A 144,179-nucleotide genomic window follows, 5' to 3' on the forward strand; every position below is an offset into this window, starting at 1 on the left:
AAAAAATAATTAGAGAATTAGATTCTTCCCAAGATCCTGCAGAAGGAACACAGCCATGTCAACACATTGGTTTTAGGACTTCTGACCTCCAGTACTGTAAGATAATAAATTGTGGTAATTTGTTAGAGCAACAATAGGAAACCAGTACATTTAACAAAGGAGCTGATCTGATCTGGGGCAGGTCCTAGAATCTCTTTTGAGAGCCGAAGGTGAGGAGGATAAAACCAAGTAAGTTTGGGAAAAAGAGACAGCATCCCAGACTAAGAGACTAGTCCATGAGTTTGAGGAGGAGGATAGCTGGTAATTACAATTATTTAAGAGGTCAGTGGGGAGAAGGAGAGTAGTTTTAGATGCTGGAGACAGGGAGGCAGGAGGTGAGTAATTTTTTTATAAGCCATTCAATGAAGTGGGGATAATAATGGCATATATCTTAAAGTGTTGTGAAGATTAAATGATTCGTTTAAGCGCCTGGTATGTAATAAAATAATCAAGAAATTTTAGCTGTAGTTGTTAAGTTTGAATTTAGAATATTCAAGATTTGATTTTGAATATGGTATGCAAGATAAATTGATATTCAGGGTTATAACAAATCTACAGAAAGGTACATAAACATGTAGAGACAGATTAACAAAGAGCTATACAGTGAATATCTATATAACCACAACCCAGGCCCCTGTTCTCACAGAGCTTACAGTTTAGAGGGAGAGACAAACATTAATCAAATAATCATACAAACAAGTAGAAAATCGAGTCTGGGACAAATGCCTTGAAGGAGATAACAAAGTGAACGTCATAATAGCAGGATTTGTCCTAGTCAGGAAGAACAAAGAATTTCCTGAGGAAAAGATACTTGAGGTGACAGCTAAAAAAAAAAAGCAGAAATTAACCAGATCAAATGGGAAAGGGAAGAGCATGCCAAGTAGAAAGAAGAGCAATTGTGAAGCGACTGAGGCTCAGGGGAGCACCCATAATGAAGAGGCCTTTGAAAGATAAAGAGTGAGAGAAAGTTGGGTTGAGCCAAGATTTGAAAGACTTTAAATGCCAAGCAGAGTCATTCCTTCCTAGACCATGTGAGCTCCTTGAGGTTGGGTCTTAGTCAATTCTGTATCAAACCTAGAATAATATCTGATATATAATAGATGCTCAAAAAACTTGCTAAACTGACTTGAGTGCAGAATTTATTTTGTAGCTAATAGAAGCCACTGAAGATTTTTTTGGTCAGGTAAATTATAATCTTGCCTGGTTAGTGCTAGTAAGAAAAGTATGTAGCAGGTGCTACTTTAGCAGGTGGCTGATGTCCTGGAGGATTGAATTTTGTCTGTGCGTTCTGAAGGCTTTCCCAGGTGAAAGGTTAACAGAATTACACTCTGAAGGTGGAATAAGAGTGAAACCTGTTTGCTAAACTGATCCAATGATAAGAATGAATGGGAGGGCACTTGTTAAAAACATAGCTTCCCAGGACCCATCCCAGACCCTCTAAATCAGACCCAGGGAAGATGTAAGTAGCTGTATTTATTAACAGCAGTTTACCTGATTGTTATTCTCAAGAAAGTTTGGAAAACTCTGGTATAGAAAACATTCAAAGGAAAAGGAAAGGCATGTGCCAAAGTATGAACATCTGAAAAAGCCAGAGGTATTTTATGGAAACGATTGGGAAGTAGGGAGCTGAGGGGAAGCAGTTATTGCTGAGGCTGGAAACTGTGAAGAGCTTTACCAGTTAAGTTTGTCCCAACTAAGCTAAAAAATCTTGTGAATAATGGAGACCCAATGGAAGATCTTAGGGCAAGGAAGTTAGTTTTTTGGGAGGAAATTACTCAAGAAACTGAAGAGTACAGGTTTGAGAGACATTTTTGAGACATAATTGAGAGCGTTTAATGGCTACTTCCATGAGAGAAGTAAGAAAGGAGAGGTGGAAAATGAATCCAAGGTTTCTAATGTGGCAGATTTCCCTTGTTAGGAAGGGGATGATATGGTAAGAAAGCATTCCAGTTTAGAATTAGAAATATGGAACTAGAAACCTCCAGTTTGGGAGCAAGTTCTCAGGGTAGAGAATATGGTTATGGGATCATTGGAACCATGGGAATTTCACTTGAATGAGGATGCAAATTGATAAATGGACCAAGCACAAAATTACAGGAAAACAGGCATGTTTAAGTAGCACCTAGAGGAGAAATCAGCAAAGGAGACTAAACAGAGATGGAAGAGTTAGCAACTGTGATCTTGGCTATCTGAATCATTTAATGCTTCCTATACTCCCAAGCTAGTGAACTGAAAAAATAAAAACATTTCCATTAAGATTGGACTGAAAAATAAATATTTGCCACCTATCTAGAACATTTTAACAGTAAAATTCTAGAAAACCTGCCATTGGTTGATACCATCAGCTAAAAGAAACATGCAAAATCTAGATAAGCCACTGATTCTTAAATTCAAGAACACCAGAAGTCTTTGATACTTGGATTTTAGTCTTGGCTCTTCCACTAATTTGGGCAAATTATTTAACTTCTATGAACCTGTCTTCTCATCTTCAAAGAGAAAAAAAAAAAAGGCTGGGATAGCTAGATATCTTCTGTTACTTCCAGTTCTAAAATCTAAAGTTTCTCCAGAGACCCAAGCAAAGTCTGAGATGAACATTTTAAATAGATTTATTCAAGAGCAAATCTTGAAGTAAGGATACCTCTTTCCCAACCCCACCCTTCCCTCTTCCTCAATGAATATTGATTGGGAAATATTTAAATTTATATAGGAGGCACTGGATATTTTTACAATTCCTCTCAGTACAGCTTTGATTGTCACTCATCCACTCTGAGTCGTGTCTAGTGTCACGTCAGTGGAATGGCATCCATTTGCACCCCACCTAGAAGAGCCTCTCCTTTCTCAGTATCTTTGGAGTGGCTCGTCAAGCACATAAGCTCCCTACCTCCCTACATCCCAATGGAATCACCACAAGCTTTCTTCAGGATGTGTGTTAAATGAGTCTGTGCTCTCAACTGAGGGACCCTACGCGGCTCAGTGCATACTCAGGACTTCAAGAGCTAGAGACTTTTTTTTTTCTACTAGAATGTAAAAAGTAGGGCAGGGCAGAAAAGGAAACGTCCACTTTTTAAAAACCCTGACTCCTTTGCAAGGAGCATTTATATAATCAAGTAACACTGGTGTAGGACGAGTGAGGAATTGAACCAGGGTCGGTCTACTTCACTTGATTCCTGCAAATACTTGTGCCAAACTGTGCTTCCTAGAGTTATGGAGTTATGTTAATTCAAAAAAAAAAAATCCTTGTGAGGCCGTCCGGGACTCCGATTGCAGCACGGAGGACGGAACGCACGCACGCAATCTTCCATAAAGGCAGTTGGATATTTTCCTAAGGACTGGGCGACAGGACTTCCGCCCGAGGGAAAACCGAACAGAGAAACCACCTTTTCCTCCTGCCGCCTCACTAGGTGACCCAGAGAGCAAACATTCAGAACTCAGGGCACTCGGAGCAGCCCGATCGCTTTCAATACGCGCCCCGCCCCACCTGCGGGCTCCGCCCCTGGGCCCACCCCATTCCCAGCAGGCACCGCGCTAGCGACCTCGTCCCGCCGTGCCGCGGCTGTGCCCGTCTCTCGCGGCGCTGGGAGATGGCGGAGCTGGACATTGGGCGGCACTGCCAGGTGGAGCAGTGCCGGCAGCGAGGTGATTCAGGAGCCCCTAGCTCTGGTCGCGGGAGGGAAGGCCGTGGGGCGAGGCGGAGTCTGAGGAGGCAGGGCGGGCGTGTCCCTTGGGGGGGGCGGTCTGCCGTGACATGTGTTGATGCCCCTGATGCCCATGTTTTTTGTTGCCCTTGAGCCTTTGGAAGAGGCTTATGGTCTCCTTGGAATGGAACCGTGCGATTCCCAAAAACATACCTTGCAGTGTGAACTTTGATTTTCGGGTGCGCCTTGCCAAGAAGTCGCTTCGCGCCCACTCCTTTCTGATGAGCACGGGTAGGGAGGACGCTTCGGTCTGGGAATCGGGAGAGTTCCCTTCTGAACCTGCCACTGCGACCTCGGGCAAGCCACTTCTCTCCCAGACTTTTTGTTTGCTTATCTATTACTTATCTGTCAGAGTAAGGAGTTGGGTGAGATCAGTTTTTAACCTCATTTTCGCGGGCTGCTCAGGAGACGAGCTTATAGTGAGAAGGCCCTTAGCTTTTCCTCCAGATGATCATTACTCTCTGTCAGCTCTGTCATTCTTTGATTCTGATTATCACTGATTCAGTAAACATTTACTGAGCACCTCTTTTGGTGCTGGGACCACATAAGGGTATAAAATATAGCCCTTTCCACAGAAAAGCTTTCAGGATAGTTAGCTGCTTTTTAGAGCATTAATAAGGTGATGTTCTCTCTCTGCTGAACTGAGAGACCTTGTGATAACACATAGCCCAATATAATCGCCAGTGGTAGTGTGGTACAGGCCTTAGAAACATCTGCAGCAGGTATGTCCTGAGGCACTAGAGCCACACAGAATGCTCAGTCTTTGGTACCTGGCTTTCACTCCCAATGGATGCTACCACATCTGGCTCATACTACACTGGGTGACAAAATAGGTTTTATCTCCCATTGCAGCTACAGTCATTGGCAGCAGGTAGCCACCCGATCACTGTTGAGAAGGACTCTGGGGTTTAGCCCAGAATTAGTGGGAGTGCTGCAGTTGATAAATGATACTTGTTGTGTGTGGTGGGCAAAAGGACACAATCCCTGCTAGGTTATTGTTACTTGCAGCACTCTGATTTGTATCTTTCACCACTGGCTGCCACCTTCAGCCATTCAGCAGGCAAGAACCAATGTTTCCTTGCAGATCTTTCATAGGGAAGCTTAGCCAGTTGGGTTTTGACTGTAAGTTATGTAATTCTGATATACCTGATTATCTCTAGCAAGTCCATAATACCTACCATTTGTGACATAGTTCATCTTCCTTTCCAACTTCAGGTGTCTCTTAAAGTGTAAATACCTGAAATGAGGCCAGGGTCTAGCTCTTTTGGACTAGTGGAGAGCAGTTAAGATTTAGAATACGTTAAGTGAGTATCCTAAATTTCATTTTGCTTCTGGATGAATAGAAGGATGGTGTCAAGTGTTAGGAAATTATCTTGATCTTAACTCTCACCCCTGGATTCTCTTGGTTTGCGTCTAATATTTAGTTGGTCACCAAAGTCTCAAAATAGTGAGCATGTACATTTTTCCGATTTGAAAGAGACTATAAAAGTTTTGTAAAGTATTATATACTTCGGTTTCCTTCTCTTTTTGACAAATGTATACCTACCTTCTGGGTATGAAACAGATACTTACAGTATCATGCTTTCAGGACAACAGTGAAAATGCATTAAGTTCGCTTTTCAGGTGAAGGAAGAACGATATTTGGGCCCCCTTGTCCCACAAGCAGAAACATCCAGTGGTCCCTTTGGGTTATAATAGGACCTCTTCTTTTTCTTTTGGGTTAAGATACTCTGTAGGATGAGATGTTTTGGGAGCAATAGTAACTTTCTCTAAAGTGCAGTGCTTTTTGTTTTCATTTTGTAAAAGTGGTGTTATTAGATATAGCCAGCCTCACTTGGCTGTATACTGTAATTTAATATGAGGTACACGGAAAACAATTCAGAGAAGAAATGATTGTATTCAGTGATTTATGGTCAATTGTCACATCTAAGAATGGATACTTTCATGTGCTTTCCAAAAATTCATTTCCTAACTTAGTTGTTACTTAGTCCTAACTTAGTTGTTCCTCAACAGCAAGGAAAGAAACAATTCAGGACTAAAGTTTGCAGTATCAATCAATCCATCCATTGAATTTCTGGAATTTCTTTGAACACATCTCTACCTAGTCACCACAGGATTTTTCTCAGAGTTGAGTGTATTCAAAACAAGTTAATTGCTATAATTATTCTTGTTAATTACAGGTATTATCTTACTATTCTTATCTTTTACATGTATCTTATTTGTTTTTTACAATTACCCTGTGAGGTAGGTGTGGCATATAGCATAGATACATGCACACACACACATATATACATATGCACACAAACACAATATACTTATATCTATGTCTATTTTGATGCATATTACCTAATAATAGAGCTTTGGTTTTGTATACATACACATACATACACTGTATACTATATATCAAATATATATATATCCAATATGTATGTATATAATCCAAAGCTCTACTGTTAAGTAACTTGCCTAGCATTGCTAGGTTAGTAAGCAGTGGAATCAAAATTGAAACCTAGGATTGTCACTTCAAATGCAGGATTTTTGCAGTATACAGTCCTCAGAAACACCACCTAGTAAATCTGAGAAACAAACAGAAAACTCACAGGACTTCTTTTTTTTTTTCTGGTTTAGCATGCTACAGCAAGTAACATTTATCTTCTGATAATCCAGTTACTTTCAAAGTGCTTGAGGTTGTGATGGCTTTTGTTTAACCACTGCTTGCTGCACTAGGATATTGTTCAAAAAGGAAAGTTCTCCTATAGCCATAGTTCAGTACTTTACGATTCTTTTTACTTAAGAAAACTAAATCAAAATCAGTTACTGACCAGAACATATAACATTTCCCCTCAATTTTAGATTTTCTTCCATTTGTATGTGATGGTTGTTCAGGAATATTTTGGTAAGTTAAGTTTTTTATGCTGGATTTGGGAGTAATTTTAGTGTTTATAATATGAGATTTATTTCTAAAAAGTAGAATGATTTAAAATAGTTTTTACTTTAGCCACTGATATCTGATATTCATTATAGTAATCACTTGGGGAAAAAAAAGCAAATAGACTAGTCATAGACTCTGATTACTTGTACATATATGTGGCTAGTCTTTAAACTTTCCAGAAATGGGGTGATGTGTGTGATTTTTATGTAAAAGTTATATATATGTCTTTTAATCACAAGGAGAGAACATATCCACAATATAAAGAATATGGTAAAAAAATCCAGTTTATGATTATTAGTCTTTATTTTAATTAATAAAATGAAAAGAGCCCAACCTTTATATTTCTTAAATTGAGTACTATACGTCCTTTGCACACACATCACATGCAAAGTAAAACCTGGGAACAAACAAGAATTTTGGAAAATGCATTTTCTTTTCAATTAAACTTTCAAGTGTCAGGTATTTAATTCATTAAATAGAGCACTGTAAGAATAAATTCTTTTCAGAAGATGGTTCAGAAAGATTTATTAGAAGTAAATAAAAATAATGCATATTTTTAAGTCATTCAGAACTAGAACACTCCTTTGACATTTTATTACTGATTATTTTTGAGAAATAAAAGAATCAAAAGGGTCTTTGCCTTTTCACACACCTTAAAGCACTCAAAGTAAAGGTAATTAAGAGTGGTGAATTTTTGTACTCATATTGAAGTTGAATAGTAGTTGGGTTTTAAAACTTTTGAGACTATAGATGCTCTATCTTTTATTTATCTGTCATTTCAGTTTATTCTTATAGGCAGAGTTGTTAATGTAGTGTGAGTGTAGTTAATCTTAAGGATACTAACCATTAAAATATCTCAAATTACTGCAGTTATCTTTAAGTACATTATTTGATTACATTTAAATAAACACTTTTTTTTTGTTGTTATTTAAGCCTTGAACACAGGAGCAGGGAGTCACATAGCTGTCCTGAGGTATGTTAATATCTCCCGGTGAAACATGTTTGTATTTATGTACTTTCATTCAGAATTTGATTCAATTTAATCCCAGTGTACCACAGATTAATTTGGCAGAATAAACTGATTATGTAAGAGGGTCTTTATTTATATTATTTTTCTCAGCTTGTTTTAACATAAACTAGTCTACTTGGTATTTATAAATTTTTGTTCTTATAATTCTTATTCCTTTGTACTTCAGTTCTGTTTACGTAGCCTGCTTATAGCTTTAGGCTATATATTTATAGATACATAATGGAATTAACATCCTCATCATATACTCCCTCCAGCTTGCTTCACTGTTTTGTTCATTTTCACTGGTGCCTGGTGTTAGGACTCTGTGGTAATACATTGTTCTGACTCCATCAGCCTTAGGTCACCAGGAGCAAACCTGTAGTCCAGCAAGATCTCCCTACCCTAATTCAGACCAAATCAAGAGATTAAAAAGGGCTGTTAAATAGAAGCCAAAATATCATCTTTATTACTGATAAAGAATAAGTTGAATGATACAGCTTAGTGTAGAGCCAAAAGGGTCTGCAAAGGAAATCCAGAATTAGGTTGATTTGCCCACCAGTCACAGCAATGCTGCACCAGGTTAGGCTTCCAAGGAAAAAAAGAGAAAGCGGAGCCTAATGTAATTTTCTCAAATTTGTAATCAGAGAAGTTGTTCCACCTCCCTTGGATCAGAGATCAGCAGAAAGTTAAACTGAATTTACTCCATTTGGAAAGAAGCATTTACCTCACATTTCGTGGTTGATATTTATTCCTGCCCACCATTTACCAAACACTTTACCGAGTCTCTTGATTATAGAAAATTAAGGTTAAATGAGCTTCAGTCAAAATCTGTCCCTTTGAAGTTTTGGTGATTTATTTGAGGGAAATAAAAGTTAAGTAACATATTGGTATTATTCAGGATTACTTGGAAGGAAATACTCATATAGAGTCATATAGTAAACATATTGATGTTTGTTATACAGCTTGTAAATCTTCCCTGTGTTTTCCTTTTTCTTATATGATTTGATTTTTATGAATGTCTCATAGAATGTCTCTCAATTAGATCTTATTAATTTAAAGGTGAAATAAAAATCTTCTACCTTTAGACCATTGGAATAAATTTGAAAAAATAGTTAAGAAGTTAATTCCAACAAGATGTAACTATCATTTATATAGAGGAATGCCCTTTGGTTATAGATTTCAAGCAATTACAGTTGACCCTTGAACAACATAGGTTTGAACTGTGTGGGTCCCCTTATACGTGGATTTTTTTCACTAGATATGTACTATACAATGCATTGGATCTGCAGGTGCAGAACTGCAGATACGAAGAGCTGACTGTAAAGTTATACTTGGATTTTCAACTGCATGGAGGGTTTGTACCTCAGCCCCTTAGTTGTGCAAGGGTCAACTGAGTTCATTCAGTTCTAGAAACCTAGTTACTTAATACTCAAAATAGCCTGAGTGATCTGGATTTTTTTTTATCTCATAAAAGCTCTTTTTCCTCTGATGTAATATTTGCTAGTAATACAGTATTAAATAGAAAATAAAGTATATCGTTGTGTGGGACTTCCCTGGTGGTACAGTGGTTAAGAATCCACCTGCCAATGCAGGGGACACGGGTTCGAGCCCTGGTCCGGGAAGATTCCCTCATGCTGTGGAGCAACTAAGCCTGTGCACCACAACTACTGAGCCTGTGCTCTAGAGCCCACGAGTCACAACTACTGAGCCTGCATGCCACAACTACTGAAACCCATGCAACTAGACCCCATGCTCTGCAACAGGAGAAGCCACTGCAATGAGAAACCTGTGCACCGCAACAAAGAGTAGCCCCTGCTTGCCGCAGCTAGAGAAAGCCCGTGCGCAGCAATGAAGACCCAACACAGACAAAAATAAATAAATAAATAAATTTATTTAAAAAAAAAAAAAGAATAGTATATCATTGTGAAAACTGTCTTAAACCCTCTGTATCACGGAAAAACATAATTTTAAGTGTTCTTTTACATGTATTTAAGCCTCTAAAACCAGTATAGAAAGTAGATATGACTTGCCATTTGAGGAGTGATGAGCTGATTACCTAAGCATACTATTATGGAGGCATCTTTGTGTAGTATGTTACAAAGTAGAAGACTAAAATTATGGAGAGTAACTGAGTAGTCATTTTAACTTGACTTAGAAGATAAATACACCACAGTAGGAAAACTTTGAAAATGTAGAGCAGTCAGCACAGTAATCATTTCTCACACGAACAATTTCTATAATCTATGTGAGAGTGTGTGAGTTTCTCTTATAAGTTTAAGCAAAAATGATATGGATATCCAGAATAGATTTGTTGATTTGCTTTAAATGTGAAATATGATGCCATGTCCCCCATTTTACATTTTCAGGTGACTGTAATTGAGAGACTGAAGTCAGATACACATACGTCTTACCCATGCTCCTTCAAGGACTGTGCTGAAAGAGAGCTTGTGCCAGTTATGTGTCCTTATTGTGGGAAGAATTTTTGCCTGAGGTGATCACTGAGACCATTCAAACTCTGCATATCTGTTTAAGTCATATGCAAATACATGAACTAGTGTCACTCTTCTGTTGCTCATAGACATCGTCATCAGTCAGATCATGAATGTGAAGAACTGGAAATCCCTAAGTCTCGTATGGCTGCCACTCAGAAACTTGTTAAAGACATTATTGGCAAGTATCTAGAAAGCTTGTTTTGTTGTTTCCCTACTGCTCTATACTCTATATGAGTTCCAGAGCCCTGCTTCTCGTGTCAGCTTGCCGGTTATGGAAGGTGTTGTTAGCAACCCTGATGGTTATAACTTGCTATAGATTTTGGTGACATTCTTGTGACAGTATTTCTCACAAGGCTTTCCAATGAAAATTTGGAAATTCTATGGAAATACCCTACCAGATGTTCTCTTTTGCTGGACCATTTATATCAGCTGGTTAACCATCTTGGCTAAAAATTGTATTCATGAGGCTAAAGAAGTGGTTTACATTCTTTAAAGACTAAAGTTTAAGCCCAGTCAGCTATCCTATGAATGCTGCTGATATTCGGACATATGAGGAAAGAATGTATCTGTGATTTAGACCAGTCTGTCTGCTACCATGTTAGTTCAGCTGAATTTTCATTTTATATTAAGGATATTACTTTAAATTAAATTAAATTAAATTAGTCAAATTAAAATCTTCTATAACCAAATCTTAAAATTCTCTGTAGAAGTGTTCGTGCTTGCTCTGGATTAAATAGATTTAAGCTGGAAAGAGGCACATAACTTGAGTTTTTGATGTGGAAATCACTTAGGTCAACTCAGTGGTATTTTTCCATTGATCATACCTATAAAATGAATGTGGTCTCTATATATTTCTATTATATGTAATTCATGTACATTTCAGGGCCATAGTTAATAAATAATAATAAAAATAAAACTCTGGAAAATGTATAAGTTCTTATTTGCTTATATGCTTACACTTATTTCTTAGATTCCAAGACAGGAGAGACAGCAAGTAAACGACGGAAAGGTGCAAAAAATAGTGAAACAGCTGCAAAGGTAGCATTAATGAAATTAAAGATGCGTGCTAATGGAGATAAATCATTGCCACAGGTTGGTCTTAGAGATTTTAGAATACAAAATGTTCTAAATATAGTTGGAGCTCCCTTTTTACTCTTCCCTCTCATTAAGTATGAGAACCTTATATGTATCATTTCTACTATTACATGGTATAAGTCTGCATAAATAATACATAGTTTTATGAGTTTTTTTCACTTTATAGAAGCAGCAGTAAACCATATGTATCCTTCTTCAACTTTTTTCTTTTACCCTTGGTATCATTTTTTAAAACTTTATCCATGTTGATATGTTGAGTCTTATTCATTCATTTTGATAGCTCACATTTTTCTGTAGTATGAATATCCATTTATCCATCCTTTTAGTGAACACAATTCAGATTTCTTTTCCAAGTTGTTTGCTATTATAAACTGTTCAAAAGTGAACATCCATGTGTACTTGTAGGAACATTTCTCTAGGGCAGCTTCTTTAAAACTCCATATTGCCAGTTACATTTTCTATAACAATTTAGTACATATGTACATACATACATACCTTAACACAGTTTCAGTAAGTAACTGATGTGTATGTGTATACCTTATGTGTATGTGTATTTTCTGATATTTTTTATTCTACTTTAAAGATTGTTGATTTTGTAGCCCCTGAAGGATTGAGACCATCAAATTGAAAAATGCTACTCTAGGGAACATACCTAGAAATAGAAAAGCTGGATCATGGGGTTTGCTCATCTTCAGCTTTACTAGATATTTTCAACTTTTTTTTTTTTAATAGATATTTATTGGAGTATAACTGCTTCACAATACCGAGTTAGTTTCTGTTACACAACAAAGCGAATCAGCCATATGCATACATATGTCCCCATATCCCCTCCCTCTTGAGCCTCCTTCCGACCCTCCCTATCCCACCCCTCTAGGTCATCGCAAAGCACCGAGCCGATCTCCCTGTGCTATGCTGCTGCTTCCCACCAGCCAACTATTTTACATTCGGTAGTGTATATATGTCAATGCTACTCTCACATCACCCTAGCTTCGCCCTCCCACCCTGTGTCATCAAGTCCATACTCTATGTCTGGCTCTTTATTCCTGCCCTGCAACTAGGTTCATCAGTACCATTTTTTTTTTTAGAGCCCGTATATATGTGTTAGCATACGGTATTTGTTTATCTCTTTCTGACTTACTTCACTCTGTATGACAGACTCTGGGTCCATCCACCTCACTACACATAACTCAATTTTGTTTCCTTTTATGGCTGAGTAATATTCCATTGTATATATGTGCCACATCTTCTTTATCCATTCATCTGTCGATGGACATTTAGGTTGGTTCCGTGTCCTGGCTATTGTAAATAGTGCTGCAATGAACATTGTGGTGTATGTCTCTTTTTGAATTATGGTTTTCACAGGGTATATGCCCAGTAGTGGGATTGCTGGGTCATATGGTAGTTCTATTTTTAGTTTTTTAAGGAACCTCCATACTGTTTTCCATAGTGGTTGTATCAATTTACATTCTCACCAACAGTGTAGGAGGGTTCCCTTTTCACCACACTCTTTCCAGCATTTATTGTTTCTAGCTTTTTTGATAATGGCCATTCTGACCAGGGTGAGGTGATATCTCATTGTAGTTTTGATTTGCATTTCTCTAATAATTAGTGATGTTGAGCATCTTTTTATGTGCCTCTTGGCCATCTGTATGTCCTCCTTGGTGAAATGTCTATTTAGGTCTTCCACCCATTTTTTAACTGGATTGTTTGTTTTTTTGATGTTGAACTCCATGAGCTCTTTGTATATTTTGGAGATTAATCCTTTGTCTGTTGAGTCATTTGCAAATATGTTCTCCCATTCTGAGGGTTGTCTTTTTGTCTTCTTGTTGGTTTCCTTTACTGTGCAAAAACTTTTAAGTTTAATTAAGTCCCATTTGTTTATTTTTGTTTTTATTTCTTTTACTCTAAGAGGTGAATCAAAAAAGATCTTGCTGTGGTTTATGTGAGTGTTTTTCCTATGTTTTCCTCTAAAAGTTTTATAGTGTCTGGCCTTACATTTAAGTCTTTAAACCATTTGGAGTTTATTTTTGTGTATGGTGTTAGGGAGTGTTCTAATTTCATTCTTTTACGTGTAGCTGTCCAGTTTTCCCAGCACCACTTACTGAGAGGCTGTCTTTTCTCCATTGTATGTTCTTGCCTCCTTTGTCGTAAATTAGGTGCCCATATGTGCGTGGGTTTATCTCTGGGCATTCTGTCCTGTACTATTCATGTAAATTTCTGTTTTTGTGCCAGTACCATACTGTGTTGATTACTATAGCTTTGTGGTATAGTTTGAAGTCAGGGAGCCTGATTCCTCCAAATCTGTTTTTCTTTTTCAGGATTGCTTTGGCTTTTCAGGGTCTTTTGTGTTTCCATACGAATTGTAAGATTTTTTTGTTCTAATTCTGTGAAGAATACCATTAGTAGTTTGATAGGGGTTGCACTGAATCTGTAGATTGCTTTGGATACTATAGTCATTTTCACAATAGTGATTCTTCCAATCCAAGAACATGGTGTATTTCTCCATCTGTTTATGTCATCTTTGATTTCTTTCGTCAGTGTTTTATAGTTTTCTGAGTACAGGTCTTTCGCCTCCTTAGGCAGGTTTATTCCTAGGTATTTTATTCTTTTCGTGCAATGGTAAATATCAGTGTTTCCTTACTTTCTCTTTCTGATTTTTCATTGTTGGTGTATAGGAATGCCAGAGATTTCTGTGCATTAATTTTGTATCCTGCAACCTTACCAAATTCACTGATTAGTTCTAGTAGTTTTCTGGTGGCATCTTTAGGATTTTCTATGTATAGTATCATGTCATTGGCAAATAGTGACAGTTTTACTTCTTCTTTTCCAATTTGTATTCCTTTTATTTCTTTTTCTTCTCTGGTTGCTGTGGCTAGGACTTCCAAAACTATGTTGAATAAGAGTGGCAAGAGTGACATCCTTGTCTTGTTCCTGATCCTAGTGGGAGTGCTTTCAGTTTTTCACCATTGAGTATGCTGCTTGCTGTGGGTTTGTCATATATGGCCTTTATTATGTTGAGGTAGTTTCCCTCTATGCCCATTTTCTGGAGAGTTTTTATAATAAGCGGGTGTTGAATTTTGTCAAAAGCTTTTTCTGCATCTACTGAGATGATCATACGGTTTTTATTCCTTAATTTGTTAATGTGGTGTATCACATTGCATGATTTGCGTATATTGAAGAATCCTTGCATCCTTGGGATAAATCCCACTTGATCATGGTGTATGATCCTTTTAATGTGCTGTTGGATTCTGTTTGCTAGTATTTTGTTCAGGATTTTTGCATCTATGTTCATCAGTGATATTGGTCTCTAATTTTCTTTTTTTGTGATATCTTTTTCTGGTTTTGGTATTAGGGTGATGGTGGCTTCGTAGAATGAATTTGGAAGTGTTTCTCCCTCTGCAATTTTTTGGAAGAGTTTGAGAAGGATGGGTGTTATTAGCTCTTCTCTAAATGTTTGATAGAATTCGCCTGTGAAGCCATCTGGTCCTGGACTTTTCTTTGTTGGAAGATTTTATTTATTTATTTATTTATTTATTTTTAAATTTATTTATTTTTTGGCTGCGTTGGGTCTTTGTTACTGTGTGTGGGCTTTCTCTAGTTGCGGCAGCTGGGGGCTACTTTTCGTTGCAGTGCGCAGGCTTCTCATTTCAGTGGCTTCTCTTGTTGCAGAGTACAGGCTCTAGGCATGTGGGCTTCAGTAGTTGCAGCATGCAGCCTCAGTAGTTGTGGCTCGTGGGCTCTAGAGCACAGGCTCAGTAGTTGTGGCGCACGGGCTTAGTTGCTCTATGGCATGTGGGATCTTCCCGGACCAGGGTTTGAACCCGTGTCCCCTGCATTGGCAGGTGGATTCTTAACCACTGCTCCACCAGGGAAGCCCTGTTGGAAGATTTTTAATTATGGTTTCAATTTCATTACTTGTGATAGGTCTGTTTATATTTTCTAATTCTTCCTGGTTCAGTCTTCGAAAATTGTACCTTTCCAGGAATTTGTCCATTTCTTCATGGTTGTCCATTTTATTGGCATATAGTTGTTTGTTGTAGTCTCTTATAATCCTTTGTATTTCTGCACTGTCAGTTGTGATTTCTCCTTTTTCATTTCTAATTTTATTGATTTGCATCCTCTCTCTGTTTTTCTTGATGAGTCTGGCTAAGGGTTTATCAATTTTGTTTATCTTCTCAAAGAACCAGCTTTTAGTTTTATTGATCTTTGCTATTGTTTTCTTCATTTCTATTTCATTTATTTCTGCTCTGATCTTTATGATTTCTTTCCTTCTACTGACTTTGGGTTTTCTTTGTTCTTCTTTCTCTAGTTGTTTTAAGTGTAGGGTTAGATTGTTTATTTGAGATTTTTCTTGTTTCTTGAGGTGAGATTGAATTGCTATAAACTTCCCTCTTAGAACTGCTTTTGCTGTGTCACGTAGGTTTTGGGTCATTGTGTTTTTGTTGTCATTTGTTTCTATGTATTTTTTAATTTTTTCTTCAGTGATCTCTTGGTTATTTAGTAGCACACTGTTTAGCCTCCATGTATTTATGTTTTTTACAGTTTTTTTGCTATAATTGATTCCCAGTGTCATAATAGCATTGTAGTCAGAAAAGATGCTTGTTACGATTTCAGTTTTCTTAAATTTTCCGAGGCTTGATTTGTGACCCAAGATGTGATCTATCCTGGAGAATATTCCATGTGCAGTTGAGAAGAAAGTGTATTTTGCCACTTTTGAGTGGAATGTTCTGTAAATATCAATTAGATCCATCTGGTCTATTGTGTCATTTAAAGCTTGTGTTTCCTTATTTATTTTCTGTTTGGGTGATCTGTCCATTGGTGTAAGTGGGGTGTTGAAGTCCCGTACTATTGTTGTGTTACTGTCAATTTCTCCTTTCATGGTTGTAGCATTTGCCTTTGTATTGAGGTGCTTCTGTGTTGGGTGCATAAACATGTATAATTGTTATATCTTCATCTTGGATTGATCCTTTGATAATTAGGTAGTGTGCCTCCTTATCTCTCAGTCTTTATTTTAAGGTCTATTTTATCTGATACGAGTATTGCTACTCCAGCTTTCTTTTGAATTCCATTTGCATGGAATATCTTTTTCCATCCCTTCACTTTCAGTCTGTATGTGTTCCTAGGTCTGAAGTGGGTCTCTTGTAGACAGCATATATATGGGTCTTGTTTTTGCATCCATTCAGCCAGTTTGTGTCTTTTGGTTGGGGCATTTAATCCATTTACATTTAAGATTCTTATCGATATGTATGTACCTATTACCATTTTCTTAATTGTTTTGGGTTTCTTTTTGTGGGTGCTTTTCTTCTCTTGTGTTTCCTGCTTAGAGAAGTTTCTTTAGCATTTGTTGTAAAGCTGGGTTGGTGGTGCTGAATTCTCTTAACTTTTGTTTGTCTGAAAAGCTTTTGACTTCTCCACTGAATCTGAATGAGATCCTTGCTGGGTAGAGTAATCTTTGTTGTAGGTTTTTCTCTTTCATCATTTTAATTATATCCTGCCACTCCCTTCTGGCCTGCAGAGTTTCCACTGAAAACTCAGCTGATAACCTTATGGGGATTCCTTTGTATGTTATTTTTTGTTTTTCCCTTGCTACTTTTAATATTTTCTTTGAATTTAATTTTTGTTAGTTTGATTAATATGTGTCTTGGTGTGTTTTTCTTAGGGTTTATCCTATATGGGACTCTGTGCTTCCTGGACTTGGGTGACTATATCATTTCCCATGTTAGGGAAGTTTTCCACTATAATCTCCTTGAATACTTTCTCAGACCCTTTCTTTTGCTCTTCATCTTCTGGGGCCCCTATAATTTGAATGTTGGTGTGTTTAGTATTGTCCCAGAGGTCTCTGAGATTGCCTTCAATTCTTTTCATTCTTTTTTCTTTATTCTGCTCCTCGGCAGTTATTTTCACCATTTTGTCTTCCAGCTCACTTATTTGTTCTTCTGCCTCTGTTATTCTGTTATTGATTCCTTCTAGTGTATTTTTCATTTCAGTTATTGTGTTATTCATCTCTGTTTGTTCGTTCTTTAGTTCTTCTAGATCTTTGTTAAACAGTTCTTGTATTTTCTCAATCCGTGCTTCCATTCTATTTCCGAGATTCTGGATCATCTTTACTATCATTACTCTGAATTCTTTTTCAGGTAGATTGCCTGTTTTTTCTTCATTTATTTGGTCTTGTAGGTTTTTACCTTGCTCCTTCATCTGTGCTGTATTTTTTTGCTATCTCATGTTTTTTTTTTTAATGAGTGGGATTGTGTTCCAGTTTTACTGGTTGTTTGGTCTGAGGCTTCCAACACTGGAGTTTGTAGGCTATTGGATAGAGCTGGGTCTTGGTGCTGAGATGAGGAACTCTGTGAGCCCTCACTCCGATGAATATTCCCTGAGGTCTGAGGTTCTCTGTTAGTCCAGTGGTCCAGACTCGGAGCTCCCACTGCAGGAGCTTCCACCCAACCCCGTGCTTGCAAATCAAGATCCCACAAGCCACGTGTGTTGGCAAAAAAAAAAAGAGAGAACAATAACAAAGTAAAAAATAAAATTAGATTAGGAAACTAAGAGATATGTTAGAAAGAATGTAAAAATAAAAATATAGATGAATCAACAGCTGGAAGGTACATCAGTACCACAGTAGTAAAAAAGAGGAGGGAAAAGAAAAAAAAAAAAAAAAAAAGGAGGGGGGAAGGCCTTGGCTGTAGAGAGTGGGGCCTAAGCAAGTATGAGGTTTGGGCGGTGGGCGGGGCCAATGCTCAGATCCCACAGGGCTGGAAAAGGAACTTAGGCTTAGGCTTAGGCTCAAGGAACAGAAGGGGCCCAGGCGTGCCCCCCACTCCTGGTCTTAGAGAGCAGGGGACCTCACCTGGGAGCCCAGCAGGCTTCCTGGGCTCGAGTGGGCAGGACAGACGCCCTCCTTTCCTCTCCTGCTCCTCCAGTCTGGGGTCTGGGAGGGCCCCTTCTGCCTGCCTCTCCTGATCTCCCTGGCCTCCCTCCTATGCCCCCAAGGACCCACGCAGCCTGTAGTGGGCTTGGAGAGCAGGGGATCGGCCTGGGAGCTCAGCAGGTGAGTGGGCGGGGCAGTCGCCCTCTGTTTCTCTCCCGCTCCTCCCAGAGGGCCCCTTCCACCTGCCTCTCCTGATCTCCCTGGCCTCCCTCCTATGCCCTCAAGGACCCACGTGGCCTGGAGGGAGGTTTGGAGGGCAGGGGACCAGCCTGGGAGTTCAGAGGCTCCCTGTTCCCGAGTGGGCAGGACAATTGCCCTCTGCTCCTCTCCCGCTCCTCCTTGATGGCCCCTCCCGCCTGCCACTCCTGATCTCCCCAGCCTCCCTCCTATGCCCCCAGGACCCTCATGGCCTGGATGGGGCTTTGTGTGTGGGGCGGGGGGGACCGGCTTGGGAGCTCAGCAGGCTCCCCGGCCCCCGTGGGCCAGGCGATCGCCCTCTGCTCCTCTCCTGCTCTTCCCGGAGAGTCTCTCTCACCTGCCTCTCCTGATTTTCCTGGCCTCAGGCATGCCGGTCTTGTCTGGCCTCCACTTCTCCTCCCACCTCGGTCCCCCTACATCCTACCGGTTCACTCTGGAGTTCCTCCCTTCTCCTTGGGGGTTAAAGTCCCCCACCAGTGGCTGACAGGTGCCCTAGTTGTGGGGAGATGCTAACTCCACGTCTTCCCACACCGCCATCTTGCCTTCTCCCCTCCGTGTCAACTTTTTATTTTAAGTAGTTGTACAGATTTATCTCCTTGTAGTATCTGAGAGTTTCAGTGTTTCTTGCCACTGTAGGGTATTATTCATTGTTACCAATCTGATAGATGTGAAATGATACTTCAGTGAGGTTTAAAGTTGAATTTCCCTGTGGCTAGTGAGGTTCAGCTACTTTGCATATGTTTATTGGATATTGGGCTTTCTTTTGTGAATTATTTGTTCATATCCTTTGCCCATGTTTTCTGTTGGGTTGTGGAACTTTTAGAAAGGTTTATAAGGGTCTATATATTCTGAATTCTAATCTTTTTTTGATTAAGTATGTTGCACAAATCTCTCAGTCTGTGGCTTGTCTTCACTTTGCTTTTGATCTCTTTAGTAATTCAGACTTCTTAAATTTTAATACACTCAAATTTATTAATGATTTCATTAAGATTGTACTTTTAAAAATAAGTTATTTTCTTACATTTTCCTTTAAAAGTTTTATTTTATATTGTTGTTTAGCTCTTTATTCCATCTGGAATTTAATTGTAAGTAAGTAGAGGCAGAGATTTCTTCCTTCTCCTCCCACCCAATGGGTTACCTATCATTGTAACATAAGGTATTGAAGCGTTCATTCTTGTAATGACATTTCTGTCATACACCAGATTGTTTTGTATATGTGGGACTAGTCTGGGGATCTCAATTCAGTTCCTTTGGTCTGTTTGTCTCTCTTTGCATTAATATCAAACTGTCTTAATTATAATAGCTTTATAATAAGTAGGACAAGACTCTCCACCTCATTCTTTGCTTTCAACTCTGTCTATTCTTGGCCATTTATTCTTTTGTAAAAATTTCAGGATCACTTTGTCCTGTTCTGTGAAATGGTGATTTTGATAGAAATTGTACTGAATTTAAAATTAGAGACAGTTGACATCTTTAAAATTTCACTCTTCCCATTCATCTCCATGGTCTATCCAACTTTTTTTAGGTCTTCTTGTCTTTAAGGAACATCCTATAACGCTTACCATACATATTTTATGTCTTTTCTTAGGTTTATTCTTAGGCTCTTCATAATTTTTGCTGCCATTTTAAATGGTAATTTTTTAAAATTAACATTTTTCTAATTGTTTATTCCTAGTTGTGGTATAGTGTCCTTCCATCCAACAAATAAACTCTAATAGTTCCCATAGTTTACAGATTTCCTGGCTTGTTTTCTGTGTAATCACATCTTCTGCAAATGACAGTTTTGTGAGTTGTTTTTGTTTTTTTTTCAAATTTGCTTTCTCTTGCTCTTCCACCTTCTCATTATTATTGTTTGTGTTAGTGCATTGGCTGAAATCGCCACAACAATGTTGAATAATATGAGTGATAGCAGGCATCTTCATCATATTTCTGACTTTTAATGCAAATTATTCTAAAGTTTCGTCATTAAATATTATATTTGCTGTAGATTTTTGATAGTAGCCTTCCTTAGGTTAACAATATTTTTCTATTCCTAGTTTTCTAGGAATTTATATCAAGAATAGGTATTAAATTTTGCTATAATTTTTTTCCCTCCATCTAGTAAGATGATTATGTCGAGTTTTTTTTCCTTATCAATGTGGTAAATTACATTGATCAATTTTTTTTGTTGTGAATCACCCACATATTCTGGGATAAACCAGTTGACTCTGGTATATAATTCTTTGAAAATGTGCTGCTAAACTGATTTACTAATATATTATTTAGTGTTTTGTCTTCACATTATTAGCCAAAAAATAAAATTAGTTGAGTAGCTTTCCCTCTTCTGTTCTTTGAAATAGTTGGGTATTATTTGTTCTTGAAGGTTTGGTAATGGTTGTTATAACTTTCAGATTTGTTGCCTTTTTTTGAGGGGAGAATTTTGAATACTGTTTTAATGTATTAAATAGTTCTTGGCTTATTTGGATAATCTATGTCTTCTGAAATATATTTTGGTAAATAACATCTTTCTTAAAAATTTCTGTTTCATGTAGATCTTTCAGTTTATTGTTATAAAGTTGTTCAACTTATTTTCTTATGTTCCCAAATCTCTATTGTGTCTTTCTTTGGTCATTCTTAATATTTTTCATTCGTACTTTTCTTTGATTTCCCCTTGAACAGTCTTGCTAGAGGTTTGTGTTTACTTTTTTAATTTATATTTTAGTTTTTTCAAAGAATCATGTTTTGGTTTTATTGACCTCTCTATTGTTTCTTTGCTTCCTGCTTCACTAATTTTGCTCTTACATTATTATTTCTTTTTTTCTGCTTTGTTTAGATTCTCTCTGATGTTCTTTTTCTAACTTCTCACACTGAATAATGAACTTGCTTATTTCAACCTACTTGTTAGGTGTATTTTTTTTTTTTTTTTGGTAACTTTATTTTGATACAGCTTCAAACTGAAAAGTTGCAAGAATAGTACAAAGAATATTTTCATATTTGTTACCCAAATGTACCAGTTATTTACATTTTGTCCTGTTTGTTATTTCATTTGCATTCTCTCTCTATCCATATGTATATGTGTGTGCATGCTTACTAATTTTTGGTTGGCTTGATCTATCAGTTTCTGAAATAGATGGTATCAAAATCCCATTGTAGCTGTGGTTTTGTCAGGTTTTTTATTCCTGTAACTCTAATAGTTTTGCTGAGTTGTGTATTATCAGATACATTGAATTTCTTCATCGTTATGTCTTCTTTATGAATTTTGCCTTAAATCCAGTTTTGAATTATAATAATATTGTTTCATTACCTTTCTTTTGATAAATAGTTAACTATTATGTCTTTATGCCTTTATATTCAACTTTTCTTGTTGTTTTATTTTTAGGGTGTTTCTTGTAAGCAGCATGTAGCTGGACTTTGTTTTTTTAATCCAATTTGATAGTATCTTTCTTTTATAGGTGAGTTGAACCCATTTATATTTATTACGATCACATGTATTTGAATGTATTTCTTCCATCTTATGTTCTTTGCTCATCATCCTTTTCCTTTTATTATTTATTTCTCTTCAGTCATTTTTTTTTTTTTTTTTAAAGCACTTTTCTTTTTTATAGCTACTTTATTTATTTATTTTATTTTATTTTTGGCTGTGTTGGGTCTTCGGTTCATGTGAGGGCTTTCTCTAGTTGAGGCAAGTGGGGGCCACTCTTCATCGCGGTGCGGGGACCGCTCTTCATCGCGGTGCGCGGGCCTTTCACTATCGCGGCCCCTCCCGTTGCGGGGCACAGGCTCCAGACGCGCAGGCTCAGCAGTTGTGGCTCACGGGCCCAGCTGCTCCGTGGCATGTGGGATCTTCCCAGACCAGGGCTCGAACCCGTGTCCCCTGCATTAGCAGGCAGATTCTCAACCACTGCGCCACCAGGGAAGCCCTCCAGTCATTTTTTGTATCGACTGAATTTTCTGTATTCCCTTTCATTCTGCTGGTTTAGAAACCATTGATTATAGTCTTCTTCTTTGATTATCCTTAATATTTCTTTTTTGAAAACTTCTTTATTTGTTTTTAAAATTATAAAGATACATACTTTCAACAAGGGTAACTTTTAAAAACTGTATAAAGGAAAAAAACTAAACACACCCTCCTGTGCTCATGTCCATCTCAACTGAGGATGGTTTTGCCCCCTTGGGGACATCTGGCAATGTCTGGAGACACTTTCAGTTGTCACAACTGGGCATGGGGGTGCTGCTGGTATCTAGTGGGTAGAGGCCAGGAATGCTGCTAAATGTCCCACAGTGTATAGGACAGCACCCACAGGAAAGAATTTTCTGGTCTAAAATGTCAATAGTGACATAGTTGAGAAGACCTGCTCTAAAGTATCCAATAATATTATTCACATTACTTTGCAATTCTTTTATTACTTAAAACATAATAGCAAAAACTTCTATAGCGCTAACTTTGTTCCAGGTCCTCTTCTATCACATTTAATCCTCGCAACAGGCTTGTGAAATATGTACTATCATCTCTGCCTAATAGACAAGAAAACTGAGGCACAAAAAGGTTAAGTAACTTGGTAGTAACACAGCTAGTAAGTGGAGAGCTGTGAATTGAAACCAGGGAGACTGCCTCAGAAACCATGTTCTCAACACACCTAACACTTTATCATGGAGCATGCAGGTCTATAGATAGAACTTTTTCCCCTGTATCATTAGTATTTGTGTGTGTTTATACATATATGTACTGACATATATTATTTATATATATATGCACCCATGTATATGTGTGTATATACATGTGTATAATTTTACATAAATGAAAATGGCTATTGATATATGCATACAAAGACATAAAGAGTGTTTTAGGGTCATTATTTCATAAAAATGGCATGATATTCATTTAGTTAGCACTTTTTTTGAATACGTGCTATATATCAGGTCCTGGGGATACAACAGTAGGTAAAAGAAACCTGGGGATACAACAGTAGGTGAAACAAAGTCCCTGCCCTTATGAAGTTTATATTTCAGTAGGATGAGACAGCTATTAAATATATACTACAATTTCAGATAGTGATTAAGCCTATGGATAAAAATAAAGCCTGTTTCAGGTAGATAATATATCCTTTTATCTCTATATATTCTTCTCATGAATGCCTAACAAATTCCCCCAAGGGAACTGGTATGGTTCTAAATCATTTTCTTTAAAAGCTTGGATAGCTTTCCAAGTGGTGTGGATATAATGTGACTTATGTCACCATTTTCCTATTGAACATTCACTTCGTTTCCAGTTCTGGCGACTGTGCTAAGAATTTTCCTATTTCTGGTTTCCTATTTCTGTGAGATAAATTCCCTGGAGTATGTTTTCTGGGTCAAAGGGTATGTGTATTTTAAATCTTAATAGATGTTGCCAAGCTGCTTTACAAAGAAGTTGAAACAATTTACATTTCTACCATCAGTAATTGTAATAGTCAACTTTTATTGACTGATTGCACTATGCCAAGCATTGTTTTGTGGCTCTAGATTTTTTACCTCCCTTAATAATCATGACTGTCATGTAATATATTATTATCCTCATTTCACAGATTAGTAATCTGAAGTGAAGTGCTGTTAAGATCACTCACGTGGTCAGAGCCTGCCATTCTACCCTGTTTATTACTATACTGCCTCTTGTGGCCATACATGAGAGTACCTTTCCCCTCCAATGGTTTCCAGTAGTTGTTTATCTTTTTAAATGTATTCCAGTCTAATGGCTGTGAAAAGATATTTCCTAATTGCTTTACTTTGCACTTCCTTGACCACTGTTCAGTTTGAGCATCTTTTGTTATGTTCATTGGCCATGTATGATTGCTCTTCCTTGAATTGCCCATGCATATCCTTTGATCATTTTTCTTTTAGGTTGTTATTTTTATTTTTATTTCATTTATATTTTGCTTGGTCAACTATGGAAACTCTTGGAGTAGAATGGATATTAATCCTTTATCTATAATCAATCTGCTTTGGAATCTTTTTTCAAAATCTGTCAAACATCTTGATTTTACTTAGGTATCTCATTGACATATCAGGGTTCTAAATTGTTCTAAGGTCTGTCTTTCATTTCTGTTTTGGTTTTCTTAGGGTTTTCATTTTTTTTTCATCTGTCTTTAATAGATCTGGAATTTGATTTTAGCATATGATATGAGCTAAGGACCCAATTTTATTTTCTTCCAGTTGTTTAGCTAGTTTCTGCCAACCAACTAAATAATTCATCTTTGTCCTATTGAATTGAAATACCAAATATCACCTTCATGATAAGTTTAAAATTTATTTTTACTAGATCGGTTTTTGGATTTCCTATCCTATTCCATTCATCTATTTTTTGTTCATATGTTAATACCAAGTTGATTTGATGTAATAACTTTATAGAATGTTCTAATATATGATAATGTAAGTCCCATCCATATTTTTCCATAGTTTTTCTTAGCAGTTCTTTTTTTTTTTTTTTTTTTTGCTTTATCCATCCATATGAACCTTGTGATTATCTTATACAATTTTTTTTTTAATCTCTCTTGGGATTTTCATGGTTGTCATAATGGGGCAAGGTTGTAAGTGACAGACTCCAGCAGATACTGTTAAAGAATGTAGCCTCTTTAAAGGTCAAAATGGAGAAACTGAAAGAAATCATTATAAAAAGCAAGAGAGAACACAGCATGGTTTTAGGCAGAAATGTGGCTTCTCATATCTTTCAAAGTTTCCCACAAGGATGTTGGCTGTGAATAATAGTGCCTACCAGAAGTGAGAAATCTGCCATTTATGAGAAGACTGATTTGCCATTCTCAGGAGGATTTTATACCCAGTTGGCCTCTTCCTTTTGATTCTGGGGATTCTGGCTCCTTCCCTACCCACCAGGTGCAAGTAACTGAGGCAAAACCGCCTTGATACATTATCAAGTGATTTCTGTGAAGTTTGGTGAAGTAAAATTCAACTTCCCAGCAGCATCTATTAACAAGTCCTGACTGAGGATCATTCCTGAAGGATTCTCTGAATTTGCATTTTATGATATATATTAATTTTGACAGAAATGACATTTTTATGACATCGTCTTCCTAAGAACTTTATGTCTTCTCTTTTAGATCATGTTTTATTGCCTTCTGTAACATTTTATATTTTTCTTCATTTAAGTCGTATTATTCCTTGCTTATTTTCATCTCTAATTATCTTATGGGTTTTCTTTCTTTTGTGAACAGAATATTTCCCTTTATCTCTATTCCTAGTATTACTATTAATATAGAAGAAAAAGGTCTTGAATTCTGTATATTCATCTTATTCAATCACATCGCCAAATTCTTCTGTTTATTTTAGAAGTTTTTTTTTTCCCCTTTGGTTTCCTAGGTATACAATCACATCCCACTGACAAGTAGCTTTAGTTTTTATTTTTCAATAATTATACTAGTTATTTTGTTTTCTTGTATTACATTGTCTATAATCTTCAATATAATGTTTTGTAATAATAGTGATAACAGGCATGTGCTTAACATTTAAAATTTTTAACGTGTATAATTAAATACCAATTCTTCTCTCAAAATCTAAAGTTACTTGGTATTGTATCCTCTTGAATAATACAAAGAGTTTGACATGCTTTATGTAGTTGAATATCTTCCATCCCATCATCTTTGTTCACACATGATTATTTTTAAGTCACTTGCTATTTGAATTTACCAATATATTTTTTGAGTTTCTTTTTTCCTTAAGACTCACTTTTATTTTGGCTAAAGGCCATTCTTTAGCAGTTCATTCGTTAAGAGTCTTTGTTGGTAAACTCTTTCAGTCTTTTGTTTGTCTGAAACTGCCCTTATTTTCCCTCACTTGAGCTGGATTATCTGTTAGATTCTCTCAACGCTGAATATACTATTCATTGGCTTCTTTTGTCTATTGTTCAGGAAACTTGTGCTGTAGATCTTATTCTTGTTGCTTTATGGGTAATTTGTCTTTCTTTTTGTGCATGTGTAGCTTTTAAGATTTTATCTGTGATATTTTCCAGTTTCAGTGCAGTGTTGCTAGGTATGGATTTGTTTTAATTACACAGCTTGACCCTTGAGATACATTTTAAAATCTGACTTCTCTGTTACTCTTGGAAAATTATTATTTTCTTTCTGAATATTACTTCCTTTTCTTCTCTTCTGAAACTCTTACTAGACATACTTTAGAGATTTGTAATTTCTATCTTTATGTCTATTTGTGCTGCCTTCTAGATGACTGCTTCAATTCATCTTCCAATCAAGTAAACCTTTTCATTGAAGATTATAGAAATTTATTGTGCTTGAATTTCTTATTTCAGAGACTGTATTCTTAGGTTTTTATATTTCTAATTGGATCTTCATAGCTTTTCCTGTTTCATTTCTGCCTGTTTCGGTTTTACAACTTTCTGTTCCATTTTTATGAATATTATTCTTTATCTCCTTGTACATCCTAAATAACTTTTATAAATGTCTTTTTCAAGTTTATTTAGTTTCACCTGCCCATAATAAGTTAACCTTTGATTTGTTTTGAAATTTTGGCGTACAGCTTCTGCATGTTCGTGTTGAGTAGGAGTTTCTTTCTGTGTCTCTCTTACTGTTTTCACTCACCTCTCCCTGCTAGCAGTCTCACATTTTCTTCCACAGGCCCACCTACCCATGACCTCTGTTCCAAAGCCAAGTTTGAGATTGACAGTTTCTGCTTCTGCTCTGCAGAGATTTTCAGATTATTACAGATCCATTTACTGAGCTGGAAGGCTTTGGCTTTGTTCACTGTCGAGAGGTTATGTATGTGCTTTTCTGCCTCCCTATATATCGGTTTTTTTAAAAAAATAAATGTATTTATTTATTTATTTTTGGCTGTGTTGGGTCTTCGCTTCTGTGCGAGGGCTTTCTCCAGTTGTGGCAAGCGGGGGTCACTCTTCATCGCGGTGCACGGGCCTCTCACTATCGCGGCCTCTCTCGTTGCGGAGCACAGGCTCCAGACACACAGGCTCAGTAGTTATGGCTCATGGGCCCAGTTGCTCCACGGCATGTGGGATCTTCCCAGACCAGGGCTCAAACCTGTGTCCCCTGCACTGGCAGGCGGACTCTCAACCACTGCACCACCAGGGAAGCCCTATATATCGGTTTTTGTAAGCAATAGCCTACATCAACATTCAGCAGTAACTTCTTAAGCCTCCTTTCCTGGAGTGCACATCCCACACAAGCCCCTGCTTTCAATCAGTGAGCTGGACGTAGGTGCCCCATCACCATGTGGCACTGTTATTTCCCGTTAACCTAAAAGCTGAGCTCTTGCTACCTCTTCCTCTTCTGGAGCCCTGAAAGCCTGTGGCTCAGCCTGCCTACTGTCACTTTGCCTTTCTGTTTCATTTTTGGATCCTCAGACATATTTATTTTTTTACTTTTAGGTGAGGGTATATCTTTTTAAATTTCTCTTTTCAGATTAATGCTCTTGTTGCTGTGTTTTTGGAGCAAGGGCTATGAGGTTATAGAGTTGGCCCAAAGCTTGAATTTCCAATGATTTCTTGTTTTTCTTTTAATACTTGTTCTCTGTAATAATGCACTCCACTGGTCTCTAACAAATCTAAATTCCTTAGTGCTGAGATAGAAATTGTGTTGAATCTATTATTTCTTAGAATAATTGTGATCTTCCCCTACAATTTGGGGATCCTCCAGTTATGCTAAAATATTTACTATAGCAGGAATTGGTCTGTAAAGCCAGCACTTCTTTAAAGTGATATTAGGAAGAAGGGAAAATCAGAAGCCACTACCTTTGTTCCTTTTCTTGTTTCCTGCATTTGTTAATTTTGCAAGAAAGTACAATATAAAAGAAGCATATAGGGTATAGAATACTGGAGGAACCATCTCCAGATTTCTGAATCTTTCTCTTTTGTTGATATGGTGCTTGTCCAGCTTTTTTTTTTTTACGTTTCTTTTTTTTCGAAAGCCCTACTATCTCTAAATATGTAGTGAGGTCTTTCAGGTGAAAAGAAATGTTATATGTCTCAGGAATCTTTTAATTGTCAGTGACAGAAACTTGACAGAAACCAACTAGCTTACTCAAAACAGTTTTTCTTTTTCTCACATAATGGGGACCATTGATCTGGTCTCAAGGGATGACTGAATTCCAGGGCTCAAATGCTGTTGAAAGAGGCCATCTGTTTCCTTGACTTCTCTCTGTGAGTTAGACTCACTGTTTTTCATTTGAGGAAACTTTTCCACATTGGTTCAGGAATGGCTGAGAGGCATAGAGGATAGCTGCAGGCAACCTCAGGTTTAATTCAGCAAGACTTAAAAAAAACTCTGGAAAAATATTGCTCCTCCCTGCCCCCAGGTTTTGAATGTAAGATCCCAGGAAAGGACCTTGATTGGCCTAATGTAGGTCACATGCCTATTTTTGCATAGATCATCCTGACTAGGGTCTTAGATCCTCTGCCCATGCATTTAGGTGGATGCTGGGGTTCTGTGATTGTATTCCCACTAGAAGTTGTATCATTAGAGGGTAATCCTTCTCTGACCAGGAGAAGAGAGGAAGAAATGTCACCAGACAAAAACAGATGTCCATTTCATGTATATAATCTGTATTTTAACTTTTTATTTTTACAGACGGAAAGAATTTACTTTCAGGTTTTCTTACCTAAGGGGAGCAAAGAGAAGAGTAAGCCAATGTTCTTTTGCCAGCAGTGGAGCATTGGAAGGGTCATAGACTTTGCAGCTTCTTTAGCCAGTCTTAAAAATGACAATAACAAATTAACACCTAAGGTAACAACAGGTTATAACTTTTTCCCTAAAAGTTTTAGAATACTCTATAAAGCACGTTTATTACATTATGATGTATCTCTCTCTTAACAGAAATTGAGGTTATGTCACAGTACCTCAGGAGAAGCCTTACCCTTGGATCATATTTTGGAAACCTGGATTGCTAAGGACGATTGTCCTTTATATAACGGTGGAAATATTATCTTGGAATATTTGAATGATGAAGAACAGTTTTTAAAAAATGTTGATTCTTACTTGGAATAGTCATTCAGGGAGTCAAGCTAGAAATCATGAGGAAAATTCAATGTTAATCAAATTCTTTTACTACAAATACTATGTATTTTTTATTTTTGAAACTTGCTTTTTATTTCCATTATATCATAATTTACATTATCAGTCTTCCATTAAATTGGATTTGAATTTTTGTGTTTTCAAGTTTAACTATGAACTGACATTTAGCAAATTCTCTTATCTAATTAACATTTCTTAGGTTATGCTGTAATAACAACAACAAAGGTATATTTCTCATTTGGTTAATGTCGGCTTTGATTGGTTGTGACTCTGCTCCATGTTATCTTTACTCCAGAATCTAATATGAAGGAATGACCCCTTTTGGGGACATTGCCATTCTTATGGCAGAAGAAAGAGATGGCTCTTAGAAGATAACATGCATCACTTTTGCTTTAAGCAAGACACATGACCAAGCCTACCAGCATGGGGCCTTAGTATCTACCTACATCATGATGTATAAATTGATGTGTATACATGAATCATAGAAACTTAGAGGTCATCTCACTCACTCTTCAAATTTTGTGGATGAGGAATCTCAGGCCTAGGAAGGGAAAATTATTTTTTTGTTGTCACCTAAGTGCTTTGGGGCATATCTCTGATAAAAAACCCCGTCCAGTAGGATTCACCATTTTGTCTGTATCATATAGTACAGATAAGAAGAAAGAGGGGATAGTTAAACTACATTACAAGTCCTTTATATATATAACAAAGCAAAACACATGCCAAAAGTAACTACATTTTACCAACACATTGAAATTAATGCTCCTGACTGATGTATTCTATCTATACTCAACAAAGTACTACTATAGAGAAGAAATAGAAGTTATTTCTGTTTGTTATTTGTCCCTTTCCTACTTTGCGATAGACAGGGATAGTGGCTTAGGTTTAATTAAAGGAATAAACTCACAATGTTTATTTCCTCTCTAATTCTTTCTTCATATTATTTTCATGCAGTGAATGGAGATAACTTCTGACTTCTATCAGCTGCTTATACATTCATTTATTAACCTAGTTATTCAAGTACCTACTAAATGTAAGGATTTGATTCTAACTGCCATGGTGGATACAATGAAGAGATGTATACCTACTTAAAGCTATAATACAAAGCAGTGTGGCAAGTGCCAATGAATATATAGTAAGTATAGCTATGTTCTAATAGCTCTTTTATCGAAACCATAAGACCAGAAGTAGAAATAATCTTTAAATATATTCCCAGATACCAGAAAGTTTTAATACAAATACCTTAGCATCTGCATAATTACTTGCACATGGTATATGACCAACACATGTCTCATGAATTGAACTGAAGCTAAATATACTGGAAAAAATACCAATGCGGGTTGAAAAGAAGGGAAGTAAGGCGGGCAGAGATTGAGCTACACTTAAGGAGACTAAAGAAGAGGTCCTGTCAATGATTAGAAAAGAGACAAAGCAGCGTGGAGGGAAGGACTTATGTCATCTGGTCCCAGATAGTGGAGCAAACTAGTCTGTAAGAGACACAGGTGCCAGCATTCTTGGAGGCTCTATGGACGGGGGCTCTGGCCTGAGAAGTCTCCTAAAGAGAACAAGATTGTGGGCAAGAGAGGAAGTCCCCCCAGTGTCTCGTTTCCAAATTACTCTGAAATCAGACATCTTTCTCAGGCTTTCTTTTAGGGCTTTCAGTTGAGTCTGCTTAATATAATTCTAGGGTTGGCTCTCCCCACCCCTCCTTAGAATCTTTCTACCTGCTCACAGGCAACTAGAATTATAAGCAGAAAACCCACAAGTAGAAAAATGTTTTAAATTCAGATAAATATCTAACCACAGTATGATACAAATGAGCTTAAGCTTCATATAATCAGCCAATAAATACACATGAATAATAAATTACTAGATTTTTCCCAGATTTGTCAGATTTTATTCCAGGCAGTTTTCAGATAAGAAGCCTTGGAGAACCTGAAGAAGGCGAAAGGCTACAGATGGAAGGATCTGAGGAAAGTAAAATTTACATTCCTCACCTCTTTGACCTGGGCGACAAAAATTGTGAATTAAGATATTTGGTCACATAACTGTAAAGATAGCTTTGGTTTCATAAAGTTCTTGTCTTACGTTTGTTTTGTTTTTGTCTTTTTAAACCAGGGAAGTTCCCTGGGAACTTAACTGAAATATCACAGAAACATTAGTTCCAGTACCTATTTCAACATTGGTATAGTGTATTTTGTTTTTCTCAATGTGGTACATGGAAATAAAATTTATGGACTATAAAGTCTATTGTATTTGAAAGATTAACCTACATAAGTCAAATTTTTAAAAACTTGTAAAAATATATCCAATAAAAATTGCTTTGACAATTTTTGAGGAGCAAACATTTTATGATCTAAAATACTTAATGTGTAACTGTCATTGTTCCATTTGACACAGATTGTGTCATGATTACAGGAAGGATCTGCTGAAATGATTATATGATCAGAGACTACTAGATCTGTAGGCTCAGTAGTAGATAACTGTAGTGGGGTTTTTTTGTTGTTGTTCTTTGTCTTTTTTTTTTTTTTTTTCTGCTTAGCACCAGAAGCCCCTCCTCTTGTTTGGGAAACAGAAAGCGTTTGTGAATCTGTGGGTTGAAGTTCAAAAAGCCTGACTCTTTTCCTTATTCCTGGCAGCCAAGACAGGCATATGACCTAAGCTGGGTCAGTTGAATATCCTTGCCCTAGCTGTGAGTAAGAATAGTGTTACTAGGAAGGAATAAAAGATTAGAATTAGTCAGTGGGCTTCCATTGCCCCATTGTGTCAGGGTCCAAGCGTCCAGCAGCAGTGGTCCCTCAACCAGGCTGTACCTTTGGCCATGGATCTGGCTATGTGCTCTCCCTAGGTTGCCAAGCTATCTGATAACCATCCAGAAAAATTTTTTTCTACCTAAGGACACCACAGTTTCAGTTTTTGCCTAACTGATATCATCACTGTTTAGAGTTATGGGAAAACCCTAACTAGCCTAAGGATGCTGCAAGGCCAATTTTTGGGCTCTGCAGTTTCCTAAGTAATGATAAAGAGCCACCAAGACTAAGCTCCAGGAGGGAAGAGTCACCTAGCTTGATTACTGTGGTATACTCAGCTCCTAGCTCAGGGCCCTAGTACACAAGTTCAGTAAATTTTTATTTGATTTTGACCTGAATGAATAAAATAGTAACACCCACCTCTAGGCCTCCTCAACATCTATTTAAAAATTTTGGATCCTGTCTGCTTTTAGTGTAGATTTTCCTTAGGAAGGAACAGAACTCAAAAAAAGATGACACTAAGGTTTTAAAATCAAGTAAGTAGGAGGCTGTTTTTCCAGTGGCAGAAATGAGGAAGTCAGGCATAAAGATTAGGTTTCTGCTGTGATAAATTGAACCTGTTAAATGCTATGACTTTTACATTTCGTAGCTGTAGGTTAAACCGGTTATGTCACTCATTTGATAGCTCTGTATTTGTTTGAAAAATACAAAAGTCCCTCCTACTGGACTTTGATCTAGCAGAAACAACTGTTACCTAACAACCTCAGACCGTCACTGGAACACCTTTACAAGAACGTTCTTTATTTAAATGGTTTTGCATATGTAATTTATTTAAGCCTTCAAAATGATTAGAAAACTTCTTATGGTCCTGCTTTTGTCGTCTGTGACTCTTGGAGAAGCAAGGAAATCGTTTCTCAGTTTTCTGAACACAGAAAAGACTGAATTACTATTTTTCACAAAGACTGAAGAAACTGTCATTGTAAGGTCAAGTTACAGAGATAAACAGCCAAACTCCAGCTACCTCTTTGTGCAACTAGAAGATCCTAAAATGCTCCAAGTGGTGAATGTGACTAAGACCTTATCAGATGTTACCAACTTTACCATAAACCTGGTGACAGATGAAGACGGGGAGACAAATCTGACCATTCAATTGTGGGATTCTGAAGGTAGGCAAGAAAGACTCATTGAAGAAATAAAGAATGTCAAAGTCAGAGTGCTCAAACAAAGACAAGACAGTCTTTTCCAGGCATCAAACCTTATTGATAGAAATATCCTTATGCTTTTTCTACCAATGATACTGTTAAATAAATGTGCGTTTGGTTGTAAGATTGAATTACAGGTGTTTCAAACAATATGGAAGAGACCTTTGCCAATAATTCTTGGGGCAGTTATACAGTTTTTTCTTATGCCATTTTGTGGATTCCTTTTGACGCAGATTTTGGCATTGCCTGAGGCACAGGCTTTTGGATTTGTAATGACCTGTACATGCCCAGGAGGGGGTGGGGGCTATCTCTTTGCTCTGCTTCTAGAAGGAGATGTCACTTTGGCCATTTTGATGACTTGCACATCAACGTTACTGGCCCTGATAACGATGCCTGCCAATTCGTACATATATAGTAGGATGTTAGGGTTATCAGGTACTTTGCATATTCCTGTTTCTAAAATTATGTCAACACTCCTTTTCATACTTATACCTATATCAGTGGGAATAATCATCAAGCGTAGACTACCTGAAAAAGCAAACTTCCTGGAGAGGATCATTAGACCTCTGAGTTTTATTTTAATGTTTGTAGGGATTTATTTGACTTTCAGAATGGGATTAATGTTTCTAAAAACAGTGAACCTAGAAGTGCTTCTATTGGGTGTCTTAGTTCCTGCTTTGGGTTTGTCGTTTGGGTACTTTTTTGCTAAAATTTCTATGCTGCCTCTTCCTGTTTGTAAAACTGTTGCTATCGAAGGTGGGGTACTGAATAGTTTCTTAGCCCTTGCTGTTATTCAGCTTTCTTTTTCACAGTCCAATGCAGACTTGGCTTCTGTGGCTCCTTTCACAGTGGCCATGTGTTCTGGATGTGAAATTTTACTGATCCTTCTGTTCTACAAGGCTAAGAAAAGATGTATCCTTACCATAGAAGAGAAAAGAAAGAAAAATCCCCTGGTCTAACAGTTAAAGCTTTACTGAATTTTCCTACTCTGAATGAGGTACTGTGGGAGATTCAAAGAATATCTGAAATGATGCCTGCTCTCAACTCACTTATGATCTGATTGAAAACTTGACATTAGGGGAGAAATATATACATACATATAATCATATGTGCTGAACACCCAATGAATAGTACAGACAGTTAAATGTACAGGAATTCAGAGGAAGGAGACTACTTTTCAACTGTGTTTGCTTGGAAATGTTCTATAGAGTTGGATTTTAATATAATACTTTATTATGGTGTCTTGAACAGGAAAGAGCAATAAAAAAAAAAAGTCCTCCTGTAGTGATTATGATATATCCCGAGTATTTATGGAAGGGCTGCCCTTCCATAATAGGCATTTGATAAATGCTCACACAGTGAATGAATATGTAAATTCCTCTTTGGAATCAATGTCTTAAACTAAATATAGCATTTCTGCTCTCATAAGTGTATTTCCTCCTGTCGTCCACGTCTCCCACTAAAGACGTTACCATTTACCCTGAAGCACAGGGTCATCTCTTCCCCCTCTTCTCCTTTCTTCCCTCTTCTTTCTTTCATTATAGTCAAACTATTTCCTAGTTTTTTTGTTTTTTTGTTTTTTTAAAGAAAGCATCCCAGGTGAAGTGAGGTGGACCAGTATTCTTTTTTTTTTTTTTTTTTTAATTTACTTATTTATTTATTTATTTTTGGCTGTGTTGGGTCTTCGTTTCTGTGCAAGGGCTTTCTCTAGTTGCAGCGAGCGGGGGCCACTCTTCATCGTGGTGCGCGGGCCTCTCACTATCGCGGCCTCTCTTGTTGCGGAGCACAGGTTCCAGATGCGCAGGCTCAGTAGTTGTGGCTCACGGGCCAAGTTGCTCCGCGGCATGTGGGATCTTCCCAGACCAGGGTTCGAACCCGTGTCCCCTGCATTGGCAGGCAGATTCTCAACCACTGCGCCACCAGGGAAGCCCCAGTTTCCTGTAATATCTTTTTATCAGTCTCCTCTCTATTCCCAGTACTACCACTTTTGTTCTGTCCTAGATTGCTGCTTCCCTAAACCTTTCTTACCTGGCTTTTGGCCTCTGTCCACTCTCCAAGCACTGGCGGATTAATCTTCCTAAAATCTAACTTTGATCATCTGCTTTCCCTGCTACAAACATTTTTGCCTCTTGAATAAAGTCTATATTCCTTAGGGAGGCATTTTGTACGCTCTGCTCACTGACTTCACCCTAGCTTTCCGGTTTTATCTCCACTCCCACTTCTTTACATGCAGTCTTTGCTCCAATCAACAGATAACTTGATAACTCATGACTCTGCCTTTGTTCACACTGTCCCTGCAACCTGAGGGGACTACGTCATCTCTGTCTAGATTTTGACCACTCTCACAGACCTGGCTCAAATACCACCCTTGCCATGAAGCTTTGACTAATCCCCCTTAGCTACCGGGAACTGAAATTTCCTCTAAATTCTCATCACAATTTTTTATGCTCATAGTACTTGCATTACAGCTATTTGTGTTCCTATCGTATCCTCCCTATTTTGCTATAAATCCTTGAACATGCAAATTATAAACATAATATAATATGTAAACAATATAATAGAATATTAACAGTACAATATAATAGTATAAACAGTATAATATAATAATATAAACAATAGAATATGATAATGCAAACAATATTCATTTTGATACTCCCCATAATATCTAGCATATTTCCTGTGTGCTTATTCAAATAAAGTGTTGAAGGACAGACTAGGGCCCAAATGAATAGTATGCTCGTTTTTACACCACTGTTGAGTTTTCAAAAGCAATTTTTAGTATCTAGTTCCAGTTTGCACTTCTCTCCAAAGAAAGTAAGGGCATCAAGAAAGAGAACTATCACTCTAAATAATTCTGCTTCCCATATTTCCCAGGCCCTTAGCTGTAGGCAAATTACTTAACCATCCTGTAGTACCATTTCCTTATCTAAAAAATGGAGATAATAGTGTAAACTCCATCAAATTGTCATAGGAATTAAATGAGATCTTATTGACAATGTACTTAGAACAGAGTACATGCTCAGCAAGTGTTAGCTGCTATAATTATTTTACCGGATTTTAAACTTTTGACCTTGATATATCTACTGTTGGTTTGAAATACTAATCTGATAAGTCCATAGAGCCTAAAACTTCGAACATTTTCCTATCAGTGTTATTCACCATCTTAATCATAGTATTAGGGAATTTTTGTTCAGTTTGCCAGCTGATAAGACAACCAAAGTTCTTTTTTTCTTATTTCACCAAATCCAGTATGTTAATACCAAGACTCATCAAAGCGCTGGTTTGGCATTGTGATGGATGGTTATTATTCACTTTATAAAATCATAATTGCCTACATGAAATACTTTACTACTGACTCCTTTAAATGGAAATCTCCACTTAGGGGTTTAAAATATAATTAAGCTTGCATAAATTTGATTTATGTACATTTTCATGAACATATTTTACTGATTGGGGGACAAGAAACTGCCTTTCTATTTGCTCTTTATCCTTAACTTTGTGGTCTCGAACAAGACACTTCTCTGCAGTTCAGTTTTCAAATCTGTAAAATGAAGAGATTCAACTGAGGTTTAAGATCTTGCTTAACTCCTAAACCTGTAATTCTGGCATAAAACTCTGGGACATTAACACCACGGGCAGGGCAATGGTTTCAGGTTGACAAGAATAACAACTCACAGCTGCTGCTTTCTACTTAAAGCAACAACCAAAATATGAGTTTCTTGAGGGCAGGGACCACGTATTATTCTTTGAATTCCCTACAGTTTTTAACCAATACTTTTAATTGAGTTGGTGCTCATAAAACATTGAATTAATTAACCATTAATGTCTATGAAAGTCAATATCATATACTCTAGGGCCAGATTATGCCGGGGTCTGCAGTTCCAGCTCTGTCACCAACTGGGTGACATTGGTCAAATTACTTAATCTCTCTATGCCTAAATTCATGTGGAAAGTGGGGATAGTGATAGTACCTACCTCATGGTATTGTTGTGAAGATTAAATGAGTTAGTATTAATAAGGTCCTCAGAATAATGCCTAACACATAGTAAACTCTATAATTATTATAGTTACTCTCTGCATGTTTGATCTTGCACCTTAAAAGCAGATGAATGTGTACAAATGGAACTTGGAATATATTTTATTTACCTTATAGATGTATCATGGAAGATTGAGATTTTTATGTAGGAACATTTGTCTAATTTGGATGGGGATGAAGTTATTCAAGCTATTTATTTATTATTTAAGAATGAGAGGCATAAAGCAGGCTAATTGCTTGAGTTCATACCAACCATTTGTCCAACAATAATCAGTATCAAGGCTGCAAAGAACAAAAGTCTTTATTTGAAGTCTTAAGAATTGCAATTCAGGAGACACAGATTTGGGACTTCCCTCGCAGTCCAGTGGTTAAGACTCCACACTGAAGGGGGCCTGGGTTCAATCCCTGGTCAGGAAATATGATCCCACATGCCGTGCAGCACGGCCCAAAAAAAAAATAATAATAATTTTAAAATTAAAAAAAAAAAAAAAGAGAGAGACAGGAGACACAGATTCGGGTAAAACTGAAAGAGTATTGCAGGGGAGAGAAAGAGTCAGGAGCTTATGCAGACAAAAGCCACAAGATTGTTCAAAAATTATTACTGACCCTGATTCAAGAAGGGACATATTTGTCCTTAAGACTGTCATGAGTTATTTTAGGGTAAGGGACCAATAAATATCTTGAGTTTCTGGAACATTGGGTAAATGTTCTGGATGCATGTGTTAAGATAATAAGTGGTCAAAAGTTTCATTTGGTCTGAGACATGCGTAAGTCACACTTCCTCGATGGGCTCCTGGCTCCATTTTAGAGAGCTCTCTTAGCAATACCAACTCCATTTTGATTTTCCTTTCACACATTTTACACAGCCATGATTGATTAGACAAAAGATCCAGAGGTAGAGGGATAAGCCATTTAAAAAAAAATAAACTTTCATTCCAACCTTTAATAGAGATGATTCTATGATACATTTTTTTCCAGAACTAAAAACTCTATATGTAATTCCAACCTACGTCATGTCAAAACGTGAAATCTTGTTAGGTATCCTGAAGATTCCACCCATAAGGAACCTGCATTTTGTGTTTATAAATTTTTGTCATTTTTAATCAAAGTCCACTAAATAATTAATTATTAATTAAGAAAGTCTTGGTATGTGGAATCTGCGTTTTTTGTTTTTTTTTTTAGTGAAAGGAGTTGCCATTTAAAAGAAGTCAGCTCCAGAGACTAAATAAAGTTAGCAAGATACCCAAGATTGCAGGGGAAGGAATCACCATGAAGGTCGCTCTTTATTATGCAAATACAAGGCACCTATCACTCATGTAGGTGATGACCAGAGCACTCTGTGGCTTGACAAAGGCCATCCTTCCCAGAACCTCTCCACGAATAGTCAGGTGTCTGGGGAGGTGTCAGGGGCATTGGATCTTGCCTCTATTCCATTTTGAGGTTTAGCATAATTGTAACCTCTGTCATGGATGCAAGTCTGCTGGTAGGAAAGGATATCAAAGGCCCCCAAGAGGGAACTCCCCATTAGGGAAGTCTGGAATGGTGATCTGGTCACCACGCCAGGGAGCAGATTTTGTCCTGGTATAGTGTGTGGCTGAGGCTGAAACCTGACCCCTCCATAACCCCAAACCACCTTGGCACAGCAGACAGTCTTCGGGGTTGGGAACAACGGCTGCAGATGTGACTATAGCTTTAAAAATTGCCCTTTTGGGAAGCCAAGATCAATGCACCAGGTACCGAGGTCTCTGCAGCCACCTGAATCACTCACAGCACTGGACAAAAATCTTTTGGATTGTGTGGGACCAGTTTGCAACACTGCCAAAACCAGATCGGAGCGCTAGACCTCCCTGTGTACTAGAGGATTCTTCATTTCACTTTGTCAGGCATTTGAAAGCAGAACAACCTCCTTGGACTGAAAAATCCCTGAGTTACTTGAGGACAATTGTAAAGTAGCAGCTGAGGCTCCTAGAAAAAGATTGTACTTCTTGCTCATGAGAGGTAGGAAGCTTGAAATGGTTTTAATTTGAAGGAATGAGATATTCTATCTATCTTCACTTCGATTACACTGATTTTAGCAGCTTTGTTTATTTAAACGAGGCTTAAAGAGGACTCAAATGACATTTCTGCAAATGCCTGGAAAATTTTATTTGGTTAAAAACCAACACTTGTCACCACAGAGTTGGCAAGATTTTTATTTTAAGATGACTGACAATGAAGAACCAAAAAGCTAATTTCTAAAGTTTTTTTATTTTTTTTTAATCAAGAAAACAAAAGCATCATTTGCTAGACAAATTGAGGTGTTCAAATTAGATACTTACAGCAACACTCTTTAGAAGGAGACAAAGTTCTGGCTCTTTGTGAGGTTTGAGAATTGGTCCCACACTTCATGTCATTCATCTTTGAGAACCCTCATTTGCAACACGTTGGTGACAATACCCTGTCTTCTGATCAAGCTAAGAGAACCAATCACTGCAAATGCAAGCAGCCAAATAACCTGCTTCCCTGATCCTGTTGTGGCTAGGACATCTTTTACCTGTGCACTGCCTTTTGCATTATAATAGTAAGACTATATGATGCCAGACCTGTAATTTCAAGAAGCGGAACTATTTTAAGGACCATAGACTAGTCCTTGTATTTCATGTGATGCAAGCTTATCGTACCATGTATTCCCTGAATATGGACTTTGGAGTCAGTGTGTTCTACTCTTTGCTCTTGCTGTGTGACTTGAGGATAAATAACTTCCCTGAGCCTCAGTTTCCTCGTCCGTATGATGAAGCTGATCATATCTTCTCATGGAACTGTTGCAACTTTTAAGTAAAATAACGCATATGAAAACAAAAGCGCCTGAAGCATGGTAAGTCCTCACTACATGGTTACCAAATAAATTATTGAGAATAGGGGCAGTTGGTTCTGGCCAACAGATGTCTGTCTGTCTACCTATCATAGGTTTACTATAGTGTATATTGTTGGGGAGGAAGAAAACTTTCCTCTAGGAAACCTTCTAAGTTCTTCTGGCTGGTCTAAGAATTAAATTGACATGAGACAGATTCAACAGGAGAAAATCAAATTTAGTTTTATACATATGAGAATCCCATACACATAAGGGGGAGAGAGACCCCACATGCATGAGAGGGTCAGAGGCAGAAAAGTAAAATGAGGACTACATGCCATCCTGAGCTAAGGAATGAGATGGGGTCCTGGGGCTTCCAAGGACAGGAGGATGATAAGAAGAAAAGCAGATGTTTGGTAATTAGATATTTGCCCTACCATATAGATGGGGCCCTTTAGATAGAGCGTATCTCCAGTAATAACTCTTTTCTGAGAAAAATTTCCAGTTTAAATTCTTCTAGGTAGTTAAGGGAGGGGGAGTATTTTCTCTTGCACTCACCAGGTCTCAGTTGCCTTGAGCTCAAAATAATCCTCACGCAAAAATGGAACATTTGGGGGACGCTCCGTTATGAACCCCTACAATATGTATATAGTGTAGGTTTACCCAGCATAGTTTTAACAAATAAAAGTTGCAAAGCTAGAGTCGTATCTCCAGTTTGTGTTTTGCCAAAAGAGTAGTATGGAATAAAAGACAGGGACAAATAAAGGGAAACAGGAAAATTAGAAGGAATGGAAGACGTAAGGGATGGGCAAAATAGAGGAAAGGAATTTTTTAAAAATTACAGAAGAATGTACAGGCAGGAGAAAGAAAGTCAGAAAAACCACAGACGAAAAAGAAGGGGCCAGATCTGAAAGGACTAGGCAGAAGGGGAGGGGTCAGGAAGCGATCACCAGCGCAGCTTGGGGCTGGGGGTGGGACAGGGAGTTGGGGGTTGGAGGGCTGTGCAGCGTTGTGGGGCGGGGCCAGAAGAAGCCGAGCCCCGTGGGCGGGGCTTCAGGGGCGGGACTTCCTGTCGGAGGCGTAACCAGCCTGACCCTCCTCTCTCTCCGGAAGAGCCCAGCGTTGGATCCGGCTGGTATCCTAGCGAGCCTCAAGCCCTCCATCCCGAGGTGAGACCTTCCTTCCTGCGATCCCGCACCAGCCCTTGGGCTGGCTTGTCGTGCGCTGCGGGCGCGGGCGGCTCTCCGGAGTGGTTTGGAGTGGGTGGGCTCGGTCAGCGGTGCGGGATGGCGCCCAGGGACAGAGGCCGCAGTTGGGGCGCCTTCACCCCTGCGGTTTTGTCCTGAGCCACGGCCGAGTGACACCAGGAACGGTCCCTGCGTGTGTAGCGGTTTCGCCCCCGGGATCTCGCTGAACCTTTGCGGCAGCTTGTGTAGAATAATTCCCTCTTTTTCATTTTACCGATTCCAAAGAAGCTCAGAGAGACCTGGCATACTTCCAGGGGCGTGTAGTCCCGGTGTAAGCCCCCGATCCCGTGCTGTCCGCAGTCCCGCTGCTGGGGACAGGTGGCCGGAAGGTGGCCGGAAGGTGGCATGGTTCCCACCGCAGGGAGGGTGGTAACCAGGACAGAAGAAGTTGAAAATGTTTCACGTGTTTGTCTTTGAGAAAGTGAAGGTGAACAAAATCTGTTCCTTTTTGAGATATACTCAAAACTGGTTGGAAAGATAAGGCATGCACACAAATGACCGAAATGTAAGGAGAACATTCCTGAGTGCCCCAAGAGCGATGTACAAAGTTTTATGGGGTCTTCCAGGCTTGGGTGTCCTCTGAGCTTCTCACGGCGTGTTCCCTCCTAAGGAATGTCATTCAGACTCAGGACTCAGTTGATGCCTACTCAGATGACTTGCATATTTGTATCTGCAGGCCATACCTCTCCTCTGAGGTCAGGATCCATACAGTCAGCTGCCTAATTGACATCTCCTTTTGGTTTCACAAAGGTTCCTCATCCTCTACTAATTAAACTATTGTTCTCCCCACCTCCTACCCAGATCCCAAATTTGACTGTTTTCTATTGCTCCCTGTTTCAGTAAATGTCACCATTATCCATTAAGTTGCCAATGTGAGCTATCTGGGCATCATTAGACTCTTCCTCTCCCTCATACTCCATATCCAATCTATTGCTAAGTGCCCTCAGCTTTACCTCCCAAAGCAAATATCCCCACTGTCTACTCTTCCCTCCACCCTCTAATCCATTCTGTTCAGCAGCCACGATGTAATGATTCCTCATGGCTCTCAAATCAAAATCTTACCTCTGAGGCCTCGCTGAGGATGATCCCTACTATCCCCCAGCCTCACCCCTCCCCCATTTCTCTTGATCTCTGAGCTGTCACACTTAGGCCTTTCGGTTGCTCTTCACATATCAGGAGTCCTGCAGTTGAGTTAATTAATACCTATTCTCTTGTCCATCAAATCTTGGTTGAACCATGTTCTTAGGGAAACCGCATCTGGTACCTACGACCAGGTCAGAGTTCCCCTGTTACATGCTTCTCATTGCACTTCTGCTTAGCCTTTATTACATTTGTGATGTCGCATGTGGTCTGTGATTTTTTTTTTTGATTAATATCTGACTACCCACTAGAGAGTAAGTGTGAACTCTGCCTGTTTTTCCTCACTGTGATGCATTGCACAGCATATAATAGATACTCAGCAAGTAGCTCTTGAATGGTTAAACAGATTATGACTTCTGGGTGGAGAATCCCTAGAAGAAAGGGTAGCTTTTGAAATGAGCCTGGAAAAATTGGTAGGAGATATCAGTGCTGTTAGTAGAGGGAGATATGAATGGCTTAAGCAAAGTTTCTGGCTATTGAGAACATCTAGTTCTGTTTAAGTCTAGAAGAAAGGAATGGGAGTAAGTAAGAATGAAAAAAAAAAAAAAGTTTGGAAATAATTCTTGAAGTGCTCTAAGCAGTTACTCCTATAACTCAAAAAGTGGCTTCCTTTTAAAATTATTTAAATGCTTATACCAAGAAGAAGAAGCAACCAGCAGAAACAGCTCAAAGTATCTGTCCTTTGCCCTCCCTTCCCTTCCCCTCCCTCCCCTCCCCTCCCCATTCCTATACTGTGAGCACCATGATTGGGATTTCCGACCAGTCTTCAAGGTGAAACTCTGTGTAAGTTATTCTCAAATATAAAGATGACAAAATTAGGGTTGCTTTATAAATGATCCACATTTTTCTGAGTCTGACAGCTTGAAAAGCTTCACTGTCCTGGGTACAGGTTTTAGAGTGTGGTCAAGCCAGTGGTGAGTTATTTTAGTCTTCTCTTCAGAAGTCAGTGGAAAGCTGGACAATTCAGAAGACAAAAATGTGTTGTTTTTTTTCCCTCTCTGAAACTTGGGGAAATTCCTTTTTTACTTTATTGTTATTTTTTTAGTCCTGGAATTTTCTTTCCTCAGAATGTTATGATAGAAAGAGCAGTGGACTTTACATTCAGAATTGAGTTCGAATGAATTCTGACTGGGTCATCTGTCTAATAAAACCTTGGGCAAATTATTTATAATCACTGAGCTTTAAGTTCTTCATCTTTACAACCTCATTAAAAATAAATTCACATGTATAAAGTACTGAACTACCTGACATTCAATTAGTACCTGTGCCATTTGCTCCTTCCCTTCAAAGCTTCTTTAATTTCTATCTGTGGTTAGTGGAATGCACGGATGCCAAAACTGCAGATACTGAAAACTGTCTGTGTTCCCTGTGTTCTTTCTCTAATTTTCACTTTATTCTTAACCCAAACACGCACCTGTCTTTTAAGATATTTCTTGTGTCCTTTCTTCTCCATTCCCTAGACCAATGCCGTTTTTTAAAATGGCGTATGGCATGGGCACTTTGGGAGACACTTTTATAGAATACTTTTTGTTATGAAAGTGTTTCTGCAATAGAAGTGAAGTAATTTAGGTAAAAAGTGTTTCTTAATGGACCTGTGAGTGAATACTGAAAACAACTGAACTCTAGAATCAGGTAGAGGGTGAATCCTGAATAAAAGTATTTTGCAAGTTGAGGTGTTTTTGTGAACGAACTATTCTATGATTACGATTTTTAGAGATTTGTAACTGCTGTGTCTTTGTATGTGTGAAATCTGTTCAGAAGATGGCTGATCCTTGGCAGGAATGCATGGATTATGCAGTGACCCTAGCAAGACAAGCTGGAGAGGTATGAACTGAAATCTTTTCAGCCATGATGTGTTGGATGTGGACAGCCAGCGTGTGGTTGCCTTGTTAAACAAAACATGTACTTTGACTCATCTGTATTTGTTTTCATTTTATCAAACTTTAGTGGAGTGATACTTTAATTTTGTCATTAAACTTTTCGTGATGACAGTTGTGAATCTGAAATGGGATATAAGATTCTATGATTTTATACCCAGAAGGTCATAACCCCTAAGGATTTATTTTATTTACACTGTGGTAAGAAATATTTAAGAATATCATTTAAGACAGATTGAATGTTTCAAACCATTTCTGTATTTCATCTTTTAGTTTGATTTAAAATGACTTAACGCTTTTCCTATTTGCTTACCAAAAAATCTTTTTTAGATGGCTCGTGAAGCCCTAAAAAATGAAATGGATATTATGATCAAAAGTTCTCCAGTTGATTTGGTAACTGCTACTGACCAAAAAGTTGAAAAAATGCTTATCTCTTCCATAAAGGAAAAGTATCCGTCTCACAGGTATTTCTTATTTCAGTTTCTTGTGATAAAAGTGAAATCTAGGTTGGAGTCAATAGTACTAGACAGAAATTTTGATTTTAGACTCAGTAATTGACTATACTTAATTTAAGCTGAACGGGAATTTATTTGGAGGGTGTTGGGCAGCTCAGGAGCCCTGAGAGCAGGGCTCAGGTGGGAACCAGGGAGGAAGGCAGAGCTGGTTAGGATTGGGTTAGGGTTCGGAGCCATTGCTTCAGATGCTGCTGGTAGCCTCACTCCTGACTCTGCTCACTTTGGATATCTTTAACCCATTAGCTCAAGATTACAAATCCTGGGCAAGAACATCTGCTAGCTGAACTCAGGTTGTTTGCCTAAGTTCACACTTCCAGGGAGCAGTGAACAGGGGATATTTGGATTCCTTCATAGTAAGAGGAGTGTTTGGATGCTGGGAAGTTGACGTGACAAGTGTCTGGCATAGACAAGATTTAAAAGTTCAGTTTTATTCTCTATATTGCAAACTTTTTTAGGTGCTAAAGTCAGGGTAGCTTTAAGGAGTTTGAGAGAAAATACTAAAATCAGGGCTTTCTTTATAGGCACAGAAATATAACCAAAATATTGTCATCATTTTAAAGGTTTAACATTGTCATTCTCTACTTCTTCGTGATCATGCCATTGGCCATTCCTGGTATTTTAGTCACTGAGGAGAAAAAAAAATGTTTAAAGCTAAATATATGTCTTCTCAATGAAAAGGTTTATAGCCAAGAGGAAAAGAGATGCAAGAAAATTATGATAATGATTATTAGGACTGTTCAGTATTGAATAAAGGACATAAATAAAAAAGAAAGTAGCAACGGAAAGAAGAAATCCAGTGAACTCAGACACCATTTACAGAATTCACCTGAGATTTACTATGTAGCGTGTTTTAGGAAAGCATGTAGACACAGTAATTTTGGTGGGTGATTTGCTTTCTCATTGACTTATTTAACGTTCTGTATATTATCTATTTCTGTATAGCAAGTTACCCTAAAAACTTAGCAGCTCTAGACAGCAAACATTTATTATCTTAGAGTTTTCTAGGGTCAGGAATATGGGAGTAGCTCGGTTGCATTGTTCTTGCCAGGGTCTCGTAAAGTTATAGTCAAACTGTGGGTCACCTCAGGCTCCACTGGGGCTGAAGGGTCCATTCACTTATGTGATTGTTGGTGACTTCAGTTCCTCATGGGTGGTCTGCGGCAGCTCCGCTCAGTTCCTTACCATCTGGGCCTCTCCACAGAGCAGCTGATAGCATGGTGGCCGGCTTCCCTCCAGAGCGACAGAGGGAAGGGGACGGAGGAAGAAATAGAGTGAATAAGATGGAAACCTCAGTGCCATTTTGTGAACGAGTCTTCCAAGTTGCACGTTGTCACTTCCACTTTGTTCTATTGGTTAGAAACGAGTCACTAAGTCCAAATTCACACTCAAGGCAAAGGGTGTCAGGCTCTACCTCTTGAAGAGAGGAGTATGAGAGAATCTGTGGACTTATTTTTAAAACCTCCACATTTCCTTAGTAAGTTCTCATCTGCAACAAATTCACTTTTCAGCATGTGTGCCTTCACTTATCCTGGCATTCCATTTGAGAATTTCGGATTCTGTTATTTTTCACATGACTTTGTTCTGGGGGAAGTAAAACTTTCTCACTTTCATCAGTCTGCAGGAAAAACAATAGAAAAGTATAGTGTACAGACTTTTGTTATGTTTTATAGTAGACCCTGGGTAGCTTAAGGTTTGAAAATTGTTGAAAGCAATGTAAAGATTCCGAGTTTGTTATTTTTTTTGTTTTCAGTTTCATTGGTGAGGAATCTGTGGCAGCTGGGGAAAAAAGTATTTTAACTGACAGCCCTACGTGGATCATTGACCCTATTGATGGAACAACTAACTTTGTACATGGGTATGTTTTAAAATTTTAAATATTGTAATTCTTGTTTGTGTGTTAACTGAATGGACTGTTGGATATTTTGTTCACAAACATATATACTTCAGAGAATTGTGTAATTTGTAGAGTAGTTTATAAGTGTATTATGCATAATTTTCATCAGCTATGGAAGAGGTGATGAACTATTAATGTTGTAGACTTGCCTTGTGCAGGGAAGTGCCCTGTTCACCATTCTTTTTCTCACTGTTGAAACCACATAAAAATGTATGCAAGCAACATTGCTGCTTTGAGATCAATTAAGGAAATAACTAACTCAATACTGGACTGTTGTCTATATAGAATGGGTTCAATCCAGGAGAAAAAAATCTGTTAAAAAGAGCATGGGTTTTAGGATGTGTGAACTTGTGGCCTTGAGCAAGTTGCTTAACCTTTCTAAGCCTCAGTTTTTCCTTTTCATTCTATAAAATGGGCACATTAATGGTACCTGCCTCATAGAATTGCTTGTTGATGGGACTCAATGAGTTGTACATTTATATAAGAACTTACTCTAGTGCCTGGCACAAAGTAAGTATATAATTCAGTATATACTGAGAAGTATATGTAGAATATATATACAAAGTAAGTATATAACTCAGGATATTTAGAAGAAAGCCTGATGGAATTGCCAGTGAGAGTTCAAATGAGTAGCCTAGTTTGGTGGGATGACACATAGTTGTTATATTTGAAGTTACCACGTAGCTGTATGTATCTTTACTAATAGAATTGTTAAAGCCATAAAGCTAAGATGTAGAATCGATATGTGATGGAATGTTAATGTTGAAAGATGCTCATAATATTATATAACATAGAGAAGATTATAATACAGTGTATAGTATGATCCCATTTTTGTTAAAATTGAAACTATATTCATGGAATTCTACATTTAAACGGTATGAAATGGCATACAGTGCCAAGTAGCCTTCCCACTTCTGACCCCAGCTCTCAGGACCCATCTCTGGAGGTGACCATTGTTATCAGCTTCTTGTGAATCCTTTCAGAGATGTCTCATGCCTGTAGAAGCATCCTGTATGTATGCCTCTGTATAGTCTACCCTCCCCATCCCCTACGATTTACACAAAGGGTTGCATACTGTACACACAGTTCTGGGGGAGGAGGGATAAGACTGTTCATATGAAAAATTTGTAAGCAGTTTTATTATGAAAAAAACATGTTTGTTGAAAATAAGTTCTATTTGATAAATTTATGTGTGTGTTTTTTTTTTTTAAGATTTCCTTTTGTAGCTGTTTCAATTGGCTTTGTTGTAAATAAAAAGGTATGTTGTTTAAATTTATGGTTGGTAAAATGCCTTGCTGTCATTTTCTGAGAAAGAGTAAATGTGTCTCCATAATAAATTTAGGTTTGTCTCTATTCAATTTATGTAGCTGCATTATTTTGAAATAAACTCCAGAACTGTTAAACTTGTCATGATACTTTTTCCAGTGAAGAAAATGTAATGTTTTCTGAGAAGATTTTATAAGGAAAAAATACACACAAGTAACTGAAATATGATTCAGTATTTAATCACCATTATATATATGATAGAGTCAGATAAGATAGGCATTGATGTAGGGTCTAAAATGCTTAATGGGAGAGGTGTGCTTTGAGCTAGGAATGCTTTCGTAGGCATTGTGAAGGGAAACACCAGGAAGTGGTAGGGGCCAAACATGGTTAGAAAATGCAGACTATGTTCAGGATCCTGAACACTTGCTGTATCTAAAGCCCAGTAGGGTACAGTCTCTACCTGTTGCATTTCTGTGCTGTTTGGGTATTTGATTGATCAAAACACGAATGATGTTTACTAACATCTTACATAACTGTCTTCAAGAGGCTTGCGATATATTTGATCAGCATGTACACAAGAGAGTTAAGAAATCTCTGAAAATAAAAACACAAATTAGTGCAAATGAAATCTTAGGCACAGGATTGTGTTAATCAGTGAGAACTTTCAAAGGGAGATAGGTGAGCATTTCTCGTTTAATCAGCCCTGGGCTGTTGAACTCCCAGTTCAGTGCAAAAGTTACATGTGTGAACAGATGAAGGTAATATGTAGTGGAACTATGAAAAAAAAAAATACTATGAGAACATGAAGAGGGTGTAACCAATTCTGCCAAGAGTGGTTTGGGGAAATCTTCATACTAAATGGAAGGGGTCTTAGAATTTGGTCATGTGAGTTGGGTCATAGCAAATTAGGGGTTTGCCAGATAAAGAAGAAAAGGAAAGCATTTTAATCAGAAAGAACTGTTTGGAGAAGGGCATGATGTGTGTGGGGAACGGTGAGATGTTCATTGTGAGCAAAACTTTGGAAATGGCAGGAGCAGAACCAATGAGGTGAGTTAGTTGTGGTCTTGCCGTGAGGCACCGTGGCCTGTCCATGTCAGAACATTTAGATTTTGTTTTTAGGTGGTAGGAAACCAGTAGAGGTTTTAAAGTGCAGAGAGACAGATAATTCCAGCAACGTAGAGGTCACACCAGAGGGGCAGGTGATACTGAACTCAGATGGAGGTGGGGAAAATGGCTGAGGAAATGCCAAAAATCAGGAAGTGTTTTCAAGATAAAATTGGAAGGAAGTGACTAATGGGAAAGGAATGAGGCATGAGTGATCAGCTAGTGAGTGAATTTGACCTCCTCAGTTGAGGTTTCTGCAAGCCTAGGTTCTGAAGCACAGCTTCTGACCTGTGAAGATGGGGTTGGTGGGAGCCACAGTTAGAGAGGTAGTTGAATTTGTGGACTGGAAAGAACAAACCTGTAAGAATCGAGAGAGCTAAAAGGGAAATGGAAGAATGAAAAACCCTGGGGAACACACAACTTTTAGGGGTTAGGCAGAGAAGAAGGTCATAAGAAAATGTGACACCAAGATAGATCAGTGAGTGTGGTAGGACTAGGAGAATACTGCCAGGAACACAGAGTATGGGATTAACTGATGGTGGTCAGCAGTCTCCAAATCTTCAGAGAAGACATTTGATCAGCAAGAGTGCATTGATGATCTCTTTGCAAGGAGTTGCAGGAGATGCGTTATCAGGGAAGAAGCCAAATTGTAATGTAGTAAGAGAATGGGAGATGCAAAGTCTAGACTACTCTTTGGCAGTGAAGAGAAAAGGAGAAGGTAATGTTTTGAAGGTTTTGTGAGGCAGGAAGAAATTTGGCTAGAAGTACCGGAATGAAAGTCCAAGAGAGGAGGGATCAGTTGATGGGGCAGGTTTTCAGAGAAGTATAACACAGTAGGAAGGATTCACCCTAGAAAACAGGAACGATCTGTCTTCATCTGAGGCAGGAAGGAGAGAGGTCAAGGTGGGTGCCCTTAAATTTAGAAATGGATGAGACAGGAGTTAAGTGTTTAGGTCTGATGACTTCTTTCCTCTGACTAAGCTGGGAATTAGCATTTTAAATATCCCACGGTTTAGCCCTTTGAAAACATTATTAGTATACCAGATTTTCTTGTTACTTTCTTAGAAAAAGTATGGATGAAATGAGAAAGAATACTCAGGTTTGGTAAAGGAAACTTGTTTTCCTTCTGCAGATGGAATTTGGAATCGTATACAGTTGCATGGAGGATAAGATGTATACTGGCCGGAAAGGAAAAGGTGCCTTTTGTAATGGTCAGAAACTACAGGTTTCACGCCAAGAAGGTAGGTTTATCCTCTAATTTTTGGTGTGATTGATATTATATATATTCGTATGCTATTGTTTTTGAATGTTAACCTGTAGAGCTCTCCAAGTGTTAACTGATTCATAAATTGTGTCTGTTTTCTCTGTACTTTTTAATTGTGACCACAATTTTGGATGTGGTAGTGGAAGCAGGGGAAGCAAGTGTGATGGAGCAGAAGACACTTGAGGCTTGCATTTTGTCAGGGGCTGGGGAGGAAGATGAGTAAAAATGACTCTCTGCCCTCATGGCATTCATGTTTTATTGCTTCAGCCACTGCATCTCAAATTCTTTGTAGAAGTCCTTTGTTCTGATGCCATTGGGCCCAGTTATTAGTAAATTGAGGGGGAAAAGGCACTTCAAGTTGGGAATCATTAAAAATGAGGCATAAAACTATTATATATAGGATGCATAAACAACAAGGTTCTACTGTATAGCACAGGGAACTATATTCAGTATCCTGTGATAAGCCATAATGGAAAAGAATATGAAAAAGAATACATATATATGTATAACTGGATCACTTTGCTGTATAGCAGAAACTAACCCAACATTCAGTTATACATATATATATTCTTTTTCATATTCTTTTCCGTTATGGTTTATCACAAGATATTGAATATAGTTCCCTGTGCTGTACAGTAAGCCTTGTTGTTTATGCATTCTGTATATAATAGTTTGCATCTGCTAGTCCCAAACTCCCAATCCTTCCATCCCCCTTGGCAACCACAAGTCTATTCTCTATATCTGAGTCTGTTTCTGTTTTGTAGATATGTTCATTTGTGTCATATTTTAGATTCCACATATAAGTGATATCATGTGGTATCTTTCTCTTTCTGATTTACTTCGCTTAGTATCATAATCTCTAGGTCCATCCATGTAGCTGCAAATGGCATTATTTCATTCTTTTTTATGGCTGAGTAATATTCCATTGTATGTATATACCACATCTTCTTTATCCATTAATCTGTTGATGGACATTTAGGTTGTTTCCGCTTCTTGGCTATTGTAAATAGTGCTGCCATGAACATAGGGATGCATGTATCTTTTCAAATTATAGTTTTATCTGGATATATGCCCAGGAGTAGGATTGCTGGATCATACAGCAACTCCATTTTTAGTTTTTTGAGGAACCTCCATACTGTTTTCCATAATGGCTGCACCAATTTGCATTTCTGCCAACAGTGCTACCATTTAATTTTAATTTTCGTCTTGTTTCAAATCTATATATAAATTATTTAATTTCTAAATTCCACTTTTAAAAAAAATATGTAAGGTGTTTGCTCGTTTCCCACTAAAAGTATCATGCATGCAGGCAGATTGGTTATATTCTGTACTTTTGAGGGGGTGGTCTAAGGAGCTAGACTCTTTTTGATGATTATAAAAGTGATGATAAAATAACTAAAAGAGATAATAAATTGATAAGAATTTTAATATTTAAAGCCTTAGAAAGAAACAAATATGATACAACTAGGAAGAGGAATAAAAATGTCCAATTTGTTCTGAATTACAAGTGTCAAATTTTTTTATCAGAATTCTTATTAATAAACTCTAATGATTATTTAAAACATTTTCTTTTAGATGTTACCAAATCACTCTTGGTGACAGAGTTGGGCTCTTCCAGAACACCAGAGACTGTGAGAATTATTCTTTCTAATATGGAAAGGCTTCTTTGCCTTCCCATCCATGGGTAAGCTCTTTTCACTTTCTACCTAAAGTTGAACATTCTATGTTAACATTATAGATAATTTGACATTCTAAGGAATGAATTTTTCTTTAGAAATGAAATTTTTAATTAATAGACATGGGATCAGTACCGTAATTCTAATTTTATAATGTAATTTTAAAAAGTTTTATTTGAAAATAATTTCAAATTTAACAAAATTTTCAGAAATAAAAAACTACAAGAAACAGTAGTATACGGTTTATCCAGATTCACCTATTGTTAACATTGTACCCCGTTTGTGTTATCATTTTATCATTCCTTCTTTTCTCTGTCTCTGTCTCTCTCTCTCTCTCTCTGTGTATGTGTGTGTGTGTTTTTGTGTAAATATACTCCTTTTTTTCCCTGAACTATTTCATGGTAAATTATTTAGATCATGGCTCTTTACCCCTAAATACTTCAGTTTGTTATTTCCTGAGAATAAGGATACTCTCTTTTATAACCACAGTACAATTATTGACTTCATGAATTTGCTCTTTATCTAGTCTACCATCCATACATATATAGCTTTGTCAGTTGATCTAATAATGTCTTTTATAGCATTTTTTTTCCTCCAGTGCAAGATTCAGTCTAGGGTCAGTATTATGTTTAGTTGCCATGTCTGTTTTGCCACCTTTAATCCAGAACATTTCCACAGCCTAAGTAATTACCCACTTCCTCTAAGTTTTCAAGTTATTTGCATAGAGGTACACAAGGTAGAATCTTATAGTTTATTTCTGGCCTCTCTGTATCAGTAGTTATTTCCCCCTTATCATTTCTTATTTTGTATATTTGTGCTTTCTTCTTTTTAAAAAATCTTGATTAAGTTACTTGGTGGTTTGTCTATTTTATGTTTTTTCAAAGAACCAGGATTTTGCTTATTAATCTGGTCTACTGTTTTTCTCCTCTGCTTTATTATTTTCATCATTGTGCTTTCTTTTTGTTCATTTTGTTGTTTCCTTTTTTTTTGTTCCTTTTTAAGTAGAGAATTTATTTTTATGCTTTGATTTTTATTGATGTAAGTATTTAGGCTATGAATTTTTATCTGATTACTGCTTTAAATGTATCCCATAGATTCTGATGTGTTTTCATTGCAATTATTTTTCACAAAATTTGTTACTTCTGTTTGTATTTTCCTTTTCACCCAAGAGTTGTGTTCTTAAATTTCCACGAGGAAATGACTTTTTGCTTTTATAATTTCATTTTTAATTTGTAGTTTTATTACATTGTAATAAATATATATTATGGAACTTTATGTCTTCTTTGTGCCCAGTATATGATCAGTTTTTGTGGAACTTCCATATGCACTGAAAAAAAAGTACATTCTGTATTGTACTTTGATGTTTGGACTTGAAATCTACTTTGACATCAGAATTGTGCCTGGTAAATCTTTGTCCACTCTTACTTTTAGTCCTTTTGAATCACTGAGTTTTAAGTGCATCTCTTGAATACAGCATAGAGTGGAGTTTTGCTTTATAATCAATTTGAAAATCTTTTTTCTTTTGATAAAAAAGTTAGGCTTATTCATTTATTGATATGACCGTTTTGTTTGGTCTCAATTCTGTTGTATTATCTTACATTGTAATTACTTTGTATATTATGTTATAGTTACTGTATTTATTTGGTGTATCCTCTCTGCTTTTTTTCTTTTTAGAAATAGAAATTTATGAAAGGTTCAATTTTATTCTAATGGGTTTCTTTTATATTAAAACTCTTTATAATGCTCTTAATATTCTCTTTTCTTACTTGACCATTTACTCTCTGTAAAGGCTCCAGAACGTTTTGGCTTCCGCCTGTTGCCTATATAACATTCAGTGATTTTACTCTACTTTCCCCTTTTTCTCTCCCTTTTCATCCAGTTTTTTAAGTTGCGTTCTTTCTACTTTGTCAGACGTATTATTATTACATATTCTTTCACCCACGGTCCCATCCTGTGGTCTTAGTTTTTGACTTTATAAAATGCTCACTGTCCTTCCATGAAGTTTTCCTGGTGTCAAAAGTACATAAATAACAGAATTAAAACCAGTGAATCACTGAAGTATAATTAGTAAAAGTTTATTGTTCACACACCAAAAAGACAGTTTGCAAACCAGGAACACCCTGACCAAAACATGAAATGAGGCTCAGGCATATATTGTTATAAAGCAGCTTATAAAGTGAGAAAGCAGTGACTATTTATTCTTCACAGTGTTTGGCTATAATAGAATTTTTTTAAATGATAGAGAATTGATTAGTGGTTACCTCATATCAACCTTGAGAAACAACTTAAGTTTTGCTTGTCATTTCCAGAAGCATAAGCAAGAAATGACCCAGGTTGAGTTAGTTTTGCAAAATATGCTAAATTAAGCTTTGTTTGCATGACTAAACTAGTTTTGTGTGCTCAGGGAATTTTCAAGGCTGGTCTCTGTTTGTTTTTGATTTAACACCAGTCACCTTTAGATTAGATGAAGCTCATCTCTTAGTAGATTCCTTGAGAAGGGCACATGCACACAGTATTCCATGAGATCTGGCACATTCCAAACTGTTTTTCTGTGGTCTTGAAACGTGAAGGAAAGCTTGGCTGGATAGAACATCCTTAGTGAAAGAAAGTATAAAGTACATTTCTTTTTTTTTTTTTTTTTAGAAATTTATTATTTATTTATTTATTTATTTATTGCTTCGTGGGCTTTCTCTAGTTGCGGTGAGTGGGGGCTACTCTTCATTGCGGTGTGTGAACTTCTCACTGCGGTGGCTTCTCATTGCAGAGCACGGGCTCTAGGCGTGCAGGCTTCAGTAGTTGTGGCACGTGAGCTCTAGAGTGCAGGCTCAGTAGTTGTGGCGCACAGGCTTAGTTGCTCCAAGGCATGTGAATCTTCCCGGACCACAGATCAAACCCATGTCCCCTGTGTTGGCAGATGGATTCTTAACCACTGCGCCACCAGGGAAGTCCTGAAGTACATTTCTTAAAAATGCTATTACAGGGCTTCCCTGGTGGCGCAGTGGTTAAGAATCTGCCTGACAATGCAGGGGACACGGGTTTGAGCCCTGATCCAGGAAGATCCCACATGCCGTGGAGCAACTAAGCCCATGTGCCACAACTACTGAAGCCCACGTGCCTGGAGCCCCTGCTCCACAACAAGAGAAGCCACCGCAATGAGAAGCCTGTGCACTGCAACGAAGAGTAGCCCCCACTCACTGCAACTAGAGAAAGCCCGTGCGCAGCAACGAAGACCCAACACAGCCAAAACTAAAATAAATAAATTAATTAAAAACCCAAATTAAAAAAAAAATGCTATTACACTGTTGCCTTGCTTTGTATGTTATGAGAAATCTGATGCCAATTTAATCTTATTGGCTTTTAAATTATTTCATGTTTTACTTGGAGGCTCTGAGAAAATTTTTTTTCTTTTAATCTTCCATGGCTGACACTTTTATAAGGGTATATCTTGGAATTGCTCATTCTGGGATGTTGTCTCCCTATAACAGGTAGATTCATATCTTTTTTTTTTTTTTTCCTGGAAAGTTTTCTTGAGTTTTAGTTTTAAATATTACTTCACTTCTGCTGTTTTCATTTTCTTCTTCAGAGACACCAGCAAGAACATTAAACCTTCTTTGCTTCTTCCCTTTTAACCACTTTCTCTCCAACCCATTTTACTTCTTTCTTTTATTGCTTTTCCTCACTGCCCTTTATTAAGTTTTCATTTGCATCAGTTCTCTTTAGGGAACCTTGTGATTTAGTCTTCATTCCTGATAGAATTTTGTCTTTTTTCTCCCACTTCTTTTCTGAGTTCAGTTATCTCTTGTTTTATTTTTTCCTTGTTTTATTTTGTTTTGTTCATTTCTGTGCTTAATTTTTTGCAGAGACACTTTATGAGTCAAAAAAACCCCAAACACTTTTATTAGCAATGTCTGATGTTTCAGAGTAGATTTGTGTGGATGTGTCTACTTTTTCTATTTCTGTTCACTTTGAGATCCGGGTTCCTGGTTTCAGAGCTCCTTATCCTGTCAGTTCTGCCCTTCTGTGTAGGTTCTGTTATGAATTTCTGTTAAGTGGTAGTGGGAGGTGAGGATTGGCATGTCTTGTTTCTCTTTCATTTCTCAGGATCTTTAATTTTTTCACTCTTAGCTCCTGCTTTTCCTTCATTTTGTCCCAAGAGATACCACCTCTTTTTATTTTAAATTGAAGTATAATTATATATCAATTATAAATGACATTTATGAGGCAAAGTAAATCATTATGGGTCAATTTCCTTTGTGTAATTTTTTGGGATTTGTTTAATGAAATGCACTGTATTTGTTTACTTTAATGATGTTTTCTGGTATCATGCTTTAGGGAATCATTTCTTCATAAATATAGCTACTATTTTTTGAGGCCCTTTTGTATGCTAGGCCCTCTGCTAGGTGCTTTACGTCTGTTGTTTCTAATCATTGCAGCCATAGCCAAGGTAAGTTGGTATCTCCATTTTGATGACAAGAAAGCTAAAACTTGAAGAAGGAACTTTTTCAAAATTATAGTTTTTAAGCAACTGAGCAGGGGAGCAAACTCAAATCTTTGTGATTCTGAAGATAGTCTTTTTTACTCTGTACCATCCTAGCTGTATAGGAGGAACAGACTAACATAGAATTCAGGACACAAATGCAAAATCTAGACCACAGCCTCAATTATTTGGTAATTAATAATATTTTGTAATATTTGTCCATAAAAGAATATGCTTTCTGATCAAAAGACCTCTTGACAGAGAGCCATTGATATACATCAAAAGTAGACAGAAGCATAGCCTATATGCTATGCTGGAAGAACAATGCCTATAGCGTTGTTCTTCCAGCCTAGGGTTCTATATTTGAATAGAATACCAAAAGATAATTTGTGAGTGATCTTGGTATTTTCTTTCTATGACATGAGATATGAGCTATCACATATCCCTTGAGAAAAGGAGGAAAATACGCCATTATTTATAAACTAAAAAAAGCCACTAAAGTTAATTTGGGTTTATATATTTGGAAAACAGTCAAACACCTATGGAAGTTTATTGAGGTTGTTAGTTCTTTCTTAAATTTGATATATAGTAAGAATATAGGCAGTAAAATGTATTTGAAATCAAGGGCATCATGTAATTCTGATCCTTTTTTTTTAAAAAAAATTGCTTTGGCATGAAGGATGTACTCAGGTGTAATACTTTTTCTATTTTTAAGAAACTAAACAAATACCACATTAGTCATCAATTTTCCATTATTTCTTTTTTTTAAAATTTTAATTTAATTGGGGTATAGTTAATTTACAGTGTTTTGTTAGTTCAGATGTACAGCAAAGTGATTCAGTTATACATATACATATATTCATCCTTTTTTAGATTCTTTTCTCATATAGGTTATCCCAGAATATTGAGTAGAGTTTCCTGTGCTATACAGTAGGTCCTTGTTGGTTATCTGTCTTACATATAGTAGTGTGTGTATGTTCATCCCAGTGTGTGTATGTTCATCCCAAGCTCCTGATTTATCCCTCCCCCCTGCGTCTCCCCTTTGGTAACCATGGCTTGTTTTCTATATCTGTAAGTCTGTTTCTGTTTTGTAAGTAAGTTCATTTGTTCCATTTTTAAAAATTAGATTCCACATATCATATGCTATCACCCATATGTGGAATCCCCTTATTTCTTTAAAAATAAATAGTGAAGGAACTCAGTGAACAGACCTGACTGCTTTACTTTCAGAGGTTTAAACAGCTAAAAAAGAAGCTTGAGTAAAACCCATTTGAAAGTAGTAACTTACAGACATGATGACCTCTTTTTCGTAAACATTTCAGTGTGTATATTTTTGATAAAAGGGACATTCTCTAACATAACCACAATTACTAAAATCAGGCAATTAAGTTTGATACATTATCTAATATAGTGACTTAATTCGTATTTTGAAAGAATTCTAATCCAAGATCTAATCCAGGATCATACACTGCATTTAGGTGCCATTTCTCATCAATTTCTTTTAATCTGGAGCAGGTGCTTAGTCTATCTTTTCTGACCTAGACATTTTTGAAAAACGTAGGGTAATTATTTTATAGTATGCCTGTTGATTTGAATTTGTTGGGTTTCCTCATGATTAGATTTGGGTTATGCATTTTGGGCAGGAATGCTACAGAAGTACTGTTATTTCCTTCTTAGTGCATTATATCAGGAGGCACATGGTACCTTTTTGTCCCATTATTGAATACTAACTTTGATCACTTGGTAATGATCTTGCTATCTTTCCCATTGTAATTATTATGTATCTTATAGGGAGATACTTTGATACGTAAATATCATTCATCCACTCATTTTAGCATTTATTGTTGATTCTTTCCTGAATCAGTTATTATTATAATGGCTAATAAAGTAATGTCTGTACTTACCTTAACTTGATATATTTCCAAGGAAAAGCTACTGTGAGAAAGCAAACCTGAAATAATCTTTCCAGGCAGGCCTAGATCTAAGCAGAGCCCACCAGTGCTGTTATGTCTTTGGTCACGTGTACTGATGCCCATGCAGTTGGGGATGACCGGGAGTACATTTTCATCCTTCTACAAACTACGTGTATTGTGGGGCTCTTGTCCCTGGGTTTAGACCACAATGAATATACATGCATGCCATGATAGTAGAATTATAGCATTTTCTTCAGTTTTTTTCCCCAAAATATCCTTGTTTTAAAGTTTATATTACAAATGATTGTTTCATAAGGATTAGTTTTGTCATTTATATAGTGCATCATGACTGTTGCATCAGTCAACACTTAAAAGAAACTGAAGTTAAGGAGGAATGCCTTATTTGAAATAATTTCTTTTTCTATCTTATTTTTAAAATATTATTTGTTAGGATCCGAGGTGTTGGAACAGCAGCTCTTAATATGTGCCTTGTGGCAGCTGGAGTTGCAGATGCATATTATGAAATGGGAATTCACTGCTGGGATGTAGCAGGTGCTGGCATTATTGTGACTGAAGCTGGTGGAGTACTCTTGGATGTAACAGGTAAAATTATGGGACAGTAAAGCATTTTTCTTTCCATATCTGTTGGACCTTCCTCTCTATATGGGTTTTTTCCTTTAATGTTTGGTACATATTATACCTCAGCTCTTAAGGCAAAAAAAGCCATGTAATTTTCTTTTTTTTTTTTTTTTGCCATGTAATTTTCTACACAATCAAAATAACAAACATTGGGAGATAGAGGCAAGGATAAGAAGCTAATGGTAGCATGGGATTAATAATGATAAATGGCTTAGCCTCTTCAAATATGAGTATCAGGAACTCTTGAGAGGCTATAGAAAAAGTCTAGAAGGTCATTGAATCTGAGAATTGTACCAAGAGTTCTTTGAATGGTGACCATGGTGGTGGTTGAACATGGACTTCATCCACCATCACTTTCTGCCTTGAGCCTAGAGGGGCTACATATTTCCTCTGTGCTGGTGGTGAGATTTTTAAAAGTAAGATTGAACCTGGGTTAAAATAATTCATCAGTGGTCTGGGAGAAAGGCAGCAAAGAATTAAGGAAATGGGAAGGAGAGTGGTGTGAAAATGCATTGGAGTCAGATTTTCTGTCCATAGATTCCCAAACATTAAAGAGGTAATAAGAGTAATAAAAAGAAGAAATAGAACACACAAAAGGTGAAATAGAGAAAAGATGACATTTTCCAGCCTAGTGTGATTGAGATACCAGTTCCCTCCACAACCGGTATTTACTATAAGAAGGTGCTTAGAAACTCATTTATGTATTATCAAAGCTTAAACATTATGGTTATGTGACAACATAGATCTTTTTAAAGATAGTCGAAGGTATTAAAATGTTATGATTGACCATAGTACATATTGCTATGCGAGTTTTATAGGAATTATTTTTGTACAGGATATAACCATGTTCCATATTTGATTTTAGGTGGACCATTTGATTTGATGTCACGAAGAATAATTGCTTCAAGCAATAAAACAATAGGAGAAAGGATAGCCAAAGAAATTCAGATAATACCTCTTCAAAGAGATGATGAAGATTAATTCTAACAGCTTCACACATTCAGTCACAGTTGCATCTCTCCAGGTTTGCTGATGGTGTTACAAAATTCAGGACATCTGTTTCACTTGAATAATATGATTGGTTTAAATTGTCTTCGATGTCCAGATTAAAAATTGCAACTTGTTCTGTATTTTACTAAGAGTAGGTATGCAAGAATGGCTGAAATGTTTGTTTCATTGTTTTAAAAATTTGTGCGTGTTAAGAATGTACTTTGGGAAAAATATGCAGGCAGTTGATGAGACAGGTATCACATCAACTGAAATAGTCAATTAGCAATTTAGAGTTTCTAAGTATTTATGAGCCTCTGAAATTTTGACTGAACTATTTATGTGCGTGTGCATTCTTAATTAGAAAGTTAACTTTTTGGAAAAATTTTTTTCTTTAGTTCCCAAAACCATACTTAACTAAATTTGTAAGAAGTATATAATGAGTACTTCCTAGACCAAGGTTTCTTTCTTTGCAGAGAACCTTGTTTTATTCATCAGTGTAGCACCAAACATGGTACCTGTTAAATAGTAGGCAATCCAAAAATAAGCATTGAAAGAATGAATATTTTAAAGGTAGCAATTCCTAGTTGCTACATAAAGTAATGAGCTCATCATTCTGTAATTTTACTTCAGGTTTGGAAGTAGAAATTATCTAGTCATCCTTTTTATATTTCACATTACCATTCCTTTTAACATTTCACATTACTATGCCATTTCAATTAACTGTACCTATGCCTCCTGATACATTTCAATTACTGTACCTCCTGATATCATTTATTATTGTGGGCATTTCTGCAGTTTATATGTTTTTCAAAACACTGCATTGCAGTATTTGTTTGGATTTCTTTAAAGTCCATATATAAAAGAGAAGAAACAGTTTCAGAAAAGCACTTTCATCAGGTAATTGATGTAACTAGATACTGTATGACACTTTACTAAACTCAAAATTCATGTTTTCAAGATGTTCAGACTGATCTGGCTGAGCACAGGAACCTGGCAGATACACTGCATTGTTAATATTGAGCTATTTCTTTCTTCCCAAACTCCTTATTTACCTTTGTTGATTCTATTCAGCCTTTAAATATTCCTTAATAGTCTTTGGCTTCTCAAACTCAAAAAGAAAATTGTTCTGGTTCATAGATATTTTTAAAAGAATAACTTATTGCTTAGCCTTGTCCTTTGACACATGAACAGTATTAAGTTTTGTTATAGGCTCATGTGAGCCTTACATTTGATGAAAGGAGAAGTGCTTCTATAAAGTTTTCAAGACAGGATTTTTTTTTTTTAATTGTCATACACATCTAATACATTAAATGTCTATGAACCTAAGATTTGAGTATTATAATTACTGTATTTGTACTGTTGGTCACATGCATCTCATACTGTATTATTCTAAGACAGGTTGTTTTGCAATTAAATATATTGTGATTAAGAATATGATCATGAATAAAATTTTAAATAAAAAGTATATATATGTTATAGTCAGGGTTTATAGTCTTCCCAGATGTGTACACACACACACACACACACACACACACACACACACATAAAATATACACAGTTGAACACCCCTCCTTTTTAAAATAAAAAATGAGCTCATTCTGTCATGTACTTATGTGTGAAGTGTTCTTTGGATTCAATTTGAGTTACTAGCTATTCCTAGAAATGATTTACAATGTCTGGGTCAGTAGTTTGCCTGTGATATATATCATTTTGACTCAGTTGTCCTTCATTTCAAGATCTAATCTAGAGCCTAAGATACAATGTTTAAAGAAAGAAAAAATAATCATTTCATATGATAGAAAAAGTCTAGAAGGTCACTGAATTGTTGTTTCCATTTGCTTCAAGTTCATAACCCCCTATCTTTACCCTGCCTCATTTGGAAAAATTAATTCTTTTGTTATCCGATTAATACATACACATAGTTCAAAATTTCAAATAATATACAGAGCTCAGAAGGAAAAGTGACATTTTCCTATCCCATTCCACCTCACCCCTAAGTTGATCTCCCCAAACTCTTTAAGTAGTTTCTTTTGGTATTTACCTCCATCTTAAAAAAAAAAAAAAAAAAAGAGAGAAACATATTCTGTTACATCTTTATTTATTGACTTTATTAATTATCTATTAACTTGCTATTATGGAAGATGAGGATTTTGTACTCTTAACTCCATGAATTACTTTTAGCTCCTCCTTTCTATTCTTCTAGGATAGTGATATCTATTATTTGTTGTTGTTAAATTTATATTCAGTGTTTAACTTAGGACTTTTATTCCCTGCTAACTAGTAGTGTGTTATGATTACATTTTCTTTCCTGTGCAACTTTTTGTTCTTTCTGAAATTGACAAGTTTCCCACAGGACTGTAAGTGCTCTTTGTTTTCCGTTTGTTCAACCATAGTCAGGTATTCTGTTCTATTAGTACTATTTTCTTTTCCTCTTGAAGACAGATCTTTTGGGGCCCTTTTCCTTTTCTTCTAGTCTGATTGGTTCCTGGCTAGATATGCTGTATGGCAGTCCTTCTGGGGCTTCCCTTTGCTTCTAGAAGATAGCAGAGGAGAATATCTTCCTGACCTTGGTAGACAAAGAACTGGTAAATAGGACACAAAAAGCATTATGCATAAAGGAAATTGATTAATTGGGCTACATTAATATTAGGAACTTCTACCATCAAAATATACCAGAGTCAGAGGGCAACCCACAGAGTTTGTAATACACCTGACAAAGTATATCCAGCATATATAAATAACTCCTACATATCAAGTTCCAACAAACCCCCAGTGATACCAAGGGTTGATAAGGATGTGAAGCACCTGGCCGCCTCTATCGCTCCAAAGGTTCTGCCCTTTTTTTAAATGTATTTATTTATTTATTTATTTATGGCTGTGTTGGGTCTTCGTTTCTGTGCGAGGGCTTTCTCTAGTTGTGGCAAGCGGGGGCCACTCTTCATCGCGGTGCGCGGGCCTGTCACTATCGCGGCCTCTCCTGTTGCGGAGCACAGGCTCCAGACACGCAAGCTCAGTAATTGTGGCTCACGGGCCCAGTTGCTCCGCGGCATGTGGGATCTTCCCAGACCAGGGCTCGAACCCATGCCCCCTGCATTGACAGGCAGGTTCTCAACCACTGCGCCACCAGGGAAACCTGGTTCTGCCCTTTTTGAAGTGGCCAGTGATGTCCTAATTTAAAGAAGAAAAATCTTTTATGCTATTAATTTACTTGACCTCTCTGTAGTTTTTCATCTCACCCGTTCTCTGTGTTTTTAAAATTACATTTGTCAAATTCTCCTCTGTCCACTTCTTGTCAGTCTTATTTGCTGACTCTTCTTCCTCTGGTGAAGATACTGTGCTATGAGAGAGCCATTCTTGGTCCCGGCTTCTATCAAGTCACTCAGGAAACTCATTCATGTCCCTGACTTCAGCTATCACAACCATTCTGCTGAGTCCCAAATCCAAATCTTAACTTAGTGCCCGCATTTCCCTTGTGAGTTCTTACCCTGATTCATCTCCGTCTCCCTGCTGGACGGCCCCTTCTGAATGCCCTCTACTTTTATCAGCTCAACATGTCTCTAACCAAACTAATTAATTTTCTGCTCATAATTTTCTGCTACTGTCCTATATACATTCCCTCCCTACCCCATCCTCTCAAATAAGAATCTGTTATATTTGATGTGTCCTTTCCACTAGTCTTCCATTCCACTTTGTCAAAACCAAGTTTTTCATAATATTCCCATCAAATACTCCAGCCAAACAAACACTTGCTCTTCACTGGACTCCTCTGAGACTTTTCAGATAATATTCTTTCTGCCCACTATTATTACAGTAATACTGATCACTTTTTATGACTGTAAAGACACCTCTAAGTCACAATGATTCCCCTTTCACTGGGACCTGCCCCCAACACACAGGGCTGTCCCTACTGTTACCATGTCTGTAGGTGATATGGTTCTGCCCCCTGATTAATTCATGAGATGACATCTGACCCAAGCAGGACAAGTGAAATTTGCTAGGGAATTGGGCATTTTGAACCCAGTTAGGAATAGGAATAGGACAGAAGTTAGGAATGATTGGGAATAACTTACAAAGTTGAGGTCAGTACTGAATATGAAGTCACGCGCTTCTCAGGGAGTAGCTGACCCTCAGGCTGTGCTGGATATCAGCATTAAATCCCACAAATCTTCCAGCTTAAGAAGAATAGAAATAGGCCGTATGTCACATGTTTTAATTTCTAGTATTCCATATGTTATATATTTATATCCCTTAGGTTGTTTATTCCCTTAAATAACTCATAAAATATCCTTGATAATAAATATTGTTATTAATAGTTAGCATTTGTTGAGCACAATGTACCATAAATTATGCTAAGCACTTTTCGTTCATGATCATATTTAATTCTCGCAATAACCCCAGGAGAGGTTATTATCCTCATTTTACTGAGGCACATAGATGTTATTTAATTAAACCAATTTTCCTGCTCAAGACCATACAACTAAGTTGTGGGACTCATGTAGAGATACAGCTGAGTCCACAGTCTTAACCCACCACCCAGTGGTCCTCTCCCTGGCTGTACGTTAGAATCACCTGGGACATGAGTCTCACTGAGTGAATCTGACTTACTAGGTCTGGAGAGTGGCCTGGCCATCTGTATTTTTTTAAAATTCCCCAGGTGATTCTCAGGGTAGCAAGAATTGGGAACCGTTTGCTCCAGCGTACTGCTTCCCAGAAATAACCGATTTTTTAGAAGTAGCCGACTCACCTGCCCACACACTCCCTCAGGTCCACAGACCTCAGAAGGTTTCATGATACAATTTGATGTCTTAAACTTGAAATGTTGCTTTGAGTCATCCCTCTGCCACCGAGTGAGCCAGATTTGAAAATTATTGTACCACCCTTTTTTATTTCCACAAATTAACACTAGATGGCAAACTACACATAGGGAATCATCTTATGTTAAGCATTTTTATCTCTGAAACATTTGGTTTTTTCCTTCAAATAACCTTATTAGCCAATATTTGAGTTTAATAATATAGTATTAAAACCAGGGGGATTTTTTTCATAAATTGAATTACTCTGTATTGTGGATCAACTCATATTCCCTTAAGCAAAACCATAGATACCCTAGATGTACACTATGGCCTTAATTTTAGTTATTTTTTCAGCTTCAGCTTTAAAAAGGGGTTCATTAATTATAAACGTATATAAAATGAAATATTCGCGAACACTTTTCTACCAATAGATTTTAATGTTCTGTCAAAAACTTGACTCATTAATTAAAACGTTTACTAATGTCCTGCTTACGTTTCCTAGGAAGTTTGTGGAAAGCCAGCCCTGCAAAGCCGGGGTCACTTAGTGTTATATGCCCGCTTTTCCTAATGGCTCCCTCATTTTCTTGGAATACAGTTTAAATTCCTAAGTATGAATTAGAAAACCATTCAAGATCTGGCCTGACTCTCCTGTTTTCTCAACTTTTTCACTCCCAGCCCCACATATAACATATATAGAGCTCAGACTAGATTTCTTTCATCTTCAGCAGCATATCTTCTTCTGTTTCATGAATGTTCACTACAAGCTGGGATTTGTTTGTTTGTTTCATAGCATTCTCTCCCACCTTCCATTTTGAAGCCCATCTCAACCCACCTTCACATGTTTAACTTCTACTTACATATTAGGTCTTAGCTTACATGTAACTTCCTCCAAGAAGCCTTCCCTGACCACTCAAGTATGGTTTTGTTTCCTCTCTTTATAGAGTTCTGCATTTCCTCATTCAGACTACGTACATAGCACACCATGTTATAATTACCTCTTTTGTGTCTGTAAAGACCTCAAACACCATGGAGGCAGTCTTGGTTACTCTTGTATTCTCATCAGTGAGAGTCTCAGTGCTTGGCAAATACCAAGTCCTCTACAGGTATTTACTGAACAAGTGAGTGAGGTCTCAATATCTAATAGCACCCTTATGCCATTTTGTACCCAGGTTTGAGAGCAGTAACTTTTATGGACACCTGCAAAGAACAAATTGTCTAAAACCAGCTCAAATTGTCCCTTTCCTAGAAAAACAAAAGACCATCCCATCTAGTTATTGATTTATTTAAAAAACAAGACAAAACAAATCATCTAGAAAGCACCCCCAAAGCCTTGCAGATTTACTTCAGATTCAAGGTGACAGGATGTGAGATGTGGAAAATAAAATATATGTCTCTTTTGCTACAAAATTGGAAGGAACAAAACTTTACATGATCATGCAAAGTTTATGTGTATGGAGAATTTCACCACATTGAGAACTTTTGATGATTTGGTTCCAGTAAAAACAGACTTAGGTCTTCACAAAAAGCAATTTCCATAATAAGGAGGAGCTAGCTTCCTTCCATCCCCCTCCCTCTGCCTCCTCCCTCAATCAGAATTCAAGCCCTGAGGATAATGTAATTTCTCAAGAATAAATTCTGAAGATAACTAGATAACATTTCTTCCAAACCAAAGGAGGCAAGAATATACAGTGGAGAAAATACGGTCTTTTTAATAAGTGGTGCTGGGAAAACTGAACAGCTACATGTAAAAGAATGAGATTAGAACATTCTCTAACATCATACACAAAAATAATCTCAAAATGGATTAAAGACCTAAATGCAAGACCGGATACTATAAAACTCCTAGAGGAAAAGATAGGCAGAACTCTCTTTGACATAAATTGAAGCAATATTTTTTTGGATCTGTCTTCTCAAGTAAAGAAAATAAAAGCAAAAATAAACAAATGGGACCTAATTAAACTTAAAAGCTTTTGCACAGCAAAAGAAACCATGGACAAAATGAAAAGACAACCTACTGAATGGGAGAAGATATCTGCAAATGATACGATCGATAAGGGATTAATATCCAACATACATAAACAGTTCGTAAAACTAAACATCAAAAAATCAAACAACCTGATTAAAAAATGGCTAGAAGAACCGAATAGACATTTTTCCAAAGAGGAAATGTAGATGACCAACATGTGCATGAAAAGATTATAAACATCACTAAGCATCAGGGAAATGCAAATCAAAACAACAATGAGATACCACTTCACACCTGTCAGAATGGCTATCATCAAAAAGAACACAAATGTTAGCAAGGATGTGGAGAAAAGGGAACATTCCTACACTGCTGGTGGGAATGCAAATTGATGCAGCCACTGTGGAAAACAGTATTGAGGTTTCTCAAAAAACTGAAAATAGAACTGCCATTTGATCCAGCAATTCTACTCCTGGGTATATATCCAAAAAGAAAAAACAAACCCAAAACACTAATTTGAAAAGATACATGCACCCCTCTGTTCATAGAAGCATTATTTACAAATGCCAAGATAGGGAAGTGTCCATCAACAGATGAATGGATAGAGAAGAAGTGGTATATAAATACAATGGAATACTATTCAGCCATAAAAAAAGAATAAACTTTTGCCATTTACAGCAACATGGATGGACTTGGAGAGCATTATGCTAAGTGAAATAAGTCAGACAGAGAAAGACAAATGCTGTATGATATCACTTATATGTGGAATCTAAAAATACAACAAACTAGTGAAGATAACAAAAAAGCAGACTTACAGATATAGAGAACAAACTAGTGGACACCAGTGGGGAGGGGGGAGGGGCAATATACAGGGGGGAGTGGGAGGCACAAATTATTGGGTGTAAGATAGGCTCAAGGATGTATTGTGCAACACGGGGAATATAGCCAATATTTTGTAATAACTATAAATGGAGAGTAACCTTTAAAAATTGTATAAAAAGAATTTTTAAAAAAATTTAAATGGAATAATAATACTTAGTTAATGGGGTTATTATGAAGTTAAATGAGATAATGGATGTTGAAGGCCTAGCACAGCATTTGATGCAGCTGATTTTTTAATAAAGTAAATTTCCTTCATTGTGAAAAAAGAAAAAAAATGTAGGTAAACCTCAATGCTGACATAGCCCTGAGACTTGTATGCTTTGCTGACATATTTACTAAGGGAGTCTTGATTTTTGACTTCGTATAAAGATAATAGTATTGAGTAGATATAAAATCCTTTTTAGTTCCTATCCTGGGTTAAGCAAAACTGGCAAAAATAAAGTTCCTGCAGAATGCTGTTATTTTTTTTGCCCCCTCTTTACCAAATCTCAATGTAATTACTTTCACATAACTATATGCAATTTATTTTGAAGGTTATTATAAGCAACAGTCTGTGGGCTTCTGAAACTCATCTTAAATCCCTGTAAGAAAGTTCATTGTATTTCTCAAGGTTCTCCTTGTCATTCCCCGGAAGAAAGTTCTGTATGATCTTTATATATATATATATAAAAGATTGTTCTCCTGAGAACTTGGATTGCTTTTATCTGAGAGATCAATAGGAATGTGCTAAGATTATAAATTCCATGATCTTACCTCAGATCAGCAGAATTTGAAGTTCTGTTGTTGGGGCCTGAGTGATTCTAGTTTTATAAGCTCTTCAGGTAACTCAGGTACTCAGAAAAGTGTGGGAATCCCTCTTATAGACAAGATTTATATAATTGACTAGATTTCTCTTCAAACTTGGCCACTGGCAAGCTGAAAGACACATTTATGGTGCACTGATAGCAGGTGTGTAGATTATTATATTATGCTTTTTAATTCTTTTCCTGTCTCCCTGTGTTCTCATCTTTGGTTTGTTTTTAATTTCTTCTTTCACCTCACTTCTAATTTAAATTCTTGTCATGTTACATATTCACATATGCCATCTTAAATCCTTTTTGGAATATGACAAGAAACAGATATGTAGATAGCCACACAAATATATAAATAATTATTACACTCAGCTTCTGTCAAGAAAGATATTGCAGTTGGTACACAGATTAAGCACCCTTGGCTGATCTGGAGAAAGCCACGCACACGTGTGTGTGTGTGTGTGTGTGTGTGTGTGTGTGTGTGTGTGTGCTTGCACGTATGCTCACTCATGCTGAGAGAAATGGGAGAGGAGGTCATGCGTGTGCATTACAGAACTATTGTACATCTGTTTAAAAATCAGTAAATGATTTTTCAATTTTTCTGTCAAAAAGCAACTATATTTCCTGGTTGCTCTTCATTAAACTCATGGTACATGTACCAGCTAGAAAACTCACATCTGAAACAATGACATGGATGTTTTGCTGGGACTGACCCTTTCCCTCCATTGTGCTCTTTTTTGCTTGGCCCCAAACCCTTCCACCTTAATCCCTGTCTCTTCTTCCATTACTTGCTAGCTAATTCCCATGAAGGCATTAATTTATAGGAGCTTTAGAGAGTGATTCTTAGAATTAGTAAAGGGGACCCACAGATGGTTTTGCTGTGTTTCACTAAGGGAAAATACACTCTCTGCCTTTCTATCTTTACTACAACCACCAAGCCTTTGAGAATCACTACAGATGGAATTAAGCCTGGCAATTATACCACATGGGTAACTGTCTGCTTTATTTATCTGGATGACTGGTCATGTGTCTGCAGCTGAGAGAACCAGACATTCCTCTCTTTTTCACTCTCCTCAGTCATTCCCAGGAGGAAACTCCAAGCGCTAGTGAGACCACAGTTTGAGACATATCAGCTAAATGACATCAGGGAGCCATTGGGGTGATGCGGCCTGACACCAGCTCTCTGCCTTAGAAACCAAACTGAGGGCTCTCAGGCTTCACTGTATTTGCTGGGTTTTCACTTTTTGCATATCTACTTATCACACGGCTCCATCTGTTGTGAAACATAAGTGACAGCTAGGCTTCACCATACCAAGATCAGCTTTATAATAATTGGGTCATGTTGGTTCAGCTGAAAACCCTAGAGTCTGATAAATCTAATTGGGAAATATTCTTCAGGGCTCTGTAGGTCAACACAATACTTGTCAAGCTGCTACTAAATTTTGAGATAAGTATTAAGCACAGGGATCCACCTAAAGACAAGGTCCTACTTCAGCTCAACCAACGTTCTGAGCACCTAGTTTGTGAAGGGTATGGGCTAGGCATTACAGGGATCTGGAGATGGGAAAACTGATCATTAGAGTTGATAACAAGAGCCAACATTTAGTGAGCACCTGGTAGTTAATATATGTAATTTAATTGCATTTGAAAAAGTTGAGCATAACTCACTTCTTCCAAATAAGATAAAAGGATAAGAATAAGGATGAGGAATGGATAAGGAACTTGCCCAAGGCTATTAGATAGGTGTTGGAGCTCGGATGCAAAGCTGCTGTTTTTTCCCAACTATGGTGCCACCTCCAGCACAGAGTGCAGTATGTGTGTGTGTGTGTGTGTGTGTGTGTGTGTGTGTCTCATAAGATATGTAAATCAATAACTATAATACCAAGAAGAAGAAAATAAAGAAAGTGTGATGGAAGAAAGACCAACAATGTGCTATAAAAATTTGGAGGAAAGAATTCTGTTAGGAGGAATTGGAAAATTGACTTTTGAATTGAGTTAAAGCCCTTAAGGGATGGATGGAATTGGGAAAGATGGAGTTGAGACTGGCATACCATGAAGAAGAATCAGCCTGACAAAACACCTGGAGACAGGAAAAGCCTGGTTAGTTTAGAGAAGGGTGAGAACTCCCATTTAGTGAGCATCTCAGGTAAGTCCAAGGGCCCATCAGGAGGACAACATTGTGGAGGGCCCTGGATGCCCGGCCAAGATGAGGAATTTCTCTTAAATTTGCTAATGGACTCTAAAGGTTGTTGGGCAGCAGAGAGATTGACAACAGTTGCACATAAGAAAATGAATAGCAGATTGCAGACAGGAGTGGTATTTAGAAAGCATGAAGGACAGTTAAAAGAGTTTTAGAGAAGTCCAAGAAAGAATGAGGGTGACTTGGCTGTGGGCATCAGGAACTCACAGGAGGGGGACAAATCCAAAACCCATTGTAGAGATATCTTCAGGACTTTGGCAATGATTAGAAAGATTAGGAGCAGATTTGGGGAGAAGTTCAGTTTGGGACATGTTGAGCTTCAAGCAAAAGTAGGAAATCTAGGTAGAGATGCTTAGAGGGCAGTTGGCATAGCTACCCAGAGTTTGGAAAGAGAGGATTAGTAGAACATGAGAGATTTTGGCAGAGAGGTGATTGTAGACACTATAGGAGAATAGGTGATTGCAGAAAGGCATAAGGAAGCGATGGGAGATAAAGATCCTAATCAGAGGATCTTCAAACAGTGTGGGTCCATTCATTTGGAGATAGATTTATCAGGAAAGTTGATAGATGTAAAATAAAAACAGTGATGAAGAGCAATTTAATCCCATCAGAAACTAGTATCTTGACCTCTCAAAATATGATAGTGGTTATCAACTATAAACACAATCTGACTATGGAGAAAAAAATCTAGGTGCAGTGAAAGAAGAGCTGTATAGAATCAACAAGCAAACTTACCTTTACTTGTTACTGAATGCAGGTCCATGTGCCTGATGCACAGTGAGGCCAAACAAACCTAAATATTGTTGGAGTTTGGAACAGAGAAAGATTTATTGCAGGGCTGAGCAAGAAGAATGGGTAGTTTGTGCTTTAAAAAAAAAAAACAAAAAAAAAACTCCCCAAGGGTTTTATTTATTTTTTTAATTTATTTGTCTGTGGCGGGATCTTCATTACCACTTTTGGGATCTTTGCTGCCACATGTGAGATCTTTTAGTTGCAGCATGGGAACTCTTAATTGTGGCATAGGAACTCTTAGTTGTGGAAGGTGGGATCTCGTTCCCTGACCAGGGATCAAACCGGGCCCCCTGCATTGAGAGCGTGGAGTCTTAGCCACTGGGCCACAAGGGAAGTCCCTCCCCAAGGGTTTTAGCAAAGCACTTTTAAAGGCAAGGTGAGGGAAGGGCATCCCCAATTAGCTCCTGCACAATTCTCTGATTGGTTGATGGTGATCAATCCTTAGGTGGCAGAAGGTCTGGGGGCTACATGCTCATGATCATCAAGTAGTTAATTTCTTCCCTTTGGTGGGGTTTTTAGCATCTATAAAACTCAGGAAATATACATCAGATGCTATTATCTAGGAACTTCAGAGGAGCTAAAGCAGAGGATATGGGGGATGGGTCTGTCCTGGGAAGGCCCCATAGGGTCCTTCTTGGCTACATACAGAACCCCCCACACACAAAAGACTTAACAAGGAGGAAAGAACCACCCCCATGACTTTAGAAAAGATTGGATGACAGCCTAGGCCTCTTGATTTGTGATATTCAGGATTCCCCTGGGTTGGTTTTTGTTGTTGTTGTTTGAATAACTGTCAGCCTGAAGTCACCTCTTTTCAGCCTTCTCCTTTCAGTTTGTTTTACTATGACTTGTGTAATAGGAGCAGACACAGGCAATTCCTCTGTAAAATACAAATTTAAAGGGGAGGCTGAGACAGATCCACCCTTTTTCCTGCTTGCCCCAGCCCTGGATCCTGCTTCATTACCGAGTAATTACCTGGGCAGTGTTACAACCTGAGTGAACATTTATTCAAGCCAGAAGCACTTCAAATGGCGAAAGTATTCTTTCAATATTTACCGTTCTGCCATGGACAGCTTAGGCCAGAATGCTGCTAATGACTTTCACACACACAAAGGTTAATAGATTTGAATGATAGCTATCATGTTCTGTAGTCACTTGGTGAGTGGCAAATACTGCTACAGGGCATTTAATGATTGAGGCTGTAACTACTATAAAATAACAAAATAACATCGTGGAAATCGAACCCTTTATATAGGCATTAGGTCCCACTCACAGCAGCACGTGAGAAAGGGCAGCTCACCTCTGTCCATCCTCTACTCTCTACCCACAAAGCATGAATGGCTCTTTAAGGAAATACATTTAGCCCAGAGTGAATATTGCTTTGGCTTCTTCCTGTTTCCTCTAGTTGTAAAATTCAGGAGAGGCAGCAAGTGAGAATCTGTTTCAAGATTTTAACTCTTCTAAAGAATCAGATCTTGTTCATTGTAGGTTTGGTTTTTTTACCTACGCTTTAAGAAAATGGAAAGAACGTATAACTCTAAAATAATTCAATTGAGCCAACCAGTAAGGGGTTGGGGAGAAGGATTTTGGAGTTCATTAGTCCCTGAGTTTAATTTTTGCTCGCTGATTTCATTATCACTAAACCATGAAACCAAGTTACTCTGGAGGACCAACTGTGGCAGGCTGTAGGTGCTGGGTTATGGGGATGAACAAGCAGGCGCAGTGCCTCCTCAGGGAACATACGTGTTAGTCGGAGAAGACAGGCAATTTAAAAAAATGTCATGATGAAAATCAAAACAGCCACTAGGTTCAAAGTTCCCAGGTGGTCTGGTCAGGGAAGCTCTGAGGTACTGTGTAACTCTTGCTCTCTGAGTGATGCTGGCAAATTTCTTAGCTTCTCAGTTTCCTCATAGGGTTTTGGGGAGGATTCAGTTAAATGATATTTGCAAATCACTAAGTACGTAAGTCTGGCATGTGGGAAGCACACACACAATGGACATTACCTAATATTATTTTAAGCCCCTCAGTGACAGAATTTTGAATCATTTTGTTCATTTACGGTTGTATCCCCAGTACCTAGAGCTGTGCTTGACACATGCTAGGCACTTAATAAATATTTGTTGGCTGAATGACTTTAATGATGAAGAGAATCATAATGGGAAAAAATGACAACAGTGGAGATAAAATTAAACTACAAAAAGGATGCATAGGCTGCTTGATGGAGCCTTGGTAAATTGAATGTAACAAAGTGTAGCTTCTCGGGGAGAAACTAAGCCGAAAAGCAGAGTTAGTGGTCAGAAATTGAAATCCTAACTAATCCTCAAATCAAGAAATCAAATACTTCCTTCTCTCCTTTACCCACTAGAGGGAGTGTATTACTCCCCACAAGTCAGCCTTTGCCAAGCACATCTGACCCTGAAGCCCTTTAAGATGATAAGTTAATGGAACAATTAGAGCTGATGCTACAGCCTGTACGTTTTGATTTAACTAGATAGTTACAAAAAAAGATCTCACATCAAATCACATGGTAGCCAAAAGAAATGATCAAACTCAGAAGAAAAGAAAATCAAAGGAAATAATTTTTATTTCATTGACTGCAAAAAGAATAAAATCTTTAGTAACAGGCTGTGTATCTGCTCAGTTTTAAATCTTTAGGCACCCATATTACGATGCTCTAAAAATCATTATGCAAATGTTATTACTTGATTTTTTTAGAAATCAGTTTGCTAATGTTCTTTTTTTTTTCACATTTTCTTGCATGCTTGATTCAGATAGTTTGTGAATCATAATATCTTGCTTCTCATGAAAACTTTCTCTCTCATATTCATGGATGGAGTCTGTAAAGTATGAATGGTCACTATGAAATCAGTGTTGAACATATGTTGAAATGGTGAGACAAGCAGCATAAGTAGAGCAGTAATCCTCTCACAGAGCCTGGTAATCCTCTGACCCTGGGGGTGGCGAGGAGAGCTGCCTGTGTACAATGTGCGGGTGAAAGTCCCAGGGTCCTGCCTCAGGTGACTGCTATGTGACTTCCTGGAACTCTCTGGTATGACACACTGTTGCTTAAATGAAGATGATTTTATTATAAAAAGAACAATTTTTGAAATGCCTTTGGCATTTTATATGTCTAAATAGAATGTTGTCTGGAATTTTTCATGTTGTTTAAAATTTCAGAAACTCAAAGTTATGAACAAAAGTCATTCTATGGTTCCAATTCCAAATTCAAGGAGGCACCTCTGTTAAAGTCAGCTGCCTCCCGAAAGGCTAACAAGAGAGACCCCAGTTGGAGCTGGCTTTCTTGTTAAGGTTTGATGACTGGGAGAAAGGAGAAGGCAGCCTGTCTTAGAAAGTGCAGTTTGCAGAGAAAGTGGGATGTTTTGCTTCCCAGAGCCCAAAGAGATGGAGGTGTCAAGAGAATCCTCATAAGGCTTGGCGCTGCCTGAAAAAAAGAGAATGGACACTTTTCCCCTTAATTAGGTATCTTCTTAGGGACTTGTTGATCGGTCCCATTCTCCTTACGCAGGGGGAAGGTCATTGGAGTGACCTGGCATTTAACACTCTGGGCCAATGATGCAACCTCCTTGTTTTCTCATTGACAAAACCAAGGGGTGACTCTATGAGCCTTTTACCTCCTCTACATAGTAAGTAAAAGACTTGGGGCTTCCCTGGTGGCACAGTGGTTAGGAATCCGCCTGCCAATGCAGGGAACATGGGTTCGTGCCCCGGCCCGGGAAGATCCCACATGCCGCGGAGCAACTAGGCCCGTGAGCCACAACTACTGAGCCTGCGCGTCTGGAGCCTGTGCTCCGCAACGGGAGAGGCCACGACAGTGAGAGGCCCGCGCACCGGGATGAAGAGTGGCCCCCGCTCACCGCAACTGGAGAAAGCCCTTGCACGGAAACGAAGACCCAATACAGCCAAAAATAATAAATAATAAAAAAAAATAATAATAAATAACAGTGTGTGTGTATCTATGAGGGGTTAATTGTACAAAGTTCTATACTTAAAAAAAAAAAAAAAAAAGACTTGTAGGACTCATTATCCTGAGATGTGGACCAAGGTGGAAATCAAAATAGTTCAAAATACGTTCAGTGGACTCATGGCTAACAGATGGGAGTGTAAAGAATAGCGCAGACAGAGATGGAGAAGCGTCCGCAGAAACCTGTGTTGGAAGTGAGCCGGTTTCAGGACAGCTAGTTTGAGGAGAGACAGCTTGTAGTAAAGTTAAAGGGACGAATACTGGGGGCGGTGGGGGGGGGGGCTAAGGCTTTACAATCGTCGATTTTATAATTATATTTGAAAGCGATTCCTTTGGAATCTGAGAAAAGAAAGCACACAGGAAGGCTCAGGAGAGAGAGAAACAGTTGACACATTTGAGAACCAAGTAGCAAAATGGGGTTGACAGTTGAGAGGTCAAAATTAAAATGTTAGCAGGTGTATGTTCCCCCTGGAGGCTCGGGGGATAACCTGTTCCTTGCCTCTCGCAGCTTCTGGTGGCATGCTGGTGGCTTCTGCTGGCATTCCTTGGCTTGGTGCCATATCACTCTAATCTCTGCCTCTGTCTTCACGTCACCTCTCCTTTGTGTGTGTGGAATTCTCTGTCTGCCTCTTCTCTTACAAGAACACTTGCGATGGCATTTAGCGCCCGCTCCGATAACCCAGGATAGTCGCCCCATCTCAAGGTCCTGAATCGTGTTGGCAGAGACCTTTTTTTCCTGACTCCTGAGTGAGGGTGCGTGTGTGTGTAGATAAGTATCTTTTGCTCTTCAGTCAGTGTTTAGCTGACTGAGTCTTCTTGGGGCTCTAGACCCCCTTCTCAGAAGTGGAGAAGAATGGCCCTCGGCTGTCACACTATCGTTGATGACCACTAACCATCTGTGTGCCTCAGTCTGCCACCTCAGGCCTGTCCCTCGGGTTCCCCTGCCTCGTGGTGCCATCACTTGTGCGGTGACCTTGAAGTCACAGCTAACTGCTTACTCTCGAATCAACAGCCAAACTTCTCTGATTCTCAGTTGTGTGAACCCCAAAGTACACAGCAGCACAGAACCCAGCCCTAAGGGTCCCTTAACAGCGTAAGTGCTTTCTTTGGGTGCTGGACCCTTGATCGCTGAGGTTCTCTGGTGCCAGAAAGTCTGCAGGACCTCAGGATCCTCTGCCCCAGAAGCTGATGTGCTCCTCTGGTAAACAATCATCCTTATCTCAGACATGGGGTTGGCTGCTTATCAGGTAGTTCGTTCACTGACCTCAATCAGAAAAACAACTGCTCATCTGCCAGGCCCTAGGAAAATTACTGAACTGTTTAAGACGGCAAAATCAATAGCCAAGAACTCTGTAGCTTGACCTTGGAATTATTACGATGACTGAAGACTCAGCCCACGGGGAAGACAATTGTGGAGTGAGTTCAATCATAAACACGCCAGGCCTGGAGGAAGAAAAGGGCAGGGCCCACACAAACACGGTTTTCTCTGGTGAGTCTGGACATGCCCAGCTTCTGAGGCTCCAGAATGAGAGCTGATCCAACTGAAGCAGGTACTTTGATGTTGAATTCCCAGACTCTGGTACTGAAGGTCTTCATTCCTGCACTCCCTTTCCTTGTTTGCTCACATTCTAACCAAGTCTCTAGATCATTGTCTACGTGACAGTATGATGTACATACGTTCATGATGAAGATGAAGAAATATACATTTTACAATGAGAAAAACTACAAAGTGGCCATTTTGGATATGAATAATCTTCGCGTGACATATTTCTTAGGGAAGATTTGGGGCCAGTACACTGATGTTTTGTTGACTTGTTTACATAGTTCCTAGTTTATTCCATGAGCCCAACCCAACCTCATTTACTTTGCTATTTGGTGTGGTTTGGGAGCTTGAGCCTTGGGGGGAAGTGAAGTTACATGTTCTAGTCCAATCTACTTAAATGGTAATCTCTAACCCCCGAAATGCCACAAACTCTTTTTTGTTTAGTTCCCCCTGTAATATACATGGTACAGTAAATTAATGACAAGGATCTGAAAATGGAAAGGATCATGGCTACAGGAAGGGCTTAGAATCATTTGAGAGAAAAGAGTAAAATGAATGCAAGATATTCCTATTATTCTACATATTCATCATATGAGTTATAAGCTTAAAGGTTGGTTAATGAAATCATATTATGTGTTCTAAAAAATAGTAAAAACTACATTTTTACTGCAAAGAAAAATACATATGAGAAAAATACATGGAAAAATGTATGGTTCCCATAATAACTAAAGAACAGTTTTTTTCTCTTCTATGAAAAGCTAACTTTTTGACATATTTAGAGCATAAATAAGTAAAGGGAATTTGTTTGCTTTTGAAAGTGAATTAATACATAGTTTGTCTATTTTCCCTATTCTCCCAATAAGTGAAAGCCTCTGTAAGTCTTTATTGGTTCCTGATCTCTTCTCCCCTTTATGAACAACTTAACCTCTTTCTCCCCCTTCTACTATCACACAGTATTTGTATTTCACCCTAGAGTTTCGGAGCTCGAGTTCTGGACTCAATCTCTGGATTCAAATTCTGGATCTACTCTTCTTAGTCATATGATCTTGGGCAAGTTTCTTAACCTCTCTGGACTTTGGTTCCTTCACTTGTAAAGTGGGTATAATAATAGTATATACCTTAAAATGTTGTAGTAAATTAGTGCTGGGTTCATAGAAAGCTCTCAATAAGTGTAAGCTAGTAGCATTACTTTCTTTTAATATATGATATACTGTTTCTTGTATTAGACTGATTTATGTTTGTGTCCATCTCTCCCACTAACTTGTGAGTTCCTGAAGAAGACATGGGACTATCCTCTTCACCTTTATGCGTCTCCCAGGTGCCCTAGCACAGAGCATTATACACAGTAGATATCTAATAAGTGTTTGTAGAATTGAATTATCTCAGGCATTTGGAAAATCTACGCACATACTCTGATGTTTCAAATTAACATTCAGAAATTCAGTATATTGCAGAAGCCAATTCTAAAGGGAAAATGTCTCCTTAAAGACCACACTTGAATCATTTCTCCCTCCTACTGTCTACAGGCTCAAGCTTAAATCAGGCCTCTTACCTGCTGTTTGCATTGGGTCTCCAGACATGTCAGTGGGCTTGCTCATCAGCCCTGCCTTATACCACTGATAATGTCAGAGCTGATTCTCCCCTTGAGACTTATATCAGATCATGTCTTCCTGTGGGATGTATGGAATATTCCAAAGCAGCCCTCCACTTCGGTTCTTATAGTTAAACAGCTCTCAACTCTCTTAGGACCCAGTGTCTATCTAATGTGAAGTGGGATTTGCAAAGTTGAAATCTCATGAGTCCCATTCTACTTATCCTATAAACAAATAATAAATGTATAATACCATTTAATATAAAAGCTCACACAGCTTTTTTTTTTTTTTGAAACTGTGCAGTTCAACTTTTTATTTTAATAAAATCAGAATATGCACAGCACATGCAGTGCTAGCATCTAAACTAATACAATAAGCAATTACTAAAGCTACAGTGACTTGAGGTTCAATCTTCACATTCAGCAAGTTTAAATCCACTCTTATGTGATTTTTGAAACCTTATAACTGAAAATATTGCTTGCTGATAAAACTTGCTCAAATGCTATCACTGAATGTACAAGTCACTGACTAAAAGCCGCCCATTTTAAGCAGTAACCTTTGCTAAGAGATATGGTTTTTTAAGGGTCTCCTCTGGAGGCATCTGGCTGAAACCTCTGAGCAGCTGGGGCAGGTAAAGGTGGGCATGTGTAGTGACAGTGGATCTGCTGCGTAACTCTTGGATCTAAGAAATGTCACATTTCCTTATTTGTTCAAAATCAAATCAAATCTGGTTGTGAGCTTTATCTCCCCAATCTCAGTCAGGATTGGGGGAATTCCTTCCATTTCCTGAGGGTCAAGAAGGGGGTGTTTCCACGGTTACGGACAGTAGGGAATAGAAATTTTGGACCATAGTTGAAGTCCTCCTTGCTCAAGTCCTGCAGGTGGGCAGCTGCAGTCCCTCCAGGTTGAGTGGAGCTGTAAGAGCCCTTCAGAGCCGGCTCTCCTCCGAGCCTGCTACCCAGCCTTCACCTTGTGGGTGCCTCCACTAGAGCTCAGTGAACCTACTCAGCAGGAGACTGTGGACTTCTTCTACTCTTGAATACCAGCCCCTTCTCAATCTGTCTCAGCCCGTCAACCTCCTCTTGCCCTGGTTTTAGAGGTTTGCTTTCAGGCCATGCAGTTAAGACAAAGTGTTCTTGCAAATATATTCTCCCATTCAGTAGGTTGCCTTTTAGTTTCGTTGACAGTTTCCTTCACTGTGTTTCACTGTGTTGTACACCTGCAACTAATACAATATTGTAAGTCAACTATAATTCATTTTAAAAAAGACCTCTTATTTCTTCCCAATGACAGAAGCTTCCAAGATGAAACTGCTTGGATAAAAAGTTAAGGAAGAGAGAAAAAATTTCTCACTCTGTCCTGAGTCTTACACAGTAGAAAGAATAAGATAGAGTTTGATACCTCTGTAAACTATTTTGCTATGTATTTGACTAAAGCCCTTTGCCTCACTACAGCTTCTTTTTCAACCCAAACTCAGAAATGTAGGCAGAAAGGCCTGCTGCGAATAGCCAAATGGGCAGGGTAGGTGTCATCGGCTGGACTTGGGCCCAGTGTGTGGCTGAAAGGAGTTGACAGAACCTTGCTTTGTTTGGACAATGGAAACCTCCAAGGGACTAGATTGGGACCAGTATCTTGATTCTCATTGGGGAAGTATGTGCTTTTTCCATGGAAAGCATCCTAAAAGACAACCAAGGAAGACCAGATTCTGGTCCTTCTTATCTTTGTTGTGATAAGCCTGCATTTTAGCCAATATTACATGTGTGTCTGCTCTATATAGAAAATAACAAACCAGTCCTTGAGTAGACCATTGCCCTTTTGAATCAAAGGAACAGGTTTATTTAATGGACTCATTTTGTTGATAACATATTCAGAGCAAAAATTTTAAGTTTTAGAGTCAAAATTCATCCATATTAGTTAATGCTCAGGAATAACTATGAATTAAAAAAAAAGTAAACTAGATTTCAATTTCAAGCATTAATAAATTGAACTAATATAGTAGCACCAAATTCAGGTTCTTAAATTTTTTCTCTAAAAAATTAAGCATATTTGTAATTAGAACCTGAAATTTTAATTAATTAATTAATAATTATTATTTATTATTAATTTATTTATTAATTCTGAGAATTAGGACCTAACTTGAGTATCACTGGGAATTTGGGACAGTAAAGCTAGGCTTAGGTATATTTCTTTAAAAAAAATAGTTTTTTCAGGGTATGGAAACTTTTCTTCTTTCTTTTTCTTTCCTTTAAAAAAATTAAGATATAATTGACATATAACATTATGTTAAAGATGTGCAACGTGTTGATTTGTTTTTTGTTGTATTTTTTGAATTTTCTTTCTTTTTTTACAACGTGTTGATTTGATACACATGTATATTGCAATAAGATTACCACTGTCATGTTAGTTAATGCCTCTATCACACCACATAATTATTATTTCTTTTTTGTGGTGAGAACGTTTGAGATCTAGTCTCTTAGCAACTCCGAGATATATAATACACTATTGTTGACTATAATCATTATAGTGCATTAGATCTCCAGGACTTATTCTTATCTTAACTGGAAGTTTGTGCCCTTTAACCAATATCTCCCCAGTTCTCCAGCTCCTGGTAACCACCATTCTTTTCTCTGTTTCTAGGAGTTTAACTATTTTAGAGTCCACATATAAGTGAGACCATACAATATTTGTTTTTTTCACTGTCTGATTTATTTCACTTAGCATAATGCACGCTGGGCACAAGTCCATGTTGTCACAAATGACAGGATTTCCTTCTTTCTCCAGGCTGCACAGCACAGCTGCCCCCTCAATAAAGAATTATCCAGTCCCAATGTCAATAGTTCTGTTGTTGACAACCCTTGGTGTTTACCAATCCAGAGAAGACTATTTCTGTAACTTTAAGAGAGCAGTTGCTGGGACTGAGCAGTTGTGTGGCTATGGCAATTCCAACAAGGATGAAGTCAGCAGGTGCCAACAGAATCCTCTCTATGGCCAGAAAGCTGACCTTTGTGCCATCATTTGAGGATACAGGAGGGACTGAAGTTAAAGGAATGAAAGTGTGAGATGGTCACACTATAAAAATACTGAATCACTAAGTTGTACACTTGAAACTAATATAACATTGTAAATCAAGTATATTTCAATAAAACAAGAACATATGTACTACCAGGTGTAGGTGTCCCGTATAAGGAATACATCAGAATATTCTTAAGAATCATAATAAAAAATCATAACAGTAAAACAAATTAGAGATATTAAAAAGAGTTTACACAAGGAAGTGGGACTGAAGAGATGTTTGTCTGAAAAGTTTTGTTATTTTTTACTAGGAGGCCCTCAGTATTATTTTTTCTATCTGTATGTATGTTATACAAAATTAATACATACATATGCATGCTTATTAAACAAAATTAGTAAAGAAAGAAGCAAACATTTCAGTGTCCATTGTATTTTTTAACAGCTTTATTGAGGTTTAATTGACATTCAAAAAAGTGCAAATATTTAAAGTATACAGTTTGATAAGTTGACTTATGTATACCCTCATGGAACCATCACTACAGTCAAGAGAATGAACATGTGTATCATTCCCAAAAGTTTCCTCATGCCCCTTTGTTATTCCTCCCTCCCTCCCTTCTTCCTCCCCGCCCACCCAGGCAACCTCTGATCTATTTTGTGTCATAACATATTCATTTTTATTTCCTAGAATGTTATATCAGTGTAGTCATGGTATGTATACTCTTTTGTCTGCCTTATTTCACTAAGCTTAATTACACTCTGATTCATCTGTGTCATAAAGTGTATGAATAATTCACTCCTTTTTTTTAATTGCTGAATTGTAGTTCATTGTGTGGATATATCACAGTTTGTTCATTCATTGAATTGATGGCCATTAGGGTTGTTTCCAATTTACAAATACTAGATATTTGTATGGACATGTTCTTTTATTTCTCTTGAAAATATTTGGGAGTGGAATCGCTGGATTACATGGAAGATATATATATATATAGATATATATATATATATTAAGAAACAATCAAACTGTTTTCTGGAGTGGCTGTACCATTTTGCATCTCTATCAGCATGCTTAAGAGGTTCAATTGTTTTACATCCTTTCCTATACTCAGAATGGTCAGTCTTTTTTTTCTTTTTCTTTTTTTAATTTGGCCACACCTGATGGCATACAGGATCTTAGTTCCCCAACCAGGGATCGAATCTGGGCCCAGACAGTGAAAACACCGAGTCTTAACCACTGGACCACCAGGGAATTCCCTGGTCAGTCTTTTAAATTTTAGCCATTATAACAGGTGTGTAGTGGTATCTCACTGTGTTTTAATTTGCATTTCCCTAATGGCTGAACACCTTTTCATGTGCTTATTCACCCTTCTTGGTGCAATGTCTATGTTTTCTGTCTACTTTATAATTGAGTCGCTTGTTTTATTATTCTGGATATGTGATTTGCTTGACTCTGTTAAACTATGTTCTTTTTTTTGTTGGCATTTGCCTCTTTTATTCTCCCTCTGCACAGCCTGGGAGAGTGAAATTAAAATATTATTTAAAAATAAAGTTAAATTGAACCCACTTGGCGCTAATCAAATTGAGCACCCAAGTCTTAGCCAACAGGCAGTTGCCTACCAACTTATGGGGGGATGGGGAGTATTAATTTACAAAGCAGGGAGTGGCTGTCTTGGTTTTCACCCACCTCTTGGTCTATGGGCTGAAGGTTTTATACCTAGGACTCTTCAGGTGTCTTCTATGAAGGAAACAACAGGTGCGTTGAAAGGTTTTCTCAGGTAGATGCTGGGTTTGGATCAGATCAGATAACCAGGTCTGCAGTTGCCCCCAGGGAGCCCCTGGAAGTGCAGGTTCAGGTCTGAACTTGTGTGTGATCAGGAGACAGTAACTGCAGTGGCCCCACCTGTTTGACTTGGCAGGAAGTTCATGCTCTTGATTCTCTCCTCATTAATATCAAACAGTTCCTGGTTGATTCATCTCCTTTTAGGTTATGTGCAGATTTCTGGATCCAGGCCCAATTGGCCAGTTTGTCTATCATTCCTTATCAAACATTCCCTGCTCTTTTTCCTGTTTGTTTGACATGGGAATTTTGGAATTTTTTTAACCTCTTGTCAGACACAGTTTATCTAGTGTAGATAATTCTAAGATGTAAATAGGGTCACCTAATGTTTTATAAATATCTTTTTTTAAAAAATTTTTTATTGGAGTATAGTTGATTTACAATGTTGTGTTAGTTTCAGGTGTGCAGAAAAGTGAATCAGTTATACATATACATATATCCACTCTTTAAAATTATTTTCCCATATAGGTCATTGCAGAGTATTGAGTAGTGTTCCCTGTGCTATACAACAGGTTTTTATTACTTATTTATTTTATATATAGTAGTGTGTATATGTCAATCCCAATCTCCCAATTTATCCCTCCTCCCCTTTTCCCCCTTGGTAACCATAAGTTTGTTTTCTACATCTGTGACTCTATTTCTGTTTTGTAAATAAGTCCATTTGTACCATTTTTTTTTAGATTCCATATACAAATATCATCTTAAGCATATTCAAGTATAAAACATGGTACAATTTGAATTATTAGCAAAAAAAATTTAGGTACATCTGAGATTATGAACTTCCTATATAGATTCGAGTGCCCTCTTCTGGACACCTGAGCAAACCAGACTAGACCTCAAGCCAATATCCTCCACCTCCCACCCTTCCCACTCCCCACCCCACTCCCCTCACAGCCCCACCACAAATGGCCCTGTCCTTAAAATGTTATGTTCTGGGTCAAGAGACAGCACATACACAGGTAAGTTTTGGCATTTAAAAGATGATGCATATGTATAACTGATTCACTTTGCTGTACACCTGAAACTAACACAACATTGTAAATCAACTATACTCCAATAAAAATCAATTAAAAAAAAAAGACGATGTTAGAGTCATAGAGAATTTTTTACAAATCAGTAACAGCGAACAGATTTTTAGAAGTGTGTCATGAAGGTTCAATAATTGTTGGAGGAAAACAGGAAATAAACTTTCAGATTGGGTTTATCCTGTAAAATCTGGAATGAACAGCTTCTGAAAATTAACCATGTTGCCTCGTGTTTGTTAGTGGTTTCACTGAATGCAAAGCCATGGCTTTAAGTGACCCCAGCATCTTGCTGATGATTTTTTAAAAGACTGGAGTGTGGAAAAACACTTACAATGCTCTGTAAAAGAAGGTTTGGGTTCAAGTTTGGCCTCTGCCATTTACTACCTAAGTAACTTAGTCTCTCTGAAATTTAGTTTTGTTCATCTATAAAAAAGAAATATCCTCTCTCACATAAGAAGGTATTTGAAAGAGCTTTGTAACTGTAAAGAAAATGCTAATTATCACTCAGAGGGAATTTTTCAGTGACTAAGAATGTCTTTTTTTTTCTTCTTTGATCATCACTTAAAGAAACATATTTCATTCTAAAACTCCTTGGAGTAATTTGGGCCTTCTGAGTGGGCTGTCCTAACTTGGCACTGCTTACTCAGTCTTGAAGTTAGCACTTCCCTGTGTCTGCGGTGTCTGGGTTGGTCTCCTTACTCTGATGGAGACATAGATTAAAGAAGGCAGAGCTTTTCTCCCTTCTAGCGCTGAGTCCACACCAAAGAAGAAATGAAGGCAGAATTGCTAAGTCACCTGCTGTCTTCAGAACACTGCAGAATCAAACTATTTCTTCTTCTAGACGTCAGCTCTTGGGTCCCCAGGGTTCAACGCTGTGCATCTCCATTTGACCTCATCAGTGTTTAATCTGCCTACGCTCCAGAACCACACAACAAACCACAATGGCTAAAACCTGTCTGACCACCATCTTGGTTTCAACCAAAAGCCTCTTTTGTTAAATCAACAGTTTAAACACCAATGCATTTTAGAATCTTAGCTACAATATTAGCAAAGGGAAAAAATAGTTAATGCAGTTTCACTTTTTTTTGCCATTGGGTATGTGGTAACTAACACATTGACCTAATTTTTGGAACTTAAGCTGGACTGGTATGTCACAGAATTTTTTCCTATTTGTGAAATACATTCATATACACTATCATTGTGTGATTCTATCAGGAAGTGTGGGAGATGATTACTCCATTTTAGAGATTTGGAACTGAGAACAATTATGTGTTGCTTAAGATCTCACAGCCACTAAGGTAGACTGAGACTAAAAAGAAAAAGAAAATTCTGCCAAATCTCCATCAAACTTCATTGCTTCAAGGAGCTGGGGAATGATAATGAAAGTTTCTTTAAAAAGACATACGATCTACTCATGAAGTGAAATGAGAGGACTTTTGTGCTGGGAAGGGTGGCCAGGACCGTCTGCAGCAACTTGGCTCTTCCAGGTCACAATAACACCCTGAAGGCATAGCAAACGAGGGTTAGTTCATCAAGGAGGATTACAGTTGCTTTCCTCACTTATTGAGTGGAAGTGGCACAACATAAGATTAAGAGGATGGGCTTTAATGTCACCATGTTCTTGTCCTAGCTCTGCCACCTACTAGCTTATGTGCTCTGGGGGAAGTCACCTAGTCTCTCAAAGTCTGTGTTTCTGAAAAATGTTGAGACGATTAAAAGAGATAATGACCTTAATAAAACCTGACCCAGGGTCCGCTGTAGAGTTCTTAAGGAACACAGAGGAAATGGAAGATAGAACAGAAGAAATCTGCAGCGTCATGCAGGTATAGGTGATGGTTTTGGTTTGTAAAGGTGTGTCCCTTTGTCTGAACACAAGCCAAGATATCTTTTGTTTGGCTGACAGAGGGATGGCCTACCTAGTATCTAGGATGTAAAACAACTTTTTGGAGGCAAATAAAATAGACAGGAATTCCTTGACTTTGATTGAAAGGTGGTGTGCATTTAATTTTTTTTTTTTCAGTTTGTTAGTGTGGGACTTTATTCCAGCATCTTCTCATAAGTTTGGAGGGATGTGGGTCTTTCCAAATCCTGTCATGTCAGCACAAGTAAAGTATGAGAGAGATAAAGAACAGGAGAAGACAGTGGGATAAGTATGCCAAATTAGTTATATCTTCCTTCCTTTCAGTTGGTATTCTTTATTGTAAGTTTTTGTGTCATTGTACCAGGAGACCATTACTACAGCTGTAGATAAATACAGCTGAGGGTGTGGTGAGAAAAGATTTTGTTGGGAAAATACCTTTTATGATTTTTTTCTCAAAGTGAATTCAGGGAAAAAAGGTTGTGACCCGGATGGGGATGAGGATGGGGGTAAAGAAAGAGCAAACATATAAACAGAGCCTATCATTTTTCCTTATAGTGACGTCTGAAGGTTACATTCCTACAAAGAATTGTTTGTACTACCGAGGAGTCCTTGCTGCTTGTAAATTATGGTTCAGTAGTTCAGAAATTAAATTGCTTCCTCCTGAACCAGACCATAGAGGTTTCTCACCTCATGCTACAGACAAATTATAACCCTTTAGAGTACCCAGTGGCATGAACCTCTCCCCAGGATAGGTAGCAGTAGTGTTACAATACTCACCCAGCCTTTCTTCAGCTCTCAGGAACAGAGGCTCAGATGCTGAATTTTCTACAAAGAGTATAGTCTATATTACCAGGCAAAACCTATCTTTTGGAGGTTTCAGGAAAGGGTAGGTCAAGGATCCCCCATGGCAACTTTATTATAGTTGTAGAAAGCAAGCCAGATGGTAAGAGAGAGAAGCTACCTGGCAAGGCAGGTGAGGAAAGAACTCCTTTTCACCACATGAATGTTGATCCCATTTGAACCAGACCTTTTATCATCCTGGCCGAGGAAAAGGAAGTGGGTCCTAGACCCATAAACGAAAAGAAATGAACATGAGGTCTGCTCTTTGCTGATCCCATATTTGGATCAGTACAGTTCCCAAGACACCACTCTACAGGAGGAATAAAGCATCACTGGGAATGTTATAGGATGGAAGAAATTTCGTCACTGGAATTCCTTCCAGGGAGAGAATTGTTAAGTGTCGAGAGGAATAGTTTGATAAGCTGCTTAGAATGGGGGTTGGATGGGGGTGAGACTCCCAGGGGAAATGCTCCAGGAACAAAGTATGATTGCCAACCTGCCTTCTAAAGAGAAAGGGTCGGCTTCAGCCAAGTCTGTGTATTGCTGAGGAGAGCACACAAGTTTGGAGCCAGAGCAAAATTGTAAGGACATAAGGGAGGCTCTCCCTGCCACCAAAGATCCTACTCCTCTGCCTTCCCCTGGAAGTACTCACTCAGCCTCTATCCACTTAAATGCCAAAAGTACCTTGGCCGTGTGATCCCCGAGGGCAGCTGGCTGAGTCCTGGTCGGTCATGACCATGATTGCCTTGGTTGGGAGCATAGTGCAGGCTGGAAGGTGGTGTGGGCAGCAGGCCCAGGCTCCCTGTGCTGCAGAGAGAGTGAAGGAGGGGACCTCCAGGGAGTGGGGACCCGGTCTTCCCAACTCCCACTGTTACCCGTCCTAGAGCAGCAAGTGGCTCAAAATCCAAGTTACTGAAGGATGAATCGGCAGCACTCTCATTCTAGTCGCCATGTACCCTCTCGGTATTTGCAGGAGAGTCTCCCCTCTCACACATATTCCCTCCATTCCCACTGTGTGAGGAGGGCTGGGAAGGGTGTGCCCTTATATGCCCTTATGGCTGTTTCTTCTTTCTGGGGGAGAATTCTGACATGCTCCCTCCTTTCAGAGCACGGGGCAGAGGAGCAGGGGCCTGCCACAGAAATCACTTCTCTATTTGCCAATAGTGCTGTTCACGCAATGCTCATGTCCATTTGGCCTAGAGGGGAGCTTGGGCAACCGTGTGCTGTGTGCTCCGGTGGCCTCTCGCCCACCTGGCTTCTCATACGCCCCTCGCTGAGTGTCCTGTGCTGACCTGGCTCCTCCACAGGCCTCCTGCCCATGCAGATCTTACGCTTGGGTACCAGGGTGTCAGCTGTCAGGCCTCAGGACTGAAAGCAGAGAACAAAGAATGTTTATCTGATTAGGTCTGTTATGAGATTTTAAAACCAAATTTAAATGATTTTAGAATCAATCATTTTTCTATTTTTTTGTTTTTTTTAAGAATAAGGAAGAGGTTTTTTTTTTTTGCAATTGTCTGAAACTTGTCTTATTTTTATTTTCTTAAAAATGTTTATTGGAGTGTAGTTGATCTACAATGTTGTGTTAGTTTCAGGTGTACAGAAAGTGAATCAGTTATATATAAGGGAAGAAGGTTTTTATTTATTTATTTATTTATTTACTGGCCATGCCACACGGCTTGCAGGGTCTTCCCTGACCAGGGATTGAACCCGGGGCCATGGCAGTGAAAGCACCAAGTCCTAACCACTGGACCTCCAGGGAATTCCCCAACCATTTTTCTTATAACAAATGTCTTATTTTATCCTTTGACTAATAAAAGAAAACAAAACAGAAAATTTTGCTTGTAGAAATGTTTCCTGTAGAAAACAAAATGGAAAATTTAATCTCACTTTGAAAAAAAAGTTAACATGTTTAACCCAGGTGTCAGTTAGGACCTCCCTGTAGTTTGAGAAAACATTTAAAGGTTTTAACTGATTTCAGGCTGTACTGAAATAATTGCTACTTACATAGCTTTCTTTCAGACAACTAATCTAATCTTACAGTCATGTGGTATGGTTTTCAGATCAACTTCCATCTGGATATATGTTTAATTTGGGACACTACATTTTCAGAAAATCTTGGAAAATTTGAGGCATATTCAGAGGAGATGATGAAAATGATCAAGGGATAGGAAGCCATGTTAAAGAAGGTTCAACAATTAGTTATCTTCTTCCTAAAAAAAAAAAATTACTTCAGGGGGAAACGTTAACTGTCTTAAAATATTTGGAAGACAACTAGATTTATTATGTCCATATCAGGAAAACATAATTATATCTAATAAACAGGGAGTTATAGAAAAATGAGTTTGACTCAGTGTAAGGAAGACCATTCCAGCAATTGGTATCCTCTAGAAACAAAATGCAATGCCTAAGAAAGGAGTGCGTTTCCCTTCCTTAAAATCATTCCGTCAACCAGCAAGTATTTTCTGAGTGACTATGTTCCAGGCATTGTTTTTTTTGTTTTTTTTTTAACATCTTTTTTGGAGTATAATTGCTTTACAATGGTGTGTTAGTTTCTGCTTTATAACAAAGTGAATCAGCTATACATATACATATGTCCCCATATCTCCTCCCTCTTGCATCTCCCTCCCACCCTCCCTATCCCACCCCTCTAGGTGGTCACAAAGCACCGAGCTGATCCAGACATTGTTTTAAGTACAGAGATACAGCCAGGAATAAATTCAAGAGAAGGCTGATAGCCACAACGTAGAATGTTATAGGAAGTTTTTGTATCTGAAGAGGAAAGTTAAATTATGTTATTTCCATGGGTTTTTTTTCCGACTCTAAAATTTTATGCTTTTATTCATTTGAAGAAAACAATGATAACAAAATCCTATTTATCATTTACCCTTAGAATTAGTCCTTTCTGGATTATGATTATTGTCTTTTTATTTTTCCCCAGAGCTGCATATTGTATAAGAATAGGTGCTTAATTAGTTCTGGATTCTGATCCTAGCAAACCCAAGGGAAAGGTAGCAACGGTAATGAGTTTCCTATCTCAGTAGCCCGACAAGTCTGCCCTTTTACAATTGTTGCAGTCAATCAAGACGTTTTTAGTCCAACCTTTCCTTTCAAACATATTGGCTTTGATCCTAAACTTTGCGAATCAGTACATTGGATAACATGCCTTCGGTGTCCTCATTCAGAACAGAACAAAGTGTTCCTGCTAGCTTTCATCAAACCACTAATCCATGTTATTGCGTAAGCAGAAATGAAACTTGCTAACTGTAGTACTACATACGCAATTGAAAAAATTTTATCAACACAGATATTGTGAAAGATTTTGAGAAATGACTTAAAAAAATATGAAGTCACTGTGTTTTAGCATGTTCTGTTCTGCTCATTAAAAACTATGATTTGTTATTAAAATACCATGATCTCCTAGAATCACCATTTCATTTCCTACATACATATTCAAGAATTTATTTTAGCAATTTTCCACAATCCAAATTTACTTTTTTTTTAATTAGAACTTCTAAAATCTTTGGTCACTCAAGCTAACTTTCTCCTCTAGTGTCTTTAGGGATGAAATTATTGTCCTGAATACTTTTGATGTCATTCTATGTCCTCTTTTCTCTTAAAAATTTCTATTAAGAATATACTTTAAAATTTATTCCAAGCCGGAATTTAACAGAATAGGTATATTTTAACTATAGTATAGGATGCTGCTTTAATTGAATTGATACTAAGTAATAAAGAATACTTATAGACATAAAAAATAAAATTTGATAAATCTCCTAAATGTATTCAAGACTTTACAAAAATCCTTAAAAGATGGAGAACTAGCCTATACCACTATATTCTTTCCATCATTCCCATGGAAGTTTTATCAGTCACTGAATAAATTTTCGCTTTAAAACCGGGTTTCCATTTTCGAGTATTTTACTGCTAATTAAAAAAAAAAAAAAAAAAAAAGGAAAAGAAAAACTGGGACCATTTGTCTGGCATTAGGACTTTGCATTTTTAAAATTTCCCCAAATTATTAAAATTAGGTTTTCCAAACTCTGGGATAATTGTCCAACTTTTATGTTTACTATCTCGTTCCCACCGATTAGAATGTCAGCTTTCTGAGGGGATGGGACTTTGTATGACTTGTCCTGTGCAGCCACGGTCTAGAACAATATCTGACACAGAATAGGGGACAAATAAAACTATTTTGACTACCTAACTGACTCACAGTTATATTCTCTGACTATTTTAAAAGTTAAGACAATGTGGTAGTTGTTTCCCAAGGAGCACATGACTCCCTCTTTAGCCCACAAGCTTCCCTCAGTCAGAATTGAGCGTGAAGTACAAGTTTACCTCATTACATTTTTTTAACATATTGAGAGTGGAAATTGTCATCCAAGAAAATTCACAGAAAGAAAAATATAAAAGTATTTGCCCTGACCTCACTCCACCTCAAACTCTGTGGAGGAGTTCAGGCTGTCGGCCAGGACCACTTTATCTGAGATCGTGGCTCAAGACTGGTTCTTCCCCTCAGCCCTGGGGATTTGGCTGGGCTTTAGTGTCTGAAGATGGTAAATGGTGAAGGAGGCAGGGAAAGTCAGTTACTTTATCAGCTCCTGAACAAGTAGAAAGGGGTCCCCTGGAAGAAAATCATGTTCCATCTTACTACTGAGAGATGAGCATAGGGCGGGATTTCAGTGATGTCAGCATATCGTCATGGGAAGAGCATGGGCTTTGAGTTCAGATCCTGCCTCTGTCATTCAGTTCTGTGTGCCCTTGGGAAAATTACCCCAAATCTCCTATTCTTGGTTTCTCTACGTGAAGATTGACATAAGATTGTATATGCAAGGCATCTAGTACAGTGTTTTGTACACAGTAGGGCTTCAAAAATGGATTCCATTGCTGTTAATATCCAGTCAGAGGATGCAGTCAGTGGTGTGTGGATAATCCAACACCCCCTTGCCGTTCTCTTTGCTGTCCTCAATAAGCTTAGAGGATGGCATTTGGGATACAGCAGTGAACAAAACAGATAAAAAGGAAAATCACTGTCCTCTATGGTACTTAACTGGAGCCTTAGTCTCCGCGATTCTCCATACATTTTTCACAAATCACACTTTTCTTTACCTCACTGTCATTACCCTAGTCCCAAGCATGATGCACTCTTAATTCCTTCCACAACTTTCTAACGCGTCTCCTTTCATCTTGTCCCCAGTTCCTCTCCACAGAGCAGCCTGAGTGAATTTATTAAAATCCTAATCTGATCAAATCACTCCTCCACTGAAATATTTTTAACAGCTACTAATTGCGCGAGGACAGCACCTAATCTCCTGAGATCCACAACTTGTGACCGGACCCCGGCTTCCTTTCCGACGCAGTGTTGCAACACTCCCACCTTGACACCACCTGGTCCTATGTTCTGAACTTCCTCCAACTGCCTTAAGGGACCTTGCTCTCTTCCTTACACCCGAGCATTTGTAACTCTTCTTCTCGCTGCCTGGAATCTGTCTCCCCACTGTCTGTTGTTCCTGCTATTTCCATTCATTCTTTCTTTTTTTTTTTTTTACTTTTTAAAAATCAAAATGGTTTCCTACTATGTGTACTGGCTGTTTTCTTTTTTTTTTTTTTTTTTAACATCTTTATTGCAGTATAATTGCTTTACAATGGTGTGTTAGTTTCTGCTTTATAACAAAGTGAATCAGCTATACATATACATATGTCCCCATATCTCTTCCCTCTTGTGTCTCCCTCCCACCTTCCCTATCCCACCCGTCTAAGTGGTCACAAAGCACCAAGCTGATCTCCCTGTGCTATGCAGCTGCTTCTCACTAGCTATCTATTTTACATTTGGTGGTATATATTAATCCCTGCCACTCTCTCACTTCATCCCAGCTTACCCTTCCCCCTCCCTGTGTCCTCAAGTCCATTCTCTGTCTGTGTCTTTATTCCTGTCCTGCCACTAGGTTCTTCATAAGCACTTTTTATCTTCTTAGATTCCATATCTATGTGTTAGCATACAGTATTTGTTTTTCTCTTTCTGACTTACTTCACTCTGTATGACAGACTCTAGGTCCATCCACCTCACTACAAATAACTCAGTTTCATTTCTCTTTATGGCTGAGTAATATTCCATTGTATATATGTGCCACATCTTCTTTATCCATTCATCTGCTGATGGACACTTAAGTTGCATCCATGTCCTGGCTATTGTAAATAGAGCTGCAATGAACATGGTGGTACATGACTCTATTTGAATTATGGTTTTCTCAGGGTGTATGCCCAGTAGTGGGATTGCTGGGTCGGATGGTAATTCTATTTTTAGTTTTTTAAGGGACGTCCATGCTGTTCTCCATAGTGGCTGTATCAATTTACATTCCCACCAACAGTGCAAGAGGGTTCCCTTTTCTCCACACCCTCTCCAGCATTTATTGTTTCTAGATATTTTGATGATGGCCATTCTGACCAGTGTGAGGTGATACCTCATTGTAGTTTTGATTTGCATTTCTCTAATGGTTAGTGATGTTGAGCATTCTTTCATGTGTTTGTTGGCAATCTGTATATCTTCTTTGGAGAAATGTCTATTTAGGTCTTCTGCCCATTTTTGAATTGGGTTGTTTGTTTTTTTGATATTGAGCTGCATGAGCTGCTTGTAAATTTTGGAGAGTAATCCTTTGTCAGTTGCTTCATTTGCAAATATTTTCTCCCATTCTGAGGGTTGTCTTTTCATCTTGTTTATGGTTTCCTTTGCTGTGCAAAAGCTTTTAAATTTCATTAGGTCCCATTTGTTTATTTTTGTTTTTATTTCCATTACTCTAGGAGGTGGGTCAAAAAGGATCATGCTGTGATTTATGTCATAGAATGTTCTGCCTACGTTTTCCTCTAAGAGTTTTATAGTGTCTGGCCTTACATTTAAGTCTTTAATCCATTTTGAGTTTAATTTTGTGTATGGTGTTAAGGAGTGTACTAATTTCATTCTTTTACATGCAGCTGTCCAGTTTTTCCAGCACCACTTATTGAAGAGGCTGTCTTTTCTCCATTGTATGTTCTTACCTCCTTTATCAAAGATAAGGTGACCATATGTGTGTGGGTTTCTATCCTGTTCCACTGATCTATATTTCTGTGTTTGTGCCAGTACCATACTGTCTTGATTACTGTAGCTTTGTACTACAGTCTGAAGTCTGGGAGCCTGATTCCTCCAGTTCCATTTTTCTTTCTCAAAATTGCTTTGACTATTCGGAGTCTTTTGTGTTTCCATACAAATTGTGAAATTTTTTATTGTAGTTCTCTGAAAAATGCTATTTGTAGTTTGATAGGGACTGCATTGAACCTGTAGATTGCTTTGGGTAGTAGAGTCATTTTCACAATGTTGATTCTTCCAATCCAAGAACATGGTATATCTCTCCATCTGTTTGTATCATCTTTAATTTCTTTCATCAGTGTCTTATGGTTTTCTGCATACAGGTCTTTTGTCTCCTTAAGTAGGTTTATTCCTAGGTATTTTATTCTTTTTGTTACAGTGGTAAATGGGAGTGTTTCCTTAATTTCTTTTTCAGATTTTTCATCATTAGTGTATAGGAATGCAAGAGATTTCTGTGCATTAATTTTGTGTTCTGCTACTTTACCAAATTCATTGATTAGCTCTAGCAGTTTTCTGGTAGCATCTTTAGGATTCTCTATGTATAGTATCATGTCACCTGCAAACAGTGCCAGCTTTACTTCTTCTTTTCTAATTTGGATTCCTTTTATTTCTTTTTCTTCTCTGATTGCTGTGGCTAAAACTTCCAAAACTATGTTGGATAATACTGGTGAGAGTGGGCAACCTTTGAGTACTGCTTACATGTCATTTTCTCAGGGAAGTCTTTCCTGAATCCTACCACTAGTGCTTGTTTGCCTGTCTGTGCTCCATACTGTGTTATACAGGCTGGATCACAGGACCCTTGATTGCCTTCTTCCCTATTGTACCCTAGGACCTGGTAAGTGAAAGGCCCAGAGTAGATACTCAAATATTTGTTACATGAATAAATGAATAAATACATATATAAATGAATAAAATGAATGTTTGGAAAGGCAGCCCCCACACACTAGCTGAGACCATAAATAGATAGGCAAGTAGAAAACGTTATGGACATAGAAATGATTTGGTGAGATGGGAAATGTTTTTTTTCCCCCCTCTTTTATCCCAAAATATTTAGAATAATCACAAGGAGAAAAAAAAGAATAATTTAGTTGCATAATGCATTTTTATTTTGTATAATTCCTAGGACTTAAATGATAGATTAATTTCATCTGCTTTTTGGAAGAGGAAAGAAGTTCCCTTAACTTTGAACATACCTCTCAGAAATACTTCAGCTTAACTTTCTGGTTCCTAAATACAGGTATCTCCAAAAGAATAATAGAGAACATGCTGACTGTTGTAGATTGAATTGTGTAAAACACCCCCCTCCCAACATTTATATGTTGAAGTCCTAACCATCAGTAACCTCAGAATGTGGCTGTATTTGGAGATAGGGCCTTTAAAGAGGTAATTAAAGTTAAATGAAGTCATATGGGTGGGTCTTAATCAAATATGACTGGTGTCCTTACAAGAAGAGGGACAGACACCAAGGCTGCTTACACAAAGTGAAGAGGTCACATGAAGACATAGCAGGAAGACCACAATCTGCAAGCCAAGAAAAGAGCTCTTAGGAAAAACCAAATCTACTGACGTCTTGATCTTGTGAGGCAGGAGGTAGATGGGCCCCAGGCTGAGCAGCTGTAGTCTATCCCCTGTGGACAGAAACTCCAAGATAAAAATAATGGCAGGGGGAGAGAGGAGCTGAGTCCTGCCCAGATAAAAGATAAACAGACCACATATTTCTCATTCTCGAGGTCAAGGAGACATTCCCAACTACACATGCCCAGAAAGGTTCCTCGGGGGCCGTAAAGGGAGGGGACGTCACCCCATAATATGTGATGTCAACCTTCCCACAGGCCTCTGCACTGGAGTCCGTCTTGGCTAAGAGATGCTCACACACACAGGGGAGGACCCTGAATTAAACCAAATATGGACTCAGAGTCAGGCAAAGCTAGATGACTGGCCAGAGGAAGCCCAGAAGAAATGCCCCATATAAGTGATTTAAACTACCCTGAAGGTGTGACTCTCTCTGAGCCTGCCTGTGTGTGTCTATTCACACGTACTTTTTTTCCTCCTAATAAACACTTTACTTGTTGCACTACTTTTTGTCCCTTTGTTGCAATTTATTTCTATAAAGCGGACAAGCCAGGGCCTTGTCACTAGCCACTGGCCCTCGTGGTCTAGGGGCTAGGATTCAGCACTCTCACTGCCACAGTCTGGCTTCAATCTCTAGTTGGGGAACTGAGATCCTGCTTCAAGCCACTGCAGGTTGAGGCCACCCAAGATCACTTGGACTTGCAGCTTCCAGAACTTCAAGAAAATAAATTTTTGTTGTTTAAGCTGCTCACTCTGTTGTATTTTTTTATGGCTGCCCTTGTAAACAAATACAGTGACCTCTTAATTTATAATAGGGGAAACCCGCTCCATAAGTTGGAATTCTCCAAATTGACTAAAGGATTGGTGTATCGCTTTATTCTTTTCTTGAGTTATTTTGCCTGAAAAAAAAATATTTGCAGTGTTAGTTCTAAGAAAGTGTAGAAAAGCTCACTCTGAGTTGGGTAGAATACACTAAGTGTGTGTTTATGCCTCCCCAGACAATGGCCACAACTGGTGATTCTGTTCATGTTACAACATCGGCCCAAAGATCCCAGTATCTTCATGAAGTCTCCAAAGATTCCATGTTTTCAAAACCACTCAGGCTTAAAACCTGTGAATAATTTTGACTCATCTTTTTTTTTTTTCTTTACCACCTAGGTATGGTCAGTGACCGGTTCTAGTTGATTCTTATTTCAAAATGCCTCTTTCATACATCACATTGTTTTCCTTCACACAGTCATCAGGAACACCCAGACTCTCATGACTTTACAGATAAGTTATTGCCAAGCCCTCCTACCTAGCTATCTTTCTCTAATCTTTCGCTTCCATTCTGCAACTACCGACAGGTTGATATTCATTAAATGCCATCTTTTTTTTTTTTTCATTATCAAGAAGCATTTATTTAGTGTCTGTATTTTTCTAAGTAGAGAGTTTTTTTTAAAAAATTGAGATATAATTGACATATAACATTATATTAGTTTCAGATATACAACATAATAAGTCCATATTGTATATATTGTGAAATGATCACCACAATAAGTCTAGTTAACTTCACTACACATAGTTACAGAATTTTTTTCTTATGATGAGACCTTTCAAGATCTACTCTCTTGGCAACTTTCAAATATACATACAGTATTATTAACTATAGTCACATTATATCCCCAGGACTTAGAACTTTTTTATAAGCCAAAGTATAACCCCTCCCACCCCCCATCTACCTCTAATATCTGTCTCTCCTTTACTTCCAACTTTAGAGACTATACCCCTTGATTATCTTTTCCCTCCTCTTTTTTTCTCCATTAATTATCTGATTTTTCTTCTGTTTTCTACTTGTTCCTTATTACTTACTATATCTATTCAGCATATCAACCTGTTTTTCTCATCTTAAAAGACAAACAAAAACGAAAATAAAGCTCTTTTTGTGGTCTTTTCATGTCTCTTTCTTTCTGTCATTGACTTTTCTGAAAAAATAGGCTTCAGTAATTGTTCTCAAAATGTGGTTTGTGGGCCCCAGGAGGAGGGATCCCCAAGACCATTTGAGGGGGTCTATCAGGTCAAAATTATTTTCATGATACTTTTTTTTTTTTATGGGTGGGGAATTAATTTATTCACAAAATTTTAATATCAACAATATTGCAAAAAAATCCAATTATATGTATTCCTAACCCTCTTTTTTCTTTTTCTTTTTTTCACACACACACACACACACACACTGTAATTAAATGCCATCTTATCAGTGTGCTGCTGAGGAGCTTCAGGGTGTCCTCTTGGTTAGAAATTAAAGCATAAATGTTTGCACCTGTAATTAAAAGGACTCCCCAGTCTGGTCCCACTGTATTAACGCAGGCTTCTTTCCCAGGATTACATAGCATCACATCTACAGTTCAGCGTGATGGACAGTTTCCTCACCATTTCTTGAATATCTGCTGCTTATTTCCAATGCTGCATCATTTCTCCATGATCTTCCCTCTTCATGTAATATTTCCCACACTTCCTGCTCCCACTCCTCTCTACTTGAAAAAAGTTTGCACCTGCTAAGGCTTACCTGACCTCCATCTCCAGGAAGCTTTCCTGATCATTGCATTCATGTCTCTCTCAGATCAGTTTCCATGGCTTGCATAATTTGAATTGCTCGTTTAAGGTCTCAGGATTTAAGCTTAAAATTTATAGTCACCATAGTTGCAAATTTTTGTTTTGCTCTAAGTGTCTGTTGAACAAAATACAGTAAGCTCCAATATACATCCCCACTAGAATTTGTGTCAGAATGTCCAGTCTTCAGATAAATTTCAAACCCAGACACAGTGTTTCAAAGGTACCCCAAATATTCTCTGCCTCAAGACCTTTCATAAAACAAGTTTTTAGTCTCTGAAGTGAATTAAGCAACCATGATCAATAATACTTGATTGACTTCTGAAAATGCTGGCACCTCTCTTCCTTGAGTCAAATACTTATAGAGTGGACAAATTTGAGAATACAGTCAAGACCATACCAAAGATCAGAGAATGTAGGTCATTTTGGGAATAACAGTGATCTGTGGATAGAGATCACAGTTTCCTGGTGGTTCTTAATCATAGCTTCACATTAGAATCAACTGGAGAGTTAAAAAAAAAAAAACTGAAGTATAGTTGATTTGCAGTGTGTTAGTTTCAGGTGTACAACAAAGTGATTCAATTATAAATATATCTATCTATTCTTTTTCAGATTCTTTTTCATTATAGTTTATTACAAGATATTGAATATAGTCCTGTGCCATACAATAGGTCCTTGTTGTTTATGCATTTTATGTATAGTAGTTTCTATCTGTTAATTTCAAACTCCTAATTTATCCCTCCCTCAGCCTTTCCCCTTTGGTAACCATAAGTTTGTTTTCAACGTCTGTGAGTTTATTTCTGTTTTGTAAATAAGTTCATTTGTATCATACTTTAGATTCCACATATAAGTGATATCATATGATATTTGTCTTCCTCTATCTGACTTTCTTCACTCAGTATGATAATCTCTAGGTTCATCCATGTTGCTGCAAATGGCATTATTTCATTCTTATTTTATGTGTGAGTAGTATTCCATTGTATAAATATACCACATCTTCTTTATCCATTCATCTGACAATGGACATTTAGGTTGCTTCCATGTCTTGGCTGTTGTAAATAGTGCTGCTATGAACATGGGGTACATGTATCTTTTTGAATTAGAGTTTTTATCTTTTCCAGATATATGCCCAGGAGTGGGATTGCTGGATCATATGGTAGCTCTATTTTTATTTTTTAAGGAACCTCCATACTGTTCTCCACCGTGCCTGCACCAATTTACATTCCTACCAACAGTGTAGGAAGGCTCCCTTTTAATTGGAGACATTTTTAAAAACCCAATTATATCAGACCAATACTACTCTCTGAGGATGGGACTCAGGTAGCAGTCTTTGAGCTCCCCAGGTGATTCTAATGAAAACCACTACCATAGCTCATAAGATAAACATGTGGAATGGGTAAACAGCAACAGCTTGGACTTCTGCACCCAGAAAGAGATATTTGTTATAGCAGAGAGTGTCTTGGTGTCTCTATGTTTGCCCAATGGGGGATCCATTTTCAACTCAGACACTATTTACTTACTCAAAATGGAGATGTCTATCCTCACAGTCAGATAATAGAGTTGTGTGGCTGCACAAATAAAAATGTAACCCCTTTGGGGGATATTTATTTATTTAATTTCTTTCTTTTATTTATTTCTTTTTGTCTGCGCTGGGTCTCTGCTGCTGCACATAGGCCCTCTCCAGCTGCAGCGAGCAGGGTCCACTCGTCACCGTGGCACGCGGGCCCCTCACCGTGGTGGCCTCTGCCACTGAGGATCACAGGCTCCAGGTGCGTGAGCCCCAGCAGCTGCAGCACGCGGGCCCAGCAGTTGTGACTCTTGGGCTCCAGAGCGCAGGCTCAGCAGCTGTGGCGCACAGGCCCAGCTGCTCTGCGGCATGCGGGATCCTCCCGGACCAGGGGTCGAACCCGTGTCCCCTGCATTGGCAGGCAGACTCCCAACCACTGCGCCACCGGGGAAGCCCTCTTTTGGGGATATTAAATAGCAGATATTTTATGGAGCATTTTAGAGGAAAAAATCATGGTTGTTCCTAACAATTGATTGAGACTCAGTTGAACTGAGCAACTGCTTGACTAGAACCTGATAGAATTTTCTGTAAATAAGAACACAGGTACTTAGGTTTGGTGTTGACTGATTCTTCAGACTAAGTGAGCTCTCCTGTCATTTCTATGTGTACCTTTCACTCATTGCACTTGTTGCTAGAGTTTACATTGATCTGTATGATGTTTGAAACATTTTCTGTTTAAACCCTACTGCATTGTAAGCTCTAAGTGTGCAAAGTCTGTGTTTTTACTCATTGTATCCTCACCCAGCCTTGTCCTTAGTATGGATTCAAACATACTTGCTAAATAAAAGAAGGGGAGGGGGGCTGAGGGAGGAGGAGGGCCTGTCTCCTGGAGAAGTATTTTATGCCTATTGGAATCTCCACTCACAAAAGTTCTGCTCCATAAACTTTCTAGAAATCCAGCACATGCAAAGAAAACCCCCAACACATTTGCTAAGCTAATGGGATCCCATCAGGTGCCTGAGTCAGTATCTTTTATAACATCCCTCCTTATTTCTTGCATTTTAAGACATAGTTTTATAAGCTACCAAGAGATTATAATGAGAACAAGATTGTGTCTTTTGTCTTGTTGAAGACTGTACTGTATTCCCAACGCCTATCACAGGTGGAGATTAGAGTAGGTACTCAATAATATTTATTTCATAAATTCTGAATGGAGTGAAGAAATCTATGAAGGAATGAAGTGGCACCTCAGCACACATTACTAATAAAACACTGGAGAGGGAACTGACAGATTTTAGACAAACTAAGGAGAACGTCTAGACTGGTCTAGAACTAAGAAAATTTAACTACAAAGCTACAACAAGGGTATGATAAGCACAGATGATTTCAACAACATTTTTTAAACAAATACATGCAGCATCTTTTCCCATCCTTCCAATGGCATTAGAGACACAGCTGTGTGTGAGCAGAGTCTTTGAAAACCAAGTTAGAATGGTAGGTTATAAAATTCCTAGTGTTCTTTATATACGTCCTTTGAAGTCTAACTTGATTTGTTTTAGTTCTTAAAACTCTGGGATAGTTTTCATGGCGACTACATCAAAAGAGTACAGATTGAATGTCTCAGCAAGTGACAGCAGAACATGGGCTTGGTACCTGCATGAAGGATTTGAAACCCAAAGCCTCATTTTTCATTACCCTGTTTCACCTCTTCTTCCACTTTATCCCTGTGATGTATTGGTGATTCTGTAGCATAACAATGAAGGAAATTGACTGTAGCAAACTTCTTAATCCTGCTCTAATAAATAACGTGTTTTTGAATAGCTGCTCCTCTTTCTGTGGTGTCAGAGAAAAGGGATTAATCCATACTCTACACTGATATTTTTGTTTGAAGCTGAGTGCCAAAGGCAAAACCTGTACTCTGAAGACTCACCTGGTTTATCTGAAAACTTCTGTAGTCCCAATCAGATAAAGTCCAAGCTCTTTAGTTTGTTCATGAAGGCCTTCCGTTAATGTATTCTGTCATCTTTCTAACCTCTCCTTTCTTATTAGTCAGGGTTTTCCAAAGAAACAAAACTAACAGTGTGTGTGTGTGTGAGCATGTGTGTATGTGTTCATGTATATCTATCTATATCTATCTATCTATCTATCTATCTATCTATCTATCTATCTATCTATCATTTATCTATCTACACCTACCTCAAAGGCCTTCTGTTGGCAGAACTACTTGCTTGGTGGAGGTCAGTTTTTGTTCCATTCAGGCCATCAAACAATTGGATGACACCCATCTGTATTATCTACTTAACTCAAAGTTCACCCATTTAAATGTTCATGTCATCCAAAAAATACCTTCACAGACTCATCTAGAATAACGCTTGACCAATTATCTAGGCACCATGGCACAGCCACATTGACACATAAAATTAACCATCACTCTTTCTGTCCTAATTACGTAGATTTCCTTAACATCATCATTCCCCTCAGTACATATTATACTCATTGTAGCCTCTTTCCCCCAGTAACAACCAGTCTTCACCTGCCAATAATGTCCTCCAAATTCCCACCCTCTAGTCTAATGATTCTCAAACAGTGTTATGTATCAGAATCACCAGAAGCAAGCAAAGAATAGAGTGGCCCAAACTTGTGGAAGTAACATAAGGCCTGCGTGTCTTCATTTTACCAAATTCCATAGATGGTTCTGATACACACCCAAGTTTCCGAACTGAACTAGAGTTTTGACTGTAGTCAAAAGTATACCCTGCCTTCAAGTGTTCCCTATATTCCCTTCATTTGTGAAATTATACTTCCATGAACCCATCCATATTAGTTTGCTAGGGCTTCCATAAAAAATTCCACAGGCTAGGTGTCTCGAACAACAGAAATTAATTTTCTCCATGGTTCTGGAGGCCAGGAGTTCAAGATCAAGGTGTCTGCAGCGTTGGTTTCTCCTGAGGCCTCTCTTCTTGGCTTGTAGATGGCTGCCTTCTTGCTGTGTCTTTACATGGTCTCTCCTCTGTGTGTGTGTGTACCTCTGGTGTCTCTTTGTGTGCCCACATTTTCTCTTTTTAAAAGGACACCAGTTAGATTGGATTAGGGTCCATCCTAAAGACTTCATTTTAACTTAATTACTTCATTAAAGCCCTATCTCCAAATACAGTCACATATTGAGATACTGGGGTTAGAGTTTCAACATGTGAATTTGGCGGGGGGAGCACAATTCCATGCATAACACCATCCCAATTCCAAAAGTAATTTTGCCTTTCATGAATTCCTTTACTTTAAATATGTACCATGCAGTTTCAAATATCCTTATGCATTACCTCAAAATTGTTTTCCAAGTGAGTTATATTTTTATGTATTTATCTGTAACTTCTGTACAGTGTAAGCCTTTTGAGGGTGATGACCTTGTATTCAACTTAATCTAATAAATGAAAGATTCTCAATCCTGGATGCACTTTGGAAAGATTTGGTGAATTTTAAAAATCTTTAAGCTCAGGCTTCACTTCCAGAGATTCTGACTTAATTACCAGAAATGGACATTGGTGCCGGTGTGTTTTAGAAGCTCTCCAGGTGATTCTAGTGTATTCTCAACCAGAGTTGAAGGCCACTGCTACAGTGGAAAGAAGTGAGAGGAAAGCACCTTTGTTTGTTTTGTATCATGGTGTATCCCAGGGCAGTGCTAGACACTTGGTAAGTGGTAAATTAAAGGATGGAAAAAATGAATCTGGTTTTCACCATTTTTTAGCCGTGTGAGCTCTGTGAAAGCTTTCATTTCCCTAAATCTTTTTCCCATCTTTATAAAATGGGGATAACGGTAACTATGGTTTTGGAGAATAAATTAGATGACAAATAAGTTATTTGGCCCAGAGTAGATGCTTGTCAACCTTTAACTTCCTTCCCTTCAAGAGTTTGTGTTCTCACCTTGTTTCTGACACTGGCAGAAATGCTGTGAGCACAAGAAAAAGTACGTGTGAAATGTGTATTGAGCAAATGAATGAGATATGGAAAACTAAACGATAGTTACAGGACTGAGTGATTTAAACTGGGCCTAGAAAGTCAGTCACAATGTCTCATTTTAACTGTTGGCTTTGTGGATCCCGCTGCCCCACTCTGGCAGAGATAAGACAGCAAGTGTTAATCGCAGGATGTGTTGCAATTATTTACACTGTAATATTTTTGCCAGTAATACTGTAATATTTCTGCTGAATGGAAAAGAAAAGCAGTTATAATTTATGTGTATTTTCTCTCCTTAAAATTAATGTGCAGTGATTAAGAAACTGGAATGTGATCAAATGAATTCATCTGTCCCCAAACCTTACTTGCAATAATATGTTTGATTTTCACTGAATCCCAGCGGCCTTTGAGGTTATTGTGTAGTGTGAAGACTGGTAGGGGAGGGGAGAAAGGAGGGAGGGAGAGAGAAACACACTTTTTTTTTTCTGGTAGACATGGGTTTTTTGATTTTTTAATTTCATATTGGAGTATAGATTTGCAACGTTGTGTTAGTTTCAGCAAAGTGTACAATTAGTTGTGTACAGCAAAGTGATTTAGTTGTACATATACATATATCTATTCTTTTTCAGATTCTTTTCTTATATAGGTTATTATAGAGTATTGAGTAGTTCCCTGTGCTATATAGTAGGTCCTTGTTGACTATTTTATATATAGTAGTGTGTATATGTTAATCCCAAACTCCTAATTTATCCCTCTCCACCACATTTCCCCTTTGGTAATCATAAGTTTGTTTTCTAAGTCTGTGAGTCTGTTTCTGTTTTGTAAATAATTTCATTTGTATCATTTTTCTAGATTCCACATATAAGTGATATGGTTGATTTACAAATTTATATGTTTCAGGTATACAACACAGTGATTCACAATTTTTAAAGATTATACTCCATTTATAGTTATTATAAAATATTGGCTATATTTCCCTGTGCTGTAAAATATATTCTTGTAGCTTATCCATTTTATACATAGTAGTCTGTGCTTCTTAAATTGTCTCTTCAGTTGTCTATGGTGTGTGTATGTTTGTGTATGTGTGTATGTGCATGTACGTGTGTACACACACACACATGCTTTGGTAAAATCCTCTTCCCCATTCACCAAGTTAAATTAAACCTGGCCCAGAGGTCAGGACTTTGTAATCTGGCAAAGGACGACTTCTATTCGTAAATTTTGCTAATTGTTCAGCACCCACTTTTTTTCCTCTCTAGATGTAAAGCATGGGAATCCTGATGTTTTTCTCCTTTCTTCTTCACATTTCTCAGAAAGTACACGTAAAGGGAACAAGTGAGTTTTTGCAAATCACTCTTATAAATCTGTCTGAACAAGTAAAAATAGCCTCCAGAAAATGGCTCTATTCCAAGGGCCTCGCTTCAAAAGAAACCCGAGCACTGTGAGAGTCAGGGAGGGCGGTTGAAGACAGGCAGCTGTCCGTGTTAGACTGATCCAGCTCAGTAAGAGCTAAGAAGTGGAAACATAAAGAACAGATAACAAAATATGTAAAGTTTACTTGTTGAAATTTTCTCACAGAAGTCTGCTTGGATGAAAAATGATACAGGAAAATTTGTATGCAGTGCCACTATATACATTAGGCCTTAAATTTTAGTCCTACTGTGGAATTTGTTTCAATATGACAAAGATAATTTAAGAACTCTTCCTGTGAGTAGAATTTTTTTTCTGGATTATTTTGACATTTTATTTAAAATTTCCACTATATATAGAAATGATTCTAGTTTGCTGGAAAATGTTTTTTTCCTATACCTGTACTCTGTGTAAACTTTCTTTCCACAGGAGAGCAAGTTGATTTTGAATTCCTCAAATGCAACTTTCACACTGGACTCATTACAGGTGCAAAATTATTTATCCTTAACCTTTGGCCTTGAAATCAGAAATAGCTGGTTCAGACGTTTAGCAGACCTGAGAAAGGTAACATGAGGCATGTGCCATATATTATGGGGCAACACTCCATAATCAAATACAGTATTTCTTCAGTAAAAGATGTTTATTCAGTCTAAAGTGGGTATGTGAAGACTACAAATGGCCTCATGTTAACTCAGGTCAGGTTCACCACCAAGTGAGTCGCACCAGATTTATTTATTTATTTATTATTAATTAATTTATTTTTGGCTGTGTTGGGTCTTCGTTTCTGTGCGAGGGCTTTCTCTACTTGTGGCAAGCGGGGGCCACTCTTCATAGCGATGCGCGGGCCTCTCACTATCGCGGCCTCTCTTGTTGCGGAGCACAGGCTCCAGACGCGCAGGCTCAGTAGTTGTGGCTCCCGGGCCTAGTTGCTCCGCAGCATGTGGGATCTTCCCAAACCAGGGCTCGAACCCGTGTCCCCTGCTTTAGCAGGCAGATTCTCAACCACTGTGCCACCAGGGAAGCCCCAGATTTATTTTTAAATGTTAGCTTTTCAAAGCTGTTGAGATTTGAAATCTTGGGTAACGGATTGTGAACTCTGTTTCCCCATGTCCCTTCTCAGCCGTCACTTCCTCTCAGCTGTGTCCCTCTTCGTCCATTTTCCCAAGCTGACAAGCCCAGAGATCCTCTTTGCCCCCGGCCTCTGCTAGAGCCCCCTTTCCTGTATCCCACGTGTTGTCTATTTACACGGCTGCCCTGCTCTTAACTATCCTTCTATCCTATATCTTTGGAAAGCCTGTGCTCAAAGTGGATCGATCTAAGCTCATAGAGCCCCAAATGATTCTTTAAATTCTATGGTGACTAGTAGTCTTCTTTCTTTCCTCACGCAGGACTCCCTTTAATGTTCCAGATCTTGATTAAAATGGGCCTCAAAGGTAAGGATAAAGATCTGTGCACAGTCCCAGCCATTACCACAACCTCTTGTTCACTTCCGCCCCAGGCCTTACCCTCTAGGGTTACCCAACCTTTCCCTCTTCCCTAAACACTCCATAAGCTTCCCAGCCCCCAAGCCACTGGTCGTGAAGCCTCTTCCTGGAATTAACCCTCCTTCCCCACTTTTTTTTTTTTTTGCCAGTTTCCACTTAGACTCTTCTTTGATTCTACAGAAAATTAATTTTACCTCTCACTGAGCCTCCATCATAAATACTTTGAAGATTTTTCTATTGCACCACGTAAACAGTGCAATCCAATTATTTTGATTCTATGCTTCTTTCCCACTGGCCTTCATGAAGGCTGGGATTGGGTCTTATTCATCTTTGTATTTACACTGGGAGAAGAGAGTGACAAATGCATTTGGGGAAAGATATGCTACACAAAATGAAGCAGGTCTTTTTTTTTAAGTGTAGGACTTCTCATTGCCTAACCCATACAAAGAGACACTTTTCCCTATAGTTATTTATTTTTTTAAATTTATTTTATTGAAGTATGGTTGACTTACAATGTTGTGTTAATTTCTGCTGTACAGCAAAGTGATTCAGTTATACATAGATATACATTCTTTTTCATATTCTTTTCCATTATGGTTTATCATCACAGGATATTGAATATAGTTACTGTGCTATACAGTAGGATCTTGTTTATCCATTCTAGAATATATATAATAGCTTGCATCTGCTAATCCCAAACTCCCAATCCATCCCTCCCCACCCCCATAGTTCTTATAATTTCCTGACCTTATTCCTATCATGGGTTGAATGGTGACCCCCCAAAAGATGTCCACATCCTAATCCCTGGAACCTGGGAATGTCATATTATATGGAAAAAGTGTTTTTGCAGATATAGCTAGGGATTTGGAGATGAGATCAGCCTAGATTATCAAGGTGGGCTCTAGATTGAATGACAAATTTCCTTATAAGAGATAGGAGAGGAAAAGACACACACACAGAGGAAAAGCCCGTGTGAAGACAGAGACAGAGATTGGAGTGATGCAGCCACAAGACAAGGAATGCATAGAGACACCAGAAGTTTGAAGAAGCAAGGGAAGAGTCTTTGCTAGAACCTTTGGAGGAAGCATGTTCCAACGACACCTTGATTTCAGATTTCAGGCCTTCAGAACTGTGAGAGAAATTTCTTGTGTTATAAGCTGCCCAGTTTATGGTAATTTGTTACAGCAGCCCTAAGAAACTAACACGGTCCCTTTTTCTCCTCACCCCATTGGTTGTTGTTACATGTTAGTTTTCGTACAGCTCTGCATGTGTTGCTTGTATTTTCCACTCTACTCTAGGGTGACCCCACCCACTTCAGATCGCTACGTCTTTTTTTCTTTTTTTTCTGATCCAGATCTTTACTTCCTGTGCCCCAGATCTGTGTATCCAACTTCCTAATGCATGCTTTAGACTGGCTATCCTACAGACACTGGCTATTTAAATTGAACTCATATCTCCTTTTCTTCTACAAAACTGCTTCCCTTTCTGTACGTCCTATTTCTTGCATGGTACCAGCATCAGGAGGGCACTTTAATTTCTGACCTTAACTCCCACATCTTGACAGTGTCACAAGTCCTTGTTGAATATACTTTAATCATTTTAATCTTTTTATTATTGTTATTTTACATGTGGTCCTCTATTGTACTGTTCTTTTTACATACAATTACATTTACCATTTTAACCATGTTTAAGTGTACAGGTCAGTAGTGTTCCGTATATTCACATTGTTGTGCACAGATCTCTAGATCTTTCCATCTTTCATCTTGTGACATTGAAACTCCCTCCCCCTCCCCCAAGCCCCTGGCAACTACCCTCCTACTTCCAGTTTCTATGATTTGACTACTTTAGATACTTCATATAAGTAGGATCATATAGTATTTGTCCTTTTGTGTTTTATTTTTTGAAAGGAATTTATTCTTTTAATTATAGAACAATTTCAGACAAGCTGAAATTATTGAGAAGTGGGAAGAAATAATTTACTTGCCATTGTCCTGTCATCTAAGACACTCACTATTAACTTAGTGCATTTCATTCCAGTCATTTTACTATTATTTTTTTCATATTTTTGATCAGAATGTAAATAATTTTGTATACCCACAGATGAATGAATGAAAAAAACTCATCACTTTTCAAAATTATTGGTGTTTGTTTTTAGACATAACATAATTTCTCACCTGTTATCAACAATCCCCTAAATTCATTTCAAAATAGTATTTGCTTTTCATCTTCACTTTGACTTCAAACACAGCCCAGACACTAAACTCATTTTCCCCCTTATGTTCCTTCCCAGTGGAGCCATCATCATTCAAATAGCATGAGATGGCGATTCCCTTATGACAGCTACTCCACGTTGCCCAAACATGCTGAAGAAGGATCATATGCAACTGTTCCTGAAATGTCATCATTCACTTTAGATTTCACAGTTGATGTTAATATGAGAAGAATAAATGATTCACATACTGCCTAGCCTACAGCTAATTAGTTTCATCATGCAGTTTAGGATCACAAAGCCAAAAGTGTAAATGCTCTGCCTCCTATGACAACCCCAGAGAGTTGCATACTGGTTATCCATGACCTACTACTGGTTATCCAGGACCTACCTACCACCTGCAGACATGTGGGCACATCCAGCCCCATCCAGAGCTTTCATGGTTCAGAGAGATGTGGAATCCCATCAACTTCCCCCCATCCCCCACTCAACAGGTTGGTTCTAACTTTCAGGTCATCGCATGGTTGCCTCAGTTGCTCTCAAATCATTTGGGTGCTGGTGCAACTCTTCCCTGAAAAATCCATGTGCTGGGGCTTCCCTGGTGGCGCAGTGGTTGAGAATCTGCCTGCCAATGCAGGGGACACGGGTTCGAGCCCTGGCCTGGGAAGATCCCATATGCCACGGAGCAGCTAGGTCCGTGAGCCACAACTACTGAGCCTGCGCGTCTGGAGCCTGTGCTCCGCAACAAGAGAGGCCGCGACAGTGAGAGGCCCGCGCACCGCGATGAAGACTGGCCCCCGCTTGCCGCAACTAGAGAAAGCCCTCGCACAGAAACGAAGACCCAACACAGCCATAAATAAATAAATAAATAAACTACATTCCTTTAAAAAAAAAAAAAATCCATGTGCTATGGTCCGATTCACACAATGTTTCCTGAGGATGACACTTGCTAAGATGCCCCAAGGAGAGGGCCCAGTGTTTCCCTACAAAAGCAAGAAGCCTGGTCTCCCTTTTGGCAGACTGGGACAGGCATCTGTTCCAGGAGTAATTTCTCTTGACTTTCAACCTTCAGAAATTCACTGCAGCACTTTCCCCCAAGAGAAGAAGGTTAATGCCAACAGGTCCAGGGGAAGTATCCATGTTCACCATTCTAGCTGGATTTTATAACATCCCATCAGCAAACTATCTTTATAACATCAGTAGGTCCTTGTTTCTGAGACTGCAATGACACAAAAGGAAAAAGTCTGGGCACAAAGGAAATTGTTTATCTTTCTAGTTTCATTCCTAAGCCTCTAGTGGCTCTTAGCCATTATCTCGAATCCCAGATCCTGTTGAACCCACTTTTTTGGTAAACATTGGGACCTCTGGAAATCCTGTCTTTTTGTTGAGCTATTTGATGGAGAAGCAAGCTCTCCACATGCCATCCTATCTCTAGATATTTCCAGGCCTGGTTGAATCTGCAAATAGAGTACAACATCTGAGTTTATAGTGACAATAGTTGGAAATCCCAGCACTAATCAGCATGAGAGGTGCATGGAACAATGTGACAGAGGGCTTCTAGGAGGCAGCACTTAAAATACCAGGCATGTCAGCAAAAGGAAAGTCTGTGGCAGGTAGCAGGCCCCAGGCAGCGTTAAGGATCAAAGGCAAGACTCCTGTCTTTTAAGGGAATAATTGTCTCACAAACAAAAGATTGGGTCTGAGCCTCTGGTGGGTATGAAAATGTAAGGGATGAGCCCCAAGGAGTGGCACAGAGCTTAGCGATCTCAATCAGGTTGAAAACTGAGCTTGGGTTTTAAGAAATAGGCAGTTGCTCAATAATCAAAACTGGTGTGTGCTGTTGGTGGGAATGTAAATTGATACAGCCACTATGGAGAACAGTATGGAGGTTCCTTAAAGAACTAAAAATAGAACTACCATACGACCCAGCAATCCCACTACTGAGCATATACCTGGAGAAAACCATAATTCAAAAAGACACATGCACTCCAGTGTTCACTGCAGCACTATTTACAATAACCAGGACATGGAAGCAACCTAAGTGTCCATCAACAGATGAATGGATAAAGAAGATGTGGCACAAATATACAATGAAATATTACTCAGCCATACAAAAAAATGAAATTGAATTATTTGTAGTGAGGTGGATGGATGTAGAGTCTGTCATACAAAGTGAAGTAAGCCACAAAGAGAAAAACAAATACGGTATGCTAACACATATATATGGAATCTAAAAAAAAAAAAAAAAAGGTTCTGACGAACCCAGGGGCAGGACAGGAATAAAGACGCAGGCGTAGAGAATGGACTTGAGGTCATGGGGAGGGTGTAGGGTAAGCTGGGATAAAGTGAGAGAGTAGCATTGACATATATACACCACCCAATGTAAAATAGATAGCTAGTGGGAAGCAGCCACATAGCACAGGGAGATCAGCTTGGTGCTTTGTGACCACCTAGAGGGGTGGGATAGGGAAGGTGGGAGGGAGGCGCAAGAGGGAGGGGATATGGGGCTATATATCATAGCTGATTCACTTTGTTATACAGCAGAAACTAGCACAACATTGTAAAGCAATTATACTCCAATAAAGATGTTAAAAAAATAAAACAAAACAAAGAACAGTACAGAAAAAACAAACAAAAAACCTGGTGCATGTTTCAGACCCAGAAAATGTTGAGCTGATGCTATATCCCAGGCTTGTGGTAAAGAGCAGGGTTTTTCAACTGTTATTGTACATTCAATGATTAACCTGAGGATCTTTTGAAAAATGCAGATTCCGATTCAGCAGATCTGGAATGGGTTCTGATCATCATTACTAACAAGGTTTCAGGTGATGTACATGCTGCTGATCTGTGGACCCAACTTTTTTTGCCTTATTTTTTGTTTTTGTTGATTTTTAAAAATTCTTGGAATACTTTTAGATTTACAGAGAAGTTGCAAATATAGTACAGAGTGTTCCCATATACTGTTCATCCCACTTCCCTAACATCAATATCTTACATCATAGGGTATATTTGTCAAAACTAAGAAATGAACATTGGTACAATGCTAGTAACTAAACTATAGACTTTATTCAGATTTTCTCCAGTTTTTCCACTAATGTCATTTTCTGTTCCAGGATCCAATTCAGGATCCCACATCGTGTTCAGTTGTCATGTCTCCTTATTTTCCTCCAATCTGTGACAGTTTCTCAGTTTTTCCTTGTTATTCAAGACCTTGACAGTCTTGAAGAGTATTTTGTAGAGTGTCCCTCAGTTTTTCTTCACATGTCTGACACTTCCTAATGATTAGATCCGGGTTATGGTTCTCTAGGAAGAAGACCACAGAGGTAAAGAGCTTCATCGTATCAGGGGGCACATGACATTAGCAAGATTTAACAAAGAGGATGTTAAACTTGATTACGTGGTTAAAGTGATGCCCACCAGGTTTTTAAAATTACTATTTTCCCCTTTCCAGACTCTTCTTTGGAAGTGAGTCTAAATGTGGGCAATGGTTCTCAAATTTGAGCACTCTCAAGAATCACCTGGAAGACTTGTTAAAACATCGATGACTAGGCCCCTTTCCCATTTCTGATTCAGCAAGCCTGGGGTGGGGCCCAGGAATTTGCATTTCTAAAAGTTCCCGGGTGATGGTGATGTTACTGATCCAGGGACCACACTTCGAGACTTCGAGAACCACTGGTCTGGCACATTTGTCCTTCATTTCTGAGCCATATGCTTGACTAGATTCACCTGGGAGAGATTCTAAATTCATATTGTCAGGTCTGGTCCCTGGCAATTTGGATTGAGAAAATCTAGGGTGGCACACATGTGTTGGCATTTTTACAAATGCAAGTGAACCTTGGGAACCACTGAAGTTCATGCTACTTTACTGGTGAATGTGTCACTGTGGCCTCAGGACAATGCTAAGGCAGCAGATGGGTTTCAAACAGCTCCAACTGTGGGAAGAAATGGGCAGGAGAGCCTGGGAACCCAGCAGGGTCTGAATCATTGGCCTTCTGCCTGCCTGGCTCTGAACTTGCTGTCTTTCTTCATCCCCCCAGGAAGCCTCTCTCTTATTTTGATTTGTCCAAATCACATGACTGCTCAGAAGTGGACAGCACTCAACTCCAAGACCAGCCTAAAGTTAGCAATCTGCTGAAATTCTGAAACAGAATAAAGCACAACATAGTACTGTTTTCTAGTGTCAAGTAATTTATTTTATTGTCTAAATCTTATATCCTTCAATGTTCACCCAAAAGAAGTTGTATGATTCTGAATATTTCAAGAGAAAACTGGCGGGAGGCGGCAGGGGAAGATGAAAAAACTAGAGAAATAAGGAAAATGTTTTTCTTACTTGAACTGAGGAAAAAAATTTAATTTATATAATTTTATGATATAATTGTACTATTATTTACTACTTATATTTAGCTTTTTATTTTATTATCAAAATTACTATATTATTATTATTATCTATATAAAGTTACATCTATCCTTGGTAAATAAGATGATAACTTTTAACTGACCAAAACCAAAATCCAGTAAAATAAAAACAATGAGTTTAAATGTCATTTTGTATAATTAAATAAACTCCTTATTTTAAACATAAACTGTCCAAGATCTTTAAAAATTAGTTTCTCCCTTTACTAGTTTCCTAGGGCTACAATAACAAATCCTCACAAGCTGGTAGCTTAAAATGAGAGAAATTTATTCTCTTAGAGTTTTGAAGTCCAGAAGCATGAAATTAAGGTGTTGACAGCCTTCTGGAGGCTCTGAGGAAGAATCCACGCCCTGCCTCTCTCCTAGCTTCCTGTGGCTGCTGGTAGTACTTGGCTCATGGCCACCCTCCAATTTCTGCCTCACTTGATCTTCACATGACCTTTTCCTCTGTCTCTGGGTCTCAGATCTGTCTCTCCTTCTCTTATAAAGACATGTGTCATTGGATTTAGGGCACACCGTAAATCCAGGATGATCTCATCTTGAAATCCTTAGTTTAATTACATCTGCAAAGACCCTATTTTTAAACAAGTTCACATTCACAAGTACTGGGGGTTAGGACTTGGACACATCTTTTTTTTGGGGGGGGTCATAATTCAACTACTACACTTCCTAACCCCTACTAAAAAATATTGAACAAATGTGTGAAGAAGGGTGCCATGTTATTGCTTGCTTGTGTGTCTGTGTGCCTTATTCCATTCAGTTCTGTCTGCTGTTTACCTCCACCTACTCTTTTGAACAGTAGGGGCAATGTAGAAACACCCTGAGTCTCCCAAATGGCCAAGTCACCAGTCTTTTTCCGTTGTCCTTGAGCAGCACACACTGAGGGGGTGACCAAAGAGGGCTGCCTTCCCGCGTTCCATAAACACCCTGCAAAACCCAACTAATATAAGAAGAGAGCCATGTAACTCTTTAGATCACTACCTTCTGTTTGCTACAGCACCTAAACTGTTTGTAGTAGACTTTTCCTATTGTCAAAACATCTTCCTTTAAAAAATTATTAAAGATTTTTTTCTTACAATATAGTTTTAATCTAAGTCCATTAGAGGTGCATGAAAAATCTGAAGGCTCAACATCACTAAGGTCACTAAAAGGGTGGGATACTCAGGGTTATTTCTGCAGAAAGCTTTCGAATTTAACACAACCCTTACTCATTTGAGGTTAGACTCATGAAGAGGCAGACGGCAGGACAGCTTTTTTATCCTGTTTCTTGCCTAATCAATGAATTTTAAACTCTTGTGTCCTGCCTTGTAGCATTCAAAGCAATTTTTAAAATATTTCATTTGTATATACTGATAACTATCTGTCTCACATGACTTTTGTAAAAATGAGCTTGGCTTTTTATAGTAAATTTTCTGTTGGCATTATCTGTGAAATAGTTATAAAAATGTGTTTTCTTGATTAAAAAGCTGTGGTAGGCAAAATGTTATCCACCACTCTTGTATCCCAAGCAAAGAAAGCCTACAAACACAGTAGTTGTTATGATCCTGAGTTTTAAATAGTCACACTTGAGACTAAAATGGGGGTTAGCAAACATTTTTCTATAAAGGTCCAGACAGTAAATATTTGAGGCTTTGCGAACCATGTGGTTGGTGTCTGTCACAACTACCCCACTCTGCTGTTGTAGCCTGAAAGCAGCCATAGATAATAAGTAGGGCTGTGTTCCAATAAATCTTCACCTATAGGTGGTGGCTGGATTTAGTACATAGGTCATAGCTTGCCAACCCCTGCTCTAAAATAGCAAACGGTTCTCCACACTTTTACCATACAGAGAGATCTCCATGTGGAAACATTGGGGAATTTAGCATAATTTCAGATTCTCTTTCATAATGCTGGAAACATTTTGCACATCTCTTTCATTCACCATTATACACCCAGTGCCTAGCACAGGGGTCTTTCATTTAGGAGGCACTCAAAAGTTTATTGAATGAATAGCAAATGAGTGAAGCCTGAGTTTTTCTAGCATGCCAGTCTCTGCAGAGTGTGCACTATGCCTTGTCCAGCTCCAGTGCAATTCAAATCACATATATATGAAATCTAAAAAAAAAAAAAAAGGTTATGAAGAACCTAGGGGCAGGACAGGAATAAAGACACAGACATTGAGAATGGACTTGAGGACACAGAGAGGGAGAAAGGCAACCTGGGATGAAGTGAGAGAGTGGCATGGACTTATATATACTACCAAATGTAAAATAGATAGCTAGTGGGAAGCAGCTGCATAGCACAGGGAGATCAGCTCGGTGCTTTGTGACCACCTAGAGGGGTGGGATAGGGAAGGTGGGAGGGAGGGAGATGCAAGAGGGAGGAGATATGGGGATATATGTATATGTATAGCTGATTCACTTTATTATAAAGCAGAAACTAACACACCATTGTAAAGTAATTATACTCCAATAAAGATGTTAAAAAAAAACAAAAACAAATTGCTTAGCTGAAATAACTCAAGTTCAATATTCCAAAACACTGGAAACTCTTGTATGGTGGGGTTCTCCTCTCTCTTTCTCTGCAGGAATATGATAAGCTCTGTACTTCTGTGATGGATCAATATAGTTACAATACCTTTCTGTAAAAAGAGAACCAATATTTATATCTATATCTTATCTGTATTACATCTATGTCAATCAATCCCTTGGCTCATTGATAGCAATGGGGAAATGGGGATGATGAGACTCTGAAGCAAAATAGGGGCCGGGTGGCAGCACTTGACTGCCAAAGCCAGGGCATTGCAGCTAAGGGGGCTTGACTTGGAGGGCATTGTGGAGACGATTAATAGAACATGGCGCCCCTAAAGGCAAAATAGATGAATAACCAATGGGGGTACTGCTTAATCCATACAATCAAAAGAAGGCAAGAATAGATGAACAGTAGGCTGAGGGTGGTCACCCCCATAGAAATTCATGATCCTTTGCCCAGATCTCAGACCTCAGGCAGTTTTCAGACCCAGAAACCACTGGCTGAAGAGGTGGCCAAGTCCATAGGAGGAAGTATCTTGAAATTTCATGGGAAAAATATAGTATGTTAATTTCCCCCATTTTCCTCAAAAAGACCTATGGTAATTCAGCTGAGAAAATACACACTGGGGAAAGAGGAATATCCAAATATTTTGAGGGTATTGGATCTGAATTAACATTGATTCACAGAGTTCCAAAACATCATATTAGAGAGGAGGCATACCGGGCCCAAGTAATAAACAATATCCTGGTCAGAGTCTGGCTCTCAGTAGGTCCAGTAGGTCCGTGGACCCAGCCAGTGGTCACCTCCCCAGTCCCTGAATGTAGAATTGAGATTGATGTAGGTGGCTGTTGGAGCAGCCTCCATCTTGAATTCTTCTCATTCAAACCAAATGAGCTATCATAGTGAGAAGGTGACGTGGAATCTTTTGAAACTGCACCTCTACTCTCCCATCCTTTCTATCCCCATCCCCTTGTCAGTCCTGGCTAAGATGGTGAATCCAAAAATATTGCATTTGGAGGTGGTGATGATGAGGAATGGTAGAAATTAATGCTGCTCTAAAGGATCTTAAGAATGCAAGGGATAGTGGTCCATATCACAGCTCCATTTAATTCACCAGTCTCACCACTGTACAAACCAAATGAATCTTGGAGAATGACTGTAGGCCACAGCAAGCTCAAATAATGGCCCCAATTGTGGCTACTGTGCTAGATGTGTTACCTTTGCAAGAGCAGATTAATACGGCCTCAGGTACATGGCATGCACACAGGGATTTGGCATTTTTTTCTGTCCCAATCAGGAAAGATCAGAAACTGTTTGCAATTACATAGAACTGATAACAATATACATTTACAGGTTTGTCTGGGGCTACATTACCACCTGCTCTCTGTCATAATATAATCAGATAATATACGGGCTGTCTGGACATCCTGTGCAAACTTGTGTTGATTAGGAGGGTGAGCAAGAAGTGGCTAGCATACTGGAGGTGTTGGTAAGACACAGGGATTGCCAAGTATGGGAGTTAAAGTTGGTGACAACTGAGGGAACCTCCACTGTTGTAAAGTCTTTAGTGATCCAGGTGGGTCAAGGGCAGGTGAAGACATCTCTTCCATAAGACAAATTGCTGCATCTTACCTTTCTACCAGAAAGAAGGAAAAAGAATTCCTGGTAGGATGCTTTGGCCTATGATGCCAACATATCCTACATCTAGGAATGTGTTCCAGCCCATATATTGGGTGACAAGTAAATCTCCCTACTTTGAGTGAGGCCCGGATCAGGAAGTCAGGGCTGCAATGCAAGCAGCCCTGCTGCTTGGGCCAGATGATCTGGCAAACCCTATGCTGTTGGAGGGGTTAGTGACGGGAAAAGATCCAGTGTGACACATAGGTGAAGCCTGGGTGGGAGTGGCCAACACAGACCTCTGGCATTTGGGAACAAGGCCATGCCATCTGCAACGGAAATTTATATGTTTTTTGAAAAAGAGTTCCTGGTGTGTTAAGGGGGCTGAGTAGAGACAGAATTCTTGATTATAGGACACCAAGTAACCATGGGTCTGGTACTGTCCATTACGATCTGGGTTCTGTCAGACCCACAGAGTCATAAACTCAGGCAGACCCAGCAGCAATCCAACATGAGATAGAGATTGTGCAACTGGGTTCGAGGCTAAGCAAGACCAGAAGACATGAGGTAACTGCATGAGCAGGTAGCCCAGACCATGTCACCCACCACAGGAGTACCAGCACCCACCCCCTCAGATCGTTCCTAGAACTGGGGGGGGGGGAGGGGGGGAGGGGGGGAGGGGTGTCTCGTGTGACCAGCGGAAGCAGTGGGAGAAGCCTGGACATCTGTTATGGATAGCTCAGCTCAGCAAGTGGATGCAGGCTGAAAGTGAGCAGTGGGTTGATTATACTCAGGTTGGGAGGGTACTTGAAAACCAGTGGTGAGAAAAATCGTCCCCATGGACAAAGCTCAGAGTGGTGCTCCTGTGACTCATTTTGTGTGGAGGGAGCAGTGGCCTGAGATGAGAATATACACATCCTCGTGGGTAGAGGGAATACAGTCTGATAGGCTGGTCAGGGGTTTGAAGGAAAAGGACTAAAAAATTGGAGACAAAGAAGTTTGGCATAAAGGAATATGGATGTACTTACAGGAAAGGGGATAAGGTGTAAAGATCTTTAATACACATATTAATGGACACCAGAAAGCCTTCATCACAGAAAAGGCAGGAACAACCAATCAGACGCATGACTAGGCCAGTGTGTACATTGGCCGGTCTTTGAACTGACACAATGATCACAGGAACGGAGGGACCACGGGGGCAGAGTTAGAGGCTGTGCCTGGGCTCTGGTCCATCGACATCTTTGAATGCCTAACCTGCCAGCAATGGACACAAACGCTGAGCTCCCAAAGTGACTTCTTCGAGGAGATGATTTTCTATAGGTGATTTTCCTTATGTTGGGGGATTAATGTGCATCCAACATATGAGGCAACAGAGTGGACATTTTCTTGAAACATCCAAGGAATTTTAACATCTTTGGTGCCTAATTTTAATCTCATTAGTACCTTCATAGGTGAGTCATTTCCTGGAGTCAGCCTCATGCCTATTCAATTGAGTGGGCATAACTTTACAAATTGTACACATTAATGTAAAAAAAAAAAAAAATCATAACGTTGAACTGCCTAACACAGGAAAGGAAGAAAAACAGAAACAAACTATAGTATCTTTTCCAATTCTAGTTAGGACATTAAATCAACGGTGTCTGCAAAATTGCTTAGCCTCATATTAGGTGTATAATCCTAGCTGTTCCATAAATGTTTGTTGAATAATTTTCTGTAAGACCATTGGCCTGGATAAGTGTCTTTGCGGATATTTAGATAGTGGACATTTAACATTTTAATGGGAATTGTTATAGAACGTTGTATTTCCTTTCCTGTCTTAAAAAGATTTTAATTAATTTCACTTTTTCTTAATAACTCTGTGTCAGAATATGGACATCAAGCACTGCCTGGAATTAACAATGATGTCCTTGGGGCTGATGGTATGTGTAAGGCTGTGCTTGTTTTGTAAGTTATCCTTTAGAGACTCCTCTTCTCTAGTTGGTGTATTTACTATTATATTTCATTTCCTCTGTTCTGATTCCTTACAGATAGATATCCATGGACATCAAAGTGTTACAGTCAAGGTTGAAAGGAGCAGAATTTAGCCTAGATTAAGGGGGATTTACTAAGAAGATATTTGGTGTTCCCATGGCAATGACGACTATCTAAGCTTATGCGAAATTGAGCTGGCATATGGAAAAGCATCAATAACAAGTCTTTGTGTATTTGTGTATATAACACGATCTCTTTGCTTCTTTTTATTTTATTTTTTATTTTTAATTGAAGTATAGTTGCTGTATTTCCTTCCTTTTTTTTCTGCTTCATTCTCTTGCTCAATATGTACATGACTTAAAATGATTGTTCTAGCCCTGACTAAACTTAGCTTTTTGGTTCAAATGCCAAATGCCATCTATGAAGTCTCTCTGGTTTTTAGTTCAAAGTATCAAAACTGAGAATATGATAAGCTCGCTAAACAGCTGATAAATTGGCTTTTTTTCCAGATCATTCTTGCTCAGAGAAAGAGAGAGAAAGAGCTGGAGCTTAGGGGTCCTATGGCATAAACACAGCTGCCTAGGTTTATCCCTTACACATTGCTCTGTGTGTGCAGCAGTTCTTAGGGAAGGAACTAGAGAGAATTTGTAACATCCAGGTTTGATCCTAAATTAGAGATGGAAAAGTTATATCTAGTCCTGCTGAAATCTGTACCATGTTCCATTTTCATCCTGACTTACTTACATTTGAGACAGCTTTCCGACTTTGGATGGTTTGATGGGAAGATGACAAGGATTAGGGTGTCTTATTTTTTTCCCTGACTTTTCTGCACTATCTACCAGAATTGTATTAAAAACAGGTTCCAACACTATTTCAGGGAACATACTCATTCATATGATGCTATTTTTCTTTAAAGTCAACTTAGGCAGAATGGTTGATCGGTTCCAGGGAACATGGAAATCCATTCCTTGTGAAAATTTTGAAGAATATATGAAAGAACTGGGTGAGCCATATTTACTTGCATATCATAGCCAGTAAAAATGGGAGCTTTGATAGCAGAGAACTTGCTCTGTGTGAACCCCTCCCTTCAGTTTTTCACACAGAAACAATAAATATTAATTTAGCACCTAGATACAGTTCTGTGTAAAACTGGTTGAAATTGACATAACCCCTCCTCTCATATAATTGACCATGGATTTACATAGATAAAACGTGCATGTGCCATATACTAAATGGCAAATGATTTCAATAAATGATTTTAAACAAAAAGTCACAATTATTTAAAAAAATGATCATTTTGCAAACATTTGCTCTAAATTTTCTGAGGATTTGCAGAATAGATCTTGTGTTCCAGTTTCTGATGGCAGCTGGCATTCCTTGGCATGTGGCCACAACACTTCAGTCTTTGCTCCTATTGTCACATTTTCTCCTCTTCTGTAGTTTAATATCCCTCTTCCTCTTCTTACAAGGAAAATTTCTTCTTATACAGAAATTTGTGACTATATTTAGGGTCCACCTGGATAATCCAAGGTTATCTCCCTATTTCAAGATCCTTAAATTAGCCATATTTGCAAAACCCCCTTTGGCATATAAAGTAACATTCACCGGTTCCAGGGACTAGGACGTGAGTATCTTTGGGAACAATTTTCCAACCTGTCACATCTTGCCATCATGTTTCACAATATGAATTCCATGAACCATGTTACAGTGTCTCCCCAATGTATCTTCTCTTAGAAATTTAACTTAAGTATTGAAGTATATGTAATACTATTTCCATAGAATATACTCCTACATGTACTGCACAAAGTTGTGTGTGCAATGATGTTCACTACAGCATTATTTGTAATACCAACAAAAAAGGAAACAACAAAATGCCCATCAATAAGGGGACAGATAAATAAATATTAGTATTAGTATGTATAGAATTTTTAATAGTGGTAATGGTTGTATAACATCGTGAATGTACTTAATGTCACTTAATTGTACACTTTAAAATGGTTAGAATGGTAAATTTTGTGTTATATGTATTTTACCACAGTAAAAATACATAATAGAAAAAACAAACATGTGAACATGTAAGAATGTAAGGGAAGAAATAAAGATCTGGAAGAATCCTTTAAACTGGGAGAAGAGTTTGAGGAAACCACACCAGGTGGCCATAAAACTAAGGTGAGACTTTCAACACTCTTTCAGATAAATTTCGTAAGAATGTTAATTTTGAAATCATCCCAAGTAAGTAAGCAGTTATAGCAAACATATCTAAAGTCTGTGTTAGATTAATTTGGGGCTTAAGCTTAGGTCTGAGGATCTCAAATTTTAATACACACATAAATCTCTCAGGATGTTTGTAAAAAATACCTACTTCTAGGTCTCATCCCAGAGGCTCTGATATCTGGGGCCAGTACCTGAAAACTGTATTTTTAACAATTCTGATGCAGATGCTTAGCAGAACACATTTTGAGAATTATTTCTTTAGATTGTTCTCTCAGAAACAGAACGTCTACCTTTCTATTTTGCAGCAGTTTTCCACACATAGAATTACAATGAATAAAACTTGTATTAGCCAGTATAGGTGAGGTCATATCAATCACAGTAACAAATTATCCACAAGTTCTCAGTGGCTTACACATTTGGAGTTCTAACTCATAGTACATATTCAGTGTTGTGGTGGAGTTGGGGAAGTTTCTGTGTGGGGGGGAGAAGGTGGCAAGAAATGGAGGCATATGGTACTTGCCCCTCTTAATTTCTCCAGGGCCCAAGCCAAAGGAGGTTCAACTATCTTTTAGTTGGACCATCTGAAGTTTGTGTTCTCAGTCAACAAGATAGAGAAAGACACACTGGGCTTTTTATTGCCTCAGCCTGGAAGTGACACACACAGTTTCACTCATCTTATGGGCTCCAAATTGAATACACAATTTATATTACACTATTTATATTTTTTTGTTTATTGTCTGTTCCCCCAAACTAGAATGTAAGATCTTCAAAGAAAGGATTTCTTGTCTGTTCTGTTTTACAGAACCCACTGTTTGTTACATAATGTTTGCTCGATAAATATTTATCATTTGAATGAATACACTCAATAGAGGATTGTTAAACAATATGGAGGGTGAGGTCCTGACAAAAGGAACTGAATACCACATTATCAGATAGTTCTTAAATAATATGAGACTTCAAATTCCTGTATAATATCAAATGGAAGAAGAATTTTGACCAAAAATGTTTAATAAAGATGCCTATAGTAAATTAAAAATCTACTAGAATAAAAAGGCTGAAAAATATAGGAGAGCAGAAAGAAAATTTGGTGACCATCATTACCTCTGTCACGGGACAGACTGTAAATAATTTTGTAAAAGGCCCAACTTGGTAGATGTGTAAACTCTGAGATGTGTGCTTCCCGATGATTATATACTATGGTATTGCACTAGAGTAGAGTTTAATCAGAGATATCTCTAAACTTTGTGGAGCAAGATGCAGACTCTGGCTCAGAACTGCTTGAGTGTGAATCCTACCTCTGCCACCAATCAACCATGTGACTTTGGGCAAGTCACAGACTCTTGCTGACTCAGTCTTTTCATTTGCAGAAGGGGATTATTATAGTACTTATGTCATAAAATTGTTGTGAGGATTACATGGGTTAATATATTAATACTCTTGAAGAGTGCCTCACACAATAAATAGTGCTACATAAGTGGTAGTTACTGTTGTTGTGATTATTATTATCATTATTTTTATTGTGTGGCCAAAAAGTGCGTTCGAGGTTTTTCCATAAGCTGTACGGAATATATTGTTGAGGTAAGAAGAGGAAATGTGATCTTACAGTAGGGGTTTGAATTAGCTTCATGTGCATTTTTAAGGTTGAAACTTACCTGTGATTCTTTATGCAGAAAGATAATACTTGGCCTATACAATAAACTATTTTAAAAAATCTTTACTTACTCAAGATATTTTGTTTTCACTCTTATAAAACTTTTTCTATCCCCAGAAAAATCAGCCAACAAATTTATTGTTGACAGAGTCTTAAAATAAATGGAATTGTAAACACCATTCTAAAGCTACCTGAGAGTATCACAACAGCTGAAAAGAATTTGGCACCTGATAAAATTTTAGAGTTCAAATATGGCAGTCTGAGCTGAATTTGGTCTTGCCTGTTTTTCAGAGTACGGTAACCTTAGATGATGACTCTTTGATTCAGGTTCAGGACTGGGTTGGGAAAGAGACCACCATCAGGAGGGAGCTAGTAGATGAGAAAATAGTGGGGGTGAGTGAGCTGTTTCTCATTATTTTTTTCACCTACTCCAACACCTATATGTAAAATCACTCAGATAGTTTGTTCTAAAACAGTGGTAGTGAATGTAATTTTTCTTTTCCTCTTGCTTTATAAGAATGGGAGAGGGGGAATGTTGGCAGATAAATGTATGATCATAAAGATTATAAAATGTGCAAGGATTGAGAAAATAAAAAACTAGAGAGAATTTTAAAAATTGTCTTGCTTAATTCTTTGATTGGCGTGGAAGTGAAAACAAGCATGTATTTGTGCAAGAAAGATTTCAACAGGGACTGAGAGTTGTTGCTGATCCTCTGCGCCACACCAGGATGAATTTCTTAGCGTTTTCCAGATCAACACCAACCAAAAGCATGAAAAGGAAATTTAAACTAGGGAAGCAAAGCTTACGTGTTGTCTGTTTGATGTCTGGATCAACTGACACAAATAAAAACTAACATTTATGTGGCTACGATGTCGCCATGTTTTCATGTATTATTTACCCAATTTTCATAATAGTCCTGTCAAATAAGATTATTTAGCCCATTTAACAGGTGAGAAAATTAAGAGTCAGACACTGACTTACCTAAGGATATTTGGCCAGGAAAATGTGGTGGTGCTGGGATTAAAATCCACGTTGGCTTAATTCCAAAGTCTATACTTTTTTGAGTCTATCCTGCTCCCTCTCAGGACGGCTTCCCAGGTCATCTTTCTCACTTGTACAAAGTGGAGGGAAATACGTCCATGATTCTTCTCTTCCCAAACCCCACCTCCACCAAAATGAATAAAATAATTTTGGACATAATATAAAATAGTTCTTTCTAAGGGAATATGCAAGAATTGTGTGAAGTTAAAAAAAAAAATCTATCCTCATTTCTTAACATAAGAATATTTTTCTTTCATCAATGAAGAGTATATTTCATTATAAAGTAAGAAGTGGAAGACTAAGGATAATTGATTTTATTGATGACATTAATCACTAAACAGATAGGTTTTACAGCTCATTAGAAAAAATACTAGATTCAGAATCCAAAGACATGGATTTCCATATCTGCCTTCAGTACTTATGTGACTTTGGAAAAGTCATTCATCCTTTCCAAGATTCAGCTTTCAAAATGTAGAAAATGTTTTCTTTTTTTTTTTTTTCTTTTGGAGAGAATTAAATACCATCATGTACATATCAATGTTCTGAAAACCATGAAATACTGTATTGATGTAAATTATTATTTGAAAAATATAGAGTATGTAAAACTCTACAAAAATACCTCAGTGTAGGCATTTAAAAATGTTTTAATGGAGATTTCAAATTCCTATAAATATGCTTTTTTATATATATAATATACAAATATATATATATATACACACACATTTATATACCATATGTCATGTGTAACATATATATGATTTGCCATGTATATACATATATATACTCTTACGCTAAGTAGAATGTTACCTTTATCACAAGTAAAATATTGTTTCATTAGTGCCCAAATCTCATATATGTATATATGGCAAAATCACTCAGCCAATACTTATGATTTATGGTTGTCTATAAAGATCTCTTTCCAGATTTTTAAGGAATGTATGGATGGATAGTAGTTTATATTCTTCTAAATGCCAATTTCACCAACAGTACTGAAATGTCTTATCCTTTGTTTGCCTTCTAGGAAAGTGCTGTGAACAATGTTGTCTGCACTTGAACATATGAGAGAGTACAAACAAACTCAGTCTCAAACTCTTAGGCACTCTCAAACTGTGATCCAAACTGCCGAGGCTGTTTAAATAAAAATATTATGACTGCTAATATGAGAGAACCTTTGCACAAACATCAACAATTTTGTTTGCCCTGTCGAATATGTCTGTGTCTAATAGTACCTTGGCATCGGCAGCTATGAGAAACCAGGAGGATACATCCTATTTAAATCAGGGCTGCTATAATATATTCGGGCAGACATTTCATGCTGATTTTTTTTTCTCATTGGACATGTGTTAATCTTTTAAATTCAACATGATCTGAACTATATTGTGAAAATAATACTAATTTTTTAATAAACTAGTTGGGACATAGTGTAACTCACAGGTTATATCTCAGCTGTATGTGGAAGGGTAATAAACAGGTTTGGAACCAGAGAAATAACTGATAATCTAATATAATACCAAACTATTTTTACAGAAAACACGATAGTCACTACCTCCATCATTGAAAACCAACACGAAGGAAAATATTCTATTTTATTAGCAGCAAATAAAATAGGCCAGAGAGAGATTTTAGAAACCATGTGGACTCATCCTTTATCTTGTAGATAGAGAAACAGGCCCAAATTGATAAATTATACATGTCACTATCACACCAACGGTTTCAGGAAGAACTGGAAATAAGAATCCATGTTTCCTAATTATTTACCTCACAGTCATAATAAAGGGAATTTAGGTAGAAACAGGTTCACAGTGTATAGTTATGAATCAAATACAACACTACATCAAACTAAGGAATACACAAGCTTCCCTTCGTCTTAAAATATGTGGCAGGATGCCACAGCTAAGTCCAGGTGAGGACGTGGGGTCTGACCATTTGAACTCGTGGCCTGTCACTACTTACTTGCCTGCATTGATCTATACGTGATGGCACTCCGGAGAAGTGAGAAAAGTGCTTGCTTATTGTGGGTGTACTGAAATGATGCAGAAGACAATGCAAGGCATAGAAAAACATTCTCTGAGCTTCCTGGACTGGACAGAGGAAGGAGTCCAGACAGAGGCTGAAAGAGTGGTTCCCTTGGGGCCGGGTAGGTTGTGAAGATGGGCGGCTCTGTGGCAGGGCCCAGGTAACAGCTTGTTGCACAGACATGGGAAAGAGCCTTCTCCCCATTGGAAAGGAATCCAGCACCGCTCTGACACCTCAAGGGTCAGTGGCTATGGGACCTTCACGAACAGTGCTTCTGTCTTTGGTATGAGGGTTCCTTGTTTGCATTAGCAAGGGGTAGTCTCACAGGCAGTAGGAGCCCATGCAGGAAGCCTTGAGGTGAAGCAATAGGTATCAGGTACAAGCAGAACACAGCACACACTGATGACTCCCAGGCATTTGGATATGGATGTTAATATGATTTTATTTGTCAACAATCTGATGAAGTCTACAGACTTTAGGGTACTCCAAACACACACACACACACACACACACACACACACACACAAATACAACTGAAGCAAGCATAATTTTTCAGGGGAGGTTAACAGCCCACCTTCTTCTCATCCCTTCACCTGACTGAAAATCATTAAAATAGAAGGCCACTCACACTGGCTAATGGACATGGAATATCCCTCAGGTGTGGTTGGGCAATCCATGCAAAACCAAATCCGTCAAGACTACCACTGCTCTAAGGTGATGTTGTAATTCAGGATTTATTGCACATTCCAGGCATTGCGTGAGAACTGGTGATGGAAGGAGAGCTAAGTCGTGTTCACTGTCCTTGATTGACTCGGAAGAAAAGGGATCTGTTGGAAAGTATCATATCAGGCACGCTAACCTCAGGGAATTTATCAATATAAATACAGATGGTTCATGATTTTTCACCTTTCAGTGGTGTGAAAGAGATACACATTCAGTAGAAACTGTACTTCAAATTTTGAATTTTGATCTTTTCCCCAGGCTAGTGATATGCATTTTGATACTCTCTCATGTTGATAGGCAGGGCAGCAAGCCTCATCTCTGTCAGCCACGGGATCAAGAGGGGAAACAACCAATATATTTACAACCCTCTGTACCTACACAACCATTCTGTTTTTCACTTTCAATACAGTATTCAATAAATTACACGAGATATTACATACTTTATTATAAAATGGGCTTTATGTTAGATGAATTTGCCCAACTATAAGCTAATGTAAGTGTTCTGAGCACATTTAAGGTAGGCTAGGCTAAGCTATGATGTTTGGTAAGGTAGATGTATTCAGTGCATTTTTGACATGATGTTTTTGACTTATGATGAGTTTACCAGCATGTAACCCTATCATAAGTCAAGGAAGGTCTGTAACAGATTATAAAACAAATGTTTCCACCTAGAAAAAGGAAGATCTAATACCACTTTCTTGGTGAATAACTTTCTTGCTCAGGGGGAAAGAATATTAACAATAGGGTGGCAGGAGCAGCAAGGATGAGGACAGCAGTCTTGGTGGGAGAAGAACAGGTAGACCCTGTGTCCTCCTTTACTTCTGTCCTAGGGAGGGCAGCCTTCTGTGCTGCAGCCTCAGAGCAGTTTGCACAAATTCAGTTCAAGTCAATGATCATTATTCAGGATATTTAGGGAATGTGGAGTTATTCCTTGAGAGGCATAATCTGACCTGTACTTCCTAAGCTGGGAAAGGTTTTTAAAAAATCAAAACTTAAAAAAAATTTTTTAAGTTTTTTAAAAAAATGGATTTAAAAAAAAATCATACTCTTTGATTCAGATTTGGCCAAAATATTACTAGAACAGAAATCAGAAAACCACTGACTACAGAAAAGGAGGATATTTAGGTCTTACTTAAACAGTGGAATTAACAAATGTTGAATATTTTCTATCTGGTAAATATGTTTGGGAAAATTATGTTCCATTTGAATAATTCAGTGGACAATAATCTGAGATGGAAAATATAATAACAATAATAATAGCAGACTGTTTTTTCAGTAGTTATTAATTGCCAGACACCGTGTTTAGCACTTTCTGTGCAAACCTCATCTTCTTTCTCTTCTGTGAAGTATTAACAAAAGTATAAACTAAAACTCAGGGAGGTTAAATATTTTGCCTGAAGTTCCTCAGCTCATCAATACCATGGTCAAAGTTCAAAGCTAGGTGTCTGTGGCTCCAAGTCTATGTTCTTTAACCATGATGCCAGAATGCCTCTCCCAGAAATCAAGATGAAATTATTAGTTTCTTTTAGAGTCTTTCTATGTAAAAATAAGATAAATAAATGCATAGTTAAAACCATTAACCTGAACTTGTAAAGCCTGAGAAACCTACCCTACCTAAACTCTCATGCCCTCAATGTTTTAAAAAGATTACCTTTTGGAATCTTCAGCTTTTGGAGCTGAAGATTTAAGAAGCAAAACAGCCAAACCATGACTAATCTATCACCTGTATGGGGCAGATTTGTCAGAAAATTCTTGCTCAATGTACTAAAGAAAAGGAATAAAATCTAAGATTCTGAGACCAGAGGAGCTGACTAAGAGAAATGGAAGGTCTAGTAAGTTTTAGCTTAGCATTTGTAGATGAGAAGTATGTTTAAGTATCAGTGGAGAATATTGTTACATGTTATGAATTTGGGAAATTTTCACATTTACACAGTGTAGAGAAGTCATGGAAAGATGCTTCCAGCACTAAGCAGGGCTCTGAGGCTCATAAAACAGAATTTGTCATTTAAGAGACTGGGGAACCGAGGTGCCGTTGACAACAGAGGTGACCAGGTCTTGTCTGTGGTTGTCCCAGATCTGACTGCCCTCTGGAGTGTGGTGTGGATTTGCTCTTAGCAATCGCTATAGACCGTTTGGAATCCTATAGACAAAATGAAAGGAAAACTAAAGTCACTAGTCTAAACCTGCTCTGAGCAGAATTGTTGATGAGATTTGACATTTAATAAAATGAATATAATGAATCCAGTCCAGCACCAGATGCAAACATGACTCTTGCTGACAGAAAGAGACTCATTTAAGCCTTATGGCAAAGAATTATACCTTCCTTATTTTGTGATATGAGCACTTCTTTGCATACCCTGCAAAACTTATTGATCTAATTTTGGTCATGGGCAGTTTTCAAACACTTTTTTAAATTGACAGTTTTGCCAAATAAATTGTATGCAGAGCCCTAATATGTACAACAGATCAATGCCAAACCCTTCTGCGTGTGCAGGCAGTCCCAGAATCCCATGCATGATTCCATTTGCCTTTCCCATGTTCCAGGAAGGCTCTAGAGGACACCTTTAACTCACTTCCTATCTGCTGCTGATAGCCACCTTCATGAGAGACCCGTGGGGTTGGGACCCAGATTTCTGAGGAGGAGACTCCAGATGGCTGGGGCTGGCTTCTCTGATGTGGTGAAATGAGGTTGGTTCTGAGAGGGTTGGAAAACTGAACTGAAAACAGTTGCAGCTACTGGAACCTACTGCTGCTGGTGGTCTGAAGGAATATTGCTGGGGTCGTGCTGATAGGAACAAAAAACATGACATTTGAGTAAAGCTATGAGGAAGTTAGGGAATGAGCCAGTCATTTAAGCAGATCAATCAGGAAGTTGAAACCATATTCCAAGCATGTGATGATGTGACTTGCAATGGGGACGGCAAGAAGTCGTGGGATTTGGGATTTAGTTCTAGAGTTACTGATGGGTGATTGAATTGAAAGAAGGAGAGAGCTAAGGGTGATTTAAAACTTTTTGGTCTTAGATTTTAGAGAGATACATGTTATTAAGTGACATTACATCTAAGCTATGCTATACAATTGTCTGATTTTATAAATTCACTGGAAAATTGAACAGGGTATGAAAATCAACTAAACTGGCTAGTTTATTTATTTAGAAAACATTAGAGACATTCTTCTTGGCCAAGATGGAGTAGCAGGGGTCAGATTTACTTCCCACCTGAAACAATAGAAAACCACACACATTATATGAAACAGTGGTTTTTAAGACACAGGACTTCAGAAAAATAGAACAGTAATCCCTAAGAGAAGGGAAACAATAAGGTGAGCTCATTCACTGCCCCAGTCTGTTCATGTACTCAGGGGGTACCAACACCAGCTCAGCAGCATGCCCTCTACTCAGAAGTCTGAATCTCAGCTTCATGGGACACCTCCTCAAACCTTTTAAATTGTAAAACCCCAGTCTTCTTCCTTTGCTCCTGCAGCTATAGGGGTAGTAGCTAAATCCTGCTGTTGACTATCTCTGTGTTATCTCTGTGTGACTCTTTTAGTTCTCTACTACCAGCTTCAACAATTCCTTATCTTAAAATCTCTCTGCTGTGTGATTTCTACTTGTTCTGACTGGTATAGGATGCCTACTATGTGTCAAACGATATACTAGGTCATTTATACTTAAGTCTTAGAGAAGTTAAATAATTTCCCCAAGATTATGGAGATGCTAATAGCACATCCAGGATTCAAGTCTACCTCATCGTAAAGGCTTTGTTCTAAATCACTAAGTAACACTGCAGCTGGATAAAAGGCTTTGAAAGTAAGGTAAGGCTTTCGGCATTACTTCTGAGATTGTGCCTAAGCCAGGATTATTTCTAATTATGTGTTACTTTTTACTACAAAAGATGTTGAAGGCTAGAAAAGGTTAGACAAGGAACGGAAGAATAACTTAATCTCAATAATTCTATAACTATTATTTCAATGCCTATAGTAAATTATTGGGACTTTCTGTTTATTTTTTGGCAATGGTAACCCTTGAATACCAAGCACAAATTTATCAAATGTGAAACTTAGGAGCTCTTACATGCAAGCTGTAATATCTTGTGTTTGGCAATCTTTATTTTATCTATTCCCTTGAGGAGAGTCTAAAATGTGTTTCAAAATAGTAAAGTCCTGGTAAGCCCCCAGCTTGCAATAGAACAGTTCAGGTCAGCACAATTTTCAGTCTAGATTCCAGCTCCTTTCTTCCCTTGCAGTACTACCCTTCATTTTGGGTTCATTTGTTTGTTTCCTAGAGAGTTACCATTTCCTGTACAAATGTAGGAATACAGAGAGGCAGCATGTTGTTCGGATGGCTATCAGCATCTCAAGTCTCTATTCCCAGCACCCACCTCCATTCCCACTACTTAAGGATTGGCAAAGAGAAAAAGATATGCCCTCTCCTACCTTAGGACCTCGAATACATGTTCTTAAAGAACAATGTTATAAAGATGGAGATATGAATTATCTAAATGAACTTGTATTCATACTATACTACATGTGCAGATTAGATAAAAAGAAAATTTGAGACTTTACTTCTAGCCATGGTGTAGTGACAAGGATCTGGACTTACCTTTGCACCATAAATGGCTAGAATACTGGACAAAGTATATGAAGCAGCTATTTTTATATATTGAATTTACAGGAAATACAGGGCCATGATGTTTTAGAGAAGGTAAACACTTGAGGGGAAATCCCACCATTGTCCCAGTCTTCTGCCTGGGGACACTTCCCCAATGGGAGTGCATGGAGGGGAATCACAAAAAGAGTACAGTGGTCTCACTGAGTTGAGAAGACAGAGATGGGAAGGTAGGGAGTTTGAGGCAGCTGGAAGATGTGGGGCAGGGTTCTGGTGAGGAAAGATTTACAGAAAAAAAGGGCTCTAGAAATCTGCTTTAAAGTTCTTCTTCATTCTTGGCAAAATCCTCAGCTGCTCATGCATAGAATAAAACTTCAGAGGCCAGGGAAAGAATGACCAGAGGGTTGTAAACTGACAACTCACAGAGCTCACACAGGGCAGGGAGTTGTTTAAGCTCTTGCCAGAATGGAGATCTTTGGTATTCAATTATGGGTCAGAGAGACCCCAGAAAGGTCTTCTCTTGGTACTAGAGCTAAACTATCCCCAGAATACAGGTGAGGTTAGACCCACTTTAACAAAGGTTAAAAAAATCCTTGGAAGGATCAAGCTGATCTGCCAGTAACTTAAATTTCTGTGAGAACAAAGATCAATACTCTTTGAAGGAAAACAACATTCAGATACTCAACAATGTTACATTCATTATGTCCATGCATCCAATCAAAAATTATTAAACACAACAAGAAAAAGGGATGGAAAATGAGATCCATAGTGAGGAAAAAAAATCTGTCAGTAGTAACAGACCCAGAGATAACAGAGATGAGGCAACTAGCAGACACAGAATTTAAGATTGCTTTAAAACATATGAATACTGGCATACCTTGGAGATATTGTGGGTTTGCTTCCAGATCACCACAATAAAGAAAATATCTCAATAAAGTGAGTCACACACTTTTCTTCATTTCCTAATAAATATAAAAGTTAAATTTACACTATACGGTAGTCTATTAAGTGTGCAATAGCATATGCCTAAGAAAACAATACCTTAATTAAAAAATAATGCCATTGAAAAAAAGGCTCCAATAGATTTTCTCAATGAAGGATTGCCATAAAACTTTAATTTGTAAAAACAAAAAGTACAGTATCTGCAAAGTGCAATAAAGCAAAGCACAATAAAATGAGGTATGCCTGTATGCTGAAACGCTAAATGATTTAATGAAAACCTGAGCATAATGAGATAAATGGAAAATAAAACTTCTGGCAATGAAAAGTACAACATCTGAAATTAACATTTGCAGGATAGTTTAAGAACAGTTTAGAAACTGCAGAAGAAAAGATTAGTGAACTTGAAGACATAGCAATAGAATCTATCCAGATTGAAGCATGGAGAGAAATGAAGACTGGAAACTGCTTTTGGCTACAGAGAGCTCCCAAGTTTAAACACCTTTCAGGAAGGCGGAGCAGCCACAATCCAATGACTGTTTGATATAAGGGTACAGTCATGCCAGGATGGGATCACAGCTGTGAGTTTTTAGAAGCCTACACCCCTGAAGCTGGGATGGATGTGTGCCTCAGTCCTAAAAGGGGGATAAAGCATACCTTTTATTTTAAACAATCTTAGAATTGACTATGGAGGAGTACAAAAAAACTCTGATTTATGCAAATCCATTATGTGAAAAACCACGTAAAAATACACAATGGTCTTCTATGCTTATTTTCCACAAAAAGGCTTCCTCTGAATGCTCAAAATATTTTTAAAATTGATTTTTATTGGAGTATAGTTGATTTAAAATGCTGTGTTAGTTTCTGCTGTATGGCAAAGTGAATCAGTTATACATATACATGCATCCACTTTTTTAGATTCTATTCCCATATAGGTCATTACAGAGTATTGAGTAGAGTTCCCTGTACTACATGGAAGGTCTTTTTTTTTTCCTTTGTTTATTTTTTATACAGCAGGTTCTTATTAGTTACCTATTTTATTTTATTTTATTTTTTAACATTTTTATTTATTTATTTATTTATTTTTGGCTGTGTTTGTTGGGTCTTTGTTTCTGTGCGAGGGCTTTCTCTAGTTGCGGCGAGCGGGGGCCACTCTCCATCGCAGTGTGTGGGCCTCTCACTATCATGGCCTCTCTTATTGCGGAGCACAAGCTCCAGACGTGCAGGCTCAGTAATTGTGGCTCACGGGCCTAGTTGCTCCGCGGCATGTGGGATCTTCCCAGACCGGGGCTCGAACCCGTGTCCCCTGCATTGGCAGGCAGATTCTCAACCACTGCGCCACCAGGGAAGCCCCCTAGTTACCTATTTTATACCTATTAGTGTATATATGTCAATTCCAACCTCCCAATTTATCCCACTACCATCACGCCCCACTCCAGCTTTCCCCCTTTGGTGTCCATACGTTTGTTCTGTACATCTGTGTGTCCATTTCTGCCTTGCAAACCAGTTCATCTGTACCACTTTTCTAGATTCCACATATATGTGTTAATATATGATATTTGTTTTTCTCTTTCTAACTTACTTCACTCTGTATGACAGTCTCTAGGTCCATCCACGTCTCTAAAGATGACCCAATTTCATTCCTTTTTATGGCTGAGTAATATTCCATTGTATATATGTACCACAACTTCTTTATCCATTCGTCTGTCGATGGACATTCAGGTTGCTTCCATGACCTGACTATTGTAAATAGTGCTGCAATGAACATTGGGGTGCATGTGTCTTTCTGAATAATGGTTTTCTCTGGGTATACGTCCAGCAGTGGGATTGCTGGGTCATATGGTAGTTCTATTTTTAGTTCTTTAAGGAACCTCCATACTGTTCTCCATAGTGGCTGTATCAATTTACATTCCCACCAACAGTGCAAGAGGGTTCCCTTTTCTCCACACCCTCTCCAGCATTTGTTGTTTGAAGATTTCTGATGATGCCCATTCTAACTGGTGTGATTTGCATTTCTCTAATGATTAGTGATGTTGAGCAGCTTTTCATGTGCCTCTTGGCCATCTGTATGTCTTCTTTGGAGAAATGTCTATTTAGGTCTTCTGCCCATATTTTGATTGGGTTGTTTCTTTTTTGAATATTGAGCTGCATGAGCTGTTTATATATTTTGGAGATTAATCCTTTGTCTGTTGATTCATTTGCAAATATTTTCTCCCATTCTGAGGGCTGTCTTTTCATCTTGTTTATAGTTTCCTTTGCTGTGCAAAAGCTTTTAAATTTCATTAGGTTCCATTTGTTTATTCCATTACTCTAGGAGGTGGGTGAAAAAAGATCTTGGTGTGATTTATGTCAAAGAGTGTTCTTCCTATGTTTTCCTCTAAGAGTTTTATAGTGTCTGGTCTTACATTTAGGTCTTTAATCTATTTTGAGTTTATTTTTGTGTATGGTGTTAGGGAGTGTTCTAATTTCATTCTTTTACATGTAGCTGTCCAGTTTTCCCAGCACCACTTATTGAAGAGACTGTCTTTTCTCCATTGTATATCCTTGCCTCTTTTGTCATAGATTAGTTGACTATAGGTGCATGGGTTTATCTCTGGGTTTCTATCCTGTTCCATTGATCTATATTTATGTTTTTGTGCCAGTACCATATTGTCTTGATTACTGTAGCTTTAAAGTATAGTCTGAAGTCAGGGAGTCTAATTCCTCCAGCTCCATTTTTTTCCCTCAAGATTGCTTTGGCTATTCAAGGTCTTTTGTGTCTCCATACAAATTTTAAGACTTTTTGTTCTAGTTCTGTAAAAAAAAGTCATTGGTAATTTGATAGGGATTGCACTGAATCTTTAGATTGCTTTGGGTAGTATAGTCATTTTCACAATATTGATTCTTCCAATCCACGAACATGATATATCTCTCCATCTGTTTGCGTCATCTTTGATTTCTTTCATCAGTGTCTTATACTTTTCTGAGTACAGTTCTTTTACCTCCTTAGGTAGGTTTATTCCTAGATATTTTATTCTTTATGTTGCAATGGTGAATGGGATTGTTTCCTTAATTTCTCTTTCTGATGTTTCATTGTTAGTGTATAGGAATACAAGAGATTTCTGTGCATTAATTTTGTATTGTGCAACTTTACCAGATTCATTGATTAGCTCTAGTAGTTTTCTGGTGGCATCTTTAGGATTATCTATGTATAGTATCACGTCATCTGCAAACAGTGACAGTTTTCTTTTTTCTTTTCCAATTTGTATCCCTTTTATTTCTTTTCCCTCTCTGTTTGCCATGGCTTAGAGGAAATGCTTTCAGTTTTTCACCATTGAGAATGATGTTTGCTGTGGGTTTGTCGTATATGGCCTTTATTATGTTGAGGTACGTTCTCTCCAGCACTGGAGACTACAGGCTCTTTGGTGGGTCTAATGGTGAACTCTGGGAGGGCTCACGCCAAGGAGTACTTCCCAGAACGTCTGCTGCTTGTGTCCTTGTCCCCACAGTGAGCCACACCTGCCCCCCTTCTCTGCAGGAGACCCTCCAACACTAGCAGGTAGGTCTGGTTCAGTCTCCTGTGGGGTTACTGCTTCTTCCCCCTGAGTCCTGATGCGCACACTATTTTGTGTGTGCCCTCCAAGAGTGGAGTCTCTGTTTCCCCCAGTCCTGTCAAAGTCCTGTAATTAAATCCCTCTAGCCTTCAAAGTCCGATTCTCTGGGAATTCTTCCTCCCGTTCCTGGATCCCCAGGTTGGGAAGCCTGTCGTGGGTCTCTGAACCTTCACTCCAGTGGGTGGACTTCTGTGGTATAATTGTTCTCCAGTTTGTGAGTCACCCACTCAGTGTTTATGGGATTTGATTTTGTTATGATTGTGCCCCTCCTACCATCTCATTGTGGCTTCTCTTTTGTCTTTGGATGTGCGGTATCTTTTTTGATGAGTTCCAGTGTCTTCCTGTTGATGATTGTTCAGCAGTTAGCTGTGATTCTGGTGCTCTCGCAAGAGGAAGTGAGTACACGTCCTTCTACTCTGCCATCTTGAACCAATCTCCCAGAAGGTTCTTATTAGTTATCTATTTTATATTTGGTAGTGTGTGTATGTCAGTCTTAAAGTTTGTAAAATGAATTTACACATGACCATAAATTATTTAAAACAAAGCTGCTTTTCTTGATAAATAAGCTATAAGAGAACAGGGATTTTTTTGTTATTGTTATTTTGGTTTATTGTACCCCAAGTATCTAGAGTGATGCTGGGTATACTTAGAAGTGCTAGGTAAATGTTGAATGAAGGCTGAATAAATCAATAAATGAATTGAGTTCTATTACACATGAAATAGAATTTCCTATTTCTTTCCTCAAGGTGGTGCTGTGTACAGTATAAATGGTCACTTAAGCAATATCATTATTTTCTAATATTGCCTTGATATCTGATCAGTTTCCTTTTATTATGTGTCCTTTTTTTTTTTAAAAGGCTTCTCATCTTTCCATACTCTTAATCTTTTAAATTTATTTTCTTTCCTGGAAGAGGCTTTACAAGATTGTCAGAGGTGTTGGCTTTCTTGTCTTTTCCTCCCACCATTTATCTCTACCAAACTGTACAAGCAAATCTCCCTTTGAACCCTTCTTGAAAGATATTACATATACTGTTTCATTTCTACCTACTATGTCTATCATTTATCATAGAAGGATTTATCTGAAAAACTTTGATACATTCAATGCTAAGTTTTCCATTTCTCCGTCCATTGTTTTTTTCTAGCTGTTTATTGTCCAGTATTTTTTTTTCTGCTTCAACTTTAAACTAACTACTCCTTTATAAAGTAATGGTTTTATTGAGATATAATAAGCATAGAATAACGTCACATATTAAATTATGTAATTTGATATGTTTTGGAATATACATACACCTGTGAAACCATCACCACAATCAAGATAATGAGCATAGCCATTGTTCTTAAGTCTCCTTGCTTCCCTTAGTAATCCCTCCCCACTCTCTCCCTCCCAACTCATCCCACAATCAAAAGGCAACCTCTGATCTGCTTTCTGTCACTATAATTTAGTTTTTATTTTCTAGAGTTTCAAGTAAATGGAATCATACACCATTTACTCTTTTTCTTCTGGCTTCTTTCACTCATCATAAATACGTGTATCAGTCATTCATTTGTTTTTATTATTGTGTAGTATTTCATTACATGGATATACCACAATTGGTTTATTCTTTCATTTTTTATGTACTCTGGGGTCCTTTTGAGCTTTTGGCTATTACAAATAAAGCTGCTGTAAACATTTGTGCCATAGACTTTTGCATGGATGCTTTCATTTCTCTTGAGTGAATATCTAGGAGTGGAATTACTAAATCATATGGTAAAAGAATGCTTAACTTTTAAAGAAACTGTCAAATTATTTTCCAAAGTGGATGTACTATTTAATATTCCTACCAGCAGTGTATGAGAGTTTCAGTTTCTTCACATCTTTGCCAACACTTGGTATAATCAGTCTTTTTAATTTAGCTATTCTGATATGTGTATAATGATGACTGATCACTTTTTAAGACCAATTTCTTATGTTTAGATACATTTTCAGTTTTTTATGAATTCCATAAAATTTCATATATACTGACATTATCATTAGACATAATGAAAAAAATGTATGAATGAAGAAAAATATGCCTTTTAAAAATGGAAGGAGTGTGGTTATTCTTAAAAAGATTGACTCTAGATACAATAAGATCCATGTATCATTAACCTCTAATATAGGAGAGACTAGCATAGGTGTAGGAGGAATAACTTGAGAGATATCATGACACCATTTCTTCATTCTCCTCTACCTCTTTGATATCTCCTTCTCTCAGGAGTCCTCAAATGACACCATTTATTCCCTTTAGCTCTTCAAAGTTTTTCTGTCTTTTAAAACCAAGTATGGCTGGGGAAATGGCTACTTTAAGGTCACTTGTCTCCTAACACTGGATGAGTTCACATCTTAAGAGTTCTTATGAGGAAGGAATGCAGATGGGTCAGATAGGGACTGAGATGTCTGGGGGCTGCAGGCTACTGATCTAACTCCCACCCTCAGGGGAGTCTCTCTTCTCTTTGCCCTCTACAAAACTGTAAAGATTCAGCTTACTCAAGTGCGCAAATTCCCGACTGAGCTCTGGGAAGCACAAAAGTGCACTGTGCCCACTCCACCTCTGAGTATACACTGGCTTAGCAAAGTATTGTGACTTCTTTCACAATATTCATGCAAAATGTATATACCAAGCACACATTTATATTAATGCAAATATAAAACATTTCAATTAAACATAACAAATGTAAGCCAGTATTTGTAAGCTACATGAGCACAGAGAATATCTTAATTTATCGTTTTTCCCTCCTCCTCTCATTCTCCCCTCTCAATGTCTGGCATGTGGTGTGCATGTGTGTGTGTGGGGGGCGGGCGGGAGGGGGACATCAAAAGTAAAATCATTTAAAATGCACCACATAGTGTTTTGAAGTTAATAAAATGAGAACCAATAATTTGACAGAGTTTAGCAATGGCTGCCATGTCACCTGGGTCACCTTGATCAAGCTATCAAACATTTCTATGCCTTCATCTGTAAAACAGGGATAATGATTGTACCCAAATCATAGAGTTCTTGTGACGATTAAACGATTTATTCTACAGAAAGCTCTTAGAACATTGCTTAGTACATAGTAAACACTAAGTAAGTATTAGATATAGTTAAGGAAGTAGACTCCAAAAATATTGTTTCTCAAAACTAAAGAAAATACAAGACAAAGGAATAGATAAATGGATATTCCAGACTCAAACCATTGATGAAATTAAAATCTTCCCTTTCTCAAAATTAATTTTAATCACTATTAGTGGTTAATTTTGAGACAGGACAGATTTTAATAACTTTTCAATAATATTCCTATTTTTGACTCTATTGATCTACAGTTCCCATTAGCATTTATAACCTATTTCCTAATAACAGTCTTCTGCTTATGTATTGTGACTTTATTGTTGAACTTGATCTATGCCCTTAGCCCTTTGCGATGTTACTATAGTTAGATACCTTGCTTTCCTCCCAACCTCTTAATGCAATTAATTCCTTCAACATAGATCTTTGTTAATTAGGACACAGATAGGCTAAAACTCTTGTAAAATGGAGACATTTATAAATCTTCTATTATCTAAATTAACGTTTCTCAATTCTGGGGTATCTGTTAGAAATTAGGACCTCTGCAGTGAGTGAGGGCATAAACTGGGGCCAAGAACCTGCACTTTCAAAAGAGTTTGCAGTATAGATAGATATGTGTAAGCACGGTGTTGAATGAAATAATTTTTATTAATTAGGATTATGACATTTTTGCTGCTTTCACAGAATTCTAGCATTGGAAGAGGGCTTGGAAATTTTCTACCCCTTCTAAATTTTTTAATCTAGAGAAGGCACCTAAATTTCCCAAATTCTCACAGTGTAAAGAGCAGAAGTAAGGCTAAAGCAGCTTGATTCCCAGTGCTCTTTACAATATATCATATTCTCCTTACCATTTTAATGTAATTTTGAGGTCAGTTTCATTATTGTTAAATCAACGTATTTTGGGAAAAATTAATATTTTTAATTTATTAGTTTTTCACTCTTTTGGGAACAGGAATAATTGTTAAGTAAGAAGCAGAGTTAATTAAACATATTGACTGTAAGGAAGAAACTGAACTAAAATTCACATATTTGTATTCCTTTTTTGAATGAATAAACATGTATAAGAAAACATCATAATTATTATAGTTATCATCATCATCATTATCATCAATTCTTGGTTAAGTCACTAAATTGATTTAATTAATTAATCTCAATCTTTGAAAACTTTAAGAGTTCTCTAAGACCCGTGAGAAATATAATTGCTGATGAAATGTCAAAATAATATCAAGCAAACTAGTTGAGTCAGAGGACACTGGAAAACGGTTTTAACCTAGTCCCATAAATGCAATTTCCCAGTCCAGGCAATTACTTAAAATTCAGCAAAAATCTGAAACTATATAGTAGTTAGAAGGACTAACCCTATAAGAAAGGCGGATGTAAGAGTGAAGATATTTTGAAGATATTCTCTCAGATTTCTCTTGTTTAGAGCTACACCACTGAGCATCTACTATGGAGGGGGTTTTAGTACGAGGTAAAATCTGAGAAATGAAGGTTCAGAGTGGAAAAGACCTATTTCACCTCAATTATGATCTTTACTTCATTGATTCAGGGCCAACTTATCTATTAGTCATAGTGGCACAGATCAAATGGTTCACAATACTTTTAGAGACCCATTAAAATTTTTAAATTTTGTTAAATCATAAGAAAAAGAATGAAGTTTTAGGGTCATAAAAGTGTTTTAAATTTTTTCTCACATCAGAAAAGAATAACATTTTTAAGGCCTTTACAACTTATTAAATTTGCCTAAAATAATAAAATATTTAGTTATATAAAAATAATTTTTAATGTTGTTATTATTTTGTGGGAAGGACCTATGAAGGCAAAAAGTATGAGAGACCATGAAGGTCATAATGTTGCCCTGCATTGATCCATTGACTTTCTTTCTTTCTTTTTTTCTTCCAGTTTTACTGAGATATAATTGACATACAACATTGTATAAGTTTAAGGTGTACAGCATAATGATTGGACAACATACAACATAAAGTGATTACCACTATAAGTTTAGTGAACTTCCATTATCTCATATAGATACACTACAGAAATTGAAAAAACTCTTTTCCTTTGCGATGATAACTCTTAGGATTTACTCTCTTGAAACTTTCATGTTTAACATACAGCAGTGGTAATTATACTTAGCATGTTACATATTACATCCCCAGTACTCACTTATCTTATAACTAGAAGTTTGCACCTTTTGACTGCCTTCATCCAGTTCCCCATTCCTCCCAACTCCTGCCTCTGGTAACCACAGATCTCATATCATTTTCTACAAGTTTGTTTTTGAAGTATAATTGACCTAAAACACTATGTTAGTTCCTGGTACACAACATAGAGAATCAATATTTCTATACATTTCAAAAAGATCACCATGATGTCTAGTTACTATTTGTCACCATACAAAGATATTACATAGTTATTGACTATATTCCCAACACTGTACATTTCATACCCATGACATTTATTTTATAACTGAAAGTTTGTACCTGTTAGTCTCCTCATCTATTTCTCTCCTTCCCCAACCCCTCCCTTCTGGCAACCATCTGTTTGTTCTCTGTATCTATGACTCTGTTTCTGTTTGGTTATGTTTGTTCATTTGTTTTGTTTTTAAAATTCCACATATGAGTAAAATCTTATGGCAATTGTCTTTTTCTGTCTGCCTTATTTCACTTAGCATAATAATCTCCAGGTCCATCCATATTGTCTAAAATGGCAAGATTCCATTCATTTTTATGGCTGAGTTATATTCCATTATATAAATAGATAGATATGGAAGCAACCTAAGTGCCCATCTATAGGTGAATGGAGGAATAAGATGTGCTCTATATCTAGATAGGTAGATAGATATAGAGATAGAGATATATAGATCTCTTTTTGCTGTCTTTTTGTTTGTTTTTGTTTTTGTTTTCTCTTTCGCTTTCTTCTCTTCTTCCTCTTTTTAAATTGAAGTATAATTGATTTACAATATTGTGTTAGCTTCAGGTGTACAACACAGTGATTCAGTTTTATATATTTTTTTCAGAATCTTTTCCATTATAGGTTATTATAAAATATGGAGTATAGTTCCCTTTGCTATACAGTAGGTCCTTGTTGGTTATCTATTTTGTATATAGTAGTGTGTATATGTTAATCCCAACCTCCTAGTTTATTCCTCCCCCACCTCCCTTTCCCTTTTGGTAATCATAAGCCTCACACTGGTCAGAATGGCCATCATCAAAATGTCTACAAATAATAAATCCTGGAAATGGTGTGGAGAAAAAGGAACCCTCCTACACTGTTGGTGGGAATGTAAATTGGTACAGCCTATGGAGAACAATATGGATGTTCCTTGGAAAACTAAAAATAGAGCTACCATGTGATCCTGCAATCCTGCCCCTGGGCATATATCCAGAGAAAACCATAATTCAAAAAGATAAATGTACCCCAATGTTCATTGCAGCACTATTTACAGTAGAAAAGCGATGGAAACAACCTAAATGCCCATCAACAGATGAATGTATAAGGAAGATGTGGTATATTTATACAATGGAATATTACTCAGCCATAAAAAATGAAATAATGCCATTTGCAGCATTATCTCATGGATGGATCTAGAGATTATCATACTAAGTGGAGTAAGCCAGACAAAGAAAGACAAATATCATGATACTGCTTATATGTGGAATCCAAAAAAAAAAAAGATACAAATGAACTTATTTTCAAAACAGAGAGAGACTCTCAGACATAGCTGTCTTTTTGATAATAGCCATTCTGACAGGTTTAAGGTGATATCTCATTGTGGTTTTGATTTGCATTTCCCTGATGACTAGTGATGTTGAGAATCTTTTCATGTGCCTGTTGGTCATCTGCATGTATTCTTTGGAAAAATGTCTATTCAGATCCTCTGCCTTCATTTTAATTGGATTGTTTGTTTTTCTGATGTTGAGTTGTATGAGTTCTCTGTATATTTTGGATATAAACTCCTTATTGGATATATTGTTTGCAAATATCTTCTCCCATTCAGCAGGCTGCCTTTTTGTTTGGTTGATAGTTTTCTTTGCTATGCAAAAACTTCTTAGTTTGATGTAGTCCCATTTGTTTATTTTTGCTTTTGGTTCTCTTGCCTGAGGAGACATCCAAAAAAACATTGCTAAGACTGATGTCAAAGAGTATACTGCCTATGTTTTCTTCTAGAAGTTTTATGGCTTCAGATCTTACATTTAAGTCTTTTTAATACATTTTGAGTTTATTTTTGTATATGGTGTGAGAAAGCAGTTCAGTTTGATTCTTTCGCATGTAGCTGTCCAGTTTTCCCAAAACCATTTATTGAAGAGACTGTCTATTCCCTACTGTATATTCTTACATCCTTTGTTGTAGATTAATTGCCCATATAAGTGTGAGTTCATTTCTGGGCTCTCTATTTTGTTCCATTGATCTATGTATCTGTTTTTGTGTCAGTATCATGCTGTTTAGATTACTGTAGTTTTATAGTGTAGTTTGAAATCAGGGAGTGTGATATCTCCAGCTTTGTTCTTCTTTCTTAAGATTGTTTGGCTATTCGAGTCTTTTGAATCTCCATGTAAATTTTAGAATTATTTGTTCTAGTCTGTGAAAAATGCCATTGGTATTTTGATAGGAATTGCATTGAATCTGTAGATTGCCTTGCAGAGTAT

At 37.9% G+C, this 144,179-nt stretch overlaps 4 protein-coding genes across 6 annotated transcripts; all 4 read left to right on the forward strand.

Annotated features, from left to right (window-relative positions):
- Positions 1-3,561: 3,561 nt before the first annotated feature.
- Positions 3,562-31,726, forward strand: ZFAND1 (zinc finger AN1-type containing 1). Of its 2 annotated transcripts, XM_036830694.1 has the most exons (8): positions 3,562-3,675; positions 6,588-6,630; positions 7,600-7,639; positions 10,042-10,166; positions 10,254-10,345; positions 11,138-11,259; positions 28,951-29,106; positions 29,197-31,726. In XM_036830694.1, the coding sequence occupies exons 1-8, from the start codon at positions 3,621-3,623 to the stop codon at positions 29,365-29,367; spliced, it is 804 nt and encodes a 267-aa protein (XP_036686589.1). In that variant the 5' UTR covers positions 3,562-3,620; the 3' UTR covers positions 29,368-31,726. The 2 variants fall into 2 exon arrangements, with proteins under 2 accessions (XP_036686589.1, XP_036686590.1); XM_036830695.1 differs by lacking the exon at positions 28,951-29,106.
- Positions 31,727-32,967: 1,241 nt separating this feature from the next.
- SLC10A5 (solute carrier family 10 member 5) lies at positions 32,968-34,873 on the forward strand. The gene has a single exon (XM_036830692.1). The coding sequence runs from the start codon at positions 32,989-32,991 to the stop codon at positions 34,303-34,305; it is 1,317 nt and encodes a 438-aa protein (XP_036686587.1). The 5' UTR covers positions 32,968-32,988; the 3' UTR covers positions 34,306-34,873.
- Positions 34,874-41,325: 6,452 nt separating this feature from the next.
- Positions 41,326-61,690, forward strand: IMPA1 (inositol monophosphatase 1). Of its 2 annotated transcripts, none has more exons than XM_036830585.1 (9): positions 41,326-41,381; positions 44,358-44,423; positions 44,807-44,940; positions 46,742-46,846; positions 48,098-48,143; positions 50,388-50,496; positions 52,095-52,203; positions 59,037-59,188; positions 60,090-61,690. In XM_036830585.1, exons 2-9 carry the CDS (start codon positions 44,361-44,363, stop codon positions 60,203-60,205), a joined length of 834 nt encoding a protein of 277 aa, XP_036686480.1. In that variant the 5' UTR covers positions 41,326-41,381; positions 44,358-44,360; the 3' UTR covers positions 60,206-61,690. The 2 variants fall into 2 exon arrangements, with proteins under 2 accessions (XP_036686480.1, XP_036686481.1); XM_036830586.1 differs by having other exon boundaries at positions 44,361-44,423.
- Positions 61,691-120,611: 58,921 nt separating this feature from the next.
- Positions 120,612-125,642, forward strand: LOC118883356 (fatty acid-binding protein 12-like). Its single transcript, XM_036830079.1, has 4 exons — positions 120,612-120,684; positions 121,762-121,850; positions 123,838-123,939; positions 125,610-125,642. Exons 1-4 carry the CDS (start codon positions 120,612-120,614, stop codon positions 125,640-125,642), a joined length of 297 nt encoding a protein of 98 aa, XP_036685974.1.
- Positions 125,643-144,179: the final 18,537 nt, after the last annotated feature.

The sequence above is a fragment of the Balaenoptera musculus genome, chromosome 17, assembly GCF_009873245.2.
Source record: "Balaenoptera musculus isolate JJ_BM4_2016_0621 chromosome 17, mBalMus1.pri.v3, whole genome shotgun sequence".
Classification (NCBI taxonomy): Eukaryota; Metazoa; Chordata; class Mammalia; order Artiodactyla; family Balaenopteridae; genus Balaenoptera; species Balaenoptera musculus.

Excerpts from the sequence above, each read along its gene's own strand:
- ZFAND1 (XM_036830694.1), top strand. The coding sequence starts at position 3,621 with ATGGCGGAGCTGGACATTGGGCGGCACTGCCAGGTGGAGCAGTGCCGG. Across the intron at positions 10,346-11,137 it reads ACTTGTTAAAGACATTATTG|ATTCCAAGACAGGAGAGACA; the intron begins GCAAGTATCTAG and ends CTTATTTCTTAG. Across the intron at positions 29,107-29,196 it reads ATAACAAATTAACACCTAAG|AAATTGAGGTTATGTCACAG; the intron begins GTAACAACAGGT and ends CTCTCTTAACAG.
- SLC10A5 (XM_036830692.1), top strand. The coding sequence starts at position 32,989 with ATGATTAGAAAACTTCTTATGGTCCTGCTTTTGTCGTCTGTGACTCTT.
- IMPA1 (XM_036830585.1), top strand. The coding sequence starts at position 44,361 with ATGGCTGATCCTTGGCAGGAATGCATGGATTATGCAGTGACCCTAGCA. Across the intron at positions 44,941-46,741 it reads GAAAAGTATCCGTCTCACAG|TTTCATTGGTGAGGAATCTG; the intron begins GTATTTCTTATT and ends TTTTGTTTTCAG. Across the intron at positions 52,204-59,036 it reads CTTTGCCTTCCCATCCATGG|GATCCGAGGTGTTGGAACAG; the intron begins GTAAGCTCTTTT and ends ATTATTTGTTAG.
- LOC118883356 (XM_036830079.1), top strand. The coding sequence starts at position 120,612 with ATGGTTGATCGGTTCCAGGGAACATGGAAATCCATTCCTTGTGAAAAT. Across the intron at positions 120,685-121,761 it reads AGAATATATGAAAGAACTGG|AATGTAAGGGAAGAAATAAA; the intron begins GTGAGCCATATT and ends TGAACATGTAAG. Across the intron at positions 123,940-125,609 it reads TAGATGAGAAAATAGTGGGG|GAAAGTGCTGTGAACAATGT; the intron begins GTGAGTGAGCTG and ends TTTGCCTTCTAG.